This window comes from Dama dama, chromosome 10, assembly GCF_033118175.1.
Source record: "Dama dama isolate Ldn47 chromosome 10, ASM3311817v1, whole genome shotgun sequence".
Classification (NCBI taxonomy): Eukaryota; Metazoa; Chordata; class Mammalia; order Artiodactyla; family Cervidae; genus Dama; species Dama dama.
The window spans coordinates 42,505,079-42,641,969 of record NC_083690.1 but is presented as its reverse complement, the minus strand read 5'-3'; the positions used below and the strand labels follow the sequence as shown (position 1 = coordinate 42,641,969).

The window sequence follows — 136,891 nt, the reverse complement described above, 5'->3', positions numbered from 1 at the left end:
CAGGCCACAGCAGTGAGAACACCAAACTCTGACCACGAGACCAGTGGTCAGTGACAAGAGCCCTGGTCCTTCTGCTTTGCAGGAAAGGACTTCCTCGAAGATGGAAAGTAGTAAAGCAAGGAGCGTGTGTGTTTGGAGGAAAAACAGTATATTGCATGTGGACACACACACGGGTGGATTCAGAGAGAGAGGGCTGAGTTCTACTCTTGTGGCAACTTGAATTACTTTTATGGGGTATGTCTCTGGATTTCCTTTGGCCAATCATTTACCTGGTTCACAGCCTATAATTGGTATATCTCAGGCTCCTCCCATGTGTGCGCATGCATCTCTTAGCCAAGACAGATTCTACTGCCAAGGCCTGTGGGTAGAGCATCCCTTGACGTCTCTCCCCTTTTGACTTCCTGAGAGCCTTTCTGCACATCTGTGGTCGGTGAGGTGTCCTGAGAATGAGAAAGATATGGTCTGGGCAGGGCCCAGCCTCCTCCCTCAATTGTCCCGCTATTCTCATCTTGAAGCTTTAGTCCATACGGAATCAATCTCAAGTTGCTTTACCCTATCTCCTGCCCCAAGGTTAATTACATGCCCACCAATGAAACTGCAACCCAGCTTCAAACAGACTCACTTCGAATTTCTCCAGGAAACTGTCGGGTAGGCGGAGACGGGTGCTCTGTCCAGCAGCTCCTTTCTGATCTTCTGTTTGAGAACTTGGCCTTTCCTTCCTGAAAATGAGGTTTTTCTCTCCAGAGGTGGTCCTGAGGGGACCCTGAGCCGCGTGGGAACCCTAACCAGAACGGAGCCCAGAGCAGGGAGTGAAGCTGAACAGGAAGTGAAGCTGCAGCCCCAGAAGTGGAATCAGAGGCGGGACAAGGACGTGACTGACAGCCTGAGAGGCTTCTCTGCAGTCAGCCGTCAGCACTGGGGTCACAGCGTCTGGGGCCTCAAGGAGAGGGTTGGGGCGGCTCTAGAAATGAAGGAGGAAACAGAACAAGTTCTATCTTGAAAGCAGGACTCCATCTTGGGCCCGACTGTGGACTTTGAGCTAAATGCCCAGTATCTATGGAAATGACATACCAACTGGAAAGCCAGGCCCCCAGAAGGAAGAGCCCAGGGCTCTCCATTGCCTAAAAGAATACCCTAATTATCTGTGTAACCGAATAGAATCATACATTCTATTATACTTATTGGGGTATGACCACAAGCCTGTTGATAATTGTCCACTGTTAACTGCCTGGGCTTGATTGTCAGGGAATTTGGGGGAGTGGGTTTGTGCACGTACACTTAGGGTATATAAGGTTTTCACAAAAACTGGTTGGGGCCTTTGGCTAAGAGGAGACTCTGCCTTGGGCCCACCGGTGTAATAAACTGCACTCCACTATCTGCATTGTCCTTCTGAGTGAGTTTGTTTCCCAGAACATGTGGCTACAACATTTCGTTCTCAGGAAAGAAAAGAAAAAAACTCACTCTTCTTTTTTCTTTTTTTTTCCTTTTCACTGCAACAAATTCCCCCATCATTTTATTTCCTCCATATCAGTGGAGAAAGGGAAATAGGTGTGATTCTTGTTCTTGTCTGGCTGAGGACAAAACCTCAGTTTTGCTGTTTGACCATCACCGGCGGTTCAGCCCAGGGGCCTATCTATCTCCTGCTTCAAATTGTCCTTGAGAGATGTGAGCCCCAAGTAATCTTTACTGGGGTGATGAGGGACAGGAGGTCAATCTTTCATAACTTCTTCAATGCTGACATGGGACTCACAGACCCTATCTAATCGGAGTCACGGAGCTCTGGCCTTGTTTTATTAAGGGGCCCCAGGGTGACTTGTTATTCCCACAGGATCTGTTTGGAGGAGTGGCTGTCATCTCTTTGGGGGCATGGGTTTTCTCTCTGAATCATTATTGCTACTGCTAAGTCACTTCAGTCATGCCTGACTCTGTGCGACCCCATCCCTGGGATTCTCCAGGCAAGAACCCTGGAGTGGGTTGCCATTTCCTTCTCCAATGCATAAAAGTAAAAAGTGAAAGTGAAGTCGCTCAGTCGTGTCCGACTCTTCGCGACCCCATGGACTGCAGCCTACCAGGCTCCTCCGTCCATGGGATTTTCCAGGCAAGAGTACTGGAGTGGGGTGCCATTGCCTTCTCCGCTGCATCATTATTATCTTGATGTAAATCTGTTGTCATCAGGAGGAGACAAGTTTTAACAGGTAGTTTAAGAAAACAGAGGCCATAGATCAGTAAGAGAGTTATTGTAACTAGGGGTCAAAGAAGGAGTAAGAACCAAGGTACATATGATGACGATTTTGATTGTGGTCCAGATAGGGTCAGTGCTTGGGTCATCTTGTCCAAAGGGATGGAGCCATTCAGACCCAGAAATAGTTGAAGGAATGACAACCTGAATATTAACAGAAAAATTAGAAAAAATTAAGCCTGAAATTGAGCCTGAATCCTAATTTAGACTTAACACTTTGAGGGAACTTGTAGCCAGGTAGTCAGTTGTCTAGGTTTGTCTATGTAGGTCTTAACCTTTAAGGTGGCTATTGGTCATTACACACTTTTTTTCTTGTCAACATATGATCCAGGGCAAATTCCTTGTCTAAACATATAACAATTACAAGAAGAGACCTTTAAAAAGTAAGGTTGCAGTCACCTGCTGCTAGCAGACTCAGTTTTCAGAATGGCTGATGGCATCCTAAGTCTGACACAGCTCGGAAAACTCAGGTTCTCAACAACACAAGGGCTTGTCTGAAGTCACACCGCAGTGTCACCTAGGTATTTCCATAGCTACTCTGTTTTGACTTTAATTGCAAATTTTTTTCTTAACAGCCAAAGAGACTGTTAGTGTCAGGATGTTAATGCGTCTCTAGGTTTGAGAAGATACAAGAAGCAGGGGTCATTAAAATCTCCTCCCAAAAATGTCTATCAGAAGGCCTCTTCTGCAGTTTTTTTTTTTTTTTTTTTTTTTTCGAGCACAGAGTGCCTCATTCCTAATTTCCACCCTGAAGTCCATTCAGGGGGTGTTGAAGGTCAGCGGCTTCAGTAGCCATGATTCAATCTTTGTAGAGGTAGATGGCAGAGCCCCTTCAGGGTCATGAATCTGACCATAGTTTGGGGGCACTACATAATCATTTTGTCACGTACTTGATAATGTAAAAGACAACACTTTTTTATAATTTTTTTAATTTATTTATTTTAATTGGAGTATAATTACTTTACAATGTTATAGTGGTTTTTGCCATACATGGACATGAATCAGCCATGGGGGTACATGTGTCCCCCATCCTGAACCCCCCTCCCACCTCCCTCCCCACCCCATCCCTCTGGGTTGTCCCAGTGCACCGGCTTTGAGTGCCCTGCTTCATGCATTGAACTTGCATTGGTGATCTATTTCACATATGATAACATACATGCTTCAGTGCTATTCTCTCAAATCATCCCACCCTCGCATTCTCCCACAGAGTCCAAAAGTCTGTTTTTACATCTGTGTCTCTTACGCTGCCTTGCATATAGCATCGTTGTTACCATCTTTCTAAATTCCATGCATATGCGTTACTATACTGTATCGGTATTTCTCTTTCTGACTTACTTCAGTCTGTATAATAGGCTTGGGACAACACTTTTGAAACAGGCAATATAGAAAACAATACAGCTAGCAATAATAATGTAATCAGTAAGAACTTAAGTCAAGAACTTCCATTATGTGTAGCCCAGTATATACCTAAGTCATCTGATTTAGTTTGTTCCATATCAATCCTGATTTTTTAGGGAAACTATCTACTGGCATTGTCCGTAAGGCACCCAGCCCAGTTTTCCAGTGTCATTAGACTGATTATCCTTAGTATGATTTAATTGTTCCCAGTATAGAGTAGACTTTAAATAGGTGCAAAGTATAGCTTCTGCAGAGTTAGGGGACAGGAAAGCAAACTTAGTTATAGACATTAGAGCTAGGAGTGGCTAAAGTAAAAAAAAAAAAAAAAGCTAGGAATACTCAGGTCTGCTCACTATTCTCTTTATCTTCTTTGTTCTCAGGAAGGAGGGAAAGAAAAACTCATTTCTCTCTCTCTCTCTCTTTTTTTTTTTTTTTCTTTTTACTGCAATAAATTCCTCTTTTTTCCCTTTTCACTGCAACACAATTACCTGAGGACCTAGCAGTCCCAAACTGGGCACAAACCCAGAGAAATAAAAAATTTTAAAGAACATGGAAACCCCTGTAATCTCAGCCCAACAAGGTACAATAGTCAAGTCTGGAAAGCAAGCTAAATGTAGAAATTAAAGATGAATGGAAAGAGACAATGAGGCACATGTACACAGTGCAATATTTCTCAACAATAAGGAAGTAAGAGATAATGGCAAGTATGGCCACAGGAGAGAAAGTAGAGACGATCATTCCGAGTGAAGCAAGGGAGACAGGGAGAAACACGTATCGTATGGCATCACTTTTAGGTGTAATTTAAAATAGATACAAATGAAGTTCTTTCCCAAAGGGACACAGCCTCACAGATTTAGAAAAGAAACTTCTGGTCACCAAGAAAATCAAGTTGCATTAGACTGAAAAGGAAAAAAAAAAAAAAAAAATCCCACAAGATTGTAATTCACCTACACACTCCAATTCAAACCATAGGGTAAAAACAGAAAAATATGAAACAAGAAATGCTGATTCTATTCCCCTCAGGCCACAGTGACCTGGGCTGGTGTCCCATCCCTGGAACCTGATTGGCTTGGGCACCAAGGCTGGAGCGTCCTGGGGCTGAGGGCTCTGGGAGTACGTGGCAAGCAGTGTGCCCCCGCAGTGGACCCACAGTTCCTCTTGGCCTCTGCAGAGCCCCCAACCTTCAGAAACAAGCGGGGGAAATTAAGAGTTTGGAATTAACATACACACAGAAATATATGTCAAACAAATGGTCAAAACGTTAACTACTGAATAGCATAGGGAAGTTGATGAAAACACTGTAATCATCTATATGTGAAAATGAACCCAAAGAGAATAAATAAACATCTATGCATAACTGAATCGTGTATCTGTACAACTGAAATAAACATCAGAAATCAACAACATTCCAACATAAACTAACAAGGAAATTACGGCGGGGGGGTGGGGGTGGTGCGGGGCAAGAGTGGGACATGGAGAAGTGCTGCCCCCCTCGTGGCCTTTTCATTTACCAACACCATGAAAAGCAGCGCTACTGGGCATTTAACGCACAAGGGTCAAGGGGCTGAAGGTTAAAGACACCTGCCTTCAAGAAATTTCCCAGGTGTCACTGAAAAAAAAGTTCAAAATAAGGCAGGAGTTCAAGTTATCAATTTCAAGAGGTAAGTTTAACTCACACCCTTTAAAAGAATCACATGAAAAGATGTCCACATCACTAAATATTAGAGACATGCAAATCAAAACTACAATGAGGTATTTCCTCACGTGGTTCACAATGACCCTTGTCCAAAAGCTGACAAACAATAAATGCTGGAGAAAGTATGGGGAAAAGGGAACACTCCCACACTGTTAGTGAAAAGGTGAATTAGTAGCAGCCACTATGAAGAACAGTGTGCAGGTTTTTTAAGAAATGGTCAAGAGAATGAAATTAGAATATTGCCTAACAGAATACACAAAAATAAACTCCAAAACATTAAAGATCTAAATAAAAGGAGAGATAGTATGAAACTCTTAAGGGAAAAAGCAGAGCATACTTTTGTTCTGCCCGTAGTCCGAATCCCTGATTGGGAAAGAAGACTCCTCGAGACAATGCAACTTGCAATAGGGGAATTTATTACTGACTCGAGCCAGGGCCTCCCGCCCTCACCAAGGGTGTGAGGACGAAAAGGTCCCGAGCCCCAGTTCTCTTGGGGGTATTTATTGGGTACAATCAGGTAGTTGGCACAAGCGGATTGGTTACACAGTTGCAAGGCAATTTTTGTTGGCCCAATCCTTGTGGGCTTTCAGCTTTCCCCTGATAGGTTCCCTTTTTCTTGCTAGGCGCATGTTGATTGGCTGGCTCCAGGTGGCCTGATAATTATGTTACCCCAGGAAACCAGGCCTACTCCTAATCTAGGCTGCCTGTCATGGCGTTAGCCGTGACAGCCTCACATTTCCCCCCTGTCTTTGTACTTTTGTAGAGGAATCTTTCTCTTTACCCTGTGAAATTGGCTGATATTGTTGTCTCAATACCATAATTTGGATGGTATTTAGGCGCTCCCTAATAAATGAGACCAGACGGTTTAAAATGCATGGACCAAAGGTCAGGAACAATATTAATATTACGAGTGGACCCAGGAGGGTGGAAATCAAAGTGGTCAACCAGGAAGAGAGCTGAAACCAAGATTCAAACCAGCCTTGTTGGGCTTCTCATTCTCTCTTCCGCTGGGCTAGTCCCTCTCTTACTTTCTGGAGAGATTTTTGTACCACCCCTGAATGGTCGATATAGAAACAGCATTCTTCTCCCAGTGCTGCACATAATCCTCCTTGTTGCAGAAACAACAAATCTAAACCTCTCTTATTCTGTAACATTACTTCAGCCAAGGAGCTCAAGGATTCTTGGAGGTGTGAAATGGACTTCTCGAGTTGTTCAATATCTTTATCTATTGTAGCTCTTAGTTGATTATACTCTCTTAGTTGGACATTTCTGGGAATTCGGGGGTGATTTTACCTGAATGAGGTCCTTGTCGGAGTTAGTGAGCCAATGGACTGTTCTCGTGGTTTTGCAACCCCAAGCGGCGCAATAAAAAGAGTCAACTCCCCCACATTTTTCAATTTGGTTCCGATCCCTTCCTCCCTCCGGGCAGACATAGACAGGCACCTGTTCGTAGTATTGTGGGCCTTTTCGCTCACAGTTACGGGTGAACAGACCGAAAGAGCCGTGGGCAAAGAACTTGGTCAGTTGGTGGGGACCAAACCCATTACCGTCAGCCGCCAGCACGCACAAATCAAAGGTCAGTACTGGCCACCATGTCCCTTTGGGGGCCACGTTGGAGCTCGAATTAAGCACTTCTCCAGTCTCAGGATTGTAGATCACCCAAGTCAGGTTAGCTGGCTGATGGGGGTTGTGGCTGGTTGCTCCTGGGCCGATGAAAACTGTTATCAGCAGGAGAGTTAAGAGGGCTCCCGTCGTACGAGTTTCAGTTTCAAAGGATTTGACGGGTGAGGTCTTGCCTCCCATTCTGCTTGCGCCTTCTCCTTTTCTTCCGGGGTGGCTTGCCGCACGTGATTGCAGTGAACCCAGGGCCCGATCCCGTCAACTGAATGGCGTCCACTGTTCCCCAGATCTGGGCTTAGGAGAGGAGGTCTCCTTCCCGCAGAGCCGGCTGCCTTCCAGCGTGCTCGCTGGCCTCGGCCTCACGCCAGCCGGAACGGCCAATCCGTTCCCTCATGGAAAGCTTTCCCTCACGCCAGACACCTTCCTGCCTTTTAGCAGGGCCTCGGATTTACACTGGACTTTTCCAGACCTGCCTGAGCACCGGTGCTATTACCTGTCCTTTTTCCCCTTTGTTCCAAAGAGCGTTCTTCCCCGGTCAAGGGATCCCGGATGAGCCCCCAAATGTTCTGCCCATAGTCAGAATCCCCGATCGGGAAAGAAGATGCCTCGAGACAATGCAACTTGCAATAGGGGAATTTATTACTGACTCGAGCCAGGGCCTCCCGCCCTCACCAAGGGTGTGAGGACGAAAAGGTCCCGAGCCCCAGTTCTCTCGGGTATTTATTGGGTACAATCAGGTAGTTGGCACAAGCGGATTGGTTACACAGTTGCAAGGCAATTTTTGTTGGCCCAATCCTTGTGGGCTTTCAGCTTTCCCCTGATAGGTTCCCTTTTTCTTGCTAGGTGCATGTTGATTGGCTGGCTCCAGGTGGGCTGATAATTATGTTACCCCGGGACACCAGGCCTACTCCTAATCTAGGCTGCCTGTCATGGCGTTAGCCCTGACAGCCTCACAACTTTGATACAAAATGCAGCAAAGTTTTCTTTGACCTACCTCTTAGAATCATGAAAAATAAAACAAAAATAAATAAGTGGGAAAAAAAATAAAAATAAATTGGACCTAACTCCCCTTAAAAGCACTGGCACAGCAGAGGAAACCATAAACATAACAAAAAGACAAACCCCATAATGAAACTAATATGTGCAAACAGAGACACCCATGAGGAAATTCTCTCCAAAACATACAAACAGCTTAGGCACCTCAATATCAAAGAAACAACCCAGTCAAATAGGGGCACAAGATTTAAGTGGACCTTTCTCCAAAGAAGACATAGAGATGGCCACAGAGCACGTGAAAAGATGCTCAGCATCTGTAAGTATTAGAGAACTGTGAATCAGAAGCAGCATCACCTCACACATGCCAGAACTGTCAGCATAGAAAATCTACAACAATAAGTGCTGGAGAAGGAATGGAGGAAAAGAACCCTCCTCCCTGTTGTTGGGAGTGAAACTCATTCAATCCACGAAGGAGAACAGGACAAAGGGTCATGAAAAACTAAACAGAGAAGTACCTTAGGACCCAGCAATCCGATTCCTGGGCACAGATCCAGAGAAAACCATAATTTCAAAAGACAGGCACACCCCATGCACAAGAGCAAGACATGGAAGCAGCCTAAGGGGCAGGACCGGTGAGCAGGTGAGCAGGCGGGGCACGCCCACAGAGCCGCGTCCCTCAGCCAGAAGGAGGGTGGATCACGCCACCGCCAGCAGCAAGGAAGGAAGCAGCTGCGATCATACAAAGTGACTAAGGAAGACAAGTATATGCTACCTCTGGGAGGTGGGTTCTAAAAGTGGATACAAATGAACTTCCTTACTAAATGTAAACAGCCTCACAACATAGCAAAGCGCCTCACGGTCACCCAAAGGGGAAGGTGGTGGGCAAAGGAAATGAGAGGGTGGAGATGAACACACACACGTGACCCTACAAAGTAACCAACAAGAACCCACTGTAGGACAGCACCGACACTCAACCCTGCATAATAAACTGTACGGGAGAGAACCCAGAAAAGAACATGTACACGGCTATGCGTGAGTGAGCCACGTTGTAGTACACCCGAAACAAAAAAGCAAACACACTCTACAACATTGTAAGCCACATCTACACCAACACAAAACACAAAGTACAAAAAGAGAGTGCTGACTCTATTCCCTTCAGGCCTTGGTGACCTGGGCTGCCACCACGTGCCCGAAGCCCGGGCAGCCTGGGTCCGTGGGTGGACTGTGGGGGCGCAGGGGGTGGGGAGGTGGTGCCAGCCCATGAGCCCCGCCCCGTGAGCCTGGGGGCCTGCTCCCCTCTGCACCGGCCCACAACCTCCAGGTCCAGGCGGGTCCTCCTGCACTGAAACTACACCTGCCGCACCCAAAGGATGTGGAGGCCTGGCTGGAAGAGCTTTGGAAAGCTCCCTGGGCTCCACGTCTCCAGCTGGAGGTGTGGGCGCACACCTCCAGCTTCCTTCCTTACGATCGCCCCACCCATGATGACAGCACCCTCCACACGGTGGTGTTGCAGGAACTGGGATGTGTCCAGGGCATAGGGGTAAGGAAGGAGGACGGAATGGGACACAAGCCTTCGGTGTTTCTTCTGGCACGTTCCACTCTAACTGGCAATCCAGGAACAGGTCTTTCCCTAAGGCTCTGGTTCCCCCAGTAACCAGGGCAGGGGCGTAAACACATGCTGCCGCCTTGTGGCCAATTCCCACAACAACAACTTTGAATCCGTTGCTCACGGGCACTAGGCCTGCGGGCTCCAAGTAAAAAACACCTGCCCTCAAGAAACGCCCGAGGGGAGGGCAACAGAAAAATATTACAAACAGAGCGGGCGTTCAAGAAGCCAGTTTAACTCACACTGTTTAAAAAATCACATGTAAAGATGTCAACATCGCTAAATGTCAGAGAAATGCAAATCAAAACTTCAAGGAGGTATCACCTCACACCGGTCCAAATGGCCGTGGATGGAAATTCTACAAACAGGAGTTGCTGGAGAGGGTTAGGGAGAGGACGCCCCCTCCTTTGATGCGGGAACAGGATCTGGGAGCAGCCATGTGGAGGGCACGGGCAGGTTCCTTAGCAATGAATGCTCCCTAAGACCATACACAGAGACAAACTCCACATAGATTAAAGAGCTAAACAAAAGCACAGGTGCTACGAAGCTCTTGAGGAAAAGAGCACACGCCTTGACATAAAAGACAGCAAGTTCTTTTCTGATCCACCTCGTAGAATCATGAAAATAAAACAAAAATAAACAAATGGGACCTAATAAACATCAAAAGCATCTGCACAGAAAAGGAAACCATCAGTGAAAGAAAAAGACAATGCTCAGAATGGGGGAAAAAATCTTGCAAACAAAGATACGTATAGGGAATTTCTCCTCAATGAATGCAAACCACTAGTATAGCTCAATATCAAAAAAACAAACAACCCAATAAAAAATTGGCCAAAGATCAAATGCTCATTTCTCCAAAGAAGTCATAGAGATGGCCATAAAGCACATGAAATGATGCTTAGCATCACTAGTTCTTAGAGACAGGCAAATTAAATGTACAATGAGGTATCACCTCACATTGATCAGAGTGGCCACAATGAAAACCCTACAATAAAGTCTCCAGAGGGTGTGGAGAAAAGGGAACCCTCCTACACTGTTGGTGGGAATGTAAGTCAGTACCCCCTCTAGGGAGAATGTTATGGAGGTTCTTAGAAAACTAAACATAGAAGTGCCCAGTGACCCAGCAATCCCATACCTAGGCATAGATCCAGAGAAAACAAAAATTTAAAAAGATACCCACACCTAACGATCATGGCAGCACTAGGTACAACAACCAAGCAACTTAGGTGTACAAGAACAGATGGATGAAGAAAGAAAATGCCATTTCCAGTTACTGGGAAGAAACTAGAGGTAATCATACTAAGTGAAGTAAGTGAAAGAAAAAGACAAATCTAGGATATTACTTCCTGTGGAATCTAAACATGGATACAAATAAACGTCTTTACAAAAGAGAAACAGCCTCACAGACTTAGAAAAGAAACGCATGGTTACCAAAAAAGAAACGCAGAGGGATGGGGAGTAATTAGCTGGTTCAGATCAATATATACACCTTAAAACAGATGCTAAAGGGCTCATAACATCACAAGTCCAAGAGGGCTGTCAATGACACCTGCCCTCAAGAATGTCCTGGAGTAAATCATCAGAAAAAAATTCCAAACAGGGCCAACTTTCAAGAAGCCAGATTGAAGAGGTAAATTGTTCTTACAAGATGTAGAATAATAATAAAAGCACATGGAAAGATAGTCCACATCAGTAATTATTAGATCAATGCCAAAAAAACTATGAGGTATCACCTCACACTGACCACAATGGCCATCATCAAAAAGATCTACAAAGAATAATTACTGCAGAGAATGTACAGAAAATAAAATCCTCCCTCAGTCTTCATGGGATATAAATGGTGAAGCCACGATGGAAAACAGCATGGAGGCTCCTTGAAACACTAAACATAGAGGTATCGTATGATCCTGCAATCCCATTCCTCAGTTTAGGTGCAGAGAAAATCACCATTCAAAATGACACGTGTACCTTGATTTTCAGGGCAGCACTATTTACAATAGTCAAGACACAGAATCCACCAAAATGTCCATTGACAGAAAAATGAAGACTACGTGGTACATCTATACACTGAAATGCTATTTAGCCATAAAACAGAACAAAACAATGACATTGGCAGCAGCTTGGATATACCAAGAAATTATCATACTATACATACTTTTCAGAGAGAAAAGGACAAATACCCTAAGATATCATGTACGGTGGAATCTATAAGTTCATACCAATGAACTAATTTACAAAACAGAAACAGACTCACAGACTGAGAAAATCAAATGATGACTATCGAAGGAAAGTTAGAGGGGACAGTACGTTTGGGATGAAGATATACGCACTAGTATACAGTCGGTAAGGGAAAGGGCCTACTGAATGTAACTGGGGGCTCTACTGAACAGACTAATAACCTATATGAGGAAAAACAGAAAAAGAATGTCCATGTGTAACCGAATCAAGTTCAGCTGATTCATTGTTTCAGGTGTTTCAGTACACCTCAAACAAACAAAACATCGGAAATCAAGTCTACCCCCAATATAAAATAACAATAAATTACAAATTAAATTACATGAATTCAGTCCAGAGGAAACCAGACAGCAGCGACCCTATGAATTAGACATATGATATGCTGTGATATTAACGTGACACCACCAAAGGTTTTCTTTCACCCAGCGGAACGCAGAGCAGCAACTCACTCAATGGTACCGGACCTCATGTGAATGAGACAAATGAAGAGAAGAAAAAGGACCGCGGGTTAATCCGGCAACACCCTCAATTCAGATGTTGGAAATCTCAGAGCGGACCAGACACACTGAGGTAAAGAGCACACACGGGATCCCTGCATACAGGGTCCAGATCCGTGTGCGTGCAGTGAGACCCACACAATCCCCAGACCCTGCACCTGGGGTGGCAAGACCCTTGGTTAGGACACCAGGTCTCTGGTGGTTGGGCCCCTACGGTGGAGACGAGTGAGTTCCTGTGACCTCTTGGCTGGGAAGAGAAACGTGTCAGGTCAGTCTCCTTCCCTCGCATGTGTCCCAGAGAAGCCCTCCTCTTTTCCCTTCAGTTCTGTGTGATACTAACTGTTTTTACAGCTGTCCTAATAATGTTGAACACTGCCTTGGTGATAGCAGTCTCGGGCTTTTGTTGTCCTGCAGAGGTGCTGCAAAAACACACCGGACTCTGGGCTGGAAGACAAGGGCAGCTCTGGTCTCTGCTGAGTGTGGACGGTCTGCTGGAAGGAGAGCACAGCGGCAGCCTCACCTGCTGCCCATTGGCTTCTTGCCTGATCCACGTGCCCTGCAGCCAACTGCCCAGGGAGCCACTGAACAACAGCAACAACGCACACGAGCATGCACCGCGGCAGCGTTTAAACAGCTGAGACCCGGAAGCAACCGAAATGTGCATGGGCAGGGGAACGAATTAAGACGTCATTTATGCATAGAATGGAACATGAGTCAGCCACGAAAAGAAATAATGCCATTTTCAGGGATAACCTAGAGCAATCATAGATTAATCTAGAACAATCATAGTAAGTGAAGTACTTCAGAAGGAGAAACGGAAACCAATGAGCTATTTTATAAAAGCAAAATACACACACACAGTCTTAGGAAACAAGCATGGTTACTAAAGGGAAGTTGCGGGTGAAAGGGATAAATTAGGAGGTTGGGATTCATTTATCCTCACAAATACATATAGAATATAGAATCGACACAGACCTACTTTAGAAAGGGTGGTGTACTACACACTCTATAATAACGTGTATGTGAAAAATACAAAGATGAATCAGTATGTGTATGGCGATAACTGATGAAGAATCTCTCCACCTACAAACACAGCATTGTAAGTCAGCTATCCTCCAAAAGAAGTAAAAATGAAGTTTAAAAGAAAAAAGAAGGATTAATAAGCCACAGGCTTGTGGCATGTGCCAGAAGAAACCACGGACTAGGAGTCACCCTAAGGCTCTGGTTACTGTGGTAACAGGAGTAGGACATGAAGAAATCCTGTCTCCTTGTGGCCATTTCCCACAACAGAAACCTTAAAGCTATTGCTTATGCTGCAGTTAAATAAGAAAAAGTTTTTACTCCTTGGCCTATTGATTCCTTCTCTACTTTAGTTGTTCCTGATCTACAGTCTGCATTGATAACTAAGTTTCCTTCTTTTCAGAAGAAGGACCTATTGACTGTTTTGAAACAACACAAAAAGTAACAAAAATACAGGAACTTTATACCTTTGTGGAAAAAAAATGTTTTCTGGGGGAAATAGAAAGGTGGCTTTAATCCCCAAGCTGGCAGAGGAGAGAATACGCTAGGCTTGTGCCTCAAGAGCTGTCTCCCCCAATAGGGAATCAAGGGGATCACACAGCTGGGGCTCATAGTCGGAGGCTAGAGATAAAGAGCAAACGTGTAAGGATCCTGTATTCTTTCTTTTTGCATTGTTTCAAAACAGTCAGCAGGCTGGCGTCAGGGAGCCCAGTAGCTTGGGTCCGGCAGGCAGCCCCAGGGGTTGGGGCTGTTGCCTTTTGCAGATTGCACTGCGGCTTTCCTTACATAATGCAAAAAGAGGGACAAACAAACAACAAGGGAAGGTCTGCAGAGAGAGTAACGTAAAGTTAAGCATCACTTAACTTAAGGATGTGGCTAGCATGAAATTAAAAGATAATAGATGCAAAGTATGGCTCATGCAGAGTTAGAAGGCAATAGGCGCAGGATATCCCCGGAGAAAGCATGGCAACCCACTCCGATATTCTTACCTGGAGAATGTCATGGACAGAGGAGCCTGGCGAGCTACAGTCCATAGGATCACAAAGAGTCAGACAGACTGAGCGACTAACACACAAACACACACACACAGACACACACACACACACACACAGGTGCAGGATAGAGCTTACATAACAGGCTGGTCTTCTGAAAAGAAGGAAACTTAGTTATCATTGCAGACTGTAGATCAGGAACAGTTAAAGGAGAGAAGGACTCAAATGGCAAAAGAGAAAAAGAAAACTTTCTCATTTCACTGCCACACTTATGAACACTTCATATTCACAAGGACTGCTGGACTCTAAATGATACCGGCACTTTAAAAATGTCCATGGGTAATTAACTGAAAATGAATAAAAACTGGGCAGACTGTGAAGAAGAAAATTTCCCCAGTCAATTCCACACACACTAGTTAAAAAAAAAAGTCCATGAAAACGTGCTGCACACCAGGAATTGTAGAGACGTGCAAATAAAACCACAGCCAGGGAACACTGCAGCCGTTTGAAAGGCCACCCTCAGTCTACAAAGGAAAGTAGTGGGAAAGACGCAAAGGAAAGAGAACACTCACGGTGCTGATGAGATGTAAACGCGGAGAATCACTGTGGAGAGGAGTATGGAACTGTCTTGTTCTTTAATTTTTAGTAAGACAAACATATTGATTCCAGCCCAGGTCACAGGAAGACTTGCAACATGTCCTGCTCAGTGTTCCCTCACCGTCAGCACCAACAAGGGCAGAAGGTGCCTGAACAGCAGCTCAGCCTGAAGCCGGCAGACAGCCTAGGTGAGGGACGCGTCAGTCAAGTCTGCCTCCTCAGGCGGTTAACGAGGCTCCCCGCCCCTCACAGCAAAGGGCTCCTTAACTCCAAATTCATCTTGCCAGAGAAGAGAAAAGAATCAGACATAAACTATAAACTAAATCAGGTATCTTTATTTCTAGATTTAAATATTAAAAATGAAGGATAAAAGCAGTAAAAAATACACTTTAAGTGAATAAATTGCAAAGTAAATCAACGATATAGTCTAACACTTATAAAACAGAGGAGGAGGAGGGAAGCCGCACAAACTACCTTGAGTGAGGGCTCTTCACTGGTGGGTACCACCCAGGTTCTCTAGTCGACTCCGCCGCCAGACCCGGCTGCCAACGCCAGCGGGAACCAGAGCTGCTCTGCCCATCAACCCAGGAGGAGCCCTTGTGGCCGGGGAGCGAAGAGGATCCAAGTCTCTGCCTTCAGGCGCCTCTTCTGCCAGGCAACACACAGAAGGCTCAGCCTGAGCCGTGCTCTTCATCTTCTCCTGCAGGTTAATGGTGTAAAATGAGGTGAAGAAAGAGCCTAGACGTTGGACACCTCCCCTTTCTGCAGTTGTTTTATTTTCTTCTCCTTCTGTAAGGGACTTTTTTGAATCAAAAGAGAAAGGGCGCATTTCCACGGTTCTCCTCACCGGGATTTTGGGCTTCAAAGGTGCTCCGGCATGGGGCCATTGTTGGGCTCTTATCACTATTGACTGTTCCTCGTCCTCATCTTCTTGGGTGGGTGTTGGGTCCTTTTCTTCCCAACAAAGGCAGGAGTCCTGGGGTCAGTGAGTGGAGTTTCTTTCTTTTCAGGAACACCTAACTAGATACAAGAAGGGTAAGGTTTCACATAAATTCAAAGTGTTTATCCTCCAATACCCTCTCTGCTTCTCGCTATTTGATTCTTTTCTCCATTTCAAAATCAAAGCAAATAGACCTGCTGGGTGGCTTCTCAGGCAGTTTCTTAGGGAAAATGCGCCCAATGTAAAGAATTCCGGAATCCAGTTTCCGGGCTTCAAACTTGTAGAGCCCTGCTTCTACAGGATTACATATCTTGGATTTTGCATTTGTTTGCACCACCTCTTGCTGCATTTTTGTTCTCCTCTGACTCTTGCTTCTCTGTACTTTTTAGGATCTTCGTTATATGGGAAGAACCTGAAAAAGAATAGATATGTGTTTATGCATGACTGAATTAAGTTCCTGCACACCTTAGAAAAACACAACATTGAAAATCAACTCTATTCCAGTATAAAATAAAAATGAAATTGCACAGAAAGAAAAAGAAAAAAGAAATGATATGAAAAATGCTGCCGCCTTGTGGCCATTTTCCGTAACAACAAAGCTATGCTGATGGACACAATATTCAGACGGCCAGTGGAGTTGTGAGTGAAGAACACCCGCCTTCAAGGAATGCTCTAGGAGAGTTTATCAAAACACAGAGGTTCAAGAGTCAGTTGCAAGATGTTTCACTCATACTCTTTTAAAAAAATCACAGGAAACGATGTCAACATTGCTAAATATTAGAGAAATCCAAATCAATACTACAATGAGGTATCACCTCACACCGGTCAGAATGGCCGTTGTCAAACACTCTACAAAGAACCAAGGATGGAGAGGGTGGGCAGAAATGAGGACCCTCCTGCACTGATGCTGGAACATCCATTGGGCAGAGCCACTATGGAGACAGCGTGTGTGCATGCTAAGTCACTTCAGTTGTGTTCGACTCTTTTCAACCCTGTGGACTGTAACCTGCCAGGCTTCTCTGTCCACAGGATTCTCCAGACAAGTTTACTGGAGTGGGTTTCCATTCCCTCCTCCAGGGGTTCTTCCCAACCCAGGGATCGAACCTGCATCTCTTATGTTTCCTACATTGGCAGGTGGGTTCTTTACCATTAGCACCACCTGGGAAGCCCCATAGTTGCTAATATATGGGGGGGCGGGGGGGGGGGGGATGGAGCTCACAACATTGTAAATCACCTACATGTGGTGGTGGTGGTTTACTCACGAAGCTATTTCTGACTCTTGCAATGGAATGTAGCCCAGCAGATTCTTCTGTCCATGGGATTTCCCAGGAAAGAATACTGGAGCGGGTGGTCATTTCCTTCTCCAGGGAGTCTTCCTACCCTGGGTTCAAACCCACATCTCCTGGCTTTGCAGATGGACTCTTTATTAATGAGCCACCAGGGATGCCCTCAAATTACATATATACTACAATCCAGATTATATTTTTAACAATGCTGTGTACAGAAACTATAAGACAATGATACTAGAAATCAAAGACAACATAAACAAATGGAGAGATATTCCATGTTCCTGGGTTGGAAGAACCAATAGTGTGAAAATTAGTATACTATCAAATGCAATCTACAGATTCAATGCAATCCCTATCAAATTACCAATGGCATTTTTCACAGAACTAGAAAAAAACATTTTCACAATTCATATGAAAACACAATAGATGCCAAATAGCCAAGCAATCTTGAGAAAGAAGAATGGAGCTGGAGGAATCAACCCTCCAGACTGGCACAAAAACAGAAATATAGACCAATGGAACAAGCTCAAAAGCCTAGAGATTAGCCCATGCACCTATGGGCACCTTATCCTTGACAAAGGAGGCAAGAATAAACAATGGGGCAAAGATAGTCTCTTCAATAAGTGATGATGGGAAAACTGGACAGCTACATGTAAAAGAATGAAATTAGAACACTTCTTAACACCATACACAAAGATAAACTCAGAATGAATTAAAGATCTAATTATAAGACCAGAAACTATAAAACTCTTAGAGGAAAACATAGGCAGAACACTCTGACATAAATCACAGCAAGAGCCTCTATGACCCACCTCCTAGAATAATGAAAATAAAAAATAAATAAATAAACAAGTGGGACCTAATTAAACTTAAAAACTTTTGCACAGCAAAGGAAACTATAAACAAGGAGAAAAGACAACCCTCAGAATGGGAGAAAATAATAGCAAATGAAACAACTGAAAAAGGACTACTTCCCAAAGTATACAAACAGCTTATGCAACTCAACATCAGAAAAATAACCCAATCAAAAAGTGGGTAGAAGACCTAAAGAGACATTTCTCCAAAGAAGACATACAGATGGCTAAGAAACATATGAAAAGATGCTCAACACCACTCATTATTAGAGAAATGAAATCAAAACTACAATGAGATATCACCTCTCACCAGTCAGAATGGCCATCAACAAAAAATCTACAAACAATAAATGCTGGAGAGGGTATAGAGAAAAGGGAACACTCTTGCACTGTTGGTGGGAATGTAAATTGAGACAGCCACTATAGAAGACAGTATGGAGATTCCTTTAAAAACTAGGAATAAAACTACCACATGACCCAGCAATCCCACTACTGGGCATGTACCCTGAGAAAACCACAACTGAAAAAGACACATGTATCCCAATGTTCACTGAAGCACTATTTGCAATAGCTAGGACATGGAAGCAACCTAGATGTCCATTGACAGATGAATGAATAAAGGAGTTGTGGTACACATATACAATGGAATACTACTCAACCGTAAAAAGGAACACCTTTGAGTCAGTGCTAATGATGTGGATGGAAACAGAGCCTGTTATGCAGAGTGAAGTACGTCAGAAAGAGAAAAATAAATATCTTGTATTAATGCATATATATGGAATCCAGAAAGATGGCACTGGTGAGCCTATTTGCAGGGCAGCAATGGAGAGGAAGGCATAGAGAACTGACTTGCGGACACGGGGGTAGGAAGGGGAGGGTGGGACTGAGGGAGACATGCACCAACGTATGTAAAAGGGGCAGACAGCGGGAATTCGCTGTGTGACTCGGGGAGCTCAAGCCAGGGCTCTGTGACCGCCTGGAGGGAAGGGGCGGAGGGAGGGGGAGGGCGGCCCATGAGGGAGGGGCAATGTACACCTTTGACTGATCCATGTTGACGTACGGCAGAAACCAGCTGAGTATTGCAATTGTCCTTCAACAAAAAATAAAATTTAAAAATTGTATCTTAAAAAAGTGGAAAAGAAATGCTGACTCTATTTCCCTCGGGTGTGGTTACCAGTGCTGAGGTAACACCCCTGGAGCCTGAGTAGGTTTGGGTCCCAAGGCTGCAGTGTCCCGGGTCTGAGCAAGTCCCCTGGGCGCCAAGTCCCTGGGGGCGAAGTCCCACCTCCAGCCTCCTTCCTTACGGGTCGCCCCACCCACGGATGACACCACCTTCCACAGAGTGTTGTTGCAGGAATTGGGCTATGTCCAGGGGATAAAAGGGAAGGAGGAAGATGTCATAAAACACAAGAAGACTTAGGTGTTTCTTCTGGAACGTTCTGCTCTAAGCGATGATCCAGGAGAAAGGCTTCCTCACAGGCTCTGGTTGCCTAAGTAACCGGAGTTGGGCAGGAAGAAATGCTGCCGCCTTGTGGCCACATCCCATAACAACAACTTTAAAACCTGTGCTGATGGCCTCTGAATATTCACAAGGCCTGCAGCTGAGAGAAAAAAAAAAAAAACACCTGACCACAAGTAATCTCAAGGGGTGAACCATTAAAAACAGAATTCAAAACAGGACCGATGTTCAAGAAGTCAGTTTCAACAGGTAAACTGTACTCGCACTGTATAAGATCACAAAGCACATGGAAACATACTCCACATGACTAATTATCAAATCAATGCAAATCAAAACAACACTGAGGAATCATCTCGCCATGGTCAGAATGACCATCATCAGAAAGATCCACAAGGAATAAATGCTGCAGAGATCGGAGACAAAAGGGAATCTTCCTACACTCTTGGTGGGGGTGTAATTGGGTGCAGCCACTGTGGAAAACAGCACGGAGGGTCCTTAAAAATTCAACACACAGGTACCATATGACTCCACAATCCCCACTCCTAGGTCAAAACTGAAGAAAATAAAAATTTGAAATGACTTATGCATCCCTATTTTCAGAGCAGCACTATTCACTAGAGCCAAGACAGACAATCAACCAGCATGTACAGAGACTGCCAAAGGAAAATTAAGTGAGATCCAAGACCCTGGACTACCCAGTCATAAACCAAAATAAAATAATGCCATTGGCAGAAGAACAGATGAACCAAGACATTGTCATATGCAGTGAAGTAAATCAGAGAGAAAAATATATCATAAGATATCACTTAAAGGTGGAATCTATCAATCTATACAAATGAACTATACAAAATAGAAACAGACTCACAAACTTCAAAAACCAAAGATTGTTATGCTTATCAAAAAAAGTTAGGAAGAGTGATAAATTAAGACTCTTGCATTAACACATATACACTAACTTATATCCAATAGATAATCAGAAAAGATATACTTAGTTGCACAGGGTATCCTATTAAACTCCCTGTAATAACCTATATGGGAGAAAGAACCCAGAGCAAGAATAGGTACACATCTATGTATATCTGAAGTAGTTCCCAGATATCTAAAACAAAGACAACATTGGAAATCCATGCTACCACAATATATAATAAAAATGAAAAATACAACAAAAAAAACTAGGACATGAAGAAAGCTGTAGGCTTGTAGCCACTGTCTATAACAACAACTTAAAAGCTGTGCTGATGGGCATTTAGGGCTTCCCCTGGTGGCTCAGCTGGTAAAGAATCCACCTGCAATGCAGGAGACCTGGGTTCCATCCCTGGGTTGGGAAGATCCCCTGGAGAAGGGAAAGGCTACCCACTCCAGTATTCTGGCCTGGAGAATTCCATGGACTGTTTAACATTCACAAGGCCTGTGGGGCTATCAGTAAAAAAAACTCTTGCCTTCAAGAAATGTCCTAGGCATGGTCATCAAAAAAGGATTCAAAACAGGGAGATGGTCAAGAAGCATGTTTTACTCAAATCCATTCATTTACTCAAATCATTTGATTTACTCAAATCATTCAAAATGACACGAAAAATTGTATCAATAAATATAGAGAACTACAATCTAAACTACACCGAGGTATCACCACACACTGCTCAGAATGGCCATTGGTAAAAACTCTAGAACTGATAAGTGCTGGAGAATGTGTGGAGAAAAGGGAACCCTCCTACCCTGATGCTGGCAATGTAAATTGAGAACAGCCACTCTGGAGAACAGTGTGGAGCTTCCTTAAACAATGAAAAGGACAATGAAATTAGAATACTCCCTAACACCATACACAAAAATAAATTCCAAACAGATCTGAACAAAAGGACAGGTACTACATGACTCTTGAGGCAAACACAGGCAGAACATGCTTTAACATAAATCTCAGCAAGTTGTTTTTCATCCACCACTTACGCTAATGAAAAATAAAACAAAAATAAACAAATGGGACCTAATTAACCTTAACAGCATTTGCACAGCAAAGGAAATCCTAACGGAAAGAAAAAGACAACCTTCCAAATGGGATTTCACTCCAAAATGTAGAAATAGCTCATGCAGCTCAATATAAAAAACACACACACAAATAATTTAATTTTAAAAATTGAACCAAAGATCTCAATGGACATTTCTCTGAATAAGGCAGACACAGGGCCATAAAATACATGAAAAGATGCTCAGCTCAGTTCAGTCACTCAGTCGTGTCTGACTCTTTGCGACCCCATGGACTGCAACACACCTGGCTTCCCTGTTCATCAGCAACTCCCAGAGCTTGCTCAGACTCATGTCCATTGAGTCGGTGATGCCATCCAACCATCTCATCCTCCGTCATCCCCTTCTCCTCCTGCCTTCAATCTTTCCCAGCATCAGGGTGTTTTCAAATGAGTCAGCTCTTTGCATCAGTTGGCCAAAGTATTAGAGGTTCAGCTTCAGCACCAGTCCTTCCAATGAATATTCAGGAGTGATTTCCTTTAGGATGGACGTGTTTGATCTCCTTGCAAGATGCTTAGCATCACTAATTATAAGAGAAAGGCAGATCAAGTCCAAAGTGATATCACCTCACACCGGTCAGAGTGAGTTAGGAGACAGATGGGCTCTGGTTAGACATTTACAGCTGGCCTCTTGCTTACATTCCATGGGGTAGGAAGAAGTGGGCTGCAGGCTGAATACTCACAACTGTTAACATTTCCTAAGACGAGAGACAGGGGGGCTCCAGTTAAGGCATTAACATCAGCCTCCTGTTTGCCCTCCAAAATGGAAGTAACAACAGAAACAGGGTAAACAGCCAGGGTTTGTCTTTTGTAAACATGTTAAGGTAATAGTCATGGCAGTAGTCAAGGCAAGGACAAAGAGGGGTCAAAACCCCATATGAGTAAAGGATTAAGGGATCTCCCTTCCCCCACTTTTTGGACAAGGGAGACACTACACATGTGCAGAAAGGCTCTTTGTGGGTCAAAGGTCAAGGAATAATGCCAGGCCATAAGGAGCTGCTTCTCCCAGAAGCCTTCACTTCGAGACCCCTCATGGCTGAGGGGTGTGTGCACACCCGGGGGAGGGTCCCAGGTTAGGTCAGGTGTGGAAAAAGAAACAAGATAATTGGCCTGAAGGAAGACAAAGACCTGGAAGAACTGCCCTACATAAATGTCTTGACCGCCTCTGTACTGACCTCCTCACAAGGGAGGGTGTCCACACCCTTTCTTTCCGGGTGTGCAGCTCTGCCTCGTTTCTGTCTTGAATGAACAAACCGTTTCTGTGTGTGCTCTCCCACTTGTTGTTGTGCTATATGTCTAACGATAAACTCTGTACCTGCATTCACAATTTCTGCCTCTGTGACAGATGCATTTCTCACTGAGGGCAAAGATCCAGGGGAAAAGAGCTTCTAGCCTCTAGCCCTTGCTGGCCTGGTGGTTAGGATTCCTGGTTCTCATCCAAGGCTTCCCAGGTTCAATTCCTGGGCAGGGAATTAAGATCTCACTTCACGCCACTGATCCCTGCTGCCTTGCTGAGATCAGAAGGGCCATCTCAAAAATCTCCAACAATAAATCCTAAAGTGGGTGTGGAGAGAGGGGAGCTCTCCCACAGTGTTGTTGAAAATGTAAATCAGAACATCCACTAGGGAGAATAGCGTGAAGCTTCTTTAAAGAACTAAACGTGTAAGTTCATGGACCCAGCCATCCTATGCCCGGTCCTGGGTCCTGGGGACACCAGAGTTTTAAGGACACCTGCACCCTGCAGTCACGGCCGCACTGGGCACAGTAGCCAGGTCACGGAGCAGCCCAAGAGTGAAAGGAGAGAAGATCAGAAAAGAAACAGGGCACGCGGACTCAGTGCAATACTGCTCAACCACCAGGACGAATGAGATAATGCCATTTTCAGTCACAAAGGAGAAAATAAAGGTGATCATGTTAAGTGAAGTAGAAAGACAGGAAAAGACCAGGATTATGTGATATCCCTTCTAGGTGAAATCTAAAAATGGATAAAAATTACATCTTTTCCAAAGAGAAACAGCCTCACATAGAAAAGAAACATGGTTACCAAGAAGGAAAGGGGGTGAGAAGTTAGCTGGTTCATATACACACTCCTAATTATGAAATAATCCAGAAGGACCCACTGTATAGCATGTGGAACCCTAGTCAACACTCTGCAATAAACTATATGGGAAAAGCACACAAAAGGAACATATAGATGTCTATACATAAGTGAATAAGTCAAAGTCACTCAGTCGTATCCAACTCTTTGTGACCCCATGGACTGCAGCCTGCCAGGCTCCTCTGTCCATGGAATTCTCCAGGCAAGAATACTGGAGTGGGTTGCCATTTCCTTTTCCAATAAGTGAATAAAGTTGCTGTCTGTTGGGGGAAAAAATCCACATTGTAAGTCACTTATATTCCCCAATTCTAATGATACAATAAAAAAAAAAAGAAATGGAAATGCTGGCTCTAGGCCCCTCAGACATGGTGGCCTAGGCTGGTGTCACATCCCTGGAGACTGAGCAGACTTGGGTCCCAAGGCTGGAGTGTCTTGGATCTGAGTGGTCTGGGAGGAAATGCCTGGCAATGAGCCCTGTACCGAAGGACCCCGGGGATCTCCAGCTCTGGGAGTGGGGGGAGGTCCTCCTGCAGCCAAGCCAAGCCTACTGCACCCAAAGGCTGCTGCAACTTCTGGGATGGGAAAGCTTTGAAAAGTCCCCTGGTCTCCAAGACTCCTGGTAGTGGGGATCCCAATTCCAGCCTCCTTCCTTGGGGTTAACCCCACTACAGACGACATCACCCTCTGCAGAGTGGAGTTGCAGGAATTAGCATGTGTCCGGGAAATAAAGGTTAAGGGGGAAGAAACCAAGAGACACAACACGCCCTGGCTCTTTGTTACTTCTGCCCCATGCCGCTGAAATCGACAATCCAGGAGCAAGGCTTTCCCCCAGGCTCTGGTTGCCTGACTAACCAGAGTTGGGCAGGAAGAAATGCTGCCGCCTTGTGGCCATTTCTCAGAACAACAACTTTAAAACAAAGGGCTTCCCTGGTGGCTCAGAGGTTAAAGCGTCTGCCTGCAATGCAGGGAACTCGGGTTCGATCCCTGAGTCGGGAAGATCCCCTGGCGAAGGAAATGGCAACCCACTCCAGTATTCTTGCCTGGAGAATCCCGTGGAGGGAGGAGCCTGGTAGGCTACAGTCCATGCGGTCGCAAAGAGTCAGACACAGCTGAACAACTTCACTCACTCACTCACTCAATGATCTCAATATGCACAAGGCATGCAGGGCTGGAAAGGACAAAGGCCGTCAAGTAAAGCCCTTAGGGTAAAGCACCAAAAAAAGAATTCAAAACCGGGTCGATGTTCAAGAGGCCAATTTCAACAGGTAAACTATACTCACACTGTATAAGATCAAAAAGCACGTGAAAACACACTCCACATGGCTAATTATCAAATCAATGCAAATCAAAACAACACTGAGGAATCACCTCACCATGGCCAGAACGCCCATCATCAGAAAAAGCCACAAAGATTAAATGCTGCAGTGGTCAGAGACAAAAGGGGATTTTCCCACACTCTTGGTGGGGGTGTAAATGGGTGCAGCCACTGTGGAAAACAGCATGGAGGTTCCTTAAAAATTCAACACACAGGTACCATATGATCCAGCAATCCCAGCCTTGGGCCCAAACATGGAGGAAAAAAATCATAATTTGAAATGCCTCGTGCACCCCTATATTCAGAGTAGCACTATTTACTAGAGCTGAGATAAAGAATCAACCAACAAGGCCAGAGAGTGAAAAATGTAAAACAGGATTAATTAAATAAATAATGTCATGGAGCAGCAGAGACAGACCAAGACATGACCATGTGCAGTGAGCTCAATCAGAGACAGAGAGAGAGAAATATCATCAGGTATCACCTACAGGTGGAATCTATCAATTTATACCAAAGAATTACTATACAAAACAGAAACAGACCTACAAACTTCGAAAACCAACTTACGATTACAAAAAAAAAAAAAATAGGAAGAAGGATAAATTAAGACTTGCATTATCACATACACACTAATATGCCTCCAATAGATCATCAGACAGGACATACCGAGTCACACAGAGAACCCTACCGAACACACTTTTCAGAGCAAGAATAGATATACATCCATATATCTGAATCAAGTTCCTGGACACCTAAAAAAAAACTACATCAGAAATCCGTGCTATTCCAATATATAATAAAGAAAGTCAATGCCTAAGAATGTTCAAACTGCTGTACAATTGCACTCGTTTCACATGCTAGCAAGGTAATGCTCAAAATCCTTCAAGTTAGGCTTCAACAGGACATGAACTGATATCTTCCAGATGTACACGGTGGGTTTAGGAAAGGCAGAGGAACCAGAGATCAAACTGCCAACATCCACTGGATCACAGAAAAAGAAAGGGAATTCCAGAAAAACATCTACTTCTTCACTGACTACACTAAAGCCTTTGACTATGTGGATCACAAAAAACTATGGAAAATTTTTAAAGAGATGGGAATACCAGATCACCTTACCTGCCTCCTAAGAAACCTGTATACATGTCAAGAAACAACAGTTAGAACTTGACATGGAACAACAGACTGGTTCAAAATTGGGAAAGGAGTATGTCAAGGCTGTATACTGTCACCCTACTTATTTAACTTATATGCAGAGTACATCATGAGAAACATTGGACTGGATGAACCAGAAGCTGGAATCAAGATTGCTGGGAGAAATATCAGTCACCTCAGATATGCAGATGACACCACCCTTATGGCAGAAAGTGAAGAAGAACTAAAAAGCCTCTTGATGAAAGTGAAAGAGGAGAGTGAAAAAGTTGACTTAAAACTCAACATTCATAAAACAACAATCATGGCATCCAGTCCCATCACTTCATGGCACATAGAGGGGGAAACAGTGACAGACTTTATTTTCTTCGATCCAAAATCGCTGCAGATAGTGACTGCAACCACAAAATTAAAAGATGCTTGCTCCTTGGAAGAAATATTATGACAAACCTAAACAGTGTATTAAAAAGCAGAGACATCAGTTTGTTGACAAAGGTCAGCCTAGTCAAACTATGGTTTTTCCAGTAGTCATGTATGGATGTGACAGTTGGACCATAAAGAAGCCTGAGCAGTGAAGAACTTATGCTTTCACTGGAGAAGACTCTTGAGAGTCCCTTGGACAGCAAGGAGATCCACCAGTCCATCCTAAGGGAAATCAGTCCTAAATATTCACTGGAAGGACTGATGCTAAAGCTGAAGCCCCAGTATTGTAGCCACCTGATGTGAAGAACTAACTCCTTGGAAAAGACCCTGATGCTGGGAAAGACTGAAGGTGGGCAGAGAAGGGGACGACAGAGGACGAGATGGTTGGATGGCACCACTGACTCAATGGTCATGAGTTTGAACAGGCTCCAGCAGTTGGTGATGGACAGGGAAGCCTGGCGTGCTGCAGTCCATGGGGTCACAGAGTCAGATATGACTGAGCAACTGAACTGAACTGACTTCTTTGGGATTGGAATGAAAACTGACCTTTACCAGTCCTGTGCCACAGCTGACTTTTCCAAATTTGCTGGCATATTGAGTGCAGCACTTTCACAGCATCATCTTTTAGGATTTGAAATAGCTCAACTGGAATTGAGCTCCAGTTGCTTTGTTCCACTAGCTTTGTTTGTAGTGATGCTTCCTAAGACCCACTTGACTTTGCATTCCAGGATGTCTGGCTCTAGATGAGTGATCACACTATTGTGGTTATCTGGGTCATTAAGGTCTTTTTTATATAGTTCTGTATATTTTTGCCACCTCTTCTTAATATCTTCTGCTTCTGTTAGGTTCATACTGTTTCTGTCCTTTATTGTGCCCATCTTTGCATGAAATGTTCTCTTGGTATCTCTAATTTTCTGGAAGAGATCTCTAATCTTTCCCATTCTATTGTTCTTGGTTCCTCTATTTCTTTGCATTCATCACTGAGGAAGGCTTTCTTATCTCTCCTTGCTATTCTTTGGAACTCTGCATTCAGATGAATATATCTCTCCTTTTCTCCTTTGCCTTTCACTTCTTCTCTCAGCTATTTGTAAGGCCTCCTCAGACAATCATTTTGCCTTTTTGCATTTCTTTTTCTTGGGGATGGTTTTGATCACCGCCTCCTGTACAATGTCATGAACCTCCATCCAAAGTTCTATCAGATCTAGTCCCTTGAATCTATTTGTCACTTCCACTGTATAATCATAAAGGATTTGATTTAGGTCATACCTGAATGGTCTAGTGATTTTCTCTACTTTTTTCAATTTAAGTCTGAATTTGGCAATAAGGAGTTCATGATTTGAGCCACAGTCAGCTCCTGGTCTTGTTGTTGCTGACTCTATAGAGCTTCTCCATCTTTGGGTGCAAAGAATATAATCAACCTGATTTTGGTATTGACCATCTGGTGATGTCCATGTGTGGAGTCGTCTCTTGTGTTGTTGGAAGAGGGTGTTTGCTATGACCAGTATGTTCTCTCGGCAAAACTCTGTAATGAATTATTACAGATACGAAAATCAAAACCAGAACAAGGTATCACTCTGCACCAGTGTGAAAGGTCATCATGAAAAAAATCTACAAACAATAATTGGTTAAAAAGGCATGGAGAAAGGGAACCCTTTTATGGTGATGATGGCATGTAAATGGTAAGAGTCACTATAGAAAGGGTGTGGAACAGCATTTAAGAGATAAAAAGAGCCACCCTGAGATCCTGCAGACTCACTCCAAAGAGTGTTTTAGGAGAATACCAGATTGTGAAAAGGCGCATGCAGCCAAGTGTGCACTGGACTACAATTTACAACAGCCAACAAATGGCTAATCCCATTAACACTAAAAAACAACAACAACAACAAAAAAAAAAACTAAGAAATAGTTGTGAAGTTCACAGTCCAAAAGCATAAACTCACTAAACACTGAGACCTAATCATAGAATCACAGCATGTGTCCTCCCCAACACAGCTCACCAGCACATCACTTATTTCACTTCTCTGCAGGTGAAGTAAGATGTACTTTTCAGGAAAATGAAGGATGTTCTCTTGGTTCTCAAAGACTCCCAAAGACTCTGTATGCTTCTGGAGGCTGCTGAAGCCTCCAGTCTTTGAGGGCAGTGATGAGAAGGGACCTGGGCTCAAAACCATCCAGCACTCACTCCTTGAGGGTGCTGAGGGTGACCCGTGTCCACCCCATGGGTGTCATGGGGCCTGAAGCCCCCTTATCACCTGTGCTGGGAGGGACCCCAGGCACCCCACTGGACCAGCGGGGGCTTGGTGGGCGGGCTACAGACTTCATCAGGTACATGATTTACAAATATATTGTGCCATTTTGGATGGTGGATCATTTTTTTCCTTGCTCCTTTTATGCACAGCAGTTTATTGTATTGAGGAAGTCCACTTCATCTATTTTGTCTTTTGTTGCTTGTGCTTTTGATAGCAGATCAAAAATAAATCATGGCCAAATCCAAGGTCATGAGGACTCACTTTCATGTTTTATTCTAGGAGATTTATAATTTTGGTTCTTACATCTAGGGCTCTGATCCCTTTTGAATTGATTTTATATTCGGGGGAAGCAAGGGTCCAACTTTTTTCTTTTGCATATGAGACACCTATACTAATTTTGGGGAGAAAAAAATTGCAAATGATGTGACCAAAAAGGGTCTAATATCCAAAATATACAAACAGTTTATACAACTTTTAAAGAAATCAAAAAATGGGCAGAAGGTCTAAATAGACATTTCTCCAAAGAAGACATACAGATGGCCAGTATGCCCATGAAAAAATGCTCCACATTGCTAATTATTAGAGCAATGCAAATCAGAACTCACCTGATAGTGGTCAGAATGGCCATCATTAAAGAGTCTACAAATAACAAATGCTAGAGGGCGTGTGAGGAAAAGGAAAGCCTCCCACCCGGTTAGTGAGAATGTAGTGCAGCCACCATAGAAAGCAGTATGGAGGTTCCTCAAAAAACTAAAAAGAGAGTTGCCAGATGAACCAGCAATCCCACTCCTGGGCATCAACAGATCACCTTGGTATGAGTATTTGGAGGAACCAAATATTGCACATAAAACAGGTCTTCAGTGACTGGCATCTCTTCCGGTTAACAAGCAGTGAGCACAGCTGGGGTCTGGCTTCAGCTCCAACCCCAGATCAGACCTCTGTCTGTGTGTGACTGGACTGCTCTAGAATGCTGTGTGCATGTGGTCCAGCCAGCAGGAAAGGTGGTGGGCCGTCTGAGAGTTCCCATCAACAGTTGTCCTTGTGTGGGGTCCCCCTTGCTCTCCAGAGGCCACAGCTCCCCTAATTTCATCTTCTCGTTCCCTGGGTGAAGACCCGGTTTTCCCAGGAGCACTGTCCACACACCCCAGACTGGAAGCCACAGAACACTCTTCAAACAGCCCTTCGTCTAGAACCTGTCTGCAGCGGCTGCTCACCCCCTGATGCCTTCAAGCAGCTCCTTTGTGCATTTTGTGCAGATTTTCTAGTTGTTTTCTGTGAGGGGGTGAATGTACGTGATCTTACAAAGTCATCACAGGAAGGAGAACCAGCAATTACCCATCCACTTTTAGAACTGCCTGGTCACAAACCTCACATGCTTTGAGTCACACTCGGAAAAAGCATACATTTCATCTATGTCAAAGGTCACGATGGTTTCACTGCAAGGGACTGGAAAAACAGACCACTGTCTTCACAGAGGGCACAACGGGAGTGCAGCGGGAAAGCTGCAGAGCCCTGGGGTTTGCCAGCAGAGGACTGGGCTGCACAGACGAGAAGAGAGGGGGACCTCCTGCAAGCGTTTCAGACCTCCGTTTCCAGACTCCCACTTTCCACACAGCAATCTGCTCTTTTCCACCAGCTGTCTCCTCTCCTTTCTTCCAGGTCTTCAGGAAAAATGAAGCAAACCTTTTCTCCCCACAAACCTTCATCATGTGAAGAGGCTCTCCCTTGACTTGACTTGCCTTCCTTCTCCATATATTTCCTTGACTTGCCCAGCCCACCTTCTCCATGGCTACTCCCTGGCCCTGCCCCTGCCCTCAAAGAGCCCCTGTGGTCAGCTCCTAATGGACTCTCCAGTGACAGTTCCCCATTAAATCAGAGGAGTCTCTGCTGGACACCCAACCACTTCCACTATGTGCCCACCGGCCCCACTCACCCCCACTCTGTGCCCACCTGCCCCGCCCATCTCCACTCTGTGCCCACCCAGCCCCACTCACCCCCACTCTGCGCCCACCTGCCCTGCCCACTCCCACCCCGCGCCCACCGGCCCCGCCCACCCCCACTCTGCGCCCACCTGCCCCACTCACCCCCACTCTGCGCCCACCTGCCCCGCCCACCCCCACTCTGCGCCCACCTGCCCCGGCCATCTCCACTCTGTGCCCACCCAGCCCCACTCACCCCCACTCTGCGCCCACCTGCCCTGCCCACTCCCACCCTGCGCCCACCAGCCCCGCCCACCCCCACTGTGCGCCCACCTGCCCCGCCCACCCCCACGCTGCGCCCACCTGCCCCGCCCATCTCCACTCGGTGCCCACCCAGCCACACCCATCTCCATCCTGCCCACCTTCGGGGGTCTTCCTATTTCCTCCGGCCCCATACGCCTCGTGGAGTCACACCAAGGTCTCTGCATTCCTGTAACTCACAGGCTGCCCCAGGCCTTACCCACCCCTTTGCCTCTGCCTACAGCCACCTCATCCATCTGGCCCTCCTTCAGCTCAAGGCCCATCTCCGTGTCCACTCCCCGGAAAGGCTCTCTGGCCCCAGGATGAGTTGGGGGCCCTCCTCCTGCTCCGGGTCTTAGCTCTGGCCACCACAACCAAACGCCACATCTGGTGGCTGGCAAACAGCGCACATGGACTGCTTACAGTCTGAAGGCAGGGAGCCCAGACCAGCGTGCTGGTGAGCCTGACTGTTTCATGAGAGCTGCTTCCCACTGTGCACCCACCCGGTGGGAGCAGGGAGGGAGCACCGAAGGGCCTCATTGGGGGCCCAGATCCTTCTTGAGAGTCCCACCCCCAACGGTGCCCCACTGAGCCCCACCCCAACAGTGCCAGGCTGGGTGCTAGGACTTAACACATGAACCTGGGAGACACAGACATGCAGAGACAGCAGCCTTTGACATACACTTATCACTGCTCCTTCCACTTTAATTAGGGATCAGTGGTTTCCTTGACAATAAAACCTCTTCCAAAAACACTCAGTTCCTCGAGGTGGGAGCCCAGGCATTCATCCTCCGGACACCGGGCCGGGGTGGCCTGTGCCCGTGGGGAGGTAGGACAGCTGTCGTCACACACCCGGGCTTGGGTGCCACCCAGAGCTGGAGTGGAGTCCTACCTCCTGCCCTTCCTCACTGTGACCTCGAGGGAGGTGCCTGCGTCCGTTTACCCATCTGTGTAATGTCACGTGTGTTGGCTGCTCACACCTGGGTGTGTTCATTTCCACACACCCAAGTGGGCACACACACACACATACATACACGCCAGACCCCAGGGATCCACAGAACATGGTCATCAAGAAAAGAAGGTGTGGCCCTAAATGACCACAGGGTCAGGAGCACAGTTCTGACCTTCAAGGGATGGAGAAGCTGTGCCTGGGCGTTGGGAGCAGAGATCCGAATTCTTGCAGCTGCAGGTGCTGCTGTGAACAGCAGCTGGAGGTGCACTTTGTCTCTGCAGATGGGGTGGGGGGGGTGTCATTGGGAACTCAGTGCGGCTGGAGAGAAATATTCCGGTGCTGACCCCAAACTTTTGCTAGAATTCCCTGGTATCCAAGGAAACTCTCAGGAACAGAAAATCTGGCCCATTCTCGCCAGGTCAGCAGGAAGCATGAGGGCGGGTTCAGCCGACAGAGTCACGTGAGGGGCGCTGAGGGGCGCTGAGGGAGGGTCGCGGGGATCCAGGGGGAGGCAGACGGGTCTGAGGAGGCCGGCCCGACGCCGCCCTGCCCTGCATGTGTCTCGCGGGAGGCCAGGCCTGCAGCGGCCGCGGCGGACCGGCTTCTCAGCTGGACCCTCTCACTCACTGCCTGTGACCCTCTCAGAAAGGACCCTCCAGGCCCTGGGTCAGCTCTTGGTCCCTGAGCTTCTTCCTAGAGTCGCCGCGGAGTCACCTAAACAGTCCAGACTGACTTTGCCCATCTTTTAAATATGTTTTGAGTAGAGCAGAGCTGATTTAAAAAACATAAATCATGTCTGTTTTGGCCAAAGACAGTGATTTCTACAAGTTTGAAAAATAAATGTTTAATCAAAATAACACCGCTGCAATGAGAGCAGGGTTGAGGCCCATCTGAGCCTGGAGGGGTGCGTGGGGCGGGGGAGCAGCTGGGGCGAACACCTGCCTGGGGCCCCTAGGGTGAGGCCCCCGCGGCTGCAATGGGCCCACAGAAGCAGTGACCTGGGTTTCACAGTGGACAACAGACCTACAAACAGAGAAGCTTAGGAATAACTGCTCCTTCACTAGCTCAACGTGCAGCAAATTTGAGGACCTCTTCTGGACTCACATTGGGCCACAGTAACTATTTTACCCTGGGATGTGGTCCCTGGAGCCCCAGGCTGGGTGGAGCATCACGCTCACCATGGGAGATTTCAGGGCAAACTGTGCTGTGACCTGGGGCCCTGGTGAGTCTCCAATGGTCAAGATGAGGCACCCCCTTTGTCTCCTAGTTTATATTCATGTTCTCGGTGGCTCCAGGGAGACTCTAAGGCACAGGCAGGTCTGGGCACGTGGAGGCCCAGGCCCACATGCCTGCCTCTGAGTGGCCTTTCGGTAACAGAGCCAGGCAGACAAGCAGCAGAGTGGAGCTGGGGCAGGAGCCACCAGCGGGGGCAGCCTGGGCCACAGGTCAGTGCACCAAGCCAGAGGGAGCCCTGGTTAGAGATCACCACCACACTGAGCTTTACAGGCACATCTGCCCGTGGGCAGGCGGGGAAGAACGTCAGTAAACGGCACGGGCTTCTCTCTGGGGTGATGAAAATGCCCCACAATGGATCGAGTGATGGCTGCTCTTGTCCATGGATAAACCAAGACCGTCGAGGTGACCCTTTAAGTGGGTGCATGGTGTAGTCTGTGAATTAAAACTCAATGAAGCTGTTTAAAATGAATGAACAAATAAAGGGATGAAAAAACATCAAATACAATAAAAGTGAGGAAACGAAAGAATCCGTGATCACCTAGCACGTGACGCTGGAGGTTGCCATGGCACCGGAATCGGGCAGCCTGAGCCAGCGGCCTCCGTTTACTCTCCTGTGGAAGGAGGTGTACCAGCTGTCCACCCCCAGGCTGGCTCCCAGTGTGGGGGGGTTTGAAGGCTGCCGTCTTCAGCATAGTCTGATAAAGAGGGCATTCAACCATCACTGTTTTCTTGAGCCAAGTATTAATAAATGACTGAGATTTTCTGAACCACTGTGATGACAAGTTTCAGCGGTGGTCAGAGGGCCCTTCGTGCGGCACGGAGGGGTCTGAGAAGGACTCAGATGGCCCTGAGCTGGCGCCCCCAGGGCCCCCAGGAGCACCAGCCGGGGCAGCCACAGGGCTGGGGGACAGCCTCCCCCAACCCCCGCCCACCACGTGGAGGCCCTTCCCCCTCTGTCCCCTCCAAATGGAAGAAGTGTGACCAGGCCCCAGCTGGTTCTGGGTGAGCCGAGCGAAGTGAGTCAGCGATTTCCCAACCCTGAGCCCCGAGGCAGTGGCCACAGGAGCCGCGTGGTCAAGGTCAGTATGCACGTGCCTGTGGGCAGGACTCAGGCCTCCCCAGCTGTGTGCAACCTCCTGCTCTAGCTGGGAAAACTGAAGCCCAGGCGGGATGGGCCAACCCAGGCCTGCAGGCATCTCATGTAGGCCAGGACTGCAGCCCCTTGGTCAGGGCACTTTGGTTTCTCGAGTGTCACACTTACAGAGCAAAGCACAGATATGCTGAGAGCACAGCTTTATAAACTGAGAACGTTTGCCGTCCACACCCAGACCAAGATGTACAAAGTTCCAGCACCTGAGAAGTCTAAACACCTTTCAGTCGCCATCCCCAAGAGTAACCACCTCCCCCACTCCCACCATCACGGGCCTGCTTGCCTGTCAAGGTCGTGCTGTGGGCACCCTGCTTCCGCCACGGGACTGACATTTGGGAGGTGTACTCACCGTGTGTGCATGTTCACTCTGCTCTCGAGGGGCCTCCGACTCCTGAAGTCACTGGTCCTGGGGTGGGTGTGCACTTGCCTTAGGAGATAGCTGAGCGTTTGCCCAGAACAGCTCTAGCTTTTCCAAGTGTCCCCCTCTCACCCACAGGAAGAGAGGGCTCCAGGTGCCCCACACCCTGTCCAACTACAGGAGACACAGGTGACCCCCCTGTGAATCTCCTATCTGGAGGCTGCCGGGTCTGCCCTCCACTGAGCACCCGGAGATCACTCAGATCCACCATCAGACACATACCGACCCCACTGCTGGGCTCAGGGGTCCAAGGGAGGGGAAACATCTTGTTTTGAGGACCCGAGTTCCCCCATTCTTGCTCCCAGATGGGGCTCAGGGAACAGCATCAAGGTGAGCAGTCGAGGGCTAGGCCCCACCTCTGCCCTGCATGGGCCAGCCCACCCTCAGCTGCAGACACGCAGGGGACAGCCCAGACCCCCTCCCCTGGGGACGGGGGGACAGACACAGCAAGAGGGGCATGGGTACACAGGGCAGGCCATGCCGACTGGATCCACGGGGCTGGGCCTGGGCCCTGCCCACTGCCCGTCCTTTAAAGTGACCAGCGGGAGCAGCTGTCACTCATGGGCAAAGGCACGGCTCTGGGCCAGTCCTCCACCAGCCCTGCAGGGGACCCCAGGCCACCAGGGGCAGCCTGCGGCCTGCTGCTGCCATGAGGATGAAGGCTGGTCTTCACAGCAAGCTGACACTCTGTCCCAGGTGTTCCTGCATGTGTTAGCTGCTGCTGTCTCCTAACAGGTCTACAGAACAGGTGCTGTTATCACACCCACCTCAGAGATGGAGAAACCGAGGCACTGAGAGGTCGAGTGACTAGCAGGGTCTGACGCCAGGCCCATGGGTGCCACCGGCTGTGGCCAGACACGTGCGTGGGGCTCCTCCTCCTGCAACTAGGGTCACCATCAGGTCCCCTACACACACACACACACACACAGTCCAGACACCCCCCCCACACACACACAGGGTCAGAGACCACACACACACAGGGTCCAGACACCCCCCAACACACAAACACAGGGTCCAGAGACCACACACACATACACAGGGTCAGAGGTCACACACACACACACACACACACACACACACACACACACACACACAGGGTCAGAGACCACACACGCACACAGTTCAGACACCCCCCCACACACACACAGGGTCAGAGACCACACACACATACACACACACACACAGGGTCCAGACACCCCCCAACACACACACACAGGGTCCAGAGACCACACACACACACACACATAGTCCAGACACCCCCCCCACACACACACAGGGTCAGAGACCACACACACACACACACACACACACACAGGGTCCAGACACCCCAACACACACACAGGGTACAGAGACCACACACACACACACACACACACACACACACACAGAGTCCAGACACCCCACACACACATACACAGGGTCAGAGACCACACACACACACACATACACAGGGTCAGAGACCACACACACACATACAGGGTCGAGACACCCCAACACACACACACAGGGTACGGAGACCACACACACACACACACACACACACACACACACACAGAGTCCAGACACCCCCACACACATACACAGGGTCAGAGACCACACACACACACACACACACACAGGGTCAGAGACCACACACACACACACACACATACACACACACACACACACACCCAGGGTCCAGACACCCCCCCAACACACACACACAGGGTCCAGAGACCACAAACACACACACACAGGGTCCAGAGACCATACACACACACACACACACACACACACAGGGTCCAGACACCCCCCCAACACACACACACAGGGTCCTGAGACCACACACACACACACACAGGGTCCAGACACCCCCCCGAACACACACACACAGGGTCCAGACACCCCCACCCCCCCAACACACACACACAGGGTCCAGAGACCACACAGACACACACACACACACACACTTGGGTCCTCCATCAGGTCCCCTCCACACACACAGTCCAGAGACTACACACACCCACACCCACACACACACAGTCCAGAGACACGCCCTCCCCCCACAGGGTCCAGAGACCACACACACACACACGCAGTACAGAGATACCCCCCAACGGGGTCCAGAGACCCCAAGCAGAAGCACCACAGCCCCCAGAACGGGCTGACCTTCAGGTAAGTAGGGTCACTTGCTCAGTTGTGTCCAACTCTTTGCAACCCCGTAGACTGTAGCCCTCCAGGCTCCTCTGTCCATGGAGCAGGCTTCAGTTACAAACTTTGCCAAGAGTCCCTGGGGCCAGAACACAACGGAGGTGACAGCTGCTGTCTCATCACAGAATCTCTGAGTCTCCAGTTCCCAGCCGAGAAGCAGGCGCAGGCGGGGCCCACGACAAACAGGGCGAGTGGCATGGACCCAGCAGCGTGGGCACCACCAGCCACGGGGACCCGCGCTCGTGCCGCCACCTCAGCCCTGCCCTGGCTGACAGCGGGCCTCCCTGTGGATGGACCTGCTTCCCAGACGGAGCCCGCGGTGGCCACAGGCTGGGCCTGCTCCGAGGCTGCCATGACCTCACTTCCACAGGGCACAGGGCTCCCACTCAGGACAGGACGGCAATGGAGGGGCCTGGGGAGAGTGACTGTCCTTTCCTGGGGGCTACATGGGCAAGGAGCCGCAGTCCAGCCCAGCAAACTGCCCTGAGTGCCCAGCTACCCTGGGGACGGAGGGACCACAGCCAGGAAGGCCTATCTCCTTTCACGCCCTGGAACCTGCCAGGCTTGGGCCAGCTTCAGGATCCCAAGGCCACTGGACTCCTGACCTTGACCTATTCCTGGGGCCTGTGTCCGAAGGGAAGGCCAAGCCACAGGCAGGAACGTCAGGAAGCGGCTAAAGGGCGGGCAGGGTCCTGTTTTCCACCGACTTCTCCCTGGTTTGCTGGGACCCCTCCTCCCCACCTCGACCTCCTTACACACAGAGTCAGCCTGCTTTACTAAACCTCCCTGACTTCCAGGGCTTTCTGTGCATTTTCTTGAGCTATAAGATTTTTCTGTACCTGCTATTCTTTAAACTTACCCCAGTGATTATCATACCTCGGACATATTCCACAAACACGACTCAAAATGGAATGATTTCATCACGATGTCTCCTGACTGATAGAACTTACGTTGTTTCTAATGTTTTATACAGAATTACCCATCTTTCCATTGGCGTCACTCATTTATTTCTGATGACAGACTCCCGAAGTAGAACTGCTGGGCCAAAAAGTCCGTCTTACTTCAAAGGCTGTTGAGTGACTATCTCAAACCCACGGACCGCAGTGAGGTGTCCTAGCTGCTGTGACAGCGCATGGCTGGTCGGAAGGCCCCACAGCCCCACACTTTCTCTGCAAACCTAGACACCGCCGGGTCAGCAGGTCAGGAGGCAGCAGGGCTGCCCCGCTGACCTCGGCACCCTGCAGTCCGCGCCAGAGCCCCCACAGGACCATGAGCCACTGATCCCCCGGAGTCAGCTCATCCCTGTTTGGACGCCCACTGCTGGGCACGTTTGATGGTGTGATATTCGATAAAGACTCTGTCCTTGACATTCTTCTGGTAAAACGCTGTGGTTCTGGGACTTTCCTGTGGGTCCAGTGGCTAAGGGTCCACAATCCCAACCCAGGGAGCCTGAGTTCGATCCCTGGTCAGAGAACTAGTAGCAGATTTTGCATGTCACAACTAAGACCAGGCATAGCCAAATAAAGTTTAAAAATAAATATTTTTAAAAGTGCCATAGTTCCTCCTCTGCACCCATCTTTCCAGATGAGCTTCTGAATCATATTAGTAGGTGGTGGGCTGCCCCCTGCAGGCCTGCAAGACCTGTCCTTGCCCAGTTTCAAGACCAGAGAAAGCCCAGAGTGAGCAGCAAACACAGAGGCAGACCTGGAGGGTCTGAAGCAAGGTCCTGCAGTGACGCCCCACTGCCACGGGGCAGGACATGAAGACTGCTTTCCCCCTGGAGGGAGGGGGAGTCGTGGGGACACTGACGTCAGGTTAGCTCATCCGTTGGGAATCAGTGGAGGAGCACAGCCCCAACTATCCCTGTGATAAGCTACCAAGGCGGAGACGTGCAGATCTAAAGATTCAGTTCAGTTCAGTTGCTCAGTCATGTCCAACTCTCTGTGACCCCATGGACTGCTGCACGCCAGGCTTCCCTGTCCATCACCAATTCCTGCAGCTTGCTCAAACTCACATCCATCAAGTCAGTGATGCCATCCAACCATCTTATCATCTGTCGTCCCCTTCTGCTCCTGCCTTCAATCGTTCCCAGCATCAGGGTCTTTTCCAATGAGTCAGTTCTTCGCATCAGGTGGCCAAAGTATTGGAGCTTCAGCTTCAACATCAGTCCGTCCAGTGAACACCCAGGACTGATCTCCCTTAGGATGGACTGATTGGATCTTCTTGCAGTCCAAGGGACTGTCAAGAATCTTCTCCAACACCACAGTTCAAAAGCATCAATTCTTTGGCACTCAGTTTTTTGTTTTTTTTTTTAATAGTCCATCTCTCACATCCATACATGACAACTGGAAAAACCACAGCTTGACTAGACGGACCTTTGTCAGCAAAGTAATGTCTCTGCTTTCTAATATGCTGTCTAGGTTTGTCATAGCTTTTCTTCCAAGGAGCAAGTGTCTTTTAATTTCATGGCTGCAGCCACCAACTGCACTGATTTTGGATCTAAAGATTAGAACACTTGTTAGCTGGGGGGCAGAGGGCAAGCAGGGAGGTTTTCACTGATTAGGCTCTAGGATGAGAAGGGAAGGTCAGTCATGCAAGTGGGTGTGGGTAAGGCAGGGACTGGATGACCACAGAGCAAGGAAACAGCCGGTTTGGGGGAGTCTGACCACATAGTGGGTTTAGAAATATCCAGATACAGTTTTGCTTGGACTCATCCTGAGTCCTTAGAATCCAGGAGAATCAATCTGCTCTCCTGTCCTTGCCCAGCATCCAGACCAGAGCCCAGAGTCAGTGGCTGCCTCTCCCTCTCACACTGTTTCTGTAACCTCAGTGACACTGAGTCATCTCACAGGAAGCCTCTGCCTTCCTGGATGAGTTTGTTCTGAGCTTGTCCCATTCAGGTCAGGTCTGTCTGTCCCTGTTCCATTTTCAAGTCACCACTGACTTTCTACAGGAAACACGTTCACTCCACATATGTGCTTTGTTCTCTCCACGTACTCCAGCCTCACCGCCCAGCCCCCTCGTTGTCTCCCCTCACGTCTGCACATGCAGGGGTCTGAGTGGGAAGGACGCTCTTGCATGTCCAACCGCACCCACACTCGCCCACAGTCCTTCTGCCCTGGGCTCAGCGGAAATATCCCTGTGGTCTCAGTGATTACACACCACATTCCCAGCTTCCTGTGCTGTGGGTGACTTGTGTCTCATTTACTTTGTTTGTCCTTTCTGTATTTCTTAACTTTCCATAGAGCCCTGGTGAGAAGGAAGGGCATGGAGTTGCACTGTACCACCGGCCTGTGGCCACCTCAGCCTGCTCAGCTCCCACTGTTCCTGGGGGAGTGTCAGTGGCACCGGCTCGCACACGGGGCAAACATGCCTCAAGAAACAAAGGTCCAGCCCAAAGCTCGACCCCCCCGTCCTTTGCAAGAGGGGGTCAGAGGCTGGTCCGATGCTGAGCCTGGAGTCCTGGCTCTCTCGCAGGCAGCCAGTGACCACGGGACAGCACACCTCCCCTTACAGAGAAGGCCGTGCCAAGACCCGGGCCGGGGCTGTAAGGTCCCAGAGCCCCATGAGAGCTGATCTTCGAGGTTGCTTGCAAATCCATCCCTTAGCCATGTGTGTTGGTGGAAGGTTTCCCTTCTTCCTGGAGCTGTTTCTTGAAGATGTGGATGAAAAGCGGAGGAACTCTTGGTGAAATCTGTATCGTGTCTTTTCCTCCAAGGATTGCTCCTAAGACATTTTAAAAATACATGTGGAAAAAATTCAGGTTTTCCAAAACAGAAAATGTTATGAAATAACACTGCCTATTTCCTCTTTTCTAGATAAAACAGAAAACATATGTTTCCCATCTCCACTGGGAATGGGTGTAGCGTGTGCCAATGTGCACACAGAAAGGGCCCTTTTTATCAGACGCCCTGCACGGATGGCGCCATCGCCAAGGACACAGGCGAGCATAGCACTGCCCTCCCGGCGGGGGCGCCTTCCCGTGGGGATGCCCTCCCGGCGGGGCTGCCCTCCCGGTGGGGATGCCCAGCCAACAGGGAAGGCACAGATTCTTGGAGCACCTCCTCCTCCTCTCATGCAGAGAGAACCCGGCTCAGGCCCCAAACCCCCAGATTCAGTCTCCTCATGGATAAGACCAGGAAAATGAAGGTTTATGATGAGAATTTAATAAAAACTGTGTCCCAAGTGCTTCACCCACTACCCAATACACCCAGCAAATGGCCACTATTACCATTACTGCCACCTTCATCCTTCGACTCTGCCATTTATGTAGGAAAGCCCCTCTCCTGGGACCGGCGATCTGCACGACTTCTTCCACAACTTCTTCGCCTGCAAACAGGTTGCTGAAAAGAAGGCCAGCCTTGAGGATTTCATGGAGTAAACATAAAGGAGTCTGAAAGAGCTCCTAATGGCCAAAGCTGGAATGATCTGAGGAAAAAATAATCTTTACTTTTAATGTAATGAGTGTGCCAGTACTGACTAACCTCCCATAGACCCTTACATCTGGGTCCACATGATAAAAACATTCAAAAAAAGAAATATGGAAGGAGCAGTGTTCTCCTACAGAAAAGTCTTATTAATAAGTGAGGAAAGAGGGAATTCCTTGGCAGCCCAGCAGTTAAGACTGTGTTCCCAAGGAACGGGGGCATGAGCTTAATCCCTGGTTGGGGAACTGAGATCCTGCATATCCCACATACCACCAGGTACAGCCAAAAATAAATAAATAAGGAATGAGGGAAACAAGAATATCACCATTAGGCAAACAGTCTTGTAATTGTTTCCAGCAACTAGGCAAAAACTTGAAAAGAAACAGGATGATGCATAGCCTCAAAGCAACTGTCTCACAACATGCATCAACTACCCTGGGGATGACAGGATGAGATGGTTGGATGACACCACCAATTCAATGGATATGAGTTTGAGCAAACTCTAGGAGATAGTCAAGGACAGGGAAGCCTGGCATGCTGCAATCCACCAGGTTGCAAAGAGCTGGACACAACTTAGCGACTGAACAACAACCACCCTGGGGAGGTGGCAAGAAATGGTGGTCTAGGGCATATTTTTAGATCAGAACTTCTCAAAAGCACTCTACTTGCTTTCCCTCCCCATCCAGTTTGAGACTCTGCTGATCTATTAACTGCAGAGTACTTCTGATTTAGAACAAACTACAATCCTTGAAACGACTTACAAAAACCATACGCTTGAAATGAAGGTTAAAAGACATAAAGCTAACAGACGCGGCTTAGTATTTCAACGTTTATTTTGCACAAATGCCCAGTCTTCACCACTCCTCCCACTCACTGTCCCATAGCCCATGCACCTTCCTCTGGGTGAACGAGGTCACGGGTGCCTAGAGAACAGGAAGAAGTCGGAGAGGCTAAATCTACACAGTACTGTCTGAGATGGAAGACCGTAGCTAGGACGGGCTGCGAGATGACAGGCGAGGGCAGACGCCAGGCACACGCCCTCCCCAACCCTCTTTCCAGGACCACAGTTCTCCGACAGCACACCTAGGACCGAGCCCCCGGGAGGTGGGTCATCCTGGGTGGTCTACTTGCTGGCCAGGAAGGTCACTCAACAGTGGGGAAAATACACTAAATGTAAATGTGAAAGCGTAAAACACTTATCTATTTGAAAGAGACAAATTCACCCGCGCCTCTGTTACAACCAGAGCGTGGCCTGATAGCGGACAGTCTGCAGGGAGGCCCTTCCTTTATTCCTTGCTCCCTCGCCTCCTACTCCGCTTCTTATCCTTCCCCACGGGCATCAGAAACAGATCAGAGAGGCCCACTTCGCAGTCAGAAAAGGGAACCAAGGACGGGACACGGAGAAACGGCGGGGAGGGGGTTCGGGGACCGGGCATAGGACACAGGGCCACGCGGCGCCGGCGCTTCCGGTCGCCTTCCGATGGCGTCAGCGGCGCTCGCAGCCTGGGAGGACAGAGCGCGCCGAAAGCAGGCCGAGCCCGAGCTGCGCCGCGTGAACCGCAAGGCCGGCTCCCAGCGGAGGCTCCTGAATGGCAGCGGCTGCAGACCACAAACGACCCTGAGCAGAGCGGGGCGGGCGACAGCGGACGACACGTACCGGAGACAGCAGGCGGGGAGGCCCTCTCAACCGGCCCGGAGCCCGCGAGCGTCCAACCCGCGCGCGCCGGGGCCGCCGCCTCCCGCGCCTGCGCAGTCTCCGCCTCCCCGTCGCCGCGCGCTCCCGGCCGCTTCGGTCGAGGCCGTCTGGTACTGGCTAGTTCGGAGGCAGACGCTCTACCTGGGTTTTCAGCCGGCACAGCGCCCGCCCCCCAGCTTTCCTGACCATCATCTCCGCCCTTCTCCCCAAAGTGTCCGCCGCCACCCCTCCTCTCTCGACCCCCTCACCTCGCCTATCAGCCGAGACTGGCGGTGCGTCAGCGTCAGCTTTGCGCATGCGCGGGACCTCCGTACCGTCCCTGGGCGGCAGTCAGCTCTGCGCGTGCGCGGGGCCTCCGCACCGTAGCTGGCAGGCAGCCAGCTCTGCGCGTGCGCGCGGTTCCTCCCGCGTGCCCACACTGGGCGCGGGCCTCGGCCTTTGGGCTTAAGCTTCACAGTGCAGTTTACCCTCAACACGGATACAAGATACTTGCAGTGTTTAATCTTCAGTGTAAGGTTTTCTCTAACAGGAACTCCCAATGAATTACGGTTTTCTAAGTGAATACTAATGACGAAGAAGGGATCGTCATCATTTAATATGTCCCAGTGGCCTCGGGCTTCCCTGGTGGCTCAGCTGGTGAAGAATCCGCCTGCATTGCGGGAGACCTGAGGTCGATCCCTGGATTGGAAAGATCCCCTGGAGAAGGGAAAGGCTACGCACTCCAGTATTCTGGCCTGGAGAATTCCGTGGATTATGTAGTCCATGGGTGGCAGAGTCGGAGAAGACTGAGCGACTTTCACTTTCAGTGGCCTCCATACTGCTATTTATCTTAGCTCCATTTAGGTTCAAAAGGCCTGCAGTCAACTAAAGTCTTCACTTCCTTGTTAGAACCTTTTTTGTTTTGTTGGGAGGTGGGCCCACTTGTTTCTCTGTAGGGATCTTGTTTGCCAGGACTCCGAAGTTTGTCCCGCCACCCAGGGACAAGGGGGGAGAGTGGGGGTGGGGGGTGGGGTCAAGGGGAGTGTGCTGTCAGGATACCAGGGAAGAGTTTGGGGAAAGGAAATCTTGGGAAATGGACACAGACACACACACACAGACACACACGCCCCCCCCCCCCCCCCACCCCGACCTTAGGGCTGGGAATGGGTGGCCCAGACTGAGACAGTTATTGGCCCCAGAGGGGATTCCAGGGTCATTTCCACTTTCAGGTGGGTGGTGTCCTCCTTTCCATGTGAAGTTAACCTACCCAATAATGGGGAGAGAAGGACTGCCATTCCAAATGTGCTCCATGCAGTCTGGGCTAAGGGTCAGAGTGATGCCTCATTTCCCCTTTGTGTGGGAGGTGGGCCAGGTGGTTACACAGGTGTAATAGGCCTTACCTATTCAGGTTTTGCCCACCTGGGAGATGCCACAGCACCCAGACAGCACACCCACTCAGCTCGCCCCACTCCCTCTGAGTTATGTTTCTTGAGAATTGGGGGCTGTGGCCTGTGAGGTGCATGAGTATTGGGATGGGGGGTGGAAGGTGTGTCTTGTCCTAAACTCTCATAGGCAAGAGTGGTGTATTCATCAAAGGCAATGAAAACAAAGGTCAAGGAAGGAATACCAGCTTGGCCTTCAGTCCAGTGTTTGAAATGAATATGATTGGCTGAGTCCAAGCAGGAATATGGGATATCTGGGTCGCAGAGAGTCAGAGATGACTGAGCAACTGAACTGAACTGACTAAGGCAGAAATATAGGCTGGGAGGAGGCCCGCCAGGAAGGAAAGGGGAAGACATGACACTCCCAGGGTGTGGAGATGATAGAGACAGAAGTGACAAAGTAGATGATTAAATAGTTAATCCCGCTGGAGGATTATAAATAGAAAAAGATAGGAGAGACCCCTGTAAGTTAATGATTACTCAAGGAAGCAGATTTGCTTAACCACAAAACCAAGCAAGCTTGCTCAGAGACAAAGCCATGCTGCAGAAGCATCAGACATGCCCTCAAAGAAGGAAACAAGGACAGCATGGGACCCACATACTGCCCAGTGAGCTCAGTAAGTTAATGCTCCCTCGGACACGATCTCTGACCAGAAAACAGTAATTTGTGGACCTAGCTTGACTACGTGGAGACAAGCAAAGTCCTTGCTCAACCTAGAGGAGGACCTGATGATGGAAGCATGACATCTTCTCAAGAAAGACAAGTTCTCCTTCTCCCCACTTTTCCTTTGACTATAAAACTGTAGCCCATCTCTGGTGGCTCAGTGTTGAAGAATCCCCCTGCCAATGGAGGAGACATGGGTTCCATCCCTGGTCCGGGAAGATCTCACATGCATGGAACCCCTAAGCCCGTGCACCGCTACTATTGAGCCTGGGCTCTACTGAGCCCATGTGCCACAGCTACTGAAGCCCACATGCCCCAGAGCCTGTGCCCTGCAACAAGAGAAGCTGCTGCGATGAGAAGCCCACACACCACAACTAGACAGTAGCTCCCGCTTGGCACAACTCGAGACAAGCCCATGCAGCAAGGAAGACCCAGCACAGACAAGAATGAATAGCTTAATTAATTAATTAAAAAAAAAACTGTAGCCCAGTAAGTTCTGGGGCACAGCATTTCTCACCCACCTATCACAAACATCCTGTTCTAATAAATCACTTCTTATCTATCACTTTGTTTCACTAAATTCTTTTCTACACTGAGACAAAAAGAACTATGGTAACAGAGCTCTTTGTCGCCCCCTGAAACGACACCAAACGGTGTCAAAGGGGTGAGGGGACTTGGGCCTGGCAGGACAGAGGAAGGGATTGGCCAGCCAAAACATGGTTCCCATGGGCAAATTTGAATGTGGCCTGCATTCCAGATGAGAGCAGTGCTAAACCAATCCCAGAATGTTGCCTGAAATTTGTATCACAATCTGGTTTTAGATTGTATTTCTACTCAATCTGTCACTCTCTTAAAAATAGAATACAGCATGGCAATTCTGACTATTTCAGTTCTGGTTAATCAAGATTTTAGTGCACTAAGATTTTATTGGCTAATTAGAATTAATTATAATTTGGGGATATTTAACCATGCTATCAAGCAAATTTCACCGTTGCAAATGGAGAATGAAATCAAGTACCCATGACTCTAAGCGATCTGTTCATTTTCACTGACTTGAACGGGGTTAAGTAGCCCGGTCAGTTGGGCTGCCTCTGCAGCTTCTTCCAGAACCACTACCTGAATTCTGGGAGAGAAGGGCTTTCAGAGGTCAAGGGAAGAATGAAAGACAAAGGAACAGCTACCAGGACTCTGCAGTACAGGTTTTTCCAGTGACATGAGCAGTAATGTCCACCCCAGGTGGCTGGGTCCCAAGCCCCCTCAGGGCCAGTACACCTTTTGTCCTGGTTTATTTGAATTTAAGCAGAAAAGTGTTTTCCCTGACTGAGAAAGCCTGTTTACGTGAACATTTTTTTTATAGACAACTCCCTTCTGTGTTTTTTTTTTTTCATCTACTCTTGAGTAATTCCTGGAAATAACATAAAGAGACATAAGTGACCTTCACCTGAATACAGGTCCAGCGTTCCCTCTGATGCGCTTCACTAAAATAAGGTGAGAGCAGAGGCTGGTATATTTTTAGATGAAATTTCATTGGGAAATAGTTTCTATTTTATCTATAATCCTCTGGCTAGTGTTTAAAACCAGTATTTATAATGCTGCCTAAGAACTTTGGAGTAAATGGATTTTAATCAAGAAAAGCTATTTTAGAGTTCTCTATTGTAAGAGAGGCTCAGCAAGTAAGAGGAGTGGAGAGGAGACTAACAGAGGAGGAGATCCTGCAGGACCCAGAGGTAGCAGCCAGGAACCAGATAAAAGTGAACCCAGGGCAGCAGACAGCTGAGCCCATGCCTGGGCCTCCCAGGAACAGAGAACTCAGCAACTCAGCAGCAGCCTCAAGTATGCACTGGCCTGTTTACAGTCCTGCAATGTGAGCACTGCCCACGCCTCTGGCTCTTCCTTCCGCTTTCATCTCCCAGCTTCTCTCAGACGTTCACCCTTCCTTTGTGAGGCTTATGCATATGCCTTTTGTTCTGTAGCCATAATTCATCCCTGGTCTTGGTGTCAGGTGGCAGCGTACGTGCCTCAGTCCTCCTGTGTCTCCTTTTTCCTAGTTCTATCCACAGTGGCCGCTGACCATCGCTCCCGCTCTGTCAGTCCTGTGAGGTGTGGCTTGAACAGGGTCTGAGCAGGAGTGTTTGCACCCCACCTGTATTGCTTTCCAGAGAGTCTCAACTCAGTAAAAGGGGGGAGAAAACGCTAATGGGCTGATTATGCTCAATACTGTGTTGAAGCCAATATACCCAACAGCACAAGAATATGGAGGAAATACTCTTTTAATATTAGAAAACTAAGATCCAGTTCAGGAAAGAAGTCGCTGACAAGCAAGAAAAGATCAGATTGAGTTTTGTGGCTTCACTTTTGTCTTATCCATTAAGGCAAAAAAAAAGAAAGAAAGAAATCCACTAACGTGTGGAAAGGACCCTTGCTGGTCCGCTACAAGCATAGGTTACCGACAGATATAAGAGTTCTCCAAAAATCAACAAAAGTATTCTGTGAGAGTCGACTGGTTGTCTGGAACTTACAATGAAGAGTATTGTGTGTTTTTTAAATTATGTTTAAACTATGTTTTCCAGACTCTCTACCAGAATGTGCGATAGGCTTGTGTACACATGTGCATGTGCACGTTGTTTCTGAGTTCTGGCTGTTAGACTGCAAAGTCCAGATGCAAAGAGATCAACTTACTGCATGATGTACCCATTTTTGCATAGATTTTTGGCGATTTTCAGTGATTCTATTTGACTCATTATAATTGTGGCAAGCTGTGCATTTACTCCACAAATGCCCCGTGGTCCATGCTGAGTACATCATTGCCAAGGATGCTGTTTCCTGGTCCTTGGGAGGTCAGATCCAGATGGGACCCTGTGAGGGTCACCGCAGATTCACAAGTACTTGTGGAAAACCAAGAGCCACTACACAGCCTCCTTCTCCTCAGCAGCCTCTCAGAGACTGGTCGCCAGTGACCCATCCCTCCTTGCTCAGCGTCCGAGCTCTCCAGGCCGCTGTGGCAGCCACCGTGGCTGAGCCCTCTGCCTCTGGCCTTGGACCCACTCTGCTCCACGCCTGGCCTCGTTCGGGAGCCGAGCAGGCCCTGCAGCTGCCCTCAGGGGTCTGGTGCTTCCACAGACAGTTGGGGCTGTCTGGGCTGGGGGAACATGGGCTCGTGGGCACTCCTGAGGACGCGGAAGGCTGACCCTGGGGACAGGTGATTCGTGTCTGCCTGGACACACTGTGGGTGGGTGGCTAGCCAGGGCTGGTCGGGCTGCCTCCCGGAGCATGGCTGGAGGACCTGGAGGATTTTGCCCGGGACTGTTTGCCCAAGCTGCTTCTGGATGGAACCCCCTCACATAGGACACAATGGGTGTGTCTGTGACAGTGCATCTAGGTGACATCCTGGAGACATCAGACGGGTGGCAGTGTGGCGGGAAGACGGTGCAGCCACACGCCGCAGTCCTGCGGCCAGCGTCCTCTCAGCATCGGCCGTGGTGTGCGTGTGGGCCAGATGGAACAAGAGCACAGGTTTCAGATCATGTTTGGATCTTCCTTGGAATAAAGAGGACACCAGTGTGGCCTCCCATTCAGCTCCCTTCACAAGCCCTCCCTAACTGTCCACCATCCAAACAGAGAGTGCTGCTCTCCAGACATAATTAAATAAAAATAAACATTGATGGGAACATTACAGGACATACCCTTGCTGCCCTCTTTCTGAAGCTGGAACCATGATGGATGACACATTGTAGGATTATTACAAAAGGTGGATCAGCTTATGAATTTCAGTAGAATCTAAAATATCATCAGTGAGCACAGTCAGCTTAATGGTTCATAAAATGACAGCTTGATTGCTGACATGAAGGTCTAGAAGGAGGGCCTGGCCTTTCCCAGCAACCTTGGCCTAAGAACATGAATTTTCTCAGGAGCCTTTGTTTCTTCCTGTCCCACCCCTGGAGTTCTGGGGCCTCCGGAATCTGCATTCTATACAGGACCTGTGTGTCTCAGACAGCAACGTGGCTGCATTTTGGGAACAAACTGCAGATGACCAGGGTGGCTCAGCTGCTCCTACGCAGGACTCAGGCCTCCTGGGCAGGTGACACACTCCCTCAGCAGTGCAGACGTTTCAGGTGCCAGGGAATTGACACCTGAACACAGGCTGTACATGGTTTACATCACAGCCTGTTCACACAGAGCAGATGTTAAGACAACAGGTTAGGTTTGGACAGACCTTCAGCACACCTGCTGCGTAAACTTGGATGGTCACCTCCCTTGCATCCCCAGAGCTGGGGTGTCACCTTGTACTGCAGAGAGCATCACGAGGCACAACATAAGGAGATGACAATCCTCCTCGAGCCAGCCCAAGGGCAGGTGGTCACTGCAAGTGTCCCTCCCAGGCCCCTCTGGAGACCTCTGCCTCCCTGTTGTGTTTCTGTTCGTGTCTCAGCCCAGAAGCTGTGATGGAGGGTGTGGTCTGCAGGGCAGAAGACCTGGGTCCAGGAGTTCTTAGCTGGTGACAAGATCAGACTTTACGTTAACTGGTGGGAGAGGGGCTGTTGTGCGAGGTGGACACTGAGGCAGAGCTGGAGATGGTGCGGTGGGTTTCCCAGAACATGCAAAAGCTGCCTCCTGAGGAGGGTCGAAGTGATCAGCTCTTCTTAGCATCCTGGGGACTGAGGGCTACCATGAGAACAGGGACATGGCAGAGATGCTGATGAAGGCCCTGTGTGTTCCGGTAGCAGCAGCTGCCTTGGAATAGTCACAGATGTGGCCAGTGTTGTTTGTTATTCCCATGATTAGGTTCAGCTGTGTAAACAGAAACCCAAAATAACAGTGACTAAAATAAGTCAGAAGTGTATTTTATTTCATGTACAGGAAGCATGGAGGTTGGCATTCCCAGGTCACATGAATTCATACTAGGATCACTAATGACCAAGAATGCCTCTACCTTGCTGCTCATGACTTTCCTTTTCTCTCCCAAAGTGGCTGCTGGAGCTCCAACCTTCACATCTGACCACTCCCCAACTTCAAGGAGATTTCCAGAAGCTCTCAGACACTACTCCTGCTTACACATCTTCATCTCCAACTTACCTGCTGACCTGCAGCAGAGTCTGGACAATGCATCCATGGTTCAGGTGACTGGGACTTCCCCAGCAGTCCAGTGGCTAAGTTGTACTCCCAATGAATTCAGGGAGCCCAGGTTTGATCCCTGGTCAAGGAACTAAATCCCACATGCAGAGACTAAAGATCCTGCATGCCACAACTAAGACCTGGTATAGCCAAATAAAATAAATTAATTTCCAAAAACTTAAAAAAAGAAATAGGTTAGGTGGCCATGCGCCCACCTGAAAGTCAGGCAGTAGTATATAGGTCACACCCTTTACTATAATAAAGCAGTAAACATAGGGAGTGTTTGCCTGAGTTTTGTGAATCACTTTAGCAGATCACTGAATACTTCTATGACAAACCTAGACAGTGTATTAAAAAGTAAACACATTACTTTGCTGACAAAGGTCTGTCTAGTCAAAGCTCTGATTTTTCCAGTAGTCATGTATGGATGTGAGAGTTGGACTATAAGAAAGCTGAGCGCCAAAGAATTGATGTTTTTGAACTGTGGTGTTGGAGAAGACTCTTGAGAGTCCCTTGGACTGCAAGGAGATCCAACCAGTCCATCCTAAAGGAAATCAGTCCTGAATGTTCATTGGAAGGACTGATGTTGAAGCTGAAACTCCAATACTTTGGCCAACTGATGCAAAGAGCTGACTCATTGGAAAAGACCCTGATGCTGGGAAAGATGGAAGGTGGGAGGAGAAGGGGACGACAGAGCATGAGATGGTTGGATGGCTTCACTGACTCGATAGACATGAGTTTGAGCAAGCTCTGGGAGTTGGTGATGGACAGGGAAGCCCGGTGTGCTGCGGTCCATGGGGTCACAAAGAGTCAGACAAAACGACTGAGCGACTGAACAACAAAGATGTGGTCTGCGCCAGAACCACCTGGGACTTTGTGGAAAATGCAGATTGTGGAAAATGGGACCTGCAGAATAGGATCTGTGGTGGGGCCCTGCTGTCTGCATTTAACAAGCTTCCTTGGTGAACCGCATGTTCATGGGAGCTTGAGAAGCAAAGGCATTTGTTGGTGATGAGAGCCATGGGAGCTGAGAGAGGCTGCCCCTGTTCCCAGCCAGGTGACCCTGGGCACCTCCCTGCCCATCTGTCCAGGCCCTTCTGGCTGCCAGACCAAAGATGCCACAGACTAGTCTTTACTGGTCACAGTTCTGGGTCCAAGACCAGGGCACCAGCAGGGTCGGGGGAGGGCCCCCTCCCTGGTTCAGAGATGGCCATCTCCTTGCCTTGTCCTCACTTGGTGGAAGGGCATGGGGGACCCAGTCTCTTCTTACAAGGGCACTAGTCCCATTTGTGAGGGCTCTGCCCCCGTGACCTAGTCGCCTCCTGAAGGCCAGCCTAGACACCATGCCACAGGGGTTAGGACTTCACCATATGAATGCTGGGGGGGCTTGAACATTCAGCTCACTGCATCACCTGAGTCTCACTTCTCTCTTACAGACGGAAGTAGCATCTATCTAAGGTTCTTTTGGTTTGAAATAAGAGAAGTCAAAGCCAAACTAAATCAGACAAAAAGTAAACATAATTTTTTTTAGCTCCTGGCATTGAAAGCTTCCAGGAGTTGGACTCTGGCAGACAGATGGATGCTCAGCCCAGGGCTGTCACACACTGGAAGGACCAGGGTCTCAGATTGGCCAGCCTCAGCCAGGTGCCTGCCCACCAGATCCCACCAGGTCCCACCAGATTCGCCGGGCCCCTCCAGGTCCCGCCAGATGCCACCAGATCCAGGAAGAGACCAGGCAGCTCCCCAGCAGACCTCATCTGAGGCTTCGGACAAAGCCCACCTCTGGCCTCACACAGGGAGGAGTTGGCGAGCTTGTGCCTGTGAAGGACCCAGCCTGCACCTCTCAGAGCGAGGGCTCTCCCAGTCCAGCTCAGAGCGGTCGTGTCGTGTGTCACGTTCACAGTTCTGCATGGCCCTGGCTACTTCTAGGACCCAGAACCTGAGCAGATGGTGCCAGAACAAAAGCAGGGCACTTCTCTTATCTCACACCCACGTCTCGAACCAGTCATCCCGGCTCCACAGGCGGACATCCAGGCCCTGCTGGACCAGGGGGTGGGCATCGCCCCACACGCACAAGGATACCATGCTGGGTATGCTGGGCAGACCTCCCCAAGTAACCTTCTATTCTGTAAAATAGAAACAAAAGCTCCTGGTCACTGTTTGCCAGAAGACAAAGAAATTGTCGCCAAAATCTCGGCTTCCAGCCCACCGATGCTGAACAGAAATACGGAGACAGAGTTTGGAAGAAACAGAGTGGTCTTATTCCTTTTGCCGGAGGAAGAACACGGCAGGCTAGCACCTCAAGAACTGTGCCCTCTCCCAGGGGATAGTAAGGAGTCTTACAGGTGGAACTCGTAGTCCAGGGTAAGTGATAAGGATCAAAGAGGTGAAGTGGTTTTGCATCCTTCTCCTTGCATTATTTTAAAAGTCTCCACTGACGTCAGGCAGCCTGGTAGTTGGGTCTGGCAGCCAGATAGTTGGATCCGTTCGTCTCTGGGTTATCGACCTGGGACCTTTTTTCTGCAAATGCAAACAGCTCTAAGGGGTGATTTGCTATAAGATAGTGCAGGTGGAACAAATACCAGGTGCAGGATGTAGTTTACACAGTGTTAGGGGGTGACAGGCTAGCTTCATGAAGGAAAAATCTGGTTATGGACACTACAGATTAGTAAAGTTAAAATAAAACTAAGGCTGAGGAACTCTTCACAACCACCCAGGAGTGTGGGTGGGTCTCGGGTCAGGAGCTTGGGTGAACATCCGGGGCCACAGCAGCTCCAGAGGACCAGCCAGGGCTTCTCAGATCATGCACGGAGCACACTCACGTTGCAGGGCTTTGTCTTAGCAGTCTACACCAGCTGAGTCAGGCCTGCAGGTCCGCCCTCGCACCCGGCCGGCACACTGGCCTGCTCTGCCTCAGAAACATGCGCGGTAAAGTCCTCAGGCTGCCAGCGAACACGCGGCCGCGGTGATGGCACCGCATGCCCAGCTTTCTTTTTAAGACCAGAGGCCCACGTGTCCCCCAGAGGGCACCAGCGTGGTGCGGGGGGTGGGGGGTGCACAGCGTCTCCGCGGAGGCGGCCATCTGGCCCCCCGTGCGCTGCTGACATCAGCGGGCTGATCACTCCCGCCCCAGTGGTCAGAGCCACGGAGGTCAGACTGCGGGGTCCCCGTGTGTCTTTCTCCTGGCCTGCGGGGCAGGCAGAGGCGGCTTGGCCTCTGATGGGGGCGCAGAGCAAGCACCCACAGGAGAAACAGGTCCTGGAGGGCCTCTCCGTGGCCGTGGCAGTCGCCCACCCACTCCGTGCGAGGGTCACCCATCCACCACCCCAGCTGTCTGGCAGTTACGTGGTGTCCATGGTTCAGTGGTCTCTCAGGCAGCACAGTCCTCTTGGTCATGGAGACCATGCTTCTGTCCAGACCAACCTGCCTCCCAAACTGGAGTTTGCTTGTGGGGAGCCCCCACTTTGGGGGCCCCCTGTGTGGTCTGGCTGGCTACTCCCAATCTAGAGGGCCCAGGGTCTCCCCAGGGCCCCTCAGATCCTGCAGAGCTGTAGGGGTGTCCCTGGGCCCTCGAAAATCAGGGTCGAGAGATTCCAGGGTCCCCATCCCTTGCAGTTCCTTCAGCAACTCCATTTCGATGTTTTATCCACTTTTATTTACATACGTTTTTGGTTATCTATTCATCCAATCAATCTTTCAGGGTTGAACTTTAATTTTTTTTAATTTTTACTTTATACTGGAGAGAACCCACCTGCCGACGCAGGAGACCTAAGAGATGCCGGTCCAATCCCTGGCCTGGGAAGATCCCTGGAGGAGGGCACGGCAATCCCCGTGGACAGAGGGGCCTGGCAGGCTGTGGTCCACAGGGCCACAGAGCCGGACATGACTGAAGTGACTTGGAACAGCACACAATTGGTTAACAGTGCCGTGCTAGTTTCAGGTGCAGCAGTGATTCGCTCTCGCGTACACATGTCTGTTCTTTTCCAGATTCTTTTCCCACTTAGGTTATTAGAAAACACTGCGCAGCACTCCAGGGAGAGCCCTGTTGGTCGTCTGTGTCGGATATAGCAGTGTGTGCATGTCAGTCCCAAACTCCCTAATGATCCATTCCACTCACCTCTCCCCAGCGGTAGCCATAAACTCATTCCCTAAGTCTGTGAGTCCCTTTCTGTTTTGTAAGTAAGTTCATTTGTATCCTTTTTTTTTTGATTCCACATATAAATAATATCATATGATATTTGTCCTCCTCTGGTTCCTATTAAATCTTTGAATGTGACTTGGGTTAAAAAAAGGCTCATGAAGTCAGGGCTGCTCCTGTCCTGATGCCCGGGACGGGGGGGTGTCTGCCCCTCGGAGTGTCCAGCCGCCCCCACCCCTGCCCCCATGCATGAGGCCGCCCTGCAGTTTCCTCACTGTGTGGGCTCCAGTCTGGCCCTAGTCGCGCCCACAGGATTGCAGGAGGAGGAAATGGGCCCCTGACTCTGTGCGGATAAGGATTCCCTGAATGTTCCCTCTGACATTTGGTAAGTCCAGCCTCTTTAGCAGTGCATAAGTTCAAGCTCTCCTCAAGGTCAAAGCAGGACTGGGCGTCTGCTGTGTCTGCTTAACGAGCCATGAAGTGAGCCGGGTGGGCAGTTGCTTCTCACGGCCCAGCCTCAGCTTGAATGAGGGCCTGGACATTGGGGGAGGGAAGCTTCTTGTCACAACAGCCCAGGCACTGCCTTCTGTGACCACCACTTACTAAAGGATGAACATATATGCACACACCCCATTTCCCATTATCTTAAATTTTTCCAGTAATTAGTTCCTCCATCATCATTTTGGGAGAATGTTAGCATCATTGATCTTTGTTTCTTCAGTTACGAGGAGCCTGGATGGGAGGCCCCCAGAGCTGGGGCTCCCTCACTCAGACGCTCTCCCGACCTCCCCCCCGCAGACCCCCTGCTCCACTCCACAAGCCCCTGCGCCCCGAGCCCCCAGGCCCTTCCAGCTCAACGAGGACCCCCAGCCCTGAGCTCTCATCTCCTCTGTTAGCAAAGCCTGGATCTTTCTGTTGGAGAGAAATCTGAGGAAACACCACCTGTAATCCTGTTACTTTAACAAATCCTTTTCCACATTTTCAGCACTAATGTGGACATTCCATGTGACTGCTGTCCCAGTGCACATACCATTGTTCTAAAACGTACTTGACACTGTTTCTCAAGATCTAAGTCATGTTGCAACCTGTTGTAACTGCATCATATTCCAATAACTTCATCCGCTGTGATTCACCTCCCGTCCTCCAACGCTGAAATGTTCTCTTCCTCCATGTGTGCATTTTACACATTTTGTTTGTTTGTTTGTTTGCTTGTTTAGTTGCTAAATCGTGTCCGACTCTTTTGTGACCCTGTGGACTGTAGCCCACCAGGCTCCTCTGTCCCTGGACTTCTCTAGGCTGGAGTCCTGGACTGGGAGCCATTTCCTCCTCCAGGGGATCTTCCCAACCCAGCGATCGATCTCCTGTCTCCTGCATTGCAGGCGAGTTTTTTACTGCCGAGCCACTGGGGAAGCCATTTTACATGATGTACCACAAATATCTTTAGGAATGGAGGCCTTGTTGTTGTTGCTATTATGTTTTTATTTGTTTTTCAGCTGGGTAGTTTCCTTCTGGGGTCGATGGGATGAATAGCTTTAAGAGTCTTGACTTTCAAAAAGGCTGACTGACAGACTGCAGGGCTGCGACACTTGCCTTTGGGGGGGACCCGGGTGGGTGCTCAGGATGGCAGGTGGGCACTTGGGACAGAGGACAGGCCTGGCTCTGTGGTCCCCCAAACGTGTCATGTCTAGGCATCATCATCCCCGACCAGAGGCACCCTCCTGCAGGCGCCTCACCGCATGCATGGCCAGGACCCTGGTCTAGGTTCTGCAGGACAGTACAGAGTGGAGGCCTCCTCAGAGCTCAGTGATCCGGCTCTGACCTCCCCCCCACCTCCCTCCCTCTCTCTCTTCCTCTCCCTCCCTCCCTCCCTCTCTCTCTCTCTCTTTCGATTCTGCTGTGAGCAGAAGGAGGCAGAGAGGCCCGTGTGACCTGGACTAGGAGCATCCCTACCCCACCTCACGACAGCCCTCAAGGCTGGAGACTTGTCAGGCCACCAGACCCCCTGACCATGGAAAACATGAGAGGCCATACACTGTCGTATTACGATGCTGAGTCTTGGGCGATGTGGGAAGCAGCGCCCACTTTGGACCAGTTCACAGGTCTGTGCCTTTCCCCCTGTCAGGGGTCCACACTGCCATCCGCCCTGGCCAGCCTGCTTTGCAGCTGCCCCCATGGGGCAAGGCCACGCTGGCCCAGGGCTGTCTGCGGAACGGGGCCCTGGTGTAGGAAGCAGCCTCCATCCTGAGAGGGTGTCGTGGGGCCTCCGAGAAAGTGATTCTGGGGCCCCCACCCACCCTGGAGAAGGAGCGAGGCGCCGCTGGCCTGGCCATGAGTGGAGCCCTGGGTGGCCGTCCGGGAGCCCCGTACCTCTCGGTTCTGGACACAGCCACGCTCAAGGACTGAGGGCACGCCCGGCTCTCTGTGGGCACTGTGCCACGCATGCTCAGTTAACAAAGGGGTGAGTAGTCCAGAGGGTTAATCAAGGTGTGTAAAAGTGCAGGCCCCCTCAACCCCAGGGGGTCCTTTCCAGGGAGCCACGGCCAGCCAGGGCGGGGGGAGGTGGGCGGGCCGGGGCCGCTGATGGCCCGCGGGAGGACGGGGCAGATGGCCATCTGCTGCCTCTACTTGCTGCCCAGGGCTCCTGAATGGCTCCAGGATGGAGCAGATGCCGCCTCCCAGGTGGAGACAAGAGCAGAGAGGGAAGTGTGGCCCTGGGGCATCAGTGGAGGGTGACCCTTCCAGACCAGCAGGGTCCAGGGGACTTGGGCCCGCTCGGGGGAGTCTAGCACTCGGTACGGCAGGGCCCATGGCCCTGTGGGTCACTCACCTCCAGGCAGCTGCTCCAGGATGGGGCTGATACCCAGCCTCCTGGGTAGCGAGGAGCAGGGGCTTCCTGACCTCTGGGCCCGGAACAGGGAGCTGCCCACACTTGGTAGTTCAGCTGGTAAAGAATCTGCCTGCACAAAAACCACTACAACACTGTAAAGTAATTAGCCTCCAATTAAAATAAATTAATCCATTGAAAAAAAAAACAGAATCCGCCTGCAATGTTTGATCCCCTGGTGAAGGGATAGGCTGCCCACTCCAGGATTCTTGCCTGAAGAATCCCATGGACAGAGGTGTCTGGCAGGCTACAGTCCATGGAGTTGCAAAGAGTCGGACACGACTGACCAATTGAGCACAGCACATGTGTACACATAGTAACACGCACATGTGCGCACACGTACTTCAATGCACCAGCACACATATACATGCACCAACACACATGTGTGCACACACGAATACAGGTACACACATGCACACTTACCCACATCTGTGTGTACACACATGTATGTCCCTTGTCCCTCAGCTCCTCCCAAAGGTGCACGTCCTAATTTCCCTGTGATGGGCCTGAGTGTCCAGCGTCTGAGCCCTCGGGCACTGCTCAGGAAGGCCCTCCCCACGGTCAGAGCCCTGTGGGTGGCCGCCCTGTTCGCGTGGCTCCCCTGCCATCAGGACCAGGACCTGGGCCTTCTGGCCACCAGGGCCTGTGTTTCAGAGGGACCAGTACCCATGGCTCCAGGACCTCACTCTCAGGCCAAACGTGGTATGCCCGCCTCAGTTTACCCACTTGTGCAGTGAGCTGGGGGACCACCAACCCTGGTAGGGAACAACACAGTGCCATTCGCCCAGATCCTGGCCGGTTTTTCCTGCATCCCTGCGGTTTCCTGACAAAAGGGAGCATGTTAGTGTTTGAAGTGTTCTCACCTCTTGCTATTTTTGCAAGAGGCCTGAACACAATTGTTAAAAATAGAAATAATGAGGGAAAGCAGAAGCTCTGACCTTGAGTCCTGAGGCCGGGACAGGGTTCCCAGTCCCCTCTCTGGCTTGAGATGATAAATGATCATTGTGTTGTGTTTGCCCTTAGCTAATTTATCCTTGGCCTAAAGAGAAAGTTTCTGCCTGTTTTTCTTTTGGGGGCAGGAGCTGGAATGGTGCTCAGGCCTCACCTCTGAATCCGGTCTTCTGAGGGGTCCTCTGCCTGGAACTGCTGTGGGGACCCCATTGCAGGGCCCCCAGGAGCGTCACACCCCCTACACTGGCTGAAAACCAGTGTGTCCCAACCAGACATCTGAGGATATGCAGGAAATCACCCTCCACCTCCTGCCCCTGAGCTGCACATAAACCCTGCAAAGGGATGGAGAAGACGGGGGCCCTCCTGCACCCGCATCAGCGGGACCAGGGCATCATGCCTGCTGTCCTCCTGGGCTTGTTTGGAGTGGGTTGGAGATCTGATATGTGGGGCGCACTGACCCTTCCGAGCTCTCCGGAGGCCCCAGCGGGCTCCTGAGGCCCCACTGGGCTCCCGAGTCAGGAGGACTTGTGGGAGGACCCGGGTAGAGGCGTGGGTCTCTTTTCTGGTTCCCACACCTGCGTAAGGCTGTGTGCCGGCCCCCAGGCCAGGACCTGAGTCTCTGAAGTGTACACACAGCTCTGTATAAGCTCCAGAGCAAGCGGAGTCTGACCCAGAGAACTGATGCTTCTGACCCTCATGAGGAGCCTGGGCCACCGCCTGCCTCCCTCGGCTGGTGGCCACCCCTTAGCCTTGGGGTGGCTGGGAGGGTCCCAGCATGTGGGGTCCTTTGGGCAGAAGGAGCTGCAGAGGGTGGGTGGGATGGCTGGCCCGTGTGGTCTGATACGTGTGAGCTGGGGGCTGCATGGTCTCAGGAGCTGCCCCCCACCAAGGCTCTGGGACAGGTGGCCTGAGGCCCAGAAGTCTAGGAAGGAATCTCCAAATTCTGCAGCAAGTGTGGTCCTAGAGTAACATAGCTGTCTTTTAAAAAAATGTGCATAAACAGAAACTTTATACAATATTCTGGTATATAAAGTTAAGCAAACCAAAGTCTCTTTAAGAAGAGCCATCTGAGGCCAGGGCAGAATACTGAAGTTCTTGAATCCTGTTCTGCTTCCATCTTCACTTACCAGCAAACTGAAATGATCTTTGTATATATAAGTGGTAGGGAACAAACATAAAGAAGACTCTTTCTTGATGTGCAAATCATATGAAATTGAAGTTTAGGTATCCACGGTAAAGTTTTGTTGGGCCCCAGCCTCCCACCAGCGACACGGGCAGAGGCCAAGTCACCCCAGAGCCCCTGATCTCCTGCGTTGGGCTTGATGAAGGGCTGGGGCAGAGCCAAGGAGGCCGGTGACCCAGGCATCCTGGCTGCCCAGCTCTTCTTGGCAGAGGAGAAATGCTGGATCTCAGGAACTGGGAATAACTTGCCCAGAGGCTGATGGATCGTGGCTGGAGCAGCCACTGCTTTGAGCGCCGACGCCTGGAGGCCAGCCTGGCCTGCCCGCCTGCACCCGCGTGGACACAGAAACGGCAGGTCTGCAGGTGGTGTGGGGCAGAGGGTGATCAGGCCCCAGGGGAGCAGGGGCTGGGTTGGCAGCTGGGCCGGCAGGGGCCCCAGGGAAGCCCCTCAGAGCCTCTCTGCTAGGAGAGGAGCTCACTGACCTCCCCCTCCCCTTCCAGCTCTCTTCCCGGGCCACATGCTATCCACCGGGTGCTAGTCTGAGTTCTGGGCACTTCCCACACTGTTCCGTTGTTCATGCTTCCCAGGTGGCTCAGGGGTAAAGAATCTGCTTGCCAATGCAGGAGATGCCTGGGTCAGTAAGATCCCCTGCAGGAGGGCATGGCAACCCACCCCAGTATTCTTGGCTGGATAGCCCCATGGACAGAGGAGCCTGGCGGTCTCCTGTCCACGGGGTCAAAAAAGAGTCATACATGACTGAGCATGCGATACTCACTCCCTCACTCACCCTGCTGTTGAGAAGGTGGGCAGGCGGGATGGCGGCTGGTCCAAGCAGGGGTCAGTCTCCTTCTGTATCACTGATGTAGCAGGGCTCTGGGATGAGACGAGACCCAGGCGGCTCTGCACCACTTCTACTGCAGACTGAGCATTTGGGTCCCCGACACATTTGGGTATTGAGACCTAACACCCAACATGACTGTATCAGGAGGTGGCTTTTGGGGGGCGGGTGAGGGCCAGGGGGTTCAGGCCTCGTGAACGGGATCAGTGCCCTCGTGAGAGGAGACCCTAGGAAGCTCTTCTCTCCTTCAGCCAGGAGGACTCAGTGAGAAGGCAGCTGGCTGGTGACCAGGAAGGGAGACCTCACCCGACGCCAAACGTGCCGATGCCGAGACCTAGACATCCAGCCTCCAGCGGGGAAATCAGCATTTCTGTTAAAGTCCCCTGACTGCCCTGTGGGAGCCGAAGGGACGTGGACACAGGCTCCCCGCACCCTGCCGCTGCAGACACCTGACGGAGGCAGGACTGGAACCTGGAGGGGAGGGGACCAAATATTCTGCTGCTTTCAAGCTCAGTGGTTTCAGGAAATGGTTTTGTTTTTAGATCAGCTTGCCTCATAGGTATTTAAAACAACATCAGCCACACCCCAAATACTTCACTTTGTTCTTGGTCCAAAGACACTGAATTGGGGTCACAGCTGAGGCTCCAGACCCTGGGGGTCTCCTCAGCCTTTTGGGAGCCTGGTGACTTTGTCCAAGGGGTCCTTCCCAGGTATTCAGGATGGAGTAATGCCCCCCAGTCACACCTGGGCCCCTGCTGCCCGTCACTGCTGGCTGTATGCCCAGAATCCAAGGGAGCGATTCCAGGTCCCTGTGATCTATGGAGGCCACACCCCTGTGGGCAATGCAGGGCCTTGGGAGCCTCTGAGGGAAACCAAATCCTGGGGTCTCCCCTCGCCCATCCTGCAGCACAAAGGGTATGGGTCCAACAGGGGACCCCAGCCCTGGGGCAGGAAGCCCCGTGACTACAGGGCGGAATTTCTGGAAAGTTCCCATTCCTTTGCGTCATTGTGGGCACCAGTGCTTGTCCAGCCTTCCACTCCTGCTTCTCCACTTCTCATTAACCCTATTTTTACTCCAAAGTGCGGAGGCCTCTGAAAACATCATTCAGATCTTCACACCTGCCTTCTGAAGTGAGAGGGCAGGCTGAACGTCAGATGTGACGGGGGAGAACAGACCTTCGCCAAGACTGCGTCCCAGGAAGGGTCCTCTCCCTAGCAGGTCTCCTGCGGCCTGGGGCAGGGCGCTTTCTAAAGAGAACTTGCTGCCCCGGCAGCCTCTCAGAGGCCTCCCCTGGCTCCTCAGAGAAAATCAAGACGGCTCTGAGCAGCCCCAGTGTGGACCATGGTCAGACCCTGTCTGCGGGACACACCCCGGGGCAGGCTCTGTTCAGAGGGACGGGTGGGGACGGTGGTCCGGGAGGCTCGGGGCCCCCGCTGTGTTGACTCAGGTCACAGAAGAGCTAGAGAGAAGTGAGTCCACTTGGCGCCCGGCTCTCCTCCTGCCTGGAGCTGGTGACGTGGGTTTGGGCCGTTGGGACCCCCTAGAGAAGGGTCTGGACCCCGCCTGTCTTGGCCAGCCTCAGTCCCTCTGCCCCGACCTGGGATTGGTCCCCACCACGGGCCCGCCCTGCCGCTCCTGCCCTGGGTGCCGCACCCAGCCTTTCTCTGACCACTCCTCCTGTGGCTCAGCTGGTTCCCAGGAGCTGGCCCAGCTCTGGTGGGCCCACGTTTTCCATTCATTTTTGGAGAGAGTGCAGATGAGGAACCAAAGCTTTGGGAGGATACTGAAGCCACGCGTTCTTTGGGCTGAACGCAGTGATTTCCCTGGAGCGCACTCAACCCTGACCTAATTCTGCTGCAGCACCAGCGAGGCTGGGGCAGGTTGGGCCTCAGTCACAGGAGCCCCAGGCAGGCGGGGGTCTGTCGACCTTGCGTCTGGCAGAGTACGCGGAGGAGGGGACCTTTGGCCTTCACCCCTCGGTGAGGGCCTGGGGTGGAGAGGTTCAGACAAAGAGGAGGAGCTGCTTTCGTTGTCTTCTCATAAAGAGGATGGGGTTTGGCCAAGGAGGTTCCTGCAGGTGTCTGCAGAACAAAGAGGGAGGAGGGAGGCCAGAGGCCTCCCTGGGGCCCGGAGTGAGTGCCGTCCCTGCGAGACTGGTCTGGGCCAGGTCGTGCCCACGGGCGGGGCATAGACGTTGTCCTTGTTGTAAACGCTCGACCGGCAGGGAAGCTGGAGGGGGCAGCACACCTGGTCAGGTGTCACCTGGGGGCCCCGCTCAAGGCTCGGTCCCCAGGCTGTGCCCACCTGCAGCCCCTTGGTGCCCTGTCCCAGGCAGCGCACTGCCTGTCACCAAACCCATGGCACAGAGGTGTGATGAAAGCCATCTGCCGTCGTAAAGCACAACATCGCTTTTCTGCAAAGCCAAGCCCAGGGCTCAGCCAAGAAACGGCCTATAAAATCCCAAATAATGACCTCATGGCATACTTTCCGATGTAAAGACCATTCTGGGCAGCTGTCTCCAGATTCTTAGGTGCAGCCACTTTACACCCTGGCTTTTACCATGTTCGCCATCTGACCCCACCAAACGCTGCCCCGTGAGCTGTCTCGGGACGCAGGCCCCGTCCCTCTGGGTGACGTGTGGCAGGGCTGTGCTCCGGAGCCGTTTGACCCCAGATGTGCCGGCAGGCTGGGCCAGAAGCGCCCGCGGCCTCCACCGTCTCCAGTGTGCCAGGAAGGAGGCGCCAGGCTCTGTCCTGTATCTGTTTCCATGGGAGCAAAGAGAACACAGGTTTTGTCTGGTCTGAACATGAGGCCCTAATTCAGGGGGTTGCCCCTGGAGAGGGCTGTGGGGGTCCCCTCTGGCCAGGTCCCCCTGACTCTAGAGGATTCATGGAATCTTCGCGAGCTGGATGGGCTTCTCAAACATGGCTCGTCACTGGAAGCATGGCTGTGGCAGCCGGGGGGATGCTGGATGGTGCCGTCGGGGCGGACCTGAAGCTGGAGAGGCGTCAGGAGGCCCTACAGCAGGCTGCTCCCCCGGGAGGACCTGACATCCCACCATGTGGCATGTCAGCATGAGGTGTTTGCTCTAGATCCAGATATTTGACAGCTCTGATTAAGAATTTTTGCTGTAATTTATTCTCTCACTTGAATCTTGCATTTGCCTTTAAATATCAAATCTTATTTGTTTGATATTTGCATTTTCATTCTAATCAGTAAGTGTGTAAATTACACTCATGCATAAAATAATGATGTTTGGTGAACGCCTTTTTACAAAATGCCTGCTTCTAAAATTATTCCCCTACACCCAGGAAAACACAGAACAGTGTCACTGGTAACTTGGAGACAAAATTATTCAGTCAGTCTTCTCAATTTTGGTTTTTGACATTCAGGTTAGCAGTGGACAACCAGCAATGTCCCTCGGTCATCACAGGGAAAGAGATGACTGCATGAAGAATGTCTTTAATTACCGGGTCCTCCTCCTGCCAGGACCTCCCAATCTGGGGGCCACGGCCTGGATGACCCAAGCGGCCCCAAAGCAGCACCCCGATACTCGAGCATGCCTTTCTGTTTGGATCTGGAGACGCCTCCATTGTGGTGCCTGGTTGTTCACAGGACGGAGCATTTTGGTGCTGCCGGTGCCGCAGCTGGCCGACCCAGGAGGCAGTGTCCAGCCCCAGACCCACAGACCAGCACTGGAGCTCCTGGGAGAGCTGGGCCGCCGAAGCCTCACGAGCCGTCTCTGCCCCGGGCGCCCGGACGCTCCGCCAGACCTGTGCCCTGGTCCTCCACCTGCAGATCTCCGCCCTTGGCCCCAGGGGACCCCGCCCCGCACCCCGGGCCATGGAGATCTCACACAGTTCTGACACCCTGCCCTCCCCTGTGGACCAGAGACTTGCCCATAGCCACACCCGCTTATCCCAGAGGCCTGGCTTTCTCCTCTTTTCCACCAGATTTCACAGCGTTTTCCCTCTTCCACTGGTCTTTTCAGAGAAATACCTTCTTGTCTTACAATATTCGCCATCTCCACTGTGCTGTTTGTTTTCTATGGCATTTGGTTTTGGCTTGTTCTGTAGGAATCATTCCTTCTTTATTTGGGCTTGTTTTATTGTTCTTTTCCTAGTTGCTCTAGCTGAAAGTTTAGTTCATTTAGTCGTCACCGTTTCCTAACAAACGCAGCTATCACTCCAGGTTTCCTCTGAGAGCCCCTTTGGTGGCACTCCATAGGTTTTCATAGGTACTATTCTCATTTGTGTCCATTTTCAAATAGTCTAATTTGCCTTTTGGTTTCCTTCACAAACCCCAAATTATTTATAGCAGTGTTTTTATTCGTGGTATTAATTTCCAGGTAGAAATATTTTTAAAGCTTAACTTTTTAAAAAATGAAACTGCATTGTGTTCAGTGAACAGACTGTAAATGATACACGCAAGTGTATCTGTATACATGTATGTGGGTATATATACAAACAGACTCCATGAACCAACCGTAGATTATATATGCTTATTACGTGTACGTGTGCACACACACACACATACACACACACACTCAGTGAACAGACTATAAATTTTCTTCCTTTGAAATTTCTTGACAATTTTCCTGATAGATGGTCAGTTTTTGGTGGCTATACCATATGTGATAGAAAATAATATAAATTATGTATTTGAGTGATATAAAATGTACAAAATAAAGTCAAGCTTTTTTATTGTTTGATTCGCTATTTTTTTTTTTTTTTTTTTGGCTTTTGATCTGTCATTTTTTAGTTAGCACAAAGGGGCTCTGTTTCCCAGGGGCCCCTCAGGCTGTGGCTGCAGGTGGGAGGGTGAATGGGCCAGAGTCCCCGCCGGAGGTGCCTGAGGGGCCGCTGGCAGGGTCTGGGGGGGGGGGGGGGGCCGGGTTCATCCACAGGATGCCTCCCCCGGGGCAGATGGCACTGGTCTTCTTGTCCCCCTCCTGCTAGTAGTCAGAGTAAACCCCTTGCGGAGGCCCATCACCACCCCAGCCCCAGGTCCAGGCAGGCGGGGAGGGCAGGGGTTTCCCCATGCTCTCTCGCCCCCGAAACCCTGGAATGCCTGGGCAGGCACATATGGATGCCCTGTGCAGACCAGGACCCCGCCCCCCACCCGGAGGCCAGCATTCTGGCCAGGCCAGCCGCCCCCACCTCCAGCTCTCAGAATAGCCTGTGGCCAGGGCAGGCCTGTGGTAAACAGCCCAGGAGCCTCCCTGGTGGGTCTCAGATGAGTCATCCTTTGAAAACACAGGGCTGTGGGTGCCGGCCTGAGGTGGCGGGCGGGCCCCTGCGGGCCTCCTTCCTGCTCAGCAGGCTAGACACAGGCTGGGCGGGGGGCGGGGGCTGTGGGGGGTGGGCCGGGTGACCCACAGGAAGGGGTGAGCCAATGGGCAGGCTGCGCTGCTCTCCTGTGTCCCTCGGGAAGGAGGGTCCTGGCCCCCCGGAATGTCCCCCAGGCACTGAGGCAGGACCCCAGTCACCCTGCGCAGGGCGGCCCCACCCACTCCGCACGCACACGCCCACTTCGGGGCACAGGGCTCCTCCCAGCCTGGCCCAGTCTCCTGGGCACCCCTTCTCAGGTGACACTGGATTAGGCTCCAGGGCTGGTCCCACTGCCTCACATGATACCCACGAGGTGCTCACAACTCCTCTTCAGCACAAACGCCACGACTTCCCTGCCTTTCCCTGTCCAGGCACCAGCTTTCCTGCTTGAAAAGACTAACGGTGCCCCCTGGCAGGACCGCGGGCGGCTCCCTGCATCCCTTGGAGGTTAGCACACTGCAAGGTTCACCTCCCTGAGGATGACGGTCTCACCGAGGCAGGACTCAAGGAGCATCTGGCAGGCAGGGAGCCAGGGGCCCTAAACGGGGAAGATGCAGGGGGCCTCACCCCTGGATCAATCCCCGGGACCTCTCCTCTCTCCACCTGAAGCACTCCCCCTCGCTGGGACCGCCCTTGTCCTCTGCCCAGCACCTGCTTCCCAGGGTGCACCCAGCCCTGCAGCCAGCACCTCCTCCAGTCCTTGCAGGGCAGCCGAGGGGCCCAGGGCAGATTGCCTTCAAGAAGCCCAGGGGGAAGTGGTCCAACGGAGAAAGGGGCTCCGGACCAGGGTCCTCAACAGACACAGGGCTGGGCTGGGCCTGCCCAGCACGCCAGCCCCCCAGACCTCCAAGCTGCTGCTCCCTCCACGGCAGGTTTCTACGCAAATGTCGTTTTCTCAGGGGCTGTCCCTGCTAAGCAGCAATCTCCTCACCCGGAGTGTGCGTAATTTCCTCTGTGGTTCCAGCCTGATCTTTCCATGTAATTCCTGGCACTGCTTGACTTGGTTAACACTGATGTATTGCAGCACCAGTCTTTGGGAGAAAGAAGTCCCCAGAACTGCCCCCTGGTCTCAGATTAAGACATTTAACCCTCCTGTGCCCTTCGTGAAGCAGCTCGCCTGGCCCAGTCTCTGCCCAGGGATAGGACAGCAGAGGCCTAAGGGAGTTTCGACCCTGCGTGTTTATGTGCATGTGAGCTTCACTGACTACACTAGAGCCTTTGACAGTGTGAATCACAACAAGCTGTGGAAAATTCTTAAAGAAATGAGAATACCAGACCACCTGACCTGCCTCCTGAGAAATCTGTATGCAGGTCAGGAAGCAACAGTTAGAACTGGACATGGAACGACAGACTGGTTCCAAATTGGGAAAGGAGTACGTCAAGGCTGTATACTGTCCCCTGCTTATTTAACTTCTATGCAGAGTACATCATGGGAAATGCCAGGCTGGATGAAGCACAAGCTGGAATCAAGATTGCTGGGAGAAATATCAATGATCTCAGGTACGCACATGACACCACCTTAACTGTAGAAAGCAAAGAGGAACTAAAGAGCCTCTTGAGGAAGGTGAAAAAGGAGAGTGAAAAAGCTGGCTTAAAACTCAACATTCAAAAAACTAAGACCATTGGCATCTGGTCCCATCACTTCATGGCAAATATATGGAGAAACAATGGAAACAGTGACAGATTTTATTTTCTTGGGCTCCAAAATCACTGTGGGTGGTGACTGCAGCCATGAAATTAAAAGATACTTGCTCCTTGGAAGGAAAGCTATGAACAACCTAGGCAGCATATTAAAAATCAGAGACATCATTTTACCAATAAAAGTCCATATAGTCAAAGTTATAGTTTTCCAGTAGTTATGTGCAGATGTGGGAGTTGGACCATAAAGAAGGCTGAGCACTGAAGAACTGATGTTTACGAATTGTGGTGTTGGAGAAGACTCTTGAGAGTCCCCTGGACAGCAAGGAGATCATACCAGTCCATCCTAAAGGAAATCAAACCTGAATATTCATTGGAAGGACTGATGCTGAAGCTGAAGCTCCAATACTTTGGCCACCTGATGCGAAGAGTCGACTCACTGAAAGGCCCTGGTGCTCAGCAAAGTTGAGGGCAGGAGGAGAAGGAGACGACAGAGGGTGAGATGGTTCGAGGACATCACTAACTCAATGGACATGAGTTTGAACAAATTCAGGGAGACAGTGAGGGACAGGGAGTCCTGGTGTGCCGAAGTCCATGGGGTTGCAAAGAGTCAGACATGACTAAGTGACTGAACAAAAACAAAGGGCATACCCATTTGTGTGTCTGAGTGTGTGCGCATGTCTGTCTGTGGCTGTGCCTCTCTGTGTGTGTGTGTGTGTGTGTGTGTGCATGTCTGTGTATGTATGTATATGTTTCCTTTTTGTGATTTCCTAGGATGAGTCCATTAAACCAAACCAAATTACTTCTCAGAGCAAAATATGAAGGAACCAGGCAGAAAGGTTCAGCCAGGAGTTTCCGTTCTCTGACCCCCTGCAGTGGTGGTGGTAGTTTAGTTGCAAAGTCATGTCCGACTCTTGCGACCCCACAGACTGTAGCCCACCAGGCTCCTATGTCCGTGGGATTCTCCAGGCAAGAACACTCGAGTGGGTCACCAGGGATAGAAACCGGGCCTCCCGCACTGCAGGTGGACTCTTTACTGACTGAGCAACAAGAGAAGTCCCCTGACCTCCTGCAGTCAACGCTCTGTTTTCAAAGGCTTCTCTCATCTTCGCCTGTTGACACCGGACCCCCAAGTTGGATAGTGGCTCATGGTTCCTTCCTTGACACATCATGCCCTGCACGTGCCTGGGGCAAGGGTGTGAAGAAGGCACTGATCTTAGTGGAGCATGTGTGTTTTGAGGGGGAGAAACCATAAAAGAAAACAGAAGATGGTTTGGTATCATGATGGTGTCAGTAGGAAAATAATTTAAGTGGCAGGTCGAGAAGAAGGTGGGTGGGGCTAGTGAGACAAGGCTTTAACCAGATGATAGTTGAAATAGAGGGAGAGTTGTGTGTGGGAGCCGTCATATCTCCCAAGAGCATGGCGGCTGTGGGGAGAGGTCACCAAAGTCACAGAGAGCCCCAGCGAGGCCCCCAGCCCTGATGTCCACGCTTCCTGGGGTCTGCCCACCCCATGGCCACTTAAGGACACTGAGCGTGGGAGGCCTGGGTTGTGGGGCTGGAGCCTACAGAACCCCAGGGCCAAGGGAGATGCTCTGATGGTCTCAAACCTAAGCACCTTCCTGCCTGGTTCCCCTCACCAGATGGGGGGCTGCTTCTCAACCTCCATCGCAGTTTGCATCACCTCCTTGGTCTCTGAGTAACCCTGTGCAGAGTTACCTTATCTGCGCACAAATGGCACTGTCAGTGTGAGAGGGAGGGAGGGAGGGATTCCATATCTGGGGGATGAATGCCCCCAAACCTCCATCGCCAGTCAAGCCCACCTCATCCTTTGTTCCCCGCCCACCCTCAGCCCTGGCCCCAACACATCACCAACAGCTCCAGGAGAGCCCAGGCTTCACAGGCTTCAGATGGCCTCAGAAACATCTCTTTTGTTGACTTGCTGGGCTGGGACTCCCTTCCTTCACTCAAGTATCTAATGGGCACCTTCTGACTGTCAGGCACTTCGCCAGGCACTGAGATTCAGTGCTGAGTCTCATGGAAAGTGGACCCTGAATTCACACTGGAGGAAACATTGGTCCTGAGAGAGCAATACAGTGAGTCAGTGGGAGAGTAGGGGTCCCACCCAGGGCCCCCACCAGAGACCGGCCTCCCCTCAGTCTTGCCAGAGAGGCGTCATCTACCTGCTCTGGAAACTTGCAGGGCCAAAGGGCAGGGGGCAGGGAGACTGGTGGTGGCTGTGTTTGAGATGTCTCCCTTGGCGAGGTTCACCTACCGTCCCAACTATGATTTCAGGCCAAAATGCACATTAATATTTCCTAGTGGGGGTCCAGAAGCTGCTTGAGCCCAGGGGTACCGCCCCTCTAGCTGTAGGTGGCCAATTCTGCTAATGTGGTGAAGTCAATGCACACACACAGACACTCTGTCCACACACACACACACTCTGTCCACACACACAGTACACACACACACACACTGATCACACACACACTCAGTCCACACACACACACACACATCACACACACACTGTCCACACACACAGTACACACACACACACATCACACACACACACTGTCCACACACACAGTACACACACACACACTGTCCACACACACACTGTCCACACACACACACTGCCCACACACACACTCTGTCCACACACACACACATCACACACACACAGTACACACACACACACTGTCCACACACACACTGTCCACACACACACACTGCCCACACACACACTCTGTCCACACACACACTCTGTCCACACACACACACACAGAGTCCACACACACACACACTGTCCACACACACAGTACACACACACACACACTGATCACACACACACACTGATCACACACACACAGCCCCCCCCCCCACACACACTGTACACACACACACACACACACTGTCCGGCCCAAAGCCAGGGAGGTTCCGAACACCCAGGCCCCTCTCTCCCTGCCAGGCGGATTCTAACCGGGGCGCCGGCTGGGCCAGACCCCGGCTGGGCCAGAGTTAAGGAGCAGGCTGGTCCCCTGGCGATGGAGTGGCCCCGCACGCAGCAGCCCCGAAGCTGCGCAGGCCTCCCTCCGGGTTTGGGCCGAACACCCCGCCCCCCTCATCTTCTCCAGGGGCGGCGGCCATAGCCCCATAGCCGGTCCCCGCCGGCTGCCGGGGGCGCGGGACCCGCCCGAGGCGGGGGCGTGAGGCACAAGGTCGCCGCCTGGGGGGAGCTCGTTCGGCGGCGCAGACGCCCAGCGGTCTCAGGGAGGGACTTGGCCCGGGTTTCGGCCCTCGGCTCTTCCGGGAGAGCCGGGAGGCTGAAGCGGGCCGAGGTCGGGGCGCGGGGCCCCTCTCGGCAGAGCCTGCTCAGCGCGGCCCCTGCGCCCTCCGCCTGGCTCTCCGCGCTCCCTCGGCACACCGCGGGGAGGAGGCGCCCTCTCCGTAGCGGGCCCGGGGCTGCAGAGCATCGCGGGGCGCGGCCGAGGGGAGGAGAAAGGAGACAGCGGAGTAGGCCCGGGCTCCCGGGACGCCAGCTCCGCCAATCTGCGGGCGCTGACGCGGGGGGCGGCTCCGCGGCGCTCGGATATCTGCCCGCCCGCCGGGGCGCCGGGCGGCGAGAGGTTGGGCCGCGAGGGCGCCGCGCACGGGGAACGGCCGCTGCACCTGCCCCGGACCTCGCCGGCTGCTCCGCGCGCCCTGCCCCCGTCGGCCCCGCTCCCGCCCTCTCCTCGGTCCCAGCGACCCCGCGCCCTGGTTCCCCACCAGGTCCTCACCTGGGGGCCGAAGCGCGCGCGCGCGAGAGAGCGCCGAGCCCTGCCCTGGGAGCCGCCCCTTCGCCTGGCCCGCCGGCCACCCAGCGCGGCCCACGAAGCCGTGGAGACTGCGCCGAGCCTCGGATCGGACTGCGCCGCGCGGTTGCCACCGCCACCTCCGGGCCGCCGCGCCTGGGCCGGGATGGGCCTAAGTGTCCGGTCCCTGCGCGCCTGATGAGCGCGGCCGCGGCCCCGGAGACCCAAGCGGGCCGCTACGTTCGCGGGGCCTCACCAGGCTGCGCCCCTAGCTCCGCGGACCAGGGCCGCTGGGCCGGGCCGGCCGAGGGCGCCGCCGCTCCGGAGAGGCGAGAGGAAACTGCCCCGACATGGCCGGGCGAGCGGGCGCTTTGGCGTCGCGCGCCCTCCGCGTGGGACAGCTCCAGGGCTGGTAGCTGGTCGACGCCAGATGGACCTTGACCCGCGCCGCGGCACCGCGTTCGTGCCGAATCAAGGCTAGAGGGGCACTGGCGGGCGGCGCTCCGGGGGCGCCCGGAGGTCCAGGCCGCGCCCGTCTGGGACCATGAAAATGATTCTGGTGCGCAGGTTCCGCGTGCTCATCCTGATGGCCTTCCTGGCGGCTTGCGCGCTGCACCTCGTGCTGGATCTGCTGCCCAAGCTGGAGCGGAGCGCCGCGCGGCCCTCGGGGGAGCCCGGCTGCTCCTGCGCGCAGCCCGCGGCGGAGGCGGCAGCCCCCGGATGGGCCCAGGCGCGCGGACACCCCGGAGGGGAGCTGGCGGCCGCAGCCTCCGCCGCCGGCGACGCGGGCTGGCCCAACAAGCACACGCTGCGCATCCTACAGGACTTCAGCTCCGACCCTTCCTCCAACCTCACGTCCCACTCGCTTGAGAAACTGCCCCCCGCAGCCGAACCGGCCGAGGGCGCCCCGCCGGGACAGGATCCTGGCGTCCCGCGCCCCCCAGACCCGACTCACCGGCGGCTCCTCCCGGACTCCGGCCCGCGTGGACCTGTGCCGCCCCCTGGCCTGAGCCAGGACGGCTCCCTCCTAGCCAGGCTGTTCCAGCACCCGCTGTACCAGGCCCCCATTCCACCTCTAACGGAGGGCGATGTCCTCTTCAACGTAAACAGTGACATCAGGTTCAACCCCAAGGCAGCGACGGGGGAGAACCCAGACTGGTGAGTGGGGCGGTGGTCGTTGAGGTGGGTGCTGGAAAGCTGGACTCCAGAGGCAGCCAGGAGCCATCTGAGAATAAAGACCCACCCAGGGCCGCTTCCCGGGAGGTGCCCTTGCACATCCGAGGCTCTATGTAAAGAGTGTCAGGGTCAGGGACTCCCCGGGGCGTGGACCTTGCAGTAGGAGCTGCAGAAAGGGGAGTTTGGGGGCACACAGCAGGCAGACTCCAGGCACTGCCTTTGTCTCCAGAATGACCGCCTCCCTGAGGAGGACTGCTGGGCGGCTGGGAGCTCTTCCCTGTGGCCACTGGCCTGGCAGGCAGGCGGGGCAGGCGGGAGCCGGGAAGAGTCGGCTCTGCACTTACGGGAAAGCAGGGCTGGCCTGCAGGGCCTGGTCTCTGGAGCGAAAGCGCTTCCTTGGGAAGCGACTGGCTGCCGGCTTCCAGGGACTTGGCAACGCTGCTCTGGTGGACACGTCAGGAAGGTCTGGAGCGGCCTAAGGAGCTTTGTAAACCACTCCCTGAGAACAAAATTAGTGAGGGGTGTGCTGACCCCCCTGAGGCATTACTGAGAGGCTCTCCCAGCCAGGTGCCAACCATGCCAGCTGCAGACAGCAGCGGCTCCCTAAAAGGCAAGTGGTGTCCCCAGGGGCATCCCTTTAACCGCTTTAAACCCCTGCCCCCAAGGCCCTCAGCCACACAGACCAAAGTAAGCAGATGCTGCAGCCCAGGGTGATGAAATATTAACCAGCAAGGCCAACATAAATAACTACCTGCGAAAGGTTACCCAGGCAGCTGAGGGGAAAGGCCAGCTTTCCAAAACATCTCATAAAAGCCTTTCTCCTTTGCATCTGGACCAGGCCCAGGGTTTTCAGTCTAAACACACCAAGGTGTTCGGTAGCCTCTGAGCTTTGTCTGCTGGCCAGGTTCACCGAAATGCTCAGCAATTTGAGAGGCAGAGCCATGAGCCAGGCCTGAGCCTCTTTGTAGGACAGAGAGAGAGTCTGGAGCAGCAGTCAGTGATGGGACCCCCGGGCAGCTTCTTGTGACCTGTCGTGTCCATCGTGGGGCAGCATTTGGCTGAAAAGGCCTCACTTGCAGGTGAATTAGCACTTAGGTTCCGCTGTTCCCTCTGGCAGCAAACAGGGTCTGTCCTCCCTCCGACTGGCCCTTTGACTCCAGAGACAAGGACAGGCCACGTGGGCAGCAGGTCCTCGATTTGCGCTTGGACTGGAGTGAGCACTACTTTCCTCTCTCCCCACCCAAGGCTGCTTCCTGAAAATCAAATTTAGCCTCTTGCATCACTGCTGCCCTGAAGCAGAACACCCAGCGAAGGCTTCAGCCAGACTGGGCTCGTCTGCCCCCAGGAAGGCAGCAGCCCCTCATACCCCAGGCTGGCAACATGCTGGCCAGGCTGTTTCGGAGACCCCAGGACAGACCCGGCGGGGCCTAGCGCTGACAGCTGGGTTTGGTCTCCTTTAGTTATAGCTGTCTGTGGCGTCTCTCGAGGGTAAGTGAGAATTACGGGCCTTCAGATATGTTATTAGTCGGTTGAACAACAGCCACAGAAAAAGTGCGGACGTCGCAGGGTCCTGTTTGAGCAGAGGCTCCTCTAAATAAACCCACGTTTGTTTGGATCCACAGTGAAAACCTTGGCGTCGGTGCCAACTCCCCCGTCCGTCCCGAGGCCTTGCTGTTTGTCCTTTCCCTGCTGACCTGGGTCACCTTCATTTGTGCAGGCCACATGAAGGTCCTGAGGATGGATTCCTGCCCACCGGGGAGGCGGCCGTGGACTCCTATCCCAACTGGCTCAAATTCCACATCGGCATCAACCGATATGAGTTGTACTCTCGACACAACCCAGCAGTGGAGGCCCTGCTCCGTGACCTGGGCACCCAGAAGATCACCAGTGTGGGTAGGTTCCCTTGTGCCCGGCCGGCTCCTTGCTAAAGCATCACCTCCTGGGCGAGTTATACCAGCAGCCTTCCTGGAGGAGGCGCCCACAGGCTTTCAATGCTGTCTGTAGTTGAGGGGGGATGGTGGAGAGGGAAGGGCTGCCTTCTGCTGCAAAACAAGCAAGGTAGGACAAAATGCCACCCAGCCCATCCTATTATTCTGCTGGGCAGGGGGGTTGGGGCCAACCCTGCAGGTGAGGAAGGGTCAGCCCTGGCAGCTGCAGGGAGACACCGCAGAGAGGCCAGAGTCTCCTGAAGCTCACATCTGCTCCTGGATTCGGGGCGGACGAGGAGTGACCATGGCTCCACTCTGCCCGGGGCAGAGCCCCATGCACCGAGTAGTTTGGAGGTGACATCTTCGAGGACTTTGGGATCTGCTAAAGCAGAGGATTCAGGGCACCCAGTTACTGATTTCAAGAAAATGTGTCAGCAGTGGTCTCTAGGCGTGGAGGTTTGGTGCCATTGTTCTCAGGCCTATAGGCGATTGTTTGTGAAGGTCCCGGGTTAGTCACCAGTGGCTCCCAGAGCAGAGGGGGCGGGCAGAGACCCTGGGTGGGAAGAGCAGTCCTGGGAGGCCCAGAGGGTGGAGGAGGACTCAGGAGCATGATGCTGGGAGCAGGGGACTCCAGGCAACTTCTTCCTGACGTCTGGACTGTCCTGTGGCTTAAAGGGCTCTGCTAACCAGGTTCTGTCTGTCGCCAGCACCAGGGAACTGGGTGTTGCTTGCGAGGCTGGCAGCTGGGGGTTTCCAGAGCTTCTTAGAGGCTGTGTTGGGTGTCTCAGCCCAGCGCTGAGCTATTTCTGGCACCCGCCCTCCTCCTAGCATGTGGCTGTTCACCCTGAGAACACGATGAACACCCTCCTGGCCAGGGCAAGGTGGTGGTCTCCCCTGCTCGACGCCGCCCAGGAGGAATCTGAGCGCCTCCAGCCTCCCCCTGGGCTGGAAGGCGGTCTGTGCGGCCGGTGGGGACTGCTGGGGAGAGGCCGCAGCTGGCGCGTCCCCTGTCCTCCTGAACAGACGAGGCTGTTAGAGAAACACCCAGTGCGGTGACCACTCATCGTCTGTTCCACAGGCTCTCCTGAGCACTTCCACATCTCAGGGCCCCATCTGGGCAAGCAGTTGGGGTAAACCCAACCCCGGCAGACTTCTGCTACATACTGACTTGCTTGTTTCCGGGGGCCCAGAAATGCACACATGATGGGCAGAGAAAGTCCAGGGCGATAAGCGAGGAGGGGACCTCCCAGCAGGACCGGGTCCTGGATGGGGCAAAGGTTTTCATGGTGGAAGCTGGCAGGGAACACAGGACTTTGGGGGGAAACTACACCAGCGTTGGAAAATTAGGGTTTAGGGAAGTGCAGCGTTCAAGCTTGTAGGCCACTGTCCAGCGTGGTCTCCCATCTGTCCAGTAGGCTCAGGCACGTTGCGTCTTATTCTGGGAAGCTGGCCTGTGCACCAGGCGTGTGCTGTATTGACTTGGGCCCTGAGCAGGGCCTTGGGTAGAGGCAGGGCTGGGAGGACCCCATGGACTGGCCAGGCTCCCCGTAGCCCTCAGGGCACAGCCGGCCGCCCGCCCCACTCTCACCGGACGTTGCTCTGCACCCAGGGTCCTGGGAGCCACTGGAGGAAGAGAACGGGCCTCTTCCGTACCCTGGGGACTGACCTTGGGCCACCCCCATCGGGTCCAACCGTCCCGGGCTTGGTGCCCAGGCTGCCTGACATCCCAGGGGCCAGGACCCCACCCCAGAGTTCTGGCTTGCTCTGTGCCCAGCGGTGGGACCTGGACTGAGGGCCTGCCCAGCTGTGTCCTGCGGGCTGTTGGAGCTGCTCTCATTGCTGGATGACCCTGGCCAGCTGGCCCTAATCCAGCACGTTCCTTGGGGCCATGGGCTGGTCAGAACCCAGGGTGTCACTCACAGGTGCCTGATGAGCATGGGAAGACTGGTGACGGCCCTGGGCGGCATTCCCCGTGGTGAACGGCGGGCCGGGGGTGTCCCGGTTCCCCCGTCATGGGCCGGAGTGGCTCTGGGCAGACAAATCCAGCTCTGTGGGCCTCCTGGAGTCTCTGTGGATCACAGAGGTGGTCATAACCTCGACCCTGTAATCTCCAGCTTGCAAATCCAAAATCATAACCCATTTAACAGCAAAACCCGACCCAACATGAACGGACATGGAGGCAAAAGCTAAAATGAGAGGCTGTTTCTGAATCTTCGTTTTTCTCGCTTGGAGTGAACGTTCTCACATTCCTCTGTGGACACAGCAGTGTGTTTAAGTCCCGGGCTCTGCCCCCAGCCCGCCCCGGCTGCAGGTCCTCTGGAATGGATGCCCCTGCGCCTCTTGTCACCTGAACGCTTCTGCTCCCAGAGATCTTGAAGGAGGGTGTGTGTCTGAAGCCTGCCTCAGGGGCTGCTGAGAGGTGGGAGCAGAGGCTGTGGCACCTCTGTGCGGGGCGGCGGCGCTGGGCAAACTGGAGTGCAGTGAAGGCCTTGGCTGGATGCTCAGCCCCACCCCGCGTGGCCTTGGGCCCGGAGGTGCTCCCACGGACTCACACTTGGGAGGAGACCCTCTTCCTGGAGAAGCAGAGCATCACACTGGGAGTGGGGCTGGTCTGGCCAGGTGCAGGCCTCCCCTGGAGAATGGACGCTTTCCCTGGGCGGGGGTGGGGGTGGGGGTGGGGTGGTGGCCCTCCCATCCAGCTGGACATTTTGATTAAAAACCCCACTGCTGAGACAGTGGTTTCTGACTGGGCCCTTGGCCTCACAGAGCCACAGGGTGGATTTAGAGACAGGGGTCCCTGGATAAGAGCTGTCTGCTGCTGGGGGCCCTGCCCCTGGCACTACTGTGACCTGGGGGTGGGTGCAGCCCTCAGAGGCCCCGTGGGAGTCTGGGGTGCAGCACTTCATGGGAGCCTGGAACCAACCTTGGAAGTCAGGGTTCAGCAGCACTGTCCTTTTGAGCTTAAAATAGAAGAAGAGCTAGAAATCCAGCCCGTCCCCCAAGTCCTGTCCTGCAAATAAGGGAACAGGCTTCCAAGAGGGCGGGCTTGCCCGTGGTCAGCTCATTCCTGCCCCTAGCTCCCGACTTGGTCCTGCCCTGAGCGGTCTCTTCAGTCTTGGAACGTGAGAGAAGGTGTGGCAAAGATAGTGGCTCCTTCCAGACCCCCAGAGAGATTTCTTTATCGCTGGGCTCCTGGCTGCGTGGTAATGACCCTGGCTGCCTTTAGAGAGTTCAGATGTTATCTGCCTCCATTCAGCTTGAAGCCAGGCCTATGAAGGCCTGGGCTTTACTGGTGACGATGGTGATGATTAAATCAATAGCGTGGACAATTACGCGTACAGAGTAAATGACCCAATTGACTACTCTGTGCTCTGAGTCATTTAAAAAGAAGTCACGTAGCAGGAAAGGATTCTGGCAGCCTCTGACCTGAAGCACAGGCCCTGCAGTTGTTCGTCCAGGTCAGGATGGAGCCGTGGGTGGAGCTGAGCAGAGGTGATGGCTCCACTGGACCGATGCCCCAAACACTCACTGGCCTGCTCGGGCAGCCGCCCCCGGGGCCTGGAGGCCGCGAGGCCACCCTGCCTAATGAGCAGGCCCCTCAGGAGGGCAGCTCCGGCCCCAGGAAGGCCACAGTCCCAGCCCACCCAGGGACACCACCGCTTTGGGCCCTAGTGCCTGGAGCTCTTCCGATTCATCGGCGGGGAACCGAAAGTGCCCCGTAAGCCGGATGCCCAGCCCGGGGCCAGAAGGCCTCTGTCATCCCGGAGGAAGGACCCAGGCACCTCGGGGCTCCAGGGGGAGGCGGCGAACAGCTGCGTCCTATCTCCGTTCTCTCCGCTGTCGGGCGGAAGCAGGAGGACAGAGCTCCCGTGGTGCTGACCCAGCGCCCGCTCCGTCCACCCTGAGCCAACGCGGTCGTGTCCCTGGACTCCAGGGGACGGCTTTCTGAGTGGGTTCAGTCCGAGCCCCAGGCGGGAGCTGCTTTCCACAGGGGGTGCTGTGGTTTCCCTTTCCTGCGAGTGGGTCTCAGCCCTGCCCCAGCCCCATGGGGGCGCTGGGCGAGGGTGTGGAGCCCCGCTTCGAGAGAGGCGGCTGCGGTCGGGGGAGCGGAGGAGCGGTCTAGGGCGCCAGCCGGGTGGGGAGCTGCACCCCGCCCTCCCTGTGCGGCCCTCCGATCCCTCCGCCGTTGTCCCGGTTCCCAGGCCCGGCTGCCCTCCTGCTACGGCTCCTCCAGCCCGGGCGGCCCTTCCTGACCCTGAGCGCTCCGCCTGTCTCAGGCCTCGGTCCCAGACCCTCGCTCACCGCCGCGCCGCCGTGCCCTCACGTTGCGCCCACACCACGGCCTGTGCCCGGGTCTCGGACCCCCCTCTCTCCCCCATGCGTCCGCGCTCACAGGCCTCCGCGGGCAGCAGCTGACCGTGCTCTTTCCCTCCCACTGCAGCCATGAAGTCGGGCGGCACACAGCTCAAGCTCATCATGACTTTCCAGAACTACGGGCAGGCGCTGTTCAAACCCATGAAGTAAGTGCCCGGCCAGCGGGCGGGGAGGGGGTGAGGGCCGTGAGGTCGCATCTCAGCTGCTCAGCCCTGGTCTTCTCGCCAGAAGACAGCCAGGCTTTATGTGCATGGGCACACCTGTGCCCATGAAGCTTTATTTCTGAAGCTAGTAGGTCAGCTGATTTGACCCCTGATCCCTATTCCAGATAAAATAGAAACCGTGCTCCCCAAATCAAAAGGAAGCACTCAGTGGCATCTGAAAATCGTGGGGAGTGTGGAGAAGGGACGTTTGGAAGGCAGACAGCCCCAGAGACTCACCACGCACGTCTGTGGCATGTGATGTCCACTCTGGCGGTCCTGGGGCTTGGGTGTCTCCCGTGGGCCGTTCGGTTAGTTTCACACGGGGCCGTCTCTGCCCTGACTAGAGGGTTCATCATGTTTAAAGCACGGGCCGCACCCCCAAGGGTCCGTGAGGCCACTCAGTGTCAGTGTGTGGAGGAAGTTCACATCTCCTTGTGGACTAGGGAAGACAACTGACCAACCCCTGCTTTGTGACTGTACCGACCACCCAGGTGCACACGCCCCCAGCGTTCGGGGGGGGTGACGCAGGCTGCACGTGGGCTCCGTGGGCCCTGGAGGAGACGGGATCCCCTGGCACCGCGGGCCCCTGCGCGCCCTCTCAGGCTGGAGCTTGAGTAGAGGGGCCCCTTCAGGCCCCTGATATCCCGGCAATGTGCTGGGGAGGAGGGTGCTCCAGGCGGGGTCGGGCTCCGACTCTCATTGCTGGCCCTCCCTGGCGGTCACAGGAATCCAGGACAAGCACCAAAACCCACCACGTCCTTGTCACTCCCTCAGCCGCACTTTGGGGCACAGGCCTCCCGTCTCCGGGGTGCGTCGAACACAGTCCAGCAGACTGACCCCGGGTGTGTGCAGAGCCGCAGGTGGGCCCATGCCTGGCTCTGGGGGTGGGAGCCGAGTGGCGCGGGCAGGGCAGCCTCTGCTGGGGCCCCAGAGCTCGGGGCTTTGTGCTGCTGGGACTCGGATGGGCCGGCGGGGGCGGCGGCTCTGGGCTCCGCGCCTTGGCTTGGGGTAGGGGGGCTCTCGGGGGACTCTCCCGGGTCAGTCCTCTCCTTGGGCATCCAGCCGTGCTGTGTGTGCAGGTGCCCTGGGGCTACGCCCATGTCGAGGGCTTGCACAGCATGTGGTTTAGTGCACAAGCACCTCTGTGGGGTGGAAGTGTCATTGTTGTTATTATTCTGCCAGGTAAAGATGCGGGAATCAGGGCTTGGTGAGGCGGCAGACCGCCCGAGGCTGACCAGACTCTGGAGCCTCCCAAGGCCAGGGCGCCCAGCCTCTAGCCCCCCTCGGCCTCCCCGACCTCCCCCTACCGCGGGGTGACCATCACCTCCATGGTCACAGCAGGCGCGAGTGGCGGCTGCTGGTCTGGCAGACGCGGGCAGCCAGGCTTCGGAGGCCACTTAGAAAGGCCGCAGAGTTCACGTCTGCCCCCTTCTGCCCTGAACTCTCTGCCCTCAGCCTGTGTGTGCCAGAAAGGACGTCAGGGTTCCTGTCCGAAGGCCGCACACGGAGGGTCAGCCTAGGGTGCAGCTCATGTCCCATGGGCTGAGGCTGAGGCTGGGCTGAAGCCATGGAAACAGTGTGGGGAATCCCCTGGTGGCCGGGGAAGCTGAGGCCGGGAGGACGGGGCGTATGCACGGCCAGCCTCCCTGCACGCTGCGCTCCGGGAAGGGGGCCCTGGCCGCAAGGCAGGCTCTGCTAGGCTCACGCTGCTGACCTCACACCCTGGCCAGCCCTCCCGCCGCTCCTGCTGGCCTGGCCCACGCCCGCCCTGGCTCCGGGCTCTGACCCGCCCCAAGTCCGGCATCTGCTGAGGTCTGGTCGCTGGCAGCCACCACCCTCCTGATGACCCCGGGGCACACCATTCCTGCCCCCACAGCCATGGTCTGAGCAGGAAAGCAGCTGTGGTTTCTGGCCATAGCATTAAGAAAATAAATATATGATTAATAATTCCCTTTAAAAAAAAAAAGCTTTCTTCGGTGAGCTCATAATATCTTAGTAGGCTGAATGTTTTGAATTAATCAGGTGGTAGTTTTCTCTGAGATCCTGAAGGATTGTGCTGAGAGGACCCAGGCAGAAACGGTCCTGGGGCAGGAGCGGAGCCGGGCAGGGCTGCAGGGTGTGATCCCCGTGGTGTGAGGGGGCCACTCATAGTCTAATGGGTATATTTTAATAGACGTTGAAAAGTGTATAACTAGCACATTAGCCTGTCAGTTGCTGGATTGTCTTGCTTTTAGTGTTAGAGCAAGATGTTTTAGCACCTTTATCCAGATACAATTCACATAGATCGAAATTCAGCCACTTGGAGTCTGTCACCCAGTAGCTCTCAGCATATTCACAGAACTGCACAGCCATCCCCACAGTGTTGAACTGCTCCGTTACTCTGGAAAGAAACCTTGTGAAGAGTTGTCCTTCCTCCAGGCCTGGACACACCTAATCTGCTTCTCGTCACTGTGGACTTGCCCATCCTGGGATTTCACGTGAACAGTATCAGTCGCTGTCGGCCTCTGTGTCTGCTTCTCTCGCTGAGCATTGGGTGTTCAGGGTTCTTCCACGTCGTGGCGAGTGTCTGAGCCTCCTTCCTTTCTGTGGCCAAACACTGAACAATGCTCCCTGCTGTGAATGGGCCACATTTTATTTGACTTACTTGCTTTACTTTACTTTCGTCTGTCAATGGGTATTTGCCTTATTTCCACTTTTTGAGTGTATGGATAACGTTGTATGAACATTTGTGTTCAGGTTTTTGGGTAGACATGTATTTTCATCTCTCTTGGGTGTAAACCTAGGAGTGGAATTGCTGGGTCCAGAATAACTCAGTGTAACTGTCTGAAAAGCTGCAGCCGCTTCTCCCAGCAGCTGCCCTACCCAGCAATCTCTGCAGGCTCTGCAGCCCTTGTCTTTATCATCCCTGTTGATCTTCACCATCCTGGTGGGGGTGGACCGCGTCTCTCTGCGGTTCTGACTCACAGTTCTCTCCTGACTAATGACTGCGAGCATCTTTGCACGTCCTGTTGGCCATTTGGATCTTCTTTGGAGAAACGTCTGTTCAGATCTTTTGCCGCTTGCTGTTCAGTTGGTCGTCTTTCTATTAGTAAGTTGTGAGAATTCTTCATGTATTTGGGTTCAAGATCCTTATCACACACATGGTGTCTTTTGAGGCACAAGGTTCTCATTTGGAGGGTGTTGGGTTCAACTGTCATGCCGTTGCTCATGCTTTGGTGCAGTATTTAAATTTTAACATCAGAAAAAGTCCATGCTAGCTCACAGTGGTACCGGTGATGTGTGTGCCTGGATGGAAGCCCTGGTGTATCCACAGAGACAGGAGGCCTCACAAGGCCATTCGTGTGTGACCTCCAGTAAGTTCCTTCCCTCCCTGGGACTCAGTTTACCCATCTGTCAATGAGGGCGTTGTAGGCAGAGGACCGAGGTCTAAACTCTACTGGACTGGCTTTAGGAGACAGGGCACCACGTTTATGGAAGGAAGCCGGGAGGGGTTGGCGGTTTGGCGAGGCGGAGCGAGACAGCACAGATAAGCCAGAGTGTGCATCAGATTCCACCCTGCTCCTTAGAAGGGAAGCTTCCAGCCTGCTCATGACGCTGGCTGTGACCACCTCCTGGTAGAAATGTGCATTCAGCCACCGCACTCACAGTGAGCCCAGCCTGGCCTCCTGCCTCTGAGGGCCTTGACCCTGGGGCGCAGGGCCTGGTGCTCAGGCCTGGTCTGCAGGACAGACAGAGGAAGGAGGGCTGAGCACGAGTGTGAACGTCAAGTGGGCATCACCCCAGGCCAGGAGTCCAGCCTGAAGGAGGAGACACATTCTAGGACTGGTGGCCTCTGAAGGCTGGAGGCCCAGGACCACTGTGTGGAGGACTACATCAGAGGCTTTCTAAACTGAGATTAATTTAAACGAGATGAAGTTGCAGCCTAGTCTTTCTCCACACCTGGGCATCAGGGGTTGCATGGCTGGTGGTGCCATGTTGGACATGCCCAAAGTCACAGAAAGTTCCCTGGGACAGAACTTGGGGGGAGATGAGGCCAGGCAGCTGGAGACAGGCAGGGGCCAGGCCCTGGCAGGCATCTGAACCTGGATGTGATCTCTTCCCCCGCTGTGCAGGGACAGAGCTGGGAGGGTGGGAGGGCTCACCGGGAACCAGAGGTGAGGTGTGGGGTGAGGACGGGGACAAGCCTGGGTCCCAGAGACATGTGGAGGGAGGCAGACACCCTGAGCATGGGGACGGACTTGCTGGGGCGAGAGAATGAAGGCTTCCGGCCTGGGGGACAGTGGCCAGGGGGCCTTGTGGGGGGTGTCCAGGCAGGCCAGGAGCACAAGGCGGGGCCGCGTTGTGGAGGGCATCCTTGTTGTGAGGCCTTGCAGCCCCCGTGCCATCTCTGGGCCACAGTTGCCTTCTGCTGCTTGAGGCTGGACAACAGGAAGCTTTGGGTCCCGGCCCTTCTGGGACCTCTCTGTCTTCAACCAGTAAGGCCATGGGTTCATACTGGTGGGGGTCTGGGAGCCACTGCAGCACCCACCCCAGGTCCATCCTTGCTAATTGTCTGGGTGTCCTGGGGTTTGCAGTTTTGACTTGTAGGCGTTAGAGGGATGACAAATACTGAGTGCGCTGTTTAGGGTGCACAGCTGAATGAAGGCTGCAGACCTAGCTGCAACTGTGCTTCTGCTCAGGTCACTGGCCAGCAGAGACTCATCACTCCCCACAGTCTGCTGAGGCTGCTTTGAAGTCCCCATCTCCACCAAAACAGCCGGATCACCACCAGAGAGTTTGGAACCCAGAGCTACAATGCCCTCTGTGCCACGTGTGGTTTGGGATCCAAAGCATGTTCAGGCGCGGGGAGGGAAGGAAAGCACCCCTGCCCCCGGGTCGCTGTGAGGAGAAAATAACTCCAACAGCAAGACGACACCCCCGGGACAGACGGGCCTGCCGCCGGAACTCTGTAGGCCCAGCCTTGCTTGCAAACCAGAAGATAAAGAGAAAAGCCCCGTGGGCCAGGCTCAGCGAATCTGAAATGGGTCATTTCGAGTCTGGCTTAACGAGCACCTGTTGTCCAAGGCTCAGGAGCTGGGGGAACCGTGGGAGGTGCCCCCAAGGAAGGCCCCAACTTGGCCTGGAGGCAGGTGGGGCTGAGGTCGTAGGTGCAGGAAAGGGCACTACGCCAGGCCTCGTGGGCCAGACAGAGAGGCCACTGTTAGCCTGTAGACCTGGTTGTAGACAGGGAGGCTGAAGCTCAGAGTGGCAGGGGACGTGCCCGAGGGCACCGGCCAGCAGGAGGTAGAGCTGGAGAGACCACTGAAAGTGGAAGTGAGCGTCACTCAGTCATGTCCGACTCTTTACGACCCCATGGACTCCATGGGATTCTCCAGGCCAGAATACTGGAGTGGGCAGCTGTTCCCTTCTCCAGGGGATCTTCCCAACCCAGGGATGGAAGCCAGGTCTCCCGCATTGCGGGCAGATTCTTTACCAACTGAGCAACCAGGGAAACCACTGTGTGACAGAGTGGCCACTGCATGGTCCGTATTCAGATCTCAGAGCAGTGGCCACTGTGATCTTCGACATCAGTAACACGTAGGTTCCTTCCTGGCTCCTTAAGTTGTAGCGCAGTTTGGTTGTAAGCCCGCGTGTCCACACCGTGTGGGCGTCGGGGCTGACCTGGGCAAGCATTACCGCCCAGGCCGCTTAGGGCCTCAGGAAGCTCGTCTCTCTCCAGAGTCCAGAGTCAGAGACCATGGTGTCACAGGACCACCTCCCCAAAGGCTCCAGAGGGTCCCTCCCGCCTTTTCCCTCCCGAGCGTGGCGTCGAGTCTTCGCTCTGTGCCTGTGGCCACATCACTCCCGTTGCCACTTCCGTTATCACGCGGCCTCTCCCGTGTGTCTCAGTCCAAATCACCCTCTTCTTATGAGGACGTCGGGCACTGAACTCAGGACCAGCCTGATCCACCGGGATCCCGTCTGCCACGTCCCTATTTCCAAACAAGGCCACAGTCACAGGTTGGGTTAGGACTTGGGAAGACGACGCAGCCCTCTCCCACGTCCCCACATCCGGGTGAGACTGAGCTCTGCGTGTCCCCACACCGCTTCCCAAGACCTGGTGGCGAACGCAGGAAAGTGTTTCCATCTTTGCTGTGGATGGGTTCACCGGCCACCTGCCTTGGTTTCCTCTGTATGTTGGACAAGGGGGGGTTGATTAGATCAGGGGCAAATGTTATCAGTGTTGGTAAAACTCAACACAGCTTTAGCTTTACCAACACTTCGAGTTCCCCACTTTCCCACCTTCTTAAAATATACATTTGCATTGACTGGAGCATTCATACAGAAATGCACACGGATGGTAAGCAGATCTTTGCAGCACAGGCAAGTAACCAGGCGCCCAAATCAGGAACAGCAGGCAGCCCCCAGGCTCTGGTGACCCCTGCAGTTTCCACCTCCCAGGGTGACCCCCTGCCCTCCCGTTCCTGACACGGGAATCCTCACTTCCTTGCCCCCATCCCTTGCTGCCGGTTTGTCTGTGAGATGCCTCCCCCAGTGCCCAGGCTGGGTGCCAGTGCCCGTGATGGCAGTACATGCAGAGCCTGGACTGCTCACAGGCTGCGAACGCCCTGCCCCCTGGAACAAGCCAAGCCTAACCCCTGTGTCTGGCCCGTGGGGCTCACTCCCTGCATTTGCAAGCAGCAGCTCCCCTCTGTCCTGCCCTGGGCACCTTGGTCTGGAGGAAGCCCTGTAGAGGTGCGTTGCTGCCGGCCCTGCAGGGACTCAGGCCCGCCGCTGCCCACCGCTTGCCCCTTGTTCGTGCTGCAGCCTGGTCTCCCCGAGGCTGCTGCGCTGGGCCAGGGTTTCCCGCTCCAGGGGGCCACGCCCTTCTCGTCTCGAGCTCGTCAGGATTCTACAGCCTCCGCTCCGACTGGCAGAGGCAGGACCCTGTCATTGATGTGTCAGGTTGTTTTATTTTTATCACCAGCTCTGCTTCAAGGAGGAGGAAATTGAGGCTCCAAGGTCTAAATGTGATTTAGGAGTGGGCGGCCAGCCAGGGCTTGCTGGGGCCCAAGGGTCTCGGACATCAGGTCCCGGCCTGTCGGGCACAGCTGACCGGGGAGCCCCGGACCCGGGGTCTCTGCTGGGGATGGGGGGGCGCCCACACCGCCTGCTCCTCTCAGAGGCACCGCGCAAGAAGAGACTCTAAGTACGCAGGCTCCTGTTGTGGAGGAGAGGGGGTGTGTGTGTGTGTGTGTGTGTGCGTGCGTGCGCGCGCGCACAGGAGCATGAGCGCACGAGCCTCTCCCAGAGAATCCGGCCCTAGCAGCTGTCCCGAGGCCCCGGAATTCCTCGGGGCCAAGGGGCACACAGGCAGCAGCAGAAGCGCTGAAGGCGGGAGGCCACCTCTCGCTGGAGCTCAGCCTCCCCGCCCCCCGTGGCTGCGCTGTGCGCTGCTGGCCTGGCCTACCCACCTCAGCGGGCCGCTGGCACCCAGCTCCCCTCCCTGCACTTACCCCAGGGAGGGCCCACCCCAGCCCTGTATGCTGGGCTTCCCAGAGCCCTGCGGTTTGTCCGTAGCCTCAGTTGACCCCCACTGAGCCCTGGGTGCGGCGCTGTGGGGCTGCTATGTGACCCATCCAGTGTCCCCGGGAATCAGAGGCCAAGAGGAAGGCCCGTCCCGGGCCGCCCCACGGGTCCTTGTGGCTGGCCCAGCCCTTATGCTGGGCCGCTGCCGTCCACGGGCTCGAGGGGCCGGGGCACCGTCACTCCAGCTCCACAAACGCCCTGCTGGCTTGCCGTGGGCCCAGACTGCATAATTCGGGTGACCACAGGAGTCCACTGTCTTCTCCTGTTCCCACTGGGAATTTGGAGTGATTAATAATTCTGTAACCGTTGCAGGAAGGTTGGCAGGGAAGTAGGTACACAGTAAAAGCTTCGTACAACCTGCTGCAAGCATAGTTCTGGCCCAGCCCTGCGTCGCCCCCGTCAAGCAGGTGGGGGCCGTGCTGTCTCCCAGGCCCTCCAGCTTCCTCAGGACACCCACCCTGGCAGGCCATGGCATGTTTCCTTGGGAGCTTCTGGGAAAGATTATCCCCTCTGTTCAAATCAAAGCGAGCAAGTCGTTCTTTCCAAAAACGCCCTGCACAACAGCGCGGAGGATCTCTTTGTGCTTCTGTCTGCTGTTCGGGTCTCTGGCCTCTGCTCCCTGGGGGTTGTCGCTGTGCTGTCGTGAAAGGGGCAGAAGATGAAAAGGAGGGAGGAAACTCTGGCCATAGTTCCCTCGTGCTGGGAAAGAGGCCACGTTGGGGGTCTCAAGAGTAACTTGATCAGCTGGTTGTTTTTTATGCCCCAACAGGAAATATTGCGTACCTGAGCTCTTAAAAAGCCTTAAGAATGAGCCTGAATCTATCCCCTATGCTGGGGAAGAAAAACAGCATCACAGCAGTCACCTTGGTGCTAAATATTTACTCCACAGTGCCGTAGGCTAGGGGCAGCTTTTCTTTCCGTGAATAAAAAGGTGAGGAACAGGGGCTTAAATACAGAAAGAAATGAACTGGGGGCCTGTGTACACGGTCGCCGTGCACTCATTTCCACTCTAATTCTATTCCTTAGTCATGTCCTCAAACCCCAGACGAGCTGGCAGAACAGTATTTAGAACAGAGTAGATCTTCCACTTTCAAGCAGACCTACCCCCCGATCCCCGCCTCTTTGCCTTGGAAAGCGAGTGTCACTACAGTTCCTTTTAATGGAAGCGATGTCAGACTTGCTTTATAGTTAACAGATCTTTGAATTGTTTTCAGATTGGTTTGCATGAAATCCACCTTAAGGCACTTGAGTGTCTTCTGAGTTATTTTACCCAACCATAAGTGAGAGACTTGTCCCATGTCCCACTTTGAAGACCTGTCTGTTGGAGACCCTGGCGGGGGGTGGGATTGGGGGGGGGGGGAAGTCCCTTGGGACCCCCTGATGGTGGCCAGTCAGAGCTGGGCGTTGATGCGCTGGGCCCTGATGCTCTGGCCCATGGCCTGCGGGGGGCGGCCCACTCTGTGCCTGAGTCCCGTCCTCGGGTTGGTCATCCTGAGGCCCGTGGCCTTCAGGAAAGTCCTCCTCGACAGGAAGATAGGATGGTAGGAGTGGACTGCAGGTGCCCGAGGTTCTGAGTAAGACAAGTGCCTTCTCCCAAACAGATCCCCCACCCCCACAGGGGCCAGAATTAGCAGAGCTACTGACGGATCGTCTGGCCCGCCCTGAACATCTGCCACTGAAACCCTGATATTAAACAGCTTAATATATCTCCTTAATGACAAGGTGGCTGCCGTCTGCCGTGTGAGTGGCAGGATACTCGGGACAGAAAGGCTGGCTTCTGCTCCCTCGCCCACCTGGTGCGTCTGGCAAGAAGCAAGGTCTCCCTGTGGGCTCGGCCCCCATCGGGAGCCAGAGCCTCGTCCCCAAGGTGGCCTCCACCCCAGGGTACCACCTGGTCAGCATCAGGGTCTTCACAGAAGTGGGGGGTCAGGGCCCGAGGACAGGGCGGTCACCTGGACTCCTGAGCAGACCTGACGCGCAATCATGTGCGTCCTCGGTTTGGATTTGAGAAACCGGAGGAGAGATGTGGTGATGGAGGCAGACCTAGGACCCAAGAAAGCCGGGCGGGGCCGGAGTGGTCCACACCCCCGAGAGAGTGGGACAGGGCTGGAGTGATCCGCACCCCAGTCCCTGGGCGGGGGGGGGGGGGGGGGGGCGGTGATCTACCCAGGCCCTGATTTTGGGTCCTGGTCCCCAGAACTGCAGGACACCCCCTCCCCACTGTAGTCCCAGTGCTTGGAAGGAGGAGAGGGCCTCCCCAGAGGCGGTGGGGAGACAGGAGCTGCTGGGCTCTGCGGTCTGCAGACTCCCCCCACCCTGCCACCTCACCTGGGAGGGGGTCCAGTCAGACTGCCTGCCCCCGAACCCTGACTGTGCGAGCCTGTGTGGGTGCGGCTCTGGCAGCGGCGCTGGGCTCTGGAGAGTTCTGCGGAGGCCGTGCTGTCATCTGCAGTTTACTCGGGGACCCGGGGGAGGCCCTGGGGAGCCCCGCGCTATCTGTGGGGACCTGCAGGGGCAGCTCCCCACCCGCCGCCACCTCACCAGCCCTGGGATGCTCCTGTTCCCGCCCGACGCGCGGCAGGCCCCGCTGTCTGGGCCTCAGCTTCCGTCCTGAGCTTGGGCACCTGGGGGCCCTCGGCACAGGCGGGGACGCGGGAAAGATGCGTGACAGCTCTGTGTGCCCTGAGCACAGGTGCTCTCTTTCCAGAGTCTGACCTGAGATTAGCTGCCCTCTCTCTTGCTCACCGCGTGGGAGTGCGTGGCCCCGTCCCCCTCTGCACAGGCTGGCGGGGCGGGGCGGGGTGCGCGGGGCTCTGCTCCCCCCTGCAGGTGTCCTCCCTCCCGAGCCACCGTACCTGCCACACTTCACAGAGGGCGTCAGGGGCGCACCCGCTCCGTCACCCTGGCGAGGGTGGCAGCCAGGGCGGGCCTGGGTGGGCAGAGCTTCCCCACCAGTGTTCCTCCCAGATGTCCAGGGCAGAGGGGCCCCCGCCCGCCCGGGGCACCTCCAGCCTCGCGTCTCAGCCAGGGGTCCCCATGGGCTGGGCCCTGCGCTGAGGCCCCTCTATCTGCGAGCTGGACCCCCTCACTGGCTGTGTCATTGCCTACAGGCCGGGAGACACTCTGCGTCACAGCCCAGGGAGTGTGCTCACAGAAAGCCCTCAGCAGGGCACTCTGCTCGGAGGAAGAGCCGGTTAAGTGTTGGCTTTTGTTCCTTCACAGATTCTGGTCATAAGCTGCCAATTTACTCTATTTTTAACCAAAGCAAAAGTTCTCTGTTTTCCCACAAGTTGAGGAAGGCTGAGATGCTGACGGTAACAGTGGGAACAGCCGGGGAGCTGCTCCTCTGCGGAGGGGACGGTGGTCCAGCAGCGGCCCCGGGGGGCACCACGGTGAAGCCCTGTGGGAGCTGGGGCAGCACTTCGCAGGGACTAGATGCACCCCCCAGGGGGCACGTCCTCCCCAGGAGCCAGGACCTTTCTTGGGGACACAGGGATGGTTTTTGCTGCTGAACCTCTGGGGCTGTGGCCCCTTCTCCCCTGTGAGCACAGACGCCTGACCAGGTGGCTGGGGGCCAGCACCTTCGACCCTCACTGTGCCTGGAGGTAGTTCTGATCCCTGAGGAAATGCAGATTTTCAGGCCCCACAACTGGAGCCATGTCTGACTTTGGGAGCCCAGAAGAAAGAGCCTCGGACACCCAGTTCCTGACCAGGGCCTGCCCTTTCCAGCTGTGTGTTTCTGCAGACCACTTGTGTCATTAAAACAAGAACAGGGGACTTCCCTGGCAGTCCAGTGGTTAGGACTCCATGCTCCCAGCGAAGGGGCTTCAATCCCTGCTTGGGGAACTGAGATCCCACCTGCCTCTCAGCAAAAAATTAAAAATAACCAAAAAACAGGGACAACGGTCAGAGCCTTGAGAGGCTGCCCAAGGATGAATCGTGCAGCCCAAGGAGGGCCCACGAGGCTTCTGTGGAAACAGAGGTGCCTTCTCTCAAAACCTTCTGCGTCATTTCTTAAAAGTTTGGTGGTTTCAGCATGACCAGCTCTGGAGGAAACAGACCGAATTTCACAACCTTTCCAAGGTTGCTAAATCCTGTGTCCTTTGTGTTGCTGTGCTGTTGCCAAAGATTCCATATTCGTCTCCTGATGCTGCTCTGAAACATGATCACAAGTGTAGTGGCTTAACGCCACACAGCCCTAGTCTCTTACGGTTCTGGAGGTCTGAATCTAAAATGGATCTGTGGGCTGTGGGCTTCCAGAGACTCTGTAGGGAGTTGGCTTTCTGCTGAGGGACGCTGGAGAAGGAAGCAGACCCCCTCCCGGAGCCTCTGTCTTCAAAGCCATCAATGTTGCCTTCCTGCCTTCAAGTCTCCCTGCGCCTCCCTCTTTTAAGGACACTTTTGATGATGTTGGGCCCATGGAGATAATCCAGGATAATCTCTGCATCTCAAGATCCTTAACTAGATCACATCTGCAGAGTTCCTCTTTCCATTTAAGGTAGCATGTTCATAGGTTCTGGGGATTTAGATCACAGATTTCCTGGGAAAGGTCAGCATAGTAGTCAGTCTCACTTTAGTCTGAACAAGCACAATCGGGTATTATGGTGCTTTCTTCTGAGCTCAAGGAAGTCCTTCTAAAGGAAAGGGCTTGGCCGTGGTCCTCTGGAGAGGCAGGAGAGAAGGACACGCACGAGGCCCAGAGCACTGGCAGGGTTTCATGGGCCTGGGGTTTGAAGGTATTGGGGTGCCCTGCAGAGCCTGCTCTCTGGTGGCCTCTCTGAGCCAGGAGGCGTGTGACGTTCTGAGGCCTCCTCGTTTCCACCAGCTTCTGCCTGTCTGCCCCTTCTCACCCTGTCACCACTGTCAAGGCCCTCTTTCACTCCAGCGGCCACCTAACCCATGGTTTGCTTTATTCCTCAGTTGCTGTTTTACCAGGAAGTCAGCCTTAAGGCTTTTCATTTCTCTGCCTCGCAGGCCCCAGGCCGGGGTGCCGGGCTGACCTCCGAGGCAGTGTGGGGACTCCAGGTGCTGCCTGCTCTCCGTGGGGGTGGGCCCCAGAAGGCTCTTCCTCCCAGGAGGTCCCGGTTGCGGGTGGGGGGCACTGCCATCAGCCCCAGTCCCTCCCAGTGAGCGGAGGAGGACCGCACACCTGAGCTCTAGGGAACGCTGATCTCCACTCCCCCGGACCCCCCCCGACCCGCTCAGGGTGAGCCGCGGGTGCCCAGCCAGCCCCAACTCCAACAGCACCTCCTGTTCACATCCGCACGCCCCCCTTCCCAGGAAAAGGCCTGTGACGGGCCTCACCCCACGCCTCCCCTCCCGCACCTGAGCACGCCTTCTGCCAGGGCACCTGAAGGAAGAAGAGGCTTCCAGGTGACCTGGTTCAGCCGAGTCCACTCTCCTGCCTGGGGCGCTGGGTTCAGTACTTTTCCAAAGTACCTGCTGCTCCCCAGCGCAACCCAGAAAGTGGCAGAAAAGTGGGCAGACAGATGAGGAAAGAAGCCCTAGTCTTCCCAGAGGAGTCAGTGCCCTGGCCCCCGGCTTCCCACGGACGCTCCCAGGTTGTGCCGGGCTCAGCAGCTGGGCCCTGGACACGCCAGCATCCACCACCCACCCCCCTCCCCACACACTCACAGCCCTGAACCCCGCGGTCTCCTCTCAGGCCTGGGCTGCTGGAAGGGCATCCGGCAGTGGGTAAGCAGAGCTGCCTTCCCGTGAATGGCCCAGGGACGAAGGTCACTGGGAAACCCCGAGGTGGGAGACGGGAAGGAGCAAGGAACTGTTCTGGAACCTGGTCACAGAGCCTCCAGGAAGTGTCTGGTCTTCTCCCAGAGCCATGGGCTCAGAGCCACCTGCATTCCAGATGACCTCACTGGGGTGAGCCAAGGTCAAGGCAAGGGACAAAGGCCAAAGCGATAGTGGTGGTGGTGACTGAGGACGGAGGTCCTGCTGAACGCGGGGCTGGGGAGGGCAGTGCAGGCCACACCCAGCAGACTTGGTGGCCGGAGCCCTGGGGCGGGGTGGGGAGCCCTGGGCGGGGTCTGAGGGCCCACTGCACCGCACTTTTTAAAGGGCTCTGTTTGGAGGGCTCTGCGCCACAGGCTGGCAGTGAGTTCTGACATACTTTCCAACAAAAATAATTCTTAATTCCACAACAGACTGAAAAAATAAAAGACCAGGGACGTGTGGGGCGGGGTTTGCAGGCGACTGGAAGACGCCTCTCGGAGGGGGCCGTCCTGAGGTCTGCATGCTCCAGGCGCACAGAGGGTCTGCAGAAAAGAAACCTGCTGAAATCTGCACCATCCCTTTTCCAGTTAAACTCTGGAGAACCAGCGCTGTGTAGACAGTGCTCAGCTCAACCAGGGACTTGGGTCAGCAGCCGCTTTCAACCTCAGAAATGCCCAGCCCACCAGCAGTTGCAGACACAGGGCCGTGGGCTGCTTCCAGCGAGGGAGCTGCACTTATTTGGTTTGAACCACAGCGTCGTCTTAAAAAACTGACTTGCCAGCATTTAAAATCAGGATATTCCACCAAGAAACCCGGACTCGGTCTCCACGAAGTCTCAGAACCTTTGCTAGTGTGGCCTTCCCTTCTGCTGGGTGCCCTGCAGCCCCCTGTGTGCCAGCCCCCTCCAGGGTCTGTGAAGGAGAAACCCACACCTGGGGACAAGGTGGCCTGCACCTGGGCCACGAGCAGCCGTGCGTGTAACCCTGTGAGTCTCACAGAGGGCCTGGGGCAAGGCCAGGCTGCCCCAGCCAGAGTCCTGCCCTGGCCAGTGTTACCCCTGCTGGAACTGTGAGCAGTGGTCTGTTGCCAGTCACAAGCTGGTTCCTAGAAAAGCTGATTCAGATGACATTCAGGGAAGCGTGGAGGAGGGTGTGTCCTGTCAGGTGCTCTAAGAGCACAGGGAGTGAGGGGCCCACCAGTGGACGTGCAACCTGCCGGCCTGAGCCTCACATCCCGAGGGTGGCCGTGTGGTCCCAGCACCTGCGCGCGTGTGGCTGGCGGTGCTGGTGGGCGGCTCCGGGGGCTCTGGCCGAGCCTTACTGTGTACCGGGGAGGAAGGCCTCAGGCTGGGGAGCAGGCTGGGGAGCGTCACCTGGAAAATGGGCTGCATCTCCTGGGCTGGTGCGTTCCAGCCTGGCCTTGGCCTCCGCCCTGAGGGGAGGTGTGGGCCAGGCCACAGGAGGCTGGATCCGTGTTCCCAGCTCGGGGAAAGGTTGTGACCTTTGCAGATTCTTGTAGCTTGAGGGCTGCGCTTCCTCCCGGTGGTGCCTTCTGAAGAGAGGGTCCCGGCGGTAGAGGCGGGCCCGAAGCAGACCTGGATCTCATCCAGGGAGTTTGTTCGCTCCTGCTCAGCCTCGGATGGGGGCAGGTGTCCCCATGTGTGAGGTTAAACACCGGCTGTCACTGTGTTTGCAGGGTGACTGACTTTCGCAGGGTGACGTCCGCCCTTCAGCACTGTCCTGCGCGTGGCTGGGTGGGGGAGCTGTCTGCTGCTCACGGGGGTGCCCAGAATATCAGAGCCGTGGGCTCCTGGACCTCCTCAGTCCTCCCATCTCGGGGGAATGTGGGGCCCCGGCAGGGCCGGGCTGTGCTCCCCTCACCACACGCGCACACGGAGATGGGGCGGCCGGCCCAGCGGGGCTTCCTGGAGGCCTGGGATGCGAGGGACGGGGTGGCCGTGCTCACTGTGGGCCAGGGGAGGCTTGGGAAGGAGCCACCTCTGAGGAAGAGGCAACAGATCGTGGTGAGAGCTTAGCCGGCAGGTCTCACGCATACAGAACACGGTGCCTGCAGTGAACCCCATGGGCCAGGCTGCAGGCCTTGGCAGAGCTTTCAGGGTGCTCACATGCGCCCTGTAGGACCTTTACCCAAACTCCGAATTCCTCTGACTGAGGACTGAATTCCTTGGACTGAAGACCCCTTTGACGCTGGGAGCTGCAGGCTGGTGGGGAGGGGAGGCTGACTGAGCTTGGGGAGACTCCAAGAAGGCGTGAGACCTCCGCCTCCAGCAGAGCAGAGGCCTCGGAGCAGGGCCCTCCCCGTGACTACATTTAACACTTGCTCCCAGGATCCCTGGGAGTCTGATAGTCAGCTTCTTGGAGCTGCACGAGCTACGCCCCTTTCCACTGGGAGGATTCAGCCATGAAAACTCCTGTCTTGTCCTGTTCTCTCCAGGCAAACAAGGGAGCAGGAGACGCCTCCTGACTTCTTCTACTTCTCTGACTACGAGAGGCACAATGCGGAGATCGCCGCCTTCCACCTGGACAGGTGAGTCCTCCCGCAGGCATGCTGTGTCATCGTCACCGCGCAGGCACAGGCTGCTGTGAGCTGGCTGTCAGGAGTAAGGGCCAGAAGACCCGGGGTGTCCGCTTCTCTGGAGAGACCCAAGGTCACAAGTCCCACAGAACGGCCCTTCCCTTGGTGGCCCCGGGTCTGGGGTAGCTCTGCGGAAGAGAGCAGACTTCTTTTGGGCTCGGCGGGGCCCCTGGCTGCTGGGGAGGGGGGGAGGTTGGGGCCTGACAGAGGAGAGCAAGTCCATTCAGATCCGGTGGAGCAGACAGAGAGCACGAGGTGAGGACGCCTCTCCCGGTCCTTCCGCCAGGATCCTGGATTTCCGCCGGGTCCCTCCCGTGGCCGGCAGGCTGGTCAACATGACTAAGGAGATCCGAGACGTCACGAGGGACAAGAAGCTGTGGAGAACCTTCTTCATCTCCCCAGGTGACCCCCTCCCCAATGAGCTCCCTCCCCGGGTGACCTCAGCTCCCTCCCCGGGTGACCTCCTTCCCCAGGTGACCTCCCTCCCCAATGAGCTCCCTCCCCGGGTGACCTCTTTCCCTGGGTGACCCCCTCCGAGTGACCCCCCTCCCCGGGTGACCCCCTTCCCCGGGGGGCCAGGACCGCCCCCACCCCATGAGTGGCCTGGCTCGGCGGCTGTGTGTGTGTCACCCTGGCTCAGCTGCTGTGTGCACATCACCCTGGCTCGGCTGTGTGTGGGTCACCCTGGTTCGGCTGTGTGCGCATCACCCTGGCCCAGCAGCTGTGTGTGCGTCACTCTGGCCTGGCGGTTGTGTGTGCATCACCCTGGCTCGGCTGTTGTGCATCACCCTGGCCCGGTAGCTGTGTGTGCATCACCCTGGCCCGGCGACTGTGTGTGCGTCACCCTGGCTCGGCTGTTGTGCATCACCCTGGCCCGGTGGCTGTGTGTGCATCACCCTGGCCCGGTGGCTGTGTGTGCATCACCCTGGCTCGGTGGCTGTGTGTGCATCACCCTGGCCCGGTAGCTGTGTGTGCATCACCCTGGCTCGGCTGCTGTGTGCGCATCACCCTGGTTCGGCTGTTGTGCATCACCCTGGCCTGGTGGCTGTGTGAGCGTCACTCTGGTTTGGCGGCTGTGTGTGCGTCACCCTGGCTCGGCTGTGTGTGCATCACCCTGGCCCGGCGGCTGTGTGTGCATCACCTTGGCCCGGCGGCTGTGTGAGCGTCACCCTGGCCCGGCGGCTGTGTGCACATCACCCTGGCCCGGCGGCTGTGTGTGCGTCACCCTGGTTTGGCGGCTGTGTGAGCGTCACCCTGGCCCGGCGGCTGTGTGCGCATCACCCTGGTTCGGCGGCTGTGTGAGCGTCACCCCGGTTCAGCTGTTGCGCGTCACCCTGGCCCGGCGGCTGTGTGAGCGTCACTCTGGCTCGGCGGCTGTGTGCACGTCACCGTGGCCCGGCGGCTGTGTGTGCATCACCCTGGCCCGGCGGCTGTGTGTGCGTCACCTTGCACCACGAGCCCTAAGTCTCAGAGCTGCCAGGTGGTCTCACTGTTCCCAACACCGCCCCTGGTCTGGGGTAGATGTTGCTACCAAAGGCTGAGGCGAACTCCCAGCCTCCTGGGAAGTCTTCTCCAGGTGGTGCAGCCAGAGTGGACCTCTGTTCTCTGGATGCCCCCAGATTAAAAACATCCTGTAAAGACCCTGCCGTAGCTCAGGGCTCTGTGGGCAGGGCAGCCTCACTGCTCCTTGGAGGGTTGGCACTGCCCCGCCCTTGGGCCTGCCCACTCCAGGTGCACGAGGCCCCGACTCCATGGTGTCACCCTTCAGCGCATACACGGAGGAGTTGTCTGCCCACTTGTGTCAGATCTGACCCTTGGGGCTCCCTTTCTGACCACCCCCTTTTGGCCAGGTGCCCCCTCCCGAGGCTGGACCACGAGGAACCCCTTCTACATCCTGGGGCTTTTGTCGCTTGTATTTCGTCTTGGAACATTTTGCATTGTCCCAGTGATGCCGGCACAGTGGAGTGGAGTGACCCAGCTGGGCCACCAAGACCCCACAGGGTGTGGCCCTGTTCCCCGACCCCACAGAGACGCCTCAGCCATGCCAGGCACCTGCCCAGCCAGTTCACACAGACAGAATCCACACGAAGCCCTGCACTCGCCGAGTCTAAAGATCCGCTGGCCCAGAAGCCCCTTCCTTGTAGGTCAGCACACCTCTCGGTCTCATGATGAGCTGGTCAGAACTCAGCCCTAGTTCCGTCAGGGGACGTCTTTGTCACCCGCTGCTGAGGGTTCCTCCTCTCCGAGCCCATAGAGAGGAGGGCAGGATGGGATCCCCGAGGCAAAAGGACTCCACCCCCTGTGAACAAGTGTCTGGCCCACGTGACGAAATCGAGGGCCCGGACGAGAGCGTTGTTGGGAGGGTGTCTGAGGTCCTCCCCGCCACCCTGCCTGGGCCCCGCCGGCCTGTGGGGGTGTGTGCCCACCTCGGTCACGTCCAGGGGACACAGCCTCACACAGCCCCCAGTGGCCCCCCCGTCCCCACACCCCAGCTTTAAATGGTTTAGTTGCCACTTGGAATCTGAGCGGTTTCGCTACACCTGGAGCGTCCTCACAGCAAAGGTGACCGGTCCATCCCTCGGGTCCCCTCCCAGCCCTGCGCCCTCCATATGGCCATAGCCCACCTTCCGGTCAGAAGGGTCTGCTTCCACCGGCCTCTCGCCGGGGAACGGGAGCACTGGGCTCTGTCTCTCCCGCCGTGGCATGACCCTGAGTCGCCAGTTCCGCAGCCTGTCCAGTGTTTTCTCTTTGGTTTCTGAACCAGTTGATGATACCGAGCAGAAGGGACAGAATAACTTGTCGCAAGGAAGGGGAGGGACTGAAGTCTGAAATCTCAAGAAATAGACACGAATCAAGGAGTTTCTCTGCTGGATTTCCCTTCCTCTGGGGCCCAGGGGCCTCCTAGCTGCGCCCCTGCTATGTTCCTAGAGCTGTGTTGTCTTACGGAGGTTTGTAAAGGAGCAAGGGCTCCTTTCCGCGGTCAGCAGACAGTCATTTGTTAGTCTAGGCGGGTGATCTGAGATGCTGGCGTCCCGCCCCACCCTCACACCCGTCCGCACCCAGGCCCGGGTCTCCCTGGTCTGCGGAGCACCGGCGGATGCCGGCGTCTGCGGGCACTGACACCCCCCTCGCCCCGAGCCACACCATCGCTCAGCCTGGTCAGTCCCAGAGGCAGGACTGCGGGGGCCCCAGCTCCCGCCCGCTCTCCCAGGCCTGTGGGTCCCCGCTTGGCATCCGGGCCCCACCTGGATGCGCTCCTGCACCCTGTCCTCGGAGCTGCCGGCTTCCAGCTCAGCTCCGCCTGCTGCCTCCGACACCCGCCCTCTCTGCCCAGACTGTTTCTGTTCCCACCGCCTCTGCTCCGTCAGCCAGATTTCTCCCCGAGAGCCTTGGGAAGCGTTTGGTTTTCTCTTAAGCAGCAGCAGGCTAACAGGAACCAGCTTTGATCTCACTGTAGAAAATGAGGCCTGTTCAGATTCCGTTTGGAGCGTTTCTGCTTTGCTGGCATTTCTGTGCCCGTCGGGGGGTGTAGAAGCACACCGGGAAGGCTGCAGGGCAGAGTTTGCGGGAGGCCAGTCCACGCCACTGCCTCCAGCCTCAGGGCCCTGAGTAGCCCTGCTCCAGGGTCCGTCAAGATCAGGGAGACGTGTGCAGCCCGCGGAAACTGGGGTGTCCGATGGGCTGAGAGGCGGGGGTGGCCGGCCAGCCAGGGGCAGCATCAGTGGGGGGCAGTGTCAGGTGGGGGCAGCCGAGTGCCCGTCACCGCAGGACTGAGTGGGGGCCCGCAGCCAAGCCTGTGTCTGCCGTGCGACACCTTTCTCCTGCTTTCCTGGTGACTCTGTCACCGCGTCTCTTATCCCGAGATCAGCCCACATCCTCCTGCACAGCTCTAGGCCATGGGCGGTGAGGTGCACGGGGCGGGGGCGGGGGGGGGGGGGCGGCGAGGGGGCGTGGTGGATGGGGAGAGGGCGTCGTGCACCCCCCAGCCTCTCCTGCCCCTCCCCGCCACTCAGCCACCTTTAAACCAACTCTTCCCACGCTGTCCGGGGACCGGTGGGGTGGTCCCTGGGCCTCTGTCACTCTGCGGATAGTGTCCAGACTCCCGCCGGGGGCCAGACAGGTTCCCAGAGCTGACAGACCCCTCCCCAGCACCCCCACCCCTTGTGACACCCCCCCACACACCCACGGGGCGTCGGAGATGGGCAAGGACTCACCCCTCCCTCCAGCAAAGCCCCAAAACATTCAGAGAGGAACCGGCCTGGATTCTCCCGGACCCTCAGGCTGGCAGGCTGGGACCCCTGATCCTCAGAGACCAGGGCCCTCCCCAGGGAGCCCTTCCTGTCTGAATCCTCGGGTCCTCCCCACCATCTGGCCTGCTGCCCTGAGCTGCCCTGGGCGTCACAGTCAAGGGGAGCGGGCACTGCCTCCCCAAGCCCAGCCTCTCCACGCGCCGAGGCGGGCCGTGGGCCGCCCCTCTCTGCTCCCCCGGTCAAGAGCTGCATAGCCCCGTGTTCTGAAACCGAGGCTCAGCGGAGTGAAGGCCCTGGCCCCGCACAGGGCTGCAGAGCCCCACCCTGACGGCCTGGTACAGGCGGGGTTTGGGTTTCTGACTAGGAAAAGGCTGTGGGCCCAGGAAATGCCTGTCTCTTCACATGACTCCGTCTAAAGCCAGCTTAGGCTTAGGGGTTACAGATACGAATTCCAGGGCTCGGAGAGGATTTTCCTCCTGAAAGCGGGGCTGAGATTGAATCGTGTCGACACAAGAGACCTCAGGCTGAGCAGTCTTTGATCTGCCGGGTCTGCAGCAGTGGCTGCAGGACCCTGAGGTGCAGGGTGGGGGCAGGCTTTGCTGTTGGCGGGGTGGGGGCCGGTGTGGAGGGGCTATGGGCTCGGGGCTTGTTTCCCCCTCAAACAAAGACAGTGATGGAGCGCGAGAACACGGTTCCGTAGGAAAACGCATGCACAGACTCGCCTGCCGCCCAGCACAGGGGCGCTTCTCGAATCTCTCCTCTTGTGGGGATATGACCCACACGTCTTAAGTCCAGTGTTTGAAGTGTGCAGTTCAGTGGTTTTTAGTGCATTCTCCGTGTTGTGCAACAGTCCCCACTGATTCCAGGATATTTGCTCACCCTGAAAGAAACCATCACTGTTCAAAGTCACCCCACCCTCCCCTCCCCTCTGCTCTGAGAGCCTGCAGCTTCTGTGTAGGTTTGTCTGTTCCCAGGGTTTCAAGTGCACGGTGTCTGGCTCTGTCTGTAATGTTCATGGTTCGTCCATGCGGTGTTCCGCTTCATTCCTTTTGTGGTAAATGCTGTCCCATGTTTCAGACAAGCCACGCTGACTCGGGACGGTCTTCTGGGAACATCTGTGTCTAGTGTCTGTGTGGGCATGTGCCTGGGAGCTGGATGCCCGGGTCACCGGTTCTGTATCCAACTTTCTGACTGTTTTTCATAGCAGCTGCACCATTTGACATTCCCACCTCGGCTGTATCAGGGTGCAGCCAATTTCTCCACACCCTCAACAACACTGGTTATTATCTGTTCTTTTGATCAAAACTGACCTAGTGGGTGAGAAATTGTGGATTTGATTTGCATTTCCCTGATGACTCATGGTGCCCAGCATCTTTCCCTGTCCTTGTTGGCCATTTCTATATTTTCTTTTGAGAAGGATCCTTGAACTCCTTTGCCCATTTACAGATTGGGTGATCTTTTTATTAGTGAGACGGAAGGGTTCTTGTGCAAGTACTGGGTGCTTATTTGGTCACGATTGCAATCATCTCCCCCACGCTGCCTCACTTTGGAATGAGGGCCTTTTGCAAACGACTGAACAGAACCTCCACAGACCCCAGGCTTACTTTGGAGGGTGATGAGGAAGAACCCAGATTCCGATCTGAGCTCTGTGTCCCGAGCCATGTGGCCCTGTGGTCTGCAACACAGGGCTCGGGCAGGTGGCTGAAGTCCAGGGCGAGACCGCGGGAGGGCCCCGCCCGAGGAGGGGTGAGTCTGACGCGGTGCCAACTCGCAGACCCCGCCCAAGGGCCCCAGCTGACTGCCCCCTCCACCCACAGCCAACAACATCTGCTTCTACGGAGAGTGCTCGTACTACTGCTCTACGGAACACGCCCTGTGCGGGAAGCCGGACCAGATCGAGGGCTCGCTGGCCGCCTTCCTGCCCGACCTGTCCCTGGCCAAGAGGAAGACCTGGCGGAACCCCTGGCGACGCTCATACCACAAGCGCAAGAAGGCAGAGTGCGTTGGGGGCGCGCTGGGCCGGGGCCTCTGGAGTCCCGCCTCCCCAGGGTCTCGGGAGGGCTGGTTTCTGCCCGACCTGCAGCAGAGAACGAGCCCGGGGTCTCGTCCACGCCAGACAGTGTGAGCGGCAACAGCTAGTGTGAGGCTGCCAGTAATCAGAAAGGGCCTCTCACACAGGAACTGGGGGCCAACTGCCCCCTGGGGTCTCTCCACAATTGGACGAGGCTTCAGATCCCTTCCCTTCTTGAGAGAGACGCTGTTCCTCCAGCTATGGAGGCATCCTTGTGAGTGTGCTGTCCCAGCCTGTCCAAACACATGGCCTTCCAGTGGTGTGGTTCAGTCGCCTTCCGGCCCCATGCTCCTGTTGATGCAGCCTCAGCCCACCGCAGGCAGCTGTCACTTGCAGAGACTTCACTCTGCGCTGACACCTTTTCTCACTTGGGCCCCCTGGCTGCCCCGTGGATCCGCTGTGCTGAGCTGGGCAGCCCCAGGGGGTGGCTTGGGCCTCCTTGTCCTACAGAGGAGCCTGCCCTTCTGATGCCGGCTCCCCTGCAGGTGGGAAGTGGACCCTGACTACTGCGAGGAGGTGAAACAGACGCCCCCCTATGACAGCAGCCACCGCATCTTGGATGTCATGGACATGACCATCTTCGACTTCCTCATGGGTACGTCCAGGGCCCCCGGCCCGCCCAGCGAATGCTCAGCTCAGGTCCAGCCGCCGTGGTCTTGCTCGTACTCGGTGCTCCCCATGCGGAGGCCAGACGGGGAGGGAGGGCTCGCCTCCGAGCCTCGCGCAGGCTCCCAGCAGGCCTGTCCCCACAGGAAACATGGACCGCCATCACTACGAGACCTTCGAGAAGTTCGGGAACGAGACATTTATCATCCACTTGGACAACGGGAGAGGGTGAGTCCTTCCAGGCACCGCGAGGGGCCGGCTGTCCCCCGGCCCAGACACACCCAGGGGGCAGGCGCTCCGTGGGAGGGATGGCCCGGCCTCTAAAGGCCCCTCGGGGTGACCCAGGGCCCTGGCCAGGGCTCCTGTGAGCTGTGGGACGGCCTCCAGAGCGGGTGTGTGTGCAGGGCTCAGGTCCCTCCTGCGGTCAGAGCTGCAAGTGCCCAGACGCCTCGGGGGAATCAGCTCTGGGCACCTGGGCACTGTGTGGGGGGCCCTCAGCCCACCCCTATGGCCGGAGCTGAGGCTGCCCTGCCCTTGGGCCTTGTCCACCCAGCCAGGCCGCGGCCTGTCACCATCGAGCGTCTGCTCGGTCCAGCGGCCAGATGGCTTCTGGGCACCTGCCTCATCCCAGGCCCTGCGTCTGGGGCTGGGGACAGCAGGATCCGGGCCCCCCAGCCAGCCCAGGGGTCCTCGCTGCCTGGCAGCTCTGCCCACATGTCCCCCGCCCACCCTCCAGCTCTGCCCTTCTTCCATCAGGTTTGGGAAGCACTCTCACGACGAGCTGTCCATCCTGGTGCCTCTACAGCAGTGCTGCAGGTACGGCCCTGCCCCTGCAGATGCCCCGGCCCAGCCCTCCCGCAGCCACAGGCCAGACTGAGCCTTCCCACCCCACCAGGTGGTGCCCCTCCCAGGACCCAGCTCCCTGTCCCCACAACGGCCCGCCCTCCATGCAGAGGACAACACCAAGGCCCCCGGCCCCCACTCTCCCCGCCGTGACTCCCGAAACCAGCCCCTCCCTTTAACAACCAGGGAGACAGGCCGTAGGGCCCAGCCTCCTGCTTCGCGTCCCCCTGGCCCAGAGGCTGAGCCGAGCCGTGACTGCCTTCCGCCCCGCTCCTGCTGGAGAGGATGGGGCCTGCCGGACCCCACTGCAGGCAGGACCCTCCCCAGCGCCCCCGAGGCCCATCCGGGGCAGGGGTGAGGGCACAGGCAGGCTGCTCCTCGGGCGCCAGACTGATCTCTGTCTCCGGCAGGATCCGGAGGTCCACGTACCTGCGGCTGCAGCTCCTGGCCAAGGAGGAGCACCGGCTGAGCCTGCTGATGGCCGAGTCCCTGCGCGCGGACCGCGTGGCCCCCGTGCTGTTCCAGCCGCACCTGGAGGCGCTGGACCGGCGGCTGCGCATCGTGCTGCGGGCGGTCAGGGACTGCGTGGAGAAGGACGGGCTGCACAGCGTCGTGGAGGACGACCTGGGCCCCGAGCACAGAGCCGCGGCCGGGAGGTAGTGAACGCGGGCCGCAGCCAGGCCAGCCACCCGGGACATGAGCCCGCATGGGCAGACGGCTGCCGGGGCACGTGCCTCACTTCAGACCCGGGCAGCCAGGGGCGCACGGTGTGCCCACGGACAGAGGCGGCCTGGTGGTGGGCCAGCACCCTTTTGTATGGAAAGGAAGCCTTTACTTACGATTTTGTATTTATACCTGGTGTAAATGTACATACATAGAGATGTCATCTGTACAGACCCTGACCACCCCACAGGTCACACATGGGGGCCACCCAGCCGGTCTAGATGGTCCTGAGAAGGGCTCCCACTCTGGACTGAGCTCGCAGTAGAAACTCTCCTCCCTTCCCGGGGCCACAGGAGGCTCCCGAGGCCCTCACAGACTCGCGTCAAGGGATGAACACCGCGTGGGTTTTGAAGTGAAGGACCAGCCGTCCCCCAGCCGCCGCGCTGTCCTCATGGCACCGTCTGGAGCCGGTGCACATGCGACCGGTCATGCGGCTGGCTACCTTCAAGGCATTTTCGTGGAATAGTTTGCAATGTGGTAAAAGTGCAATAAAGATTCAGCAAGTATGAGCTAGGGCCTCACTGGCATCTGCGTCCCTCAATTCCTGCTGCCCGGCAGCCTGTCCACCCTTGAGCACGGCCAGTGTCCGTCCTGGAAGAAGGGGCTGCCTGTCCCACGCCTGGTGTGGTTGCTTCCAGGGAACTGAGTGCAGCTCCCCAAGTCTCTCCAGGGCTGGCATTACGTGGGCGCCGTGTTTACCCGCAGGAGCTGGCACGCACTGGGGCTGAGCCAGGGGTGGCCAGAGAGACCCAGCCCCCCAGGGCCCCGCTGACAGTTGCAAGGGGTCAGAGCACCTCCTGCAGGCAGACCGGGCCCTGGAGGAGCCTGCCGGCCGACAGCTCACCCGAACCTCGTGTTCTTCGAGCAGAGAAATCACAGCCCCTGTGCCTTCATCAGAGTTCCCTCACCTGTCCCCTAACTGTCCGGGCACACAGATGGGGGCCACGTGGGGACTGAGGGAGGAGACGGCCATCCGCAAGCCGGGAGAGAGGACCCACCAGAAACCTGGCCTGGTCTCCAGCTCCCAGAACACAGAGAAGAGCCTGCGTCTAGACGCCCCGTCCGCGGTGTTCCGGTGCAGCAGCCTTTGAGCCCGGGTCCCGACCCAGAGCTTCCCCGTCCGCCAGAACTCCCTGAGCTGAAGACAGAAGGAGAAGGGAGCGGGGGATGCCTGCTCTGGGGGTGGCCAGGGGGAGCAGGGACAAGGCTGTGGTGGTTACGTGTGTTTAAGTTCGTGCTCTCCCCAGTAAGAGTCTCTCCAAATCCAGAGTCACCCCCGCTTTGGGCGGAGAAGAACACTCGCAGAGAAAGATTCTCTCAGCCATGGAACGTCCCTTCCCAAAGGGCAATGTCCACTCCGTTGTTCCTCAAAGTGATGGCCACGTCAAAGGGGCACACTTGGGGGGCATGTCCTCCCCCCCAGAGGGGACGCAGCCTCAGAAAGGAGGCCCTGGGCTCCGCGGAGCTGCCCCAGGGGCTCAGAGCTGGGCAGCAGGTAAGCCCTGGAGACAGCTTCGCTCAGCCTCAGTGCAGCCGGGACAAAGGGCCTCAGTCCAGGACTGGCTGGGAGCCCAGCACAGCCGGAGGTGGGGCCGGCTGGCCAAGGGGCAAGTTGGGGGCGGGTGGAAAATCACTCGGTCGGGAGCTCCCGGTGAAGGTGGGCTGAAGGTCTCCGGTCCACCTGAGTTAACAGGATTCTTGTGAAGACTGGGTGATGCACAGTCAGACCCTAGAGAAGCCTCGCTGCAAGGGGTTCCCAAGGAGTCTGACGGACACCCATCTGTTAGGACAGTGTCTCGTCCCCTCACCACAGGGGGCACGGTCAGAGGCTCAGAGCTCGGGCAGGCCCATGAGGCCGCCCCCCAGAAGCCAGGAGGTGAGGCAGGACAGACGGACATGCAGCGAACTGACTGTGCACACACACCCTGAGGGCCCACAGATGCTGCTTGGTGGGCTGGGGGCGGGGAGGAAGTCAGGAAAAGGGGAACGGCAGGGGGGCCTGGCCCCCGGTGTGACAGTGAAAGGCACAGAGCGGGCTCAGATCCAGGAAGAGCAGGACAGAGGAGCCCTCGTCAACGTGAAGACAGGCCTAGGGACAGGTGACGTCTGGGTGACGGTCACGCCAGGAAGGAAAGACAACAGGACAGTCCACTCGGCCGTGATGAGCTTCCCAGGCACGGCCACGGCAGCGCTCGGCGCTCTCTCCCTCAAAAGGAGAATGTGATGCAGCTGAACTGAAAGGCACTGGGGAGACCCAAGGCCTCTCTCAGGCAGGAAGATGGGAGGTTAAAAAAACAACAACAAAAAAAAGGGAAGTTGTAAAACTTGCAAAATAAAATGTTTGCCATTTAGAAACGTGGAGACAATGTGCAAACAAGACATGACAGCCCAGCACACCCGGGGAGACGAACACAAAGTGATCTCTCTGGGTCTGCTTCAGCAACAGGGGTGACGTGGGCAGGGGTCCACTCTTTTCCATGATCTGATCGGATGTTATTTGACTTTTGAAACTGGATCCGTCTATTCAGTCAGTTAGTTCAGTCTTTCAGTCGTGTCCGACTCTTTGTGACCCCATGGACTGCAGCATGCCAGGCCTCCCTGTCCATCATAAAGTCCTGGGGTTTACTCAAACTCATATCCATTGAGTTGGTGATGCCATCCAACCATTTCATCCCTCTGTCATCCCCTTCTCCTCCCACCTTCAATCTTTCCCAGCATCAGGGTTTTTTCTAATGAGTCAGTTCTTCGCATCAGGTGGCCAAAGTGTTGGAGTTTCAGCTTCCGCATCAGTCCTTCCAATGAATATTCCAGTGATCTCCTTTAGGATGGACTGGTTTGATCTCGTTGCAGTCCAAGGGACTCTCAAGAGTCTTCTCCAACACCACAGTTCAAAAGCATCAGTTCTTCAGCGCTCAGGTTTCTTTATGATCCAACTCTCACATCCACACATGACTACTGGAAAAACCATAGCTTTGACTAGACAGACGTTTGTTGGCAAATTAATGTCTCTGCTTTTTAATATACTGTCTAGGTTGGTCATAGCTTTCCTTCCAAGGAGCAAGTGTCTTTTAATTTCATGGCTGCAGTCACTATCTGCAGTGATTTTGGAGCTCAAAAAATAAAGTTCCTCACTGTTTCCATCGTTTCCCCATCTATTTGCCATGAAGTGATAGGACTGGATGCCATGATCTTAGTTTTTGAATGTTGAGTTTTAAGCCAGCTTTTTCACTCTCCTCTTTCACTTTCATCAAGAGGCTCTTTAGTTCCTCTTTGCTTTCTGCCATAAGGGTGGTGTCATCTGCATATCTGAGGTTATTGATATTCCTCCCAGCAATCTTGATTCCAGCTTGTGCTTCATCCAGCCTGGCATTTCACATGATGTACTGTGCATATAAGTTAAATAAGCAGAGTGAAAATATACAGCTTTGACCAATATACTCCTTTCTCAATTTGGAACCAGTCCATTGTTCCATGTCTGGTTCTAACTATTGCTTCTTGACCTGCATACAGATTTCTCAAGAGGCAGGTAAGGTGGCCTGGTATTCCCATCTCTTTAAGAATTTTCCACAGATTGGGATCCACACAGACAAAGGTTTTAGCATAGTCAATGAAGCAGAAGTAGATATTTTTCTGGAATTCTCTTGCTTTTTCTGTGATTCAGGGGATGTTGGCAATTTGATCTCTGGTTCCTCTGCCTTTTCTAAAACCAGCTTGAACATCTGGAAGTTCACAGTTCACGTATTGAAGCCTGGCTTGGAGAATTTTGAGCATTACTTTGCTAGTGTGTGAGATGAGTGCAATTGTGCAGTAGTTTGAACATTCCTTGGCATTGCCTTTCTTTGGGATTGGAATGAAAACTGACCTTTTCCAGTCTTGTGAGTTTTCCAAGTTTATTGGCATACTGAGTGCAGCACTTTAACACCATCATCTTTCAGGATTTGAAATAGCTCAATGGAATTCCATCACCTCCACTAGCTTTGTTTGTAGTGATGCCTAAGGCCCACTTGACTGCATTCCAGGATGTCTGGCTCTAGGTGAGTGATCACACCATCATGGTTATCCAGGTCATTAAGATATTTTTTGTAAAGTTCTTCTGTGTATTCTTGCCCCCTCTTCTTAGTATATTCTGCTTCTGTTAGGTCCATCCCATTTCTGTCCTTTATTGGGCCCATCTTTGTTTTCCTCTATGTCTTTGCACTGATCGCTGAGGAAGGCTTTCTTATCTCTCCCTGCTGTTCTTTGGAACTCTGCATTCAAATGGATACATCTCTCCTTTTCTCCTTTGCCTTTCGCTTCTCTTCTTTTCTCAGCTGTTTGTAAGGCCTCCTCAGACAGCCACTTTGCCTGTTTGCATTTCTTTTTCTCGGGGATGGTCTTGCTCACCACCTCCTGTACAATGTCATGAACCTCTGTCCATAGTTCATCAGGCACTCTGTCTATCAGATCTAATCCCTCAAATCTATTTGTCACTTCCACTGTATGATCGTAAGGGATAAGATTTAGATCATCCCTGAATGGTCTAGTGATTTTCCCTACTTTCTTCAATTTAAGTCTGAATTTGGCAATAAGGGGTTCATGATCTGAGCCACAGTCTGTCTATTACTTTGATACAGATTCAAACAGCAGATAAAGCTGCTGGATGGGAGGAGAGGTGGGGGCAGGGCTGAGCCGTGAGCCGTGAGCCGTGAGCCGGGCGAGGGCCCCCTGCCTGGTCCTGTGTGCGTCTCAGCGCGGCTGTGCGGGAACCTGAATTCCAATGTGCCCAGTTCACCATCTGAACCAGTGCCCAGCCGGGCGAGGGGACTCTCCCTAATTATCGCGGGAGTGCCTGGTGCCTGGGACTCAGACTGCTGCGGGGGGCCAGGGTGGCGGAGGACACGAACAGGCCAGGAGAGGCTTTCAGTTAAATCCCTCTCTGGGAAGCCGGCTTCCCCACGAGATTTGGGCGGCGTGCTTGGTCACAAGTGTTACGGGACAGCACCTGCCACAGGGCCACGGAGAAAGTGGCAAGAAGTTAAGCATGACTGAAAAAACAAATGGGGGGAAATCCAAACAAAAGCCCTCCGTGGTCAGCCTAAGAGCTGGTTATGTAGAATCAGGGGGCAGGAGCTGGCGGCCGTCTGAGGGCAGAGAGCACTTCCTGAATTAAGCAGGTGAGTGGACAAGTCAGCCAGTGCCTGGGTGGGAGGCGTGCGCAGCCCCTGCCCCCTGGGTCTGAGGGATGCAGGGTGTCCGTGCGGCTGCAGAGATGCAGGTGGGGGACTCAGCATCTCTCCCAGCCCCCACCCACAAGCCCGAGACAGACAGAGGACAAGGAGGCCCCTGGTGGACCCCGGCCCTGCCCAGAGCCTCCCCACCTGGGAGCAGGCCAAGTGTGCAATTCTTGGGACCAGCCCCCAAAGGCCACGCCCAGAGGTGCAGGCTGCTGGATTCAGGGGCCCCCAGGCTCCCCTCCCAGGGTCCTGCGCAGTCCCCCCTAGAAACTCTCCCTCAACCCACTGCCCCAGCTCTCACCCAGACAGAACGGGACAGAAGCAGAGGCGCCCAGAAGCCTGGGAGCAGGAAGGGCTTGGACGAACCCCACCTTGGTCAGGAGAGCCCACGCTGGGGGTCCCCAGATGCACAGAGGGGCCTTTCTTACCCTTTTAAAATTGGGGTACAGTTGCTTTGTAACATGTTAGTTTCTGCCGTACAACAGAATCAGCTATGTGAGTGTGCTCACAAATGCCCGACTCTGTGACTCCGTGGACTATAGCCTGCTCTTCTGTCCGTGAAATTTTCCAGGCAACAATCCCCTCCTGGACCTCCCCCCACCCTGCATTGCACGGAGCCCCGCATTGCATGGAGCCCCGCGGGGCACCCCTGCGCTCTACCGCAGCTTCCCACTCCCTGTCTGTTTTAGACGCGGCCGTGCCTGTGCGTCAGCCCAGTCTCCTGATTCTTCCCACCCCTCCCTTCCCCCTCCCTCTCCAGCTCAGGGTCCACATTATTTTGTACACCTGGGTCTTTCTTAGTCTGCTTGGAGCTGGTGTTCAGGAGCAGGGGTTTGCAGGCTGGCCGGGGGCTGGGAACTGTGTTCACCCCCAGGAGGGGGCGGCTCCCGGAATGCAGCTTGAACGGGATAAGAGGGGGCCGGCGGCGGCAGGGGGCCTGTGGGCCCACAGCAGGCCGCCCAGGTCCAGAGCAGCTCTGCTGGGCTGTGGGGGCTCTGATCGGCCAGCACTCCCCCCGAGGCCTGAGCGCTGTCCCGCCCTGCTCCAGGTTGCAGCTCCCCAGCTACACTCAGTGGGACATGCCCTGTGGTCAGTGTTGTCCTGGGGGAGCCTGGGAGGCCGCAGCAGACGCGCTGTGGCTGGCTCCCTTGCACCATCTAGAGGGGACCCTGAGAAAGGCAAGACCAGCCTCCTCGGGCAGAGGCGACCTGAGTCTGGCCTGGGAAGCGCCGCCCGGATCCTTGTGTTCACGATCAGAATCCAAGGCCTCAGAAGCAGCGACCTGCAGCTGCTGGCCCGATGGGCCCCTCGGCCCGCTGAGCTGTCAGCAAGCCCTGCCTGTCATGGGTTCCAGAGCGGGCTGGCTGCCTGTTCAGTGACAAGGCTCGGGCCCCGCCAGCCCCCAGGGCAGGCCCGGAGCCGGGGGAGGTGGCCTTGCCACCCTTTTGGACAGGACGCAGTGCAGCGCCTGGGCCCAAAGACACCCATGGGGTCAATGGGTCAGTGTTCAGAGAGTGTTCAACAGGAGTTCTGTGCACTGGTAAATATTTCAGCACCGAAGAAGGAGAGGACGGAATTTATCTGGAGGGTTGACGGCCACTCATGGGCCGCAGCCCCGCCTTCCACCCTGCTGTGGGCCCCACCCCACCCTTACTTTGTTCTGACCCCAGGCGCTGCTCAAAAGCCTCATCCTGGAAGGTCTCCTGGCCTCCAGCCTGAGTGACTTCAGTGTGTTCTCCCACGCCCCCCTCCCATGGCAGATCATGTGTTTCGGAGGTCGGGTCCACTTCCCGCCGGACAGCGGGGCCGTGTGAGGACTAGGGGCGTGGCCCAGCACCCCAGCAGCTCCACCCGCTCAGCCCCTCGTTCAGCAGCCCTGGCTGCCCCCAACTTCTGCAGGGGCGCCTGCCCCCCAGCCCCGAGCCCAGGCCTTTGCAATCCTCACCCGAGCCCATGCAGACCCCACGGCTGGGCTCAAGGGTTCCCACTCCCCTGTGCTTGGCCCCCGGTGGTCTCGCTTGCTGGGATTCAGGCCTGGCGAGCCCCCTCCCGAGAGGAGTCCAGATTGATGAGGCTGAGAGGACCCCAGAGGGGCAGACGGTCACTGCCACAGTGGAGCGACAGGGCACTTCGGGTCCTCTCTCCACCTTTGCAGAGGGGGACAGCTTCTGTCTGTGAGATTTTCTATTTTCAACCTTTCTGTCCTTTATGAACCTTCTATAACAAACACAACTTTTAATTACAAAATACAAAAGTGTGTGAGTAAGAGCTAACAAGACCCGACAGAGGTCACATGAAGTCCCCGTCTTCCTCCTCTTCTCTGGGGTCATCTGTGCACGTCTATGTCGGACGTGCTGGGGGAGGGCTGCAGGGGCTCAGGGCTGCCCTCCTGCCCAGCTGGGCCCCGTCTTCACACAGGCCCCCCTGTGCCCAGGCCTGTGAGCGCCCACAGGCTGCCCGACCCTGGAACTGCAGCCGCGTCCTCCCCTGAAGGGCCTGGGTCCCACACGGGTGACCTGACTCCGGTGAGCTGGTCACCCTCCCGGCCCGTGGAGGGGACCGCGCTGTCGGCCTGGCTCACGGCTGTCCTGAGAAGTGAGTCAGCACAGAAAGGCAGAGGCTCTCAGTCGCTGCTGGCCTCCTGCTGATGCCGGGACCGCCATTCTCAGCGGTGTCTTGAGGACGTTTCCAGCTCACAGGCCGGAGAAGCCATTCTTCCCATTGTCAGGCCCCAAATAATGACCCAAATAATATGTCATTTTCAGAAGGAAGCCAAGCAAGGTTCAGACGCCTAAGAAACCAAAGCACGTTGGGAAGGTTTTCTAACCGATCAGCCTTCATGTTCAATTCAATTAAACAAGTGAACAGATTGAAGCGCCTCTCCCACCATCCACTCTCTTAGGCGGCAGAAGCTCGTCCCGAGACCTTGTCTCTGGACCGGCCACACCCTGGGAACGAGACCCCCACTGGCTGGCCCTCCCCGGGCCGACGCAGATGGGTTCCGGGGGTGCTGTGCAAATCCGCACCCCCAAGTCTGGCATTTCTAGACCATCCCCTGCATCCTCTCCTCCTCTCGCAGGTGCAGCGAGGCCCACGGGAGAGCCGGCCCTGCCCCCGCCCGTCCTGTGGATCTCTGCACTCGTGTGACTTCGGCAACTCTCCGCTCCAGCCTGCCGGAGCAGGCATGGGCTTTCAGGACTGCTCTCCTCTGATGCGCCTGGTCCCCTGGGTTTCAGTTGTTGCCCTGAAACCTGAGCTCTCTGACAGAGTCAAGAAAAGTCATGAGTGTGCAGATCGCTGATTTTCTTGCTGTGATGGGGAGGGTTCTGCTCATCTCACTGTGTCAGGGGGGCTTTTGGATCAGCTGCCAGACCTCGGTGCCGTGGTGGTGCCTGGCGTGGGGCTGGACCAACAGCCTCCTTGTTGACGGACATCTGGGCTGATTCCAATTTGGGGAAAAGAGGAATAAAATCATTCTGAACACGTGTCACAAGTGCTTGTGAAAAGTTCTGTCTTCACTTGGGATAAACACCCAAGAGTGCAACCGCTGGGTCACATGGTAGCAGCACATTTAGTTTTTTTTTTTAATTTTTTGAAACAAAATAATTTTTATTTCCTAACCCATGGCAAACATATACATCCAATATGTACTTATCTTGCATACTCAGTAGTCACAGATGACTTCCAAACTACAACCGCCTTGATATTTAAGCAGGGACTAAAAGTTACTTTAGTTGACATGACAAATGCTCTTAGATGGATAACGTATGAATATATTGGATTGGTGACAACAGAATCTGACTGATTAGTTCTATAAATTTAAAGCTTGGAAAAGCTACTACTTTGACATCTAACACTTTCCGACGAGCGGGACGCAGCAATATCAGCTTGTGTTCCAGAGAAATCGCCTTGTTTTTCTGGTGATGGAACCACTTACCCACATCCGTCGGTATTGTGCAGGAAGATTCACATGGTGGTGGTGAAGCACCCACAGTGGCTTTGGCGGCGTCGGGATCACCCTGGAAGGGGCGCTTAGACACCGTGGTGTTCATGCAGCTGACTCCTTTTCCCTCAGTTTTCTTAGTCACTAATGCTCTCCAGTAGTCATGAGTGCTTTCAATAATGTCAATTGCAAAGTTCTTATCTTTAAATTCTGCATTGAAAGCAAACTCATTCTCAGGTTTTCCATCTGGAACCTTGTACTTCCTAAACCAATCCACAGTAGCTTCCAGGTAGCCAGGTTTCAGCCGCTTGATATCATTAATATCATTATAATTGGCTGCATCAGGATCTTCCACATTAATAGCAATGACTTTCCAGTCAGTTTCCCCTTCATCAATCATAGCCAGAATGCCCAGAACTTTCACTCTGATAATTTCCCCTCATGCACACTCCTTGCTTCCAATTCACACCCATCAATTGGGTCATTGTCACCACAACAGCCAGTGTGCTTGTCATTGTGTCCTGGGTCTTCCCAAGTCTGAGGGATGGCACCGTAGTTCCAGATATATCCTTTATAAGGGAACAGATTTGCAACATAACGGAGTTTTCCTTTCTTCACATCTTGCTTAATTGGGTTTAAAGGGTCCTTTGTAGCAATCTCCATTTTTGCATTCGACCAGCGTGGCACTTCAACCACCATGTGAAACACTTCCTTATCTGCATAAATTGGAATATCATGAAATGGAGAGATATATTGTCCCTTTTCATTTTTGAGAAAGACTCGATACTTGAGGGTAAAGGGCGCACGCGCTCCTTGCTGCTGAAGCCGCTCATCCTGCCAGAGACCAGACGCCACCTCCGCTACTGCTACAGAGCCACAAGTCCGCACGCAGCGCCGTATGACAAGAAGTGAGCTCGGGGCCTGCGTGCTGTGGAGACTGGCGCGGCCACGTTTAGTTTTTAAAGAAACAACCAAAATGTTTTCCTGAGGGGCTGTACCATCTGACGTTCCCACATCCCAGCATTTTTCATTTTGACACCTGGTAGAGACGATGCTGCAGAGCCCCTTGCTGTGTCTGAGCCCGAGTGCACCTCAGTTCCCACTGCAGGAGTCGGAGCCGGGAGGGAGCTGGCACAGCGGCCCTGGGTCCCGGGCGCCCGCATCAGCAGGCCGGCCACCATCCCCTGCTGGGGCAACAGGCTGGACGGAGCACAGGTCATTTCAGAGCTGCAGGTGCAGCTTCGAAGGTAGAATCTTCTGGAAGAAGACTATTCAGGTGTCCTGGCCTTGGCCAGATGCACTGACAGGGCTCATGGCCAGAATTTTGCAGACTATTCGTGGACAGGCCTTTTGCTGGTGCGGCCACCTTGAATCAAAGGGCCCTCCTTAGGATCCCACCTCACTTCTTGCTAAAACGTCCTCCCCCTGTCTTTTCTCCCCAGGCGCCCACCAGTGACCCCCAGAAGGGACCAGTGAAGCAGAGGCTTGGCTGAGGAGGAATTTACAGAGCAGGGGGCCACTGGGCTCAGAGCTCCACAAAAGGCCCCCCAAGGAGGATACAAGGGAGACGGCACAGCAGGGACAGAGCGCGCCAGGGTGGGCTGGACCCTGTGTCTGGCTCTGGTCCAGGGTGCGGGCGGCACACACCCTGGACCACCGTTGCACTGGGGCTGAAGGCAGAGCGGCAGAACCTGGTGGGGAAGGGGCGACGCCCCAGCCCTCTCTGTGGTCCGGCTCCTGGCAGCTCGGGAGTGATCTCTGGGGAGCCAGAAGCCAGGGAAGGACCTCTGAGTCTTGGGGTGCGCGCAGGCTTGGGGGACCCAGGGAGCTCCGCCCTGAAGTCTGGGGCAGCACAAGGAGTGCGAGGCGCACTCGGCGGGAGCGGGAGGTGGTGGCCCTCCCACCCCACACCACCCCAGCCCGCCCCGCCCCCGACGTCCGTCGGACCACCCAGCGCGTGGCTCCTTCCTCCCTCCGCTAGCCAGGGGGTCACCGCGAGCCCGCTCTCCGCTCCCCTCGGCTTTACCGGCTACAGGGGCCTCCCCCGCTCCGGGATTGGATGCGAGAGGAGGGTGGGGGCGGGCGGGGGGACCCCAGGAGCCCAGGTTCCCCGCTCTGGCGGAGAGCAGCCGGCAGCTCAGACGCCACTGGTCCGCGCCTGGAAGAACCTCCGCGCCGACCTGGAGCGCTCCGGCGGGCAGCGCGGAGGAGGCGGCAGCATTGGCAGCCTGCAGGCGGCAGGCGCACCGCGATGTTTGACAGCTCGCAGTATCCCTACAATTGTTTCAATTACGACGCCGACGACTACCCGGCGGGCAGCTCGGACGAGGAGAAGCGGCTCACGCGGCCAGCGTACAGGTGACCGCGGGGCCGGGCCAGGGCCGCAGGGGTCGGGGGCCCTCCTCCGACCGGCTCGCCCACGGGAGGGCTCACTTCTCATCCGCACGTTAGGAGGTAACCGAGAAGGTTCTCCAGCCTTCCCGGGAAGCCCCAGATGTGAGGGTGAGCTTCCCGGGTCTGCGCAGAGCTGCGCTGGGAGCTCCAGGGGGCCCCACTCCAACAACCACCCCCGCCCCCAGCTCCCCGGCGCCCGGGGGAAGGCAGCGCGGAGTGGTCCCCGCGCGGGCATGGCCGGCAGGAGACTCCAGACGCAGACGCGCTCCGGGGTCCCTCCCCCTCTCCGGCCCAGCCTGAGCGCCCCTGTTTGCAGCTACATCGCGCTGATCGCCATGGCCATTCAGCAGAGCCCGACGGGCAGGGTGACCCTGTCTGGAATCTACGACTTCATCATGCGCAGGTTCCCGTACTACCGCGCCAACCAGCGCGCCTGGCAGAACTCCATCCGCCACAACCTGTCCCTCAACAGCTGCTTTGTCAAGGTGAGCCCCGCCCTGGGCGGCCCCCGAGTGTCCCAGGCCCGGGGACCCCTGGACCAAGGAACCCCTGAGTGGGCGGTGGGGGTGCATTTTGCAGCGGCGTGCGCTGGAAAGTTCACGGGTAGCCTTCGCCAGCTCCCCAGCGACTCGCCCACCCCCAGGGCGGGGCATCCTTCCGGGGCCGCCAGGGGCTCCCCGAGTGAGCGCGGTGGGCGGGCCCCCCGGGAGCACGCCGGGCGCTGAGCCCCTCGCCCGCACAGGTGCCACGGACCGACGGCCACGAGAAGGGCAAGGGCAACTACTGGACCTTCGCCGGCGGCTGCGAGTCACTGCTGGACCTTTTCGAGAACGGCAACTTCCGCCGGCGACGGCGCCGGCGCGGCCCCGTGGGCGCGGAGGGGAGGGGGGCGCGCGGGACAGATGCAGGGCCGCACCCGGGCCCCCCTGACCCGGCCAGCGCACCGGCGACCCCAATCCCCCCCCGCGAGCCCCCGACCCCGGCCAGCCCTGCCGTCCTGGGGAGGGAGGCGCACAGGGACATCAAGTTCAGCATTGACTACATCCTCTCCACCCCTGACCCCCTTCCGGGATGCAGGTCACCCCACGTGCAAGAGGGCAGACACCCCCCGCTGGAGGTGCGCCAGGTGAACCTCCACCTTTGGACCATGTGAGAGGCACTGAGGCGGCTCCCCCTCCAGGGCTGGCACCCGGTCAGTCTGGGGTCTTTGGGGTGATTTCAGTCCACCTGAAGCAAAGAAATGAGGTTCTGCCACAATCCACAAAGTTCACAAACTCAGGCTCAGTGCTGAAACCAGCCTGGGTTGGAGGGAAAGAGGTGACAGGCTGAAAGGCGCTCATTTCCCTGTTGCCCCATTACCCCTTCAGATAAAACCCACCACTTCGCGTTGGAGGACTTAAGGGTTTGCTCTTGACTCACCCAGGGATCTTGCTTGAGGGCTAAGAGCTCACGGTCAGGGTCACGATCACTTAGAGTCAAGGTAATGATGGAGAGGTCGCTTCCTAGACTGCTGCGGGTGAGCAGAGTGTCTGGGGTGGAGTTGGTGGGCGTTTTCTCTAGCTGAAAACAATAAAAACGAAGTGCAGACGGTCAAGTCAGCTATTAATTGATCCTGTGAACATTGCCCAAGGTTTTTGACAGTGTCCCTGTCATGAATGATGTGATTGGAAGTGACAAGTGCGTCTCGTGTTGTGGGCTGAATATTTGACGGTTGTTTAAAAAATTCTGTGCGCTTTTTTAATACAGAAAAGAAGGAAGGAAGTGGGGGGAGGAAGGCGGAGGGGGGTGAAGAGGGGAGGCCTTTGGGACAGCGTGGGGACAAAGTACACTTGATTCTCCTGAGCAGCGAGGAAGCCCTATTCTGGCACATTCCAAGCAAACATTCCAGAGCAGACAGCTGACAAATTTCTGCTACACTGTGAGGTGTACAGTTAGGAAGTACACAATTACAAGCATTGGAGGTGGGTGCATCCATTTGAAATGTAAATGATATAACTACTGGGTAGAGACGGGCGTTTAAAAAACACAATTATGCACAGTGAAACTATTTGACCAACCTTATCATTTTTCACCAGCCCATTTTTCCGCAGAGTTAATTGCTTTCCGTGACTTAATTTGAACATTAGTATGGATTACACCTAATCTGATTCACTAGGTGACGACGATTGGCTAATTTTGTAAACGGCAAAAACACACCCAAGGAGCCTTGCTGTCTCGACTCAGAATTACTGTCTTGCTTTATCGGACTCAGAGAAGCTGGGGCTGGGGTAGATGAAGGAGGCAGGCACGCGAGACTGAATCGGTCGGGAGACACGGTTGCACCCTGATTCAGAAGGTTGGGCATTTCATTAAGTCACAGTATCCCGATTTCATCCGCCCTGTGAATAGAAACCCCTTGCGGTCCTATGGTTTTGAGAAGGCGTGTCTGGCCCTGACTCCAGAGGTGGTCACTGGTAGTGATGCCCACTCACGTCACCAATGCGCTCTCAGCCAGCTCAGGCCGCCAACAGGTCAACCAGAAAGGACTGAGGTCACCGCACCCTCGCAGACACCCACTGGCAGAACTCTCTCCTGGGGGCGCAGCCAGTGTCGGTGGGCTCTCGGGTCAGCTGGGCACGGTGCTGAGCCTCCCCGCGGGCCAGCACCCCGACCCTGCTGCCCTCGCTCTGTACAGATCAGAGACCTACAGCACAGTGGCCCGGGCCTGGGACTCAAGCTGTGACTCTGGGGCCAGGCTTCCTCCATGCCGTGGTCACACGCAAGTGTGTGCATGCGTGTGCCTAGTGGGCCTGTGTTGTGTCTGTCTCATTCCTGTTACTTACAGTCTATTGTCAGTTGTGCTGACACCATTTTAAATTATACCAGATATAATTCAGATGGTGATAGGACACAGCTGTTTCCACACACAAGTATACGACATACAGACTATCTGATGGTATATTTTTCTGCTTCCATCTGAGCAAATAAAGTTTCGTTTCATCTTTCAACTTCTCTTCCTGAGTTTCATTCCAGTGATCAAGTGGCTGAAGCCAAGGGGCGGCACCAGGCTTTGAGATCTGGGTACTGTAGCATTTGTTTTGCAAAGGATATCAATCATGTTTTTCGAAGCAATGGGACATTTTCAATTTGCAAGCAAGTGACACCCTTCGACTGCAGAAAGGCCCGCAGCCCTCAGAGTGAGTGGCATTTAATCCCCAACAACACAGCAGGATGAGGGCTGGTCTGACCTATTCAAACGTCGCCTCCACCACGCACACCCGCCTAACACAGTTATAATTAAATACCTTATGCCTCTCTTGCAAATCCACTGATTGATCACCAATACGTACATCACCAGCACATTACCCTGAGCAGATGTCTGCCACACGTGCCACGGATCACCGAGTTTCCATTAGCCGGAGCCGGGGCTGCGTGTGGGAGCCGTGATCGAGCTGCTGTCGTGCGAAGCGCGCTCCCGCGGTGTGGCACCAGCTCGCAGACTGTGTGTGTCGTTGCTCCAAGCAGCCGCCAGGCAAGGGGCCTCCACCAGCGCTGGTGCTACAAGGCAAGGCCCGACAGGGCCCGGACAGCCGAGGTGAGGGTGGGCGCCCAGAGACAACAGCGGGTGCTGGACGGCAGCGCCCCCCCCCCCGCCCCCCCATCTCCAGGGCCCCAATGGTCAAGCCCGCATGCCCACACGGATGGCCTCCTCCTGCGGCTCCAGCAGCCCCATGAGCAGAGACGAGCAGACACCCGACTCCGTGAAGCAGGAACAGATAAGGAAACAGGCTCAGCGGGGCAGGGCCCAGCCCACCTTCCCCACTGCGGGGGCCCAGGCTGCCCGTCTGAGGCGGGATGGCGCCCTCTGGCCAGGAGGATGGAGGCATCACAATCCCGGCCCCCGCCCACTCTCGGCATTCACTAGCATGCGAGCCCTTGGGGCAGGACCTGACCCCCGCCTCCCCGCCCCCAGCAGCCCGGCCTCCAGCCCTCCAAGTCAGGAGGGTCCGCACTACCCCCCGCCCCGGGGCTCGGCCTGGGGTGCAGCCCCCAGTATCACTTCAAGAGGAGCTCAGGAACGACACAGTCCGTTACCGGTAACGTGAGTTTGTATTCAGCCAAATTAACAATCCAAAAACACTGGCAAAATTGCTTGTTTTTATCCCGTTAAAAACACCAAGTTCGTCTGATTTAAATGGACCTTGCTGTTCTGGAGAAACCAGTTCCCCAGAACCAAAGGCACAGCTGTCGGGCGGCCACTGAAGACAAATTAATTGTCCTGGCATCCAGGAAATTACGCTTCCCCAGCTTAAGGCAACTTCAGGCCCAGAGTCCAAGCAAGATGTAAGCTCACTCAGCTGAAACTCACGGGATTAGATTTATAATAGGCTGAGGGAGGTCTCACGGCTGTGCCATTTTTAACAAGTAGAAACCGGGCGGGAGCACTGGGGGCCCACCGGGCCTGCTCTGCTCCGTGCTGGGCTTGGGCGTGGGGATGGAGGAGGTGGGGGGGTCCCTCCCGGAGTCCTGCTGGGCCCTCACACTCGCCCGTCAGGGGGTGGTTCCGGTCCACACCGTTCGCCCAGGAGCCCGGTGCCTCTGGGACGACCAGTGGGTCCCCACCGCCCGCCAAGCCCTGCGATCACGCTGCTCATCCCTGAAGAGGTTTCAGAACCACTGTCTCTGCAGACGCTCACGGGGCGCTCCAGCTGGTGAGGGGCTCCATGTCCATTGGTGCCTTTCGTTGCTTCATACCGGTCTCCGTCCATCCACATGGAGGCGGTGAGCCACGGACCACGTGTCCTGGGACCTCGCGGTGCGGGAGACAAGGTGGGAGCAGTGAACCCCAGCACCTGAAAGGCCGGCCCAAGGCTGACGGTCCAGCTCTCACCCCTCTGCATGCAGTCACCCTGGACAGCTGTGCTGCACTTGGGTGACCGGGACAGGAGGGCCCGCTCCCCCCGAGAGGGAACCCTGCTGGTTCTGGGGCACAGGGCCCCAACTTCACCCATATGCATCTCAGCCAGAGGAGCGACTCAGGAGGAAGACCTGGTGCACCTGGGGGGCTGGGGCAAGGCCTGTCACCCTCCTTGACATAGGTCCAGACAGAGGGCACCAGCGCTGGGACTGCTGTGCCCATCATGCGCCACAGGAAGTCCTGTCCTCCCTGGGCCCTGAGCATCAGGAGCAGAGAGGGTTCCCCACCGGGGGTGCTCTGCGTGTGTCTGAATGCTGGGCATGCACAGGCCACAGGTGCCTGTTGGCCAAGTGTGCATCTGCGAGCCCACTGAGTGTGCATGTGTGGTGTGAATAGTGTGCACTGCGTGTGCACGAAGGTGAGCCAAGCATACACCTGTGCATACGTGTACTCGGGCAGGTGTGCACGAGTGTGCACACACACCAGTGTACACGTGTGAGAGTGCATCACAGCAACACATTGTTTCCGATCCTTTTTGTGCCAAGAAATCTGTGTGAAAGCAAAGGCACCTGGGAGCCCCCAGGTCTGCTGAACAGCTCATCTGCGGAGTGGCTGGTGGGCGTCCCACGGGGTCTCTAGTGAGACCCACCTCCAGGAGCCACTCAGCAGGACGCGGTGAGAAGCGCTCTCAGAGGAGGAGTGACTGCAGCTGAAGAACTGGACCAGAGCCCCTGGACGTGAAAGTTAGGACATAAATCAAAGGCAAATGTCAAATGCCTTCTAACACCGATTGAGGCGTAACTTGGGGTGGGGCCGCGCGTTGGGCACTTGCTCGTGGAGGCTCAGAGAAATTATATCCGTAATCACCTTCAGATTGCTGGCGCCTTGCTGCAGACCTAAGCCTCTGTGGCCTCCCAGGTGGGAACGTGTGTCCAGAACTCAGGCCCCACATCCACGGATGCTGAGGACGCCCAGCATGTGGTGCAGACACAGGGTCAGACCATGGGAACTTTCCAAACGTCCCCTAGAGAGAGCACACCCTGGGAGCATCTCTGAGGAGCCAGACAGAACACTCAGCAGGCACCGTTCTCCCCAAGACCTCTAGGCACCTGCTTCCTGCCCTGCACCACCCAGGCCTCGGTGCCTCCTGCCCGCCTGTGGCTGCAGCCTCAAGCAGGGCACTCCAAACAGGGCAAACACCCTCCCCCAGGCCGCCTGGCAGCCTCTGAGAGCCAAGATCAGGCCCAGGCCCCGAGCGCCTGGCTGCTGGGCCTCCAGCCCTCATAGCTGCAGAGGACGGCAGGAGGTACACTGTCTATATCATCTCCAAACGAGACAATGCTCACAGTCTGTGTCAAATACTGTTAAACCTAAGCCTTAAAACTACTCTTAGAAATCACAGCCCTGTTTGGCCAGTTATTCTTCATTTCTTAGCATATTTACAACTGCAGAAAAGAAGGGCCTCTTCACTGTCTCTGCCTCCAGAGACCCTGACTACGTCCTGCTCCCCACCCAGACTGGGAGCCACCAGCTCTCCAAGCTGAGCGTGCCTGCCTGCCTGGCTTTCTGCTCTCTGTACAGAACCAAACAGCATGGCCCCACTTGGGCACCTTCCCCTCTTAGCTTTGCTAACTCATGTTTGTACTCTAAGATTCAGTGCTCAGGCTGCCTCCTCCAGAAAGCCTTCTCTGACTGCCTTTCCTGTAACCCCTAAGTTACAAACGTCTTATGTTACACTTTGGTCTGGAAGCTCGCAGTTTTATACTTTACATTGAGTTATAGGCTCCATCTTGAATGAAGCTCTGGGTACAGCATCAGGAACATGTTACAGTTTATTTTCCCCATACAGTCGTTTCGGCACCATTAACTCCCTCTCCCCATGGGACTGTATTGATGTCTTTGTAGGGAATCTGTTGTCCGTGTGTAGGTGTATTTCTAAACTCTCACTGTGGCCCATGGATTTACTCGTCTATTTGGCACCAACAGCCAACTCATTGGAAAAGACCCTGATGCTCGGAAAGGTTGAGGACAAAAGGAGAAGGAGGCAGCAGAGGATGAGATGGTTAGAGAGCATTGCTGACTCAATGGACATGAATTTGCGCAAACTCCAGGAGCTACTGGAGGCCAGTGGAGCCTACGCGTCACAGTCTCCAAGACTCAGATGTGACTCTGTGACTGAACAGCTGCACTGTATCCACAGCACTAGCCTCAAGGCACACGGAAAGTGGGGAGTGTTAGCCGCATAAATTTGCTTTTCTTTTTCAAAGTTGGGTGGGCTATTCTAGAGCCTTTGAAATGCCAAATAAATGTGAGAATCGGCTTGTGAATTTCCATGAGAAACCTGTTGGGATGGTTTGGGAGTGTGTTGATCAACTGGGGGAAAACTGACATCTTCACATGTACCTCATGTTTCTGATACTACTATGAACTATATTTTTAAATTTTAAATCATTGTTTGTGGGAAGTTTACAGAAATACAATTAATTTTGTATATGGGTCTTGTATTCCAAAACCTTGCTAAACTCACTTATTCATTTTTTGTAGTTTCCATCAGATTTTCAACATAGATGACTGTGTCCTCAGTGAATAAATTCTGAGTCTTATCTCCTAATTCCCAATCCTTTATTTTCTTGCTTTTTTGCACTGGCTAGAACCTCCATGCAACGTTGAATAGCAATGGCAAGAGTGGACATCCGTGCCTTGTTCTGATCCCGAGAGGAAAGAATTCCATCTTCCACTATGAAGCGTGAACCCAGTGTGTGCGTGCATGCTAAGCTGCTTCAGTCATGTCTGACTCTGTGTGACCCAATGGACTGTAGCCCGCCAGGCTTCTCTGTTCTTGAGATTCCCTAGGCAAGAATACTGGGGTGGATTGCCCTGTCCTCCTCCAGGGGATCTTCGTGATCGAACCCACGTCTCTTACATCTAACCTACATTGGCAGGCAGGTTCTTTACCTTTGGTGCCACCTGGGAAGCCCTTAATATCCCCCTTTAAAGTGAAGTAAAAGTGAAGTCACTCAGTCATGTCCGACTCTTTGCGACCCCATGGACTGTAGCCCCCAGGCTCCTCCCTCCATGGGATTTTCCAGGCAAGAATACTAGAGTAGGTTACCATTTCCTTCTCCAGGAGATCTTCCCGACCCAGAGCCTGAACCTGGGTCTCCCGCATTGCAGGCAGACGCTTCACCTTCTGAGCCCCCAGGGAAGCCCGATATCCCCCTTAGTATCATCTGAATAATCATAGATCTGCAGTGGTGTCACCTCTGTCACTCCCGACATCATCCCATTCCCTGATCTGTCCACTTAGAGACAGCAGAGAAGGGCCAACGCCCTGGTTTCCAGGCATGACTTCTCACCTGGAGGCAGCAGGCGCCCCACTTGGAGGTGGGGCATCTTTCGGCTCTCAGCACTGAGGAGAAACCCAAAGCAACCCCAGTCACTCCCCACATATAACTGATTAAGGACAAGGATTATTTGCCAAAACAGACCCACCAAACGAGAAAAATCCTGACTCCCCTGTCCAGACCCATCACTTCCCAACTGGCGTCCCAAGCCAATGACCAGCTGGGGTGGCCAGTCTCAGCCCAAGCAGCTCCCAGAACAGTCAGGGGTCCCCGGGCAGAGGCACGGGCCCAGCTGGATGTACATTGACCCCACCACTCTGCAGGTCTCTACACACCGCCGCTTTTTATTCTAAACTACATCAAATCTGCTTAAAATGTTTGGGGCTAGAGTAAAAAGTGGCCCCTCCCCCCCTTGTGTCTGTCGGCTTCTGGTGACGCTTGCTGAGAAACTGCCACCCGACACCCAGGGGCTCAGGGTTAGGGTTAGGGTTAGGGTTAGGGTTCGCAGGCGCAGAGTAGGGCTGGGCGGGCGGGGCTGGGCTCCAGCCGAGCTGAGCCCGGGAGGCAGGGGGAGGCCGGGGCCAGGGCTGCCCACTGCGCTGTTTCTGCGGCTCAGACCCCTGGCCAAAAGCTCCTTCCGTGATGTGATGGCCGAAGGGGTAAACGAGGGCAGGCCAACTGTGAGTCCTCTGCAGGCACCAGTTCCACAGACATCCCGCGTCCACAGCCAGTCACAGGGCCGTGCCCCAAGGCATGGCCAGGAAGGGCCGGTCCCGTGGAAGAAGACGGTGGGAGTTTCTGACAATCGATTCAGCTCTACCTCTTTCCACAGTCCCAGACCCCAAAGGCCGCCGCCCTGAGCTACATCATGCACCGCGCCACACACTCCTTTCTCTGGAGACCCAGAGGGGTAATGCTACCCCACCTTTGCTGGGCTTCCCTGGTGACTCAGATAGTAAAGCGTCTGCCTGCAATGCGGGAGACCCTGGGTCAGAAAGAACCCCTAGAGAAGGGAATGGCAACCCACTCCAGTACTCTTGCCTGGAGAATCCCATGGACAGAGGAGCCTGGTAGGCTACAGTCCATGGGGTCTCAAAGAGTCGGACATGACTGAACGACTTCACGTTTGCTGAACAAACTGGGTCCTGCTGTGCGCACCCCAGGGAGCCATGGTCAATGACAGCCAAGCTCAGGGAGGTCCCAGCAGGGCCAGACACGCAGCCTCAGACCTGCACCCACGTTCCCCGGGTAGTGTGCCGGGCCTCTTGCAAAGAGTCTGAGGACTTCGTGGCCACAGGCCCCTCTGTCCGGGTTCTCACGCCGTCCCAGTCCTGCTCCCTGCCTTCTCTTGGGGAGCCCCGCGCCAGGCCCCTGCTCCCCACCCCAGGGAGGGCACACAAGGCCAGGAGGCATTTGAAGGTCACGGAGCCCGGGTCACCACCCTCTCCTGCCTGCATTACATGCCAGGGGCTGACGCCCTCCTGCCTCCAGGACATCTGAGCGGGGAGTCCCTCGGGGAGAAGGCTGATGCCTCAGGGGCCCGGGTGACAAAGGTCGGGGAGCCCTGGGAGAGGACACAGGTGTGGCAGGGCGGGCAGCCGGGCCACACTGAGAGCTGCGGGAAGGGGAGCCCCTGCCCCCATGGCTGCCCCTCAGGGACCTCCGGTGGCCTCACCGACCAGACCACTGGTCTCTGCTGGAGACCACTGTGTGCCAAGCACCCCATAATCTGATGAAAGCCCAGCTAAGTTCAGCCAGACAGTAGAGGCAGTGGGATTTAAAATCCGACCTAAGACTCTACAATAAAAGCACAAATAATTCAATTAAAAAACAGACCAAGAATCTGGACATTTTTCCAAAGGACATCTATGAATGGCCAAGAAACTAATGAAAGCATGCTTGACTCCTAGGAACACACCCAAAGGATGGAAAACAAAGTCTCAGACAAATACTTGTGCACAGACGGTCACAGCAGCGCGACCCACGTGATCCAAAAGTGGAAATCGCCCGCACCTCCACCAGTGCACAAGCTGGATGAGCAAACTGTGCTTCGTTCACACAGCAGAACGTTATCGGCCCTGGAAAGCGATGCCACAACATGCGTGAACACACACCAGGAGAAAGAAGCCACAGACTGTGTCTTGGATGATTCCAGAACAGGCAGATCCACAGCCACAGACAGCAAACTGGTGGTTGCCGCAGAAGGAAGGAGGGGAGTGTGGGGGTGACGCTTTCTTTTCAAGGTAATGAAAATGTTCTGGAATTAGATCATGCTGATATTTGTTCAATATTGTGAATGTGCTATAAAACCACTGAATTGTACCCTTTAAAACACTGATTTTTTTTTTTTTTTGTCATGTGGATTATATCTTAATTTTAGAATTGTACACACACACCCTAAGCTGAGTGAGATCCCTGCTCAGCACCCCTGGCCACAGGAACCGCGAGCGGGTCCCTGGCTGAGCACTAGCTTCCTTGTGCCTGAGACTGGGGTCATAATCCTGACTCACAGGGTTGCTGTGCCAACCCAGAGTGATAAGGCACGGAGCGCCTGGGTCATTGTGTAAACGGGTGAGATAATGCGTGAGAGGTGACACGAGCCCCGGCCTGCGGGGCGCACAGGACGCGTCACCTGGCCCCGTGCCCGGCACACCTGCAGCGACTCAGCCCTCACACCTGGGAGGCGGCCTTGAGCCGATCTGCCACGGCCCGCAGCAGCGCCGCCAGCCTTTGAGCCGACCCTGGCTCCTCCAGGTGGCCTTCCCCCGCGCCCTCCTTCCGCCCACCCTGCTCCCGTGAAGGCAGCAAGCGCCCCCCAGCTGCCTGCCCAGTCCAGCCACCGTCCAGCCCGCAGCTGGAGTGGGCCCCCCAAATCACGCCAGCCCCCCCTTTCCCAGCCCCCCGGCCCCGCCCGGCTCTCCTGAGCCCGGTGCGAAGCTGAGGCCGGGCCCTCAGCCCCTCTCCCCACCCAACCTTCTGTGCTCAGGCCACAGGCCTCTGGGCCACTCCTGCCCAGGGCTTTCGGACCCCCGTCCCCAGGCCTGGGACGAGCCCCACTTCTTGTCCCACCCTGTCTCCACTCAGCGTCTCGTCCAGGGGCCTTCCTGGCCACGTCCAAGCCCGCAGCTGCCCGGTGCTGTTTCTCCCTGCACCCCCAGCAGCGCTGTGATGAGCTGTACTCATTACCTTACAGCTGCTTGGCTTCATCCGAACCTCCAGCTAGAACACAGAGCCTCCGGAGCAGCCCCCGGCCATGCCCCTCAGACCCCAGGACAGCGACCCCGGCTCTTGACAGGAGCCCAGGGAACACATGGCCCGTCTTCCCAGCCGTCCAACGAGGGGTGGCCGGCGGGTGCCCAGCCTCCCTCAGCCCTCCAGGCGCAGCACAGGTGAGCCCGCGGCGCAGGGAGCGGTGTGCCTGTCAGGGACCCCTTCGGGCTCGGAAGCTGAGCCTGGCTAGACTTTGTGGGGAGGGCGAACCCTCTCCGCACCGACATCCTGCTAATCGGCCTCAACATGCCTGAAAACTTGACATCCGCATCCCACGCGAAGGGCTCCCAAGTCTCCCAGACCAGGCCCCGCGGGGGATGCCGGCGCCTCGCCACCAGGGGGCAGCGGAGGGCCAGGGATGGGCCGGCCCGTGGCGCCGGGGGCCGGGGCGGGGCGGGGACGCGGGGTGGGGGACTCCCAGGTCCAGACCCCGCCCCGTGGCCCCGCCCCGCCCCGCCCTGCCCCGCCCTCCCCGCCGAAAGGTGCCCGGGTTTGGGGTCCACGGTCTTCCAGGACCGACTCCCAAAAAGGAACCAGCGCGGCGATGATGGCGCCCAGGATCGGGGGCGGCGGGTGGGCTCTGCGGTCCCGCGGGCCTTCCTGCCTGATGCTCTTGTTCTCCGGACACAAAGAGCCATCTCACCGGGATGGCTGGGGAACAGAGTGGAGTGATCTGATCCAGGCCGGGGAGACCCTCCCCTTCCTCCCAGGACACCCCTGCACCCCTGATCTGACCGGACGGGGTGTGGGTCCTATCGAGCAGCTGCCCATACAACGCCCAGGGGACCGACCCTGAGAAGCAGGCTGAGGTCCAAGCGTCCAGCCCATGGGCCCCCCTGCCCCTCCCCTCGGCCTTCCCCTGATGCTCTTTCAGGGCCTCTGCATGAACCTGAAGCCCGACCACTCTCCTGTCTGAGAGCGGTTCTTGCTCAGACCTATGGCCAGGGCTCTCAGCCATGGGGAGGAGGGGCCCCCTTGAAAGGTGGTACCCAGAGCCTCCTTGGAGGGAGTCACAGAGTTTGGAAGTTGGCCTGACTCTTACCTGTCCCACTTGTGTTTTGTACAAAAACAAACATAGATGCCCCCTGGCACAGAACGCAGAATTTCCATGAAATCCTGTTCAAAAAACAGGAATGTGGGAGAAATTTTGAAACTGGGTGAAACTGTTGGAAGGTGTGGCCCCAGATCCCGGCACAGTTCTGGTGTTCTCTGCTTTTAGAGGTGAGCCCATAAATGTTAGAGTCCATGGAAAGTTGCCAGCCACTCACACTGTAGTAAGAGTGAGTGCGAGTGAACTGGCTGGGAGTCTGCAGGACCCCGGCAGCTGCAGGGCACAGGCGCACGGCTGTCCCAGCAGTGACGCACAAGCCCCAACTGAGGGGAGGGCCCCGTGTCAGGAGGGAGATGCAGGCAGCATCCTATCCGTCTGTCCCGGAGCCCTCCCCGCTCCTGAGCTCTGGACTCTACCTCAGGTGACCAGGGGGCATTACAGGATCATTTTAAAAAGCTGAAACTGTGACTATCATACAAGTGGAAAATGTATCAGAGGTTTTATTGAATGTACTAATTAATGAGGAAACCAGTAACATGTTAGAACCAGCTCTCAGAATTCAAAACACGGCATTATACAGGAAATAAGGAATATTGAGGGAATTCAGAAGTGATGAAGCAAGTCCACCCCCAGGGCCATCAGCAGTGGCATTCCGCCAGACAAAGTCAACTTGATTTCTATCGGCAGGAGTCGCCTGTATGACTGTCAGTTTTCTGTGGAAAAGCTCACACAGGAGGCAGAGATAACCCAACTGGGGCCCCTCCCCCCGCCTTTCAGGAAGGTGCCCACATGGGCTGGGCAACGGGCCTCCTCCCACTGCCTCAGGAGCAAAGGCTAGAAGCCAGGCCAGCCCGCGCTGTGGCCCAGGGCCTCCCTCCCAAGCCACTGTCCACCCCCATTACCTCCACAAGCAGCCTCAGTCTGATCTTCAACCCTCCTCCCAGGGAGAGGCTGCCTATCTGTACGGTCAGGCTGCAGAGTCTGGCAGACCGAGGTTTGAGTGCTGAGTGCTCTGTACTGGCGGCATGATCTCAGAAAGCACCCCTTCCAGGCCTGAGTCCCGTCGTCTACAGAACGAGTGGCAGACGCACACCCCACCCTCCCCGCCCCTGCCAGCCGGCTGCGGGGATAGAACGCAGTGTGCAGGGAGGCCCAGCCGGAGCCAGCTGGGCCTCTGGTTAGTAGAGGAATGCGCCCCCCCAGCCGTCTTCTTGTGCCCCCACCTCCTCCACACACGCCAGGCCCAGCCTCTGGGGCCTCTGGGGCCTCAGCTCTGGCAGGAGCCACCCCCCAGGTGAGCTCAGGGACACTGGCCTGCATGGGCCTCCCTCCTGTCCCCAAGGCATTTCTGGTTCTCAGGTTTCTCGGAAATAAAACCCAAAAGCCCTTGCGCAGCATGCATGCTCCCCTTGACTGGTGTGATGGTGTAGACACAGCTCCACCCGCACCTTCCTGAGCATTCCAAGTTGCCCATCCAGCATCCATCCACCCTCCCCACCCCCAGTGCCCACAGCCCATGTCCTTGGAGCCAAGCTACCCATACCCTCCTCTTCCAAGTGGGGCCATGGTTCATTTGTATCCATCACACATTCCTGCCGCTTGTACCTGTTGAAGGATGGACATGTAATCTAAGGGGTCCAGTCAGGGTGATTCCCTGTGTGGATTCCTGCCACCTTCCCTCTCCTTCTGGGCAGGATGGTGTTTGAATGTGAAGTCTGGAACTGGAGCAACTATTTTGTGCTCATGAAGCTGAACTGGATTTGGAATGAGGTTAACTCTGCAGAAGGCAGAGCTGGAAAGAAGTCGGGGCACTGACTGCATTGTTGAGCCGCTAGAGGCCCCTGAAAGCCAGCCTGCTTGGAGACCTCCAGTGCCAAGAGCCAGCCCATCTCTCAGCTAAGGCAGTCCCAGCTGCGTTTTCTGTTACTTGCAGCCCAGTGCATCCTAACTGACATACTTCCCCTTGGCTGCAGCGCCAGCTCTACCTGCTTTTCTGGGTGCCTTGGGCTTTGGGCGGCTATCTGTCTTGTGTGTTTTGTATCATCAGTTCGTCCAGTCACTCTCTGCCCACCAGCTAGTGACGCATATGGCCAAGCCTCCGAAGAGCCCAGAAGTGGTCACTGACCAGAAACAAGGCTTGGTCCAGGCACAATCCAAATAAAGGCTCGCGCTCATTCCTATGCAGGTGGGAGCTGCTCTCAGGGCCCCAGGACCCAGCACCAGTGCAGCTGCCTGGCTGTCATCACGGCCCCTTTGTGGAGGACAGGGTGGATTGGCACAGATGGCAGGGGCCCGAGGGTCCCCCCTGGCTTTGGAGTCTCTGGAGTTTTCTCCTTTCTGAGTTCTCTAGAGCCTACCAGCTAAAACCTCCATCTCTCGGTAGGAGAAAAAGGAGGCTCAGGCTGGAGGTTTACAGAGCAGCAGAGCCACTGGTGGTTCCCTGGTCCCATGTCGTGAGTTCACAGGAGCTTTCCTCCCACAGTTGTCTTGTCCCCAGCCCAGGAGTGCTGGGCAGGCACTTGTGAAATACCCTGAAATGCACTTCATGGTTCTGGAAGCTTCGGTTGGTCTGCAATCACAAGTGGCGCTTATTAAAAATCTGTGCAGCCTCCCACATCAAACAAAATTAATCAGTAACAAGCGAGGTGCTATTAAGCCGTTTCCCAACACGGTAACTCGGGGGAAGCCCTATCTGATTGGCCAGTCTGGGCGGCCTCTGGAATTCTCACCGTTTATCTGTGTGCAGTGAGCTTGACACGAGGTGTTTGTCTGTGGCTGAGTCACGAGCGGTCTCGCTCCACCGGGCGTACCTCTCTGACCCAGCGGGGTGCGGTGGGCCCCAGGCCCCACCCCGAGCAGCGGCACCTCTGCCCCAGCCCCTTCTTGCTCCGCATCACCTTTCCCAGGGGGACACCTCTCAGCCCAAAGGCTGAGCTCCCGCATCTGTGGCTGCACACGGGCTTCTGCACCGTTATTCACCACACTGTTGCTGTCCCTTCTCCAGGGGACATTCCCACCCCAGGGATCGAACCCAGGCCTCCTGCATTGCAGACAGGTTCTTTACCAGCTGAGCCACCAGGGAAGCCTTATAATGACCTAAAAGCCCATTCATAGGGAATTGTTAAATAATAATAATAGGCCCATAAAATGAAATACGATTTTTAAAAGGAATGAAGACTCTAGGCTTGGCTTTGATCAACCTTCCCAGGTTGGAGGACACTATTTGTCAGAAGACATCAGGGTTGCCTTGGTGGCCGGGACAAGGGTGGCAGAGAAGTGGGGGGCGGGGACCCCTCCGCGGACCCCTCCTCAGCAAGGCTCCACCTAGTGTCCAGGGCTGCCCGCAGTGGGGTCCTCGCCACAGGAACCCCCAGAGACCCACTCTGGGCGGACTGCTGGCCTGTGGTGCTGGGGAGCAGGCACCCCGGTGCACCAACGGGCCCAGGACATCTCCCCAGCCCTGATTCGTTTGTCCCGCAGACAGAGTCAGGACGCACCTGGGCCCGAGCCCCATTCCTCTCACACGGCCCTGCCTCGCGCCCCATCAGCCCCGCTCAGTCCTCCTCCCGGGCACGGCTGCCCCCCTTCAGCTTCACCTTCAGGAGGCTCGGGGTCCAACCACTGATCCCCGCTGGGCCTGCTCCTCCCTGGGTCAGCACAGCACCTCGGCCTCCCCAGGAACCCAGCCGGAGCCGGAGCCAGACCCAGACACACCGGCCCCACGTGGCAACCCCCATCCAACTCCTCTGCAAATTAACCTTTTATTTTAGCATGTTTTTAGATTTACAGAAAAATTCTGAAGATGTTGCAGAGAGTTCCTGAACACCCAGCACAGTCTCCCTGTTGTGAACACCTCGAGAGTGTTTCTGCCACAAACAATGAACTGATGCCCCACACTGTTTTCTGATTTCATCAGTTTTCCTGCTGGGCTCCTTGCTGTTGCCAAACCTGCCTGGAGTGTGGGACCAGTCACTGTATCACCTGTTAATTCAATTATTTAATTTCTTTTTTAAGCATGTCCCAACCCCACTCTGGCCAGGCCAGGCAGCCTCAGGTGTGAGCTCTGAGGTCACGGCTTCCTTCCACGCTGGGCGCGGAGGACAGGGACACTCTGCTTTGGGGCTTGTCTGAGCCCCAGGTCTGAGGCAGCTCGGCTCAGCTAGCCTGACTTTGGTCCTTCCAGCAGATGAGGTGGGGACAAGGTTGGGCTGGAGCCCCAGGAACAGCCCGGTGTTTCTACCAGGCTGCCCGAGCATGCTTTGTGGGCCAGGTGACCGACGGCCTTTGCCTCTTGACCTCTGGGCACAGGCCTGCTGCTGCTCACCGGGACTCTCCAGGGGAAACACCATAAAGTGTGAAGTCAGCCATTCATGGGTGCGAAGTCACCTGGGTTGGGTGGGGAAGGGGCCCAGTCCTGCCCTGGAACGATCATTTCCCAGGGAAGAGAGCAGGGTGTTCCTGAGGGTGCTGGTGGCTCCAGGGGCAGGAGGAAGCAGCCTGCCTCCTAGGGAGGATGCTGGGCTCTGCATGGGCCCTGAGCCCGGCCCCAAGCCTGGACCCCTGTGGAAAACAGTGCAGGTGGTGGGTCCCCAGGACGGCAGCCACCTGAGGGCCCTGAGGGGCGGCCTGCCGCCCCGGAGGCTGGGCCGTGCGTCTGCACCAATGGACAAGCCAGTGGTGCCTCTGCGGGCCTGAGTCTGCCCACGGTATGGCCCCAACTTTGGGGAGGTGCCGCCTGCAGGGGCGCCCGGGCAGCCTGCCCTGCCTCCAGCCCCTCCTCTAGAGCAGGGGTCCTGCTCCAGCCTGGGTCTCACCTGAGAGGGGGATTTCTTCCCGTGGAGGCCCCAGCTGACAGCAGTCGTTGCCTCAGGGGGTTCTCTCCCAGCAGGTTCCCGACTCTTGGGGTGGAGCCGGAGCAAGCAAGGCCCTGGAGAGGGAGCAGAGGCCGGGGCTCCCACTACCCACGCCTCCCACGCAGCGGGCCCGTGGGGCTTTGTCCTGAGGGCCCTCCGCAGCCTCGGCCTGGCGGCCCCCTCACCACCACCAGGCCTCTGAAAGGCCTTTTCATTCCTGTGTGGACAGCACCACTGGCCGCATCAAAGAGCTTCTATGGAAAGTCATATTTTTCCCCAAACCAGAAAAGTTCAGGCTCAGAGCACAAACATTCAGCTCATTATTTAGAAATAACAAGTCCTCTGGGTCCTGGTATCAGATCAAAGCTCAGAAATTAAATTCTCCAGAAGAGGAGGAGGCTTGGGGTCAGCAGATTTGTGTTTGCTTATTTTTTTCATTCGGCAGCTAAAAAAAGGGCCTAGAAATCTGCCTCGCGGTTTAGAAGTCTGGCCGGGGTTTCTGAGCAGCGAGGAGACGGCGTGCTCCTAGGCATGGAGCTGGAAACACTCGGTGACAATGGAGACAACTTGGCAGCGGGTCATGTGCGGGTCTCCAGGAGCGCCCTGGGCCCGCGCCGCCCCCGTCACACATGCGTGCACACATGTGTGTGCACATGGGTGTCCACCTGCCTGCAGGAGCTAATGGGCACCCGGGCATCTGCACACAGGATGCACGCAGACCATGTCCTCACGTGTGTGCACACGGGGGCCCTCCGACGGGACGCACACATGCTCAGAGCAACCGCCATGGAGAGTCGGAGGCTGGGCTCTGTGCTGTCCCCAGGGGGCCGGGCTGGGGTGGCCTGAAACACCCACAGGCTGGGGAAAGCGGCGCCGTGACTCCCCTCCACACGCGCACTCACGGGAGGGGCTGAGAGTGGGCAGGGGCGTTCAGAGGCCACGGCTCCAGCCCCAGACCTGCCGGTGGCCGTGCGGGCCCCCAGGGGCGGGGAGACAGCCAGAGGACCGTCTGTGTTTGTGGTCAGCTCTAGGCTCTCTTTCCTTGCCAGCCGAGGGTCACGTCACCGGCGCTGATGGCCCAGCCCTGAGGGGATCCCAGCCTCACCACTCGGCAGCCCCCAGGACGGAGCTCCCCGCAGAGCGCTGATGAAGAGGTCCTGTAGGTAGACTCTGCCTGTGTCAGGAGCTTGGCACGGAACGGGACCAGACACAGGCACCCCGGGGGCTAACACTCGTCCACCAGCGAGGGTTTGTAGAAGGGGACACGGTGTCCGGTCTGAGGCGAAAACCAGGGCTGGTGTCCCTTTAATGTTCTCCCAGAATCCCGTCTCCAAGTTTAGCTCCAAACAGCAAGTAAAGGGGAAGAAATGGGAAACAGCTGGAAAGGCTGAAAACGTGACTCCCTTTTTTCCCCTCAAAATATGACAAAAATAGTGACATAGACAAGTTCGTTTTCTAGGCAATGTTATTTTAGGCAGTGTATATTAATGGCATGAGAATTAGTGCAAATTAAGTAATTAGGCTCAGGCTGGCAGCTGGGCTGACAGGCACAGTGCTCCTGGGCGCCCGGAACGGCCAGAAGGTTGGGGGCGCTGGTCCCATCTGGGCGGGCTGTGTGGGCCTGCAGTCCTCTGAGCATCGCCAGAGAAGGCCCCAAGCCTGGCCGGACGCCAGGCAGACCTGCAAGGCCAGGAGACCTGGGGCCTGCACCTCCCAGAGCCTGCTCCCCTCGAGGTGTCCCAGGGTCACCTGCTGGACAGGAGATGGCCCCCCACCCTGCAGAGGTGACCAGCTGGGGAGCCCGGTTCCTGGAGATCGCTGGTTCCTGTCACGGACAAGGAAACTGAGGCTCAGAGGGGGAAGCTGAGTCCTAAGCCGCCGAACCGGGCCCACCCCATCCGCCTGCACACCTTCCCAGGTCTCAGGAGAGCAGGCCTTGGTGGGACCCACCCCCCACCAAGAGGCGAGAGTGGCTGGCTTCTGAGAGCGTGCTGGCTGTGCTCAGCCTCTCCTGGGGTCCTCGGGGCACTCCCACCTGCGCGCTGGACGCCCCGTCTCTGTGAGGCCATGGGGCCCAGGGCCAGCCCCTCCGCAGCTTGCTCCATGCAGTGGACGCGGCTCGCAGGACGGGCTGGGGGACTTCAGAAGGGAAACGTGCTGTCAGGCGCCTTTGGGTGACGCTCCTGGTAGCAGCCGTCATAGCAGCCAGCGTGCTGAGCCTCTGTGTCCCCCGCTGTCACTCTGAGCCCTCTGCCCCCACCTGTGACCCCGACTCTCCTCGAGGTCAAAAGTCTCTCCTCCCTGTTCCCCACTGCACCCCAGCAGAGCTGATCAAACAGTGGGTGCTCAGAGGGCACGTGTGGCCTAGGCTGACCTAGGGATGCCTCTCCCTCCCTGCTCCCTGTCACCCCCAGCCCCCATCTTCCTGGGAGCCTCAAGGAGGCCTGACTGCACCCCGCCACCCCGGGGGGCACAGGAAGCCCTCCCCCAGGACAGGGTCTCTGCCTGCCTCACCAGTCTCGCCCTGGGCTTGCCTCCGCGCTCCCAAGGGCTTCGGGAAGCATCTTGGGAAGCACAGGGGAGGACAATCAGAGGGAGTGGGTGACCCTGAGAGCCGCAGTCAGCCCTCAGTCCGTCCACATCCGCAGGGGGACGGAACCTCGAGATGGTCATTCTGGACCCCGCCTGTCACTGCCTGGAGGCTGCCCTGCAGAGCCACCAGCACCCATGGGTGCTCCAAGGGACAAGCTCGGGGGTGAGGAGACAGAACACAGGTGTTAGTGGGGGCTGGTGCATGAGGTTGTAGGCGATCTTGAAGGTGAGACAAGGGGCTGTGTGGTAGGACCTCAGCAACGTTTGTTAAAGCAACAAACTCCACCGTGGACAAAGGGCACCTTCTTCCCAGCACCCCTATACCTGCCTGTACCCCCGTACCTGCTTGCACCCCATACCTGTCTGCACCCCCATACCTGCCTGCACCCCTATACCTGCCTGCACCCCATACCTGTCTGCACCCCCATACCTGTGTGCACCCCATACCTGTCTGCACCCGCATACCTGCCGGCGCCCGTATACCTGTCTGTACACCATGCCTATCTGTCCCTCATATCTGTCTGCACCCCATACCTGTCTGCACCCCTGTACCTGGCACACAGGAAGGGCTTAGCAAGGCAGCTAAATGAAGGCGATATGGCAGCACGCTCCAAGCTGGAGGACCAGGTGTGCCCCAACAGGCTCCAGGTTAGGGCTTTACAGAGGCCCAGGCTCCCGGGGTGAGGGCACACTGGGTGCCTAAGCAGCAGATGTTTATTCAGAGGCCAGAGGTCACGGTGCGGGCGGGGCCGGCTCCCTCTGAGGCTGGAGGCAGCCTCTGGTCCAGGCCTGGCTCCTGTCCTGGCGACTGTGGTGTCTCAAGGCCCCCGCACGCGCGTCACGGGATCTCTGCTCCTTCGTCGTGTGGCCCTGCCCAAGTCCCTTTTCTGAGAAGGACACCCGTCATGTGATGCAAGGCCAGCTCCGCACCCAGGAAGACTTCACCCTGAGGTCCACAGCCACATCTGTGTGCGAAGACCCGATTTCTGAAGAAGGTCACGGCTGTAGACTGAATGTTTGTTTCCCCCCATTCACGTGTTAACTCCAACCGCCCAGTGTGACGGTGCTGGGGGGCTGCTCTGGTGCGATGAGTCATGAGTGTGGGGCCCTCTGGATGAGAGGCCCCAGAGAGCCCCTTGGGCCTTCGTCCACATGAGGACACGGCAAGGAGACGCCATCCACGACCCAGGATGCAGGGCCTCGGTAGGGTGGATGCTGCTGGCGCCTTGCCGGAGGCCCAGCTTCCAGACTGAGAGCCACATGCGCTGTTGGTAACGGCCCAGCCGGCAGTGTCCCGTCACAGGTGGACTAAGACAGTCACACTCCGAGTGCCAGGTGGACACTGCCCAGCCCAGTCAGGGGTCTCCACTGACGGTGCTGGGGGTGTTGCTGCACTCAGGCTAAGAGGCCTCACAGGCCACGGCAAAGAGAACAGGGCCCTGAGGTCTGGGACACCTGCTGCCTGCGGGCAGCCCGGGGCGCCAACCCTCCAGCCTCGGAGCTGCTGCTCGCTGCCGGCCCGGCGCCTTCCTGTCCGTTCCTCCTGCGTCAGCCCCTCACAGCAGTGTCCCGCAGCATCCTGGCCTCCTTGGAGGTGAGCAAACACCCCAAACATAGAGCCCATGACTCCGGAAGTGATCCTCGCCTTGGTCTTCATCAACCTGGCTACTCTGCGTCCAGAAGCTCGTGGGGAGAAAGGATCCCCGCTCCACCCGCCTCCCTAAGCAGAAGCTGTGTTTAGAGACCCCAGGTATGTCGAAGTCTGCATCACACTGGCCCAGAGGCCAGGCAAGCGGACAGCCTGTCCTGCCTGTCTCACCACTCCCAAGCATCCTGCAGCAGCAGGACAAGGCAGTGGAAACTGTCAGGACCACTCTGCCCCCTCCCATGGAACCCCGCGGAAGTGAGGCCACGGTGCACCAGCCCTCAGGCTCCAGGGACACTGACTGGGTCCCCACTGCTCACACTCCCCCTCCCTGATCAGCAAGAGTTTCATTCTAGAAACCTGTTGCCGACGTGGGAGACTGGGTCACCTGCAGCCGTGGTGCGCAACTCCCTGGCCCCCGCCTGCCCCACCTCAACACTTGCTCTGGGTGCTTCTCGCAAAGGGCTCCCCTGGCACCCGGCTCCCTGGGCCGGTCAGCCTTGACCAGTGGGAGAAACAGGCCTGGCAGTCGGGGGCGAGCCTGTCCCTGGCCCCAGCTGTGGAGCAGCTGAGCTCATTGGAAACAGGCTGTGGCCTGAATGCCACCCTTGTCTCCAGACTCGTCAATAGCCTCCAGAACCACCCGGTCTCCTATTGACTCAAGATAAGTTCCGGGAGGCCCAGAGCTGCCTTGT

At 54.9% G+C, this 136,891-nt stretch overlaps 3 protein-coding genes, 2 long non-coding RNA genes and 1 pseudogene across 7 annotated transcripts; 3 read left to right on the top strand and 3 right to left on the bottom strand.

Moving 5' to 3' along the window:
* Nucleotides 1–32,766: 32,766 nt before the first annotated feature.
* LOC133063209 (uncharacterized) lies at nt 32,767–35,598 on the bottom strand. The gene is made up of 3 exons (XR_009694378.1): nt 34,594–35,598; nt 33,633–33,789; nt 32,767–33,526 (listed from the first exon to the last, which is right to left on the bottom strand). It is a non-coding gene; the product is annotated as an uncharacterized LOC133063209 (long non-coding RNA).
* Nucleotides 35,599–37,836: 2,238 nt separating this feature from the next.
* Nucleotides 37,837–43,457, bottom strand: LOC133063920 (uncharacterized). 3 transcript variants are annotated; one of them, XR_009694545.1, is made up of 3 exons: nt 43,224–43,457; nt 41,084–41,280; nt 37,837–40,578 (listed from the first exon to the last, which is right to left on the bottom strand). It is a non-coding gene; the product is annotated as an uncharacterized LOC133063920 (long non-coding RNA). The 3 variants fall into 3 exon arrangements; XR_009694546.1 differs by having other exon boundaries at nt 41,084–41,195; nt 43,224–43,430; XR_009694547.1 differs by lacking the exon at nt 43,224–43,457 and adding an exon at nt 42,937–43,195.
* Nucleotides 43,458–63,110: 19,653 nt separating this feature from the next.
* Nucleotides 63,111–71,128, top strand: LOC133063260 (basic salivary proline-rich protein 3-like). The gene is made up of 4 exons (XM_061152375.1): nt 63,111–63,231; nt 63,783–63,942; nt 70,270–70,341; nt 70,501–71,128. Exons 1-4 carry the CDS (start codon nt 63,111–63,113, stop codon nt 71,126–71,128), a joined length of 981 nt encoding a protein of 326 aa, XP_061008358.1.
* Nucleotides 71,129–71,317: 189 nt separating this feature from the next.
* Nucleotides 71,318–103,503, top strand: FAM20C (FAM20C golgi associated secretory pathway kinase). Its single transcript, XM_061153863.1, has 10 exons — nt 71,318–72,087; nt 73,823–73,998; nt 78,475–78,553; nt 94,361–94,453; nt 94,788–94,903; nt 100,569–100,749; nt 101,308–101,417; nt 101,575–101,656; nt 102,185–102,244; nt 102,682–103,503. Exons 1-10 carry the CDS (start codon nt 71,474–71,476, stop codon nt 102,929–102,931), a joined length of 1,761 nt encoding a protein of 586 aa, XP_061009846.1. The 5' UTR covers nt 71,318–71,473; the 3' UTR covers nt 102,932–103,503.
* Nucleotides 103,504–111,550: 8,047 nt separating this feature from the next.
* Nucleotides 111,551–112,983, bottom strand: LOC133063259 (inorganic pyrophosphatase-like; annotated as a pseudogene).
* A 1,418-nt stretch (nt 112,984–114,401) lies between these two features.
* FOXL3 (forkhead box L3) lies at nt 114,402–115,916 on the top strand. The gene is made up of 3 exons (XM_061152334.1): nt 114,402–114,508; nt 114,861–115,029; nt 115,287–115,916. Exons 1-3 carry the CDS (start codon nt 114,402–114,404, stop codon nt 115,695–115,697), a joined length of 687 nt encoding a protein of 228 aa, XP_061008317.1. The 3' UTR covers nt 115,698–115,916.
* The last annotated feature ends 20,975 nt before the right edge of the window (nt 115,917–136,891 follow it).

What these genes read in the sequence shown, in the direction of transcription:
- LOC133063260 (XM_061152375.1), top strand. Translation starts at nt 63,111, where the DNA reads ATGGCTGTGGCAGCCGGGGGGATGCTGGATGGTGCCGTCGGGGCGGAC. An exon ending in CCGGACGCTCCGCCAGACCT is followed by an intron (nt 63,943 to 70,269) that starts GTGCCCTGGTCC and finishes CATCTTCTCCAG; the next exon opens with GGGCGGCGGCCATAGCCCCA. An exon ending in GACCCGCCCGAGGCGGGGGC is followed by an intron (nt 70,342 to 70,500) that starts GTGAGGCACAAG and finishes CCCTCTCGGCAG; the next exon opens with AGCCTGCTCAGCGCGGCCCC.
- FAM20C (XM_061153863.1), top strand. Translation starts at nt 71,474, where the DNA reads ATGAAAATGATTCTGGTGCGCAGGTTCCGCGTGCTCATCCTGATGGCC. An exon ending in AACCTTCTTCATCTCCCCAG is followed by an intron (nt 94,904 to 100,568) that starts GTGACCCCCTCC and finishes CTCCACCCACAG; the next exon opens with CCAACAACATCTGCTTCTAC. An exon ending in CCTCTACAGCAGTGCTGCAG is followed by an intron (nt 102,245 to 102,681) that starts GTACGGCCCTGC and finishes TGTCTCCGGCAG; the next exon opens with GATCCGGAGGTCCACGTACC.
- FOXL3 (XM_061152334.1), top strand. Translation starts at nt 114,402, where the DNA reads ATGTTTGACAGCTCGCAGTATCCCTACAATTGTTTCAATTACGACGCC. An exon ending in CTCACGCGGCCAGCGTACAG is followed by an intron (nt 114,509 to 114,860) that starts GTGACCGCGGGG and finishes CCCTGTTTGCAG; the next exon opens with CTACATCGCGCTGATCGCCA. An exon ending in TCAACAGCTGCTTTGTCAAG is followed by an intron (nt 115,030 to 115,286) that starts GTGAGCCCCGCC and finishes TCGCCCGCACAG; the next exon opens with GTGCCACGGACCGACGGCCA.